The sequence below is a fragment of the Amblyraja radiata genome, chromosome 8 (genome assembly GCF_010909765.2).
Source record: "Amblyraja radiata isolate CabotCenter1 chromosome 8, sAmbRad1.1.pri, whole genome shotgun sequence".
Lineage (NCBI taxonomy): Eukaryota > Metazoa > Chordata > Chondrichthyes > Rajiformes > Rajidae > Amblyraja > Amblyraja radiata.
In genome coordinates, this window is record NC_045963.1 from 47,633,109 (window position 1) to 47,777,287 (window position 144,179).

The following is a 144,179-nucleotide window of genomic DNA, read 5'->3' on the forward strand; positions in this document are numbered from 1 at the left end:
CTGCATCCCAGAGTATTCAAGGTGGAGGCCCTAGAAATCGTGAATGCATTGGTGATCATTTTCCAATGTTCTCTCGACACTGGATCAGTTCCTGTGGATTGGGAGGTAGCCAATGTAACTCCACTTTTTTAAGAAAGGAAGGAGAGACAAAACGGGGAACTATAGACCAGTTATCCTTACATCGGTAGTGGGGAAGATGCTGGAGTCTATAATTAAAGATGTTATAGCAGCGCATTTGGAAAGCAGTGATGGGATCGGTCAAAGTCAGCATGATTTTATGAAGGGGAAATTATGCTTGACTAATCTTTTGGAACTTTTTGAGGATGTAACAAGTAGAATGGATAAAGGAGAGCCAGTGCATGTGGTGTATCTGGACTTTCCAAAAGCTTTTGAAAGGTCCCACACAAGAGATTAGTGTGCATAATTAGAGCACATGGTATTAGGGGTAGGGTATTGACATGGATAGAGAACTGGTTGGCAGACAGGAGTAGGAATTAACGGGTCCTTTTCAGAATGGCAGGCAGTGACTAGTGGGGTGTCGCAAGGCTCGGTGCTGGTACCCCAGTTGTTTACTATTAACAAATTAGATGAGGGAATCAAATGTAACATCTCTAGGTTTCTGGATGATACAAACCTGGGTGACAGTGTGAGCTGCGAGGAGGAAGCTATGAGGCTGCAGGTTGACTTGGTTAGGTTGGGCGAGTGGGCAGAAGCATGGCAGATGCAGTATAATGTGGATAAATGTGAGTTGATCCACTTTGGTGGCAAGAACAGGAAAGCAGGTTATTATCTGAATGGTGTCAGATTAAGAGAAGGGGAGGTGCAACGAGACCTAGGTGTACTTGTACATTAGTCACTGAAAGTAAGCATGCAGGTACAGCAGGCAGTGAAGATAGAGAATGGCATGTTGGCCTTTATTGCGAGATAATTTAAGTTTAGGAACAAGGAGGTCCTACTGCAGTTGTACAGGGCCCTGGTGAGACCACACCTGGAATATTGTGTGCAATTCTGGTCTCCTAATTTGAAGAAGGACATTATTGCTATTGAGGGAGTGCAGTGTAGATTCACCAGGGATAGACAAAATTGCTGGAGAAACTCAGCGGCAGCTTCTATGGAGCAAAGGAAATAGGCAACGTTTCGGGCTGAAACCCTTATTCAGACTGATGCGGGGTGGGGGGGGGCGGGAAGAAGAAAGGAAGAAGAGGAACCAGAGGGCTGAGAGAGAGCTGAGAAGGGGAGGAGACAGCAAGGGCTGCCAGAAATAGGAGAAGCCACCAGGATGCAGACTGCCCATGAATATGGGGTGCTGCTCCTCCAGTTTCCGGTGGTGCTCACTCTGTCAATGGAGGAGGCCCAGGACAGAAAGGTCAGATTTGGAATTGGAGGGGGAGTTGAAGTGCTGAGCCACAGGGAGATCAGGTTGGTTAATGCCGACCGAGCAGAGGTGTTTGGCGAAACGATCGCCAAGCCTACGCTTGGTCTCACCGATGTAGGTTAGCTGACATCTAGAGCAGTGGATGCAATTGTCTACCATTTTGTCTACCTTCGATTCTCCAGCATCTGCAGTTCATTCTTGAACATTTTAATTCTCGGGATGGCGGTACTGACATATGATGAAAGAATGGGTCGACTGGGCTTGTGTTCGCTGGAATTTAGAAGGATGAGAGGGGTTCTTATAGAAACATTAAAAAATTCTTAGAAGATTGGATAGGGTAGATGCAGGAAAAATGTTCCCGATGTTGAGGAAGTTCAGAACCAAGGGTCGCAGTTTAAAAATAAGGGGTAGGCTATTTAGGACTGAGATGAGGAACATTTTCACCCTGAGAGTTGTGATTCTGTGGAATTCTCTGCCACAGAAGGCAGTGGAGGCCAATTCACTGGATGTTTTCAAGAGAGAGTTAGATTCAGCTCTTAGGCTGAAGGGAATCAAGGGATATGGGGAAAAAGCTGGAACGGGGCACTGATTTTGGATGATCAGTCATGATCATATTGAATGGCGGTGTAGGCTCGAAGGTCCGAATGGCCTACTCCTGCACCTATTTTCTATGTTTCTATGTTTGTTTCTATGTTTCCCCAGGACTTTGTGTTTTGCTGAAGATTTCAGCATCTGTAGTTTCTTGTGTCAACATAGAGAGAACATAGACAATGATTCCCATTATCCTGCATTTGTCATCAACCTCTTTTGCAACCTGGCTTTAGATCGCAGAGTTCTTTCTAACCTGGCTTTGGCAGAGCTTTTAAAACAATGTCCAATTCTATGGTCACTTTTAGTTTATACGTACTCCTTCCAAGTAAGTTATGTGCATGCTGACATCCATCTCCATTGGTCAGAACTTACCATGTTTCATGTGTAATAAATAGTGTTGAAAATTGCCATGTTTATGTGCAACACCCTATTCTACACCATATACAATGTAGATCATAAAACAATGTGGATCCATTGGTCCACATTGACTGTGCCAAGCATAATGCTCTGCCTGCACGTGCACCATATCCCTCCATACCCTGCATATTCATATGTTTATCTAAATGCCTCTTAAGCACCACTGTCTGCTTCCAACACAACCCCTGGCCACATGTTCCAGGTACCAACCACACTCTGTGTAAAAAACTTCCACTGACCTCTTGGCTGTGACCGTGGCAGTTCCACGCTGGGAATAAGGTTTTGACAGTCTACTCTTATAATTTATTAACTTCTATTAGATCTCCCCTCAGCCTCTGATGCTCCAGAGAAAGTAAAATCACTCAGACCTATCTCACTGTGGCCTCCGGCACTACAATAAGGAAACCTAATGTAAAATTGAGGATAGTACTTCTTCTTTGTCAGGACATGTTGCAGCCTTTTGGACTCCAGGTTAAGTTTAACAATTTTAGGTAATTTTGTTTGTATCAGATCTGTCAGTTCTGCTCAGATCAACCATCTGTAATATTAACTCAGTTTTTATCTCTCCACTTACACAGCCTGATTTGCTGGACTACCTCTACTGCATTTTACATCTTCTTCTGTCTACTCTCTCTGTGCCTTCCCTAATTAACATCTCAACCAGATGGCTCATCCTATCCGAGCAATTTAGTTCCTCCTATCTATCTCTTCCCCATCCTCTCCCCAATTTAAATACTTGTTCTCTGTCCCAGTTCTAATGAACCCTGTTGATTGTAACCTGGTGTTAACTCTCTGTCTTTAGTTCAGATGCTTGAATTCTTAGCCATCTCCAGAATTTCTGTTTTTGTTTAATGTTTTGCATCTCCATTTTGAAGGTCCTGTCCACATCATGGATAACCATGGACTTACCCTTTACCTTGGAACCATTGCAACCACTTCATGATGAAAATCAGTGAATGAAGTATGTCAAGATCAAAGGTCAACCTCACAGCCAGATATGTAGTTGCCATGGTGTTCGTGAATATTTCCTTGAGATCAACTAGTGGAATATTTTGTCAAAGATTCTTAACAAAAGGCATTCTGCTGCCATTCTTAGTTGTCCTCTCCTTTGTGTCTTCAGCAATTTCTCTCTGGTTTCTAGTGCAGTTTGAAACATCTTTTAAACAGGTTCTTCTCCTTCATTGCCTCTCCCAACTGCAGAAATTCCATTTGAACTTCTTGCTCAGAGCTATTGCCCTGCTCTCATATTTCTTGCTTCTGGAAACTCCTTAGATTTTACTTTAGACCTTAGAGATGCAGTGTAGTAGCAGCCCACTGAGTCCGTGCTAAGCAGCAATCACCCCACTCTATCCTACACACTAAGTACAATTTATAATTTACAGAAGCCAATTAACCTACAAACCTGCATGTCTTTGGAGTGTGGGAGGAAACTGGAGAACCTGGAGAGATCTCACACGGTCACAGGGAGAATGTACACACTCCATAGTCAGGATCGAACCTGGGTCTCTGGCACGGTAAGGAAGCAGCTCTACCACTGTGCAACTGTGCCGCATCCTCTTATCTGAAACGTTCTGTTTCATCTTGTTAAACAGATGATTGATCTGGCATTTCCACTTGCGCTCTCACTGGGAACCAACCAACACGCACTCTACAATTTAATTTATTTTGCCTGCATTCACCACCACTGCTGTCTTTAGTAAATAATTAAACATATTTCTTGTAGTTTCAGGAAACATGCCTTGCACTCATTGAGATGCTGCACAATTTATTTTCTGTTGAATCATTTGTAGTCTCCGCTCACTGTTTCCCATAGTAAGCTCACTTGAACAGAAGTACTTATCCCTTCTTTGCTAGAATCTACCATCTAGAATGTTCCTAGTTGGCAAGTTGGGCTTATATCCTTTTGAGCTTAGAACAACAATGAACATATTGGTTAAGAAATCAACCACATAAGATCAGTTTCAGTTTAGTTTATTGCCATGTACAGTGAAAAGCTTTTGTTGTGTGCTATCCAGTCAGCAGAAAGACAATATATGATTACAATTGATCCATTGACAATGTACAGATACATGAGGGAAAATAAGAAGGAATTTCTTCACTCAGAGGGTGGTGGGCCTTAGGAAATTTTACCCTAAAGAGATGGCATTGGGCCCAGCTACGTCTGCCTTGCTATTGGGTACGTCGAACAGTCCTTCTTCCAAAGGTATCCAGGCACCATCCTCCAACTCCTTCTCTGCTGCCTTGATGACTGCATCAAGGATGTCTCCTGTACCAGTACAAAACTTGTTGATTTCATCAACTTTACTCCTAACTTCCACCATGTCCTCAAATCCACTTGGACTGTCTCTGACACACTTTCCCCTTTCTCGATCTCTTGATGTCTCCATCAAAATGGACAGACTATCGACTGGTGTCTACTGTATGTCTACTGTAAACCCACTGACAGCCACAGTTATTTTGACTACACCTCTCCCACCCTACCTCTTGCAAGAATGCCTTTCCCAAGATATTAATCTTCAATTTCTTTGTCTGCGTCGCATCTGCTCCTAAGGTGTTGGAGAATGATGTGTTGTATCCAAAGGCTGGTGGGGTGAAAGGTAAAGGCCAGGGGAGCTTTATCCTTGTTCTGCCGGGGGAGGGGGAGTGAGAGCTGAACTACAAGTCACAGAAGACATTAGTGAGGGATTCATCCACAACAGCAGGGTAGACATCCCGTTTACTAACGAAAGAGGACATCTTGGATATCCTTGAGTGAATTCCCCAACTTTAGGTACAAACCCTCCCCACGTTTTCACACGTCTCTCATTCCTGTGCCCACACACCCTGGCTCACACTCATTTCTTGATGGGAGTGAAGAAGGCTCAACCTAAAATGTCATCGATTCCTATTCTCCAAAGATGCTGTCTGACCCAATTAGTTACTCCAGCCTTTTCTGTCTATTTTTTGGATTAGAGGGTATTAGCTATAACACGTGGCTGGACAAACTTGTATTGTTTTTTTTTCTGGAGCGCCAGAAGTTTTGGGGGGACCTGGTTTAAGTTTGCAAAATTATGAGTGGCTTACATCGGGTAGGCAGGAAGACATTTTCCCCAGAATGTAATGTCAAAGACTCGAGGGAACAGCTTTAAGGTGTGAGTGAGAAAGTTTAAACATGTGCAGGGCAATTATTTTACACAGAGAGTTATATTGATCTCTCTAACTTCGCATTCCCTCTCTCTCTATCCCTCCCCCACCCAAGTCACACCAGCATCTCGTTTTCACCCAACAAACAGCTAACAATGGCCTGTTTCTTTTATCATCATTACTTTTTTTCATTCATTGTTCTTTATCCCTCCACATAATCGTCTATATCTCTTGTTTCCCTTTCCTGTGACTTTCAGTCTGAAGAAGGGTCTCAACCCGAAACGCCACCCATTTCTTTTCTCTGGAGATCCTACCTGTCCCGCTGAGTTAGTCCAGCTTTTTGTCCCTATCTTCGAGTTATAGGTGCCTGGAATGTATTGTCAGTGGTGGTAGTTTGAAGCAGATAAATTAGTGGCATTTAAGAGGCTTTTAGAAAGGCCCATGGATATGCAGTGAATGGAAGGATATGGATCGTGTGCAGGCAGAAGAGAGTAGAGTAATTATGTTCGGCACAGACATCATGTACTAAAGAGCCTGCCTCAGTGCTCTACTATTCAATATTCTATGTTCTACTGGAGCAGTAAAGTGGAGAGGAGATCTTACACAAGTATTTAAAATAATGACTTTCACTTTGGAGTGAGAAGAGCAAAAATAAATCAGTAAACAAACATAACAAGCATCTATCACTGACAAAGAAGAAATATTAGCAGGAGTTCTTTGTTTGGATCGGTGCCTTTGAGTGGGCTGGGGGCTCACCTCCCGCACTCTCGGATGTGATCTATCCAATCCAATCCAACTTTATTTGTTAAGCACTTTAAAACAACCAATGTTGACCAAAGTGCTGTACAGAAGAACAAACAGGACATCATAAACAGACAACATAACAACAAAGTGCTTTACATAAATTAAATAATAAGTTCCATTACAAACCATAGAAAAAGGTTAAAAAAAAATGAATAAAATGGACACAACACATTTTAGAGTTCAACACAAACGTCCCCCCACAGCAGAATCAAAACTTTCCACTGTGGGGAAAGGCACCAGAAAGTTAAGTCCTCTTCCTCTGTGAAACACCCGAGGTCGGGGCCCATTTGTGGCCTTGCAGCCAGTCCGATGATTTTCAGAGCCCTCTTGCCGTGAAGATGGAACTTTGGCGTTGGGTGAAACATTCCTCAGCGGCTTGGAGAAGTCTGGGGCGGCTGCCTCCTCCCTGGGGACCGGGGCACTCGTAGTCCTCAGGCCGCGCCGGTTGTAGCTCCGACCCCGGCGAACTCGAAACCTGGCTCTGCGGCGCTCCAAATCCAGCGCCGCCCGCGGCCGGACGCCCGCAGCCCCAGCTCCGCGATGTTGGGATCGACAGCCACAGCGTTCCGGAGCTTATCGCACGGCGACCCGGTAAGGCATCGCCCGCTCCCTGTTGGTATCCCAGCGCTGCACCACCGCCGCCGAAGTTGTAGTCCTGGCCGGTCCCGACAGGAAACGCCACTCCATTCTCGATGGTAGGCCGCGAGGACGGGGTGAAGAAGCAGCTTGGAGGAATGCTGCCTCTCCGACCAGGTAGGGGACTAAGAAATAAAGTTTCCCCCTTCCCCACCCCCACCCCCCCACATAGAAGACCTCCACTAACATTTTTTAACAGGACTTAAAATAAAATAAAATAAAAAAGGAGTAGAGACGGACTGCGGGCAGGCAGCCATACACAGACGGCGCCCACTCCCGCACATCCGCCCGCACCAATAGCAGATGCTGGTTTATCTAGGTGTTCGAAGGTCGGCTGCGGGAGGTGTCCTTGGGTAAGGACGTTATGTGAGGTCGGGACACCGCATTTGTGGTACGATGTACCAGGATGGATGTGTTGGTGAAATGGTCTGCTGGAGGCCCTGTAGCAGCCTGGGGCTCGATTAGATCAGGCACCGCTCCAACAGGTCGGGCGTACGGATCGGACATGGCCTTCAGCGATGCAGAGCAGCGGTAGAGGAGACCAGCAACATTACCTGGCCAGGCTGATCCCCTGCAACACCAACCCTGTGACAGCGCCAGGACAATGGGCATTTTTGGCAAAGCTAAGACCGTATATTGCCAACAACTTTGAATTTGAAAAGTACAAGATGACTCCAGATTTGTAGTGATTCTTCTATACTGTCTAAGTGTAATCTACTATTCTTGCATACTTGTATTTAAGTATGTATTGTAAGATTTTTACTGAACTGTAAGCAAAAAAGGAATTTCTCTGTACCTAGGTATGTGTGACAATAAAGCCCCATTGAACCATTGATTGTACAATGCTTCCGGAACCAGTGCAGAGTCAAATAATCTTTCTAGCTGCATCTTTAATGTGGAAGTCAATGAACATTTTGGAAGGCTAAGGGAATGCTGTTGTCTGTGATTTGATCCATTAAGAGTCTGTAATTTGATCCATTAAAAATACCCCCATGAGATCCCGAGAGGGGGGGAGGATGAGATCTCCAATAGGACGGACCAAAGGTTATTGACCCAGGCAAACGACCTGACTACGAGCATAAGATGCATTTGCAGAAAGCTGTGTAAGAACCACCGTGGCTTAAAAACCCATCAGGCAACAATGAAATGTTCGGAGAAGGAGAAAGAGGTCTTGAACCTGGTGAGACGCAGGAGGAGCCCGGCCATGACTCACCCCACAGAGCCCAGTCCCTCCACGCACTAGAGTCTCCCAACTCCTGCAGAGTAGTTCCACAGCAACGGATTGAGTGGCCCCCAGCCAGCAACCGGAATGAATGGCTGCAGTTTGACAAAGACGTGACCAACATCATTCAAGCCACAGCCATAGGAGATGTAGATCGCCGACTCCAAACAATGACTGCCATCATAGTCAGTTATGTCCCGGAAAGATTTGGCCATCGCGAGAAAGGTAACACCAAGCCCATCACCTACACCATGAACCACAGGGCCACCAAAATACATCAACTGCGGCTGGAGCTACGAACCCTCAAAAACCAGTACAAGACATCTACCGAAGATGAGAAGCAAGCCTTGTCCGACCTACAAAACATCCTAAGGAAAAGGCTCATGACCCTCCGGAGAGCAGAGTGGCACAGGAGAAGAGGAAGAGAGAGAGCTAGGAAGCGAGCTGCATTCATTTCCAATCCCTTTGGCTTTACCAGGCAATTACTTGGGGACAAGCGCAGTGGCCGCCTCATGTGCTCAACAGATGAAGTAAATCGCTTCCTCCATGACACCCTGAGCGATCCAATGAGAGAACAGGAGTTCGACCCCAACAAAGCTCTCATCAGCCCAGCCCCCCCCCCCCCCCCCCCCAACAACAGAGTTTAATCTGAGGGAGCCGAGTCTGAAGGAGGTTGAGGAGGTCATCAAGGCGGCTTGGCCTTCCCCGCAGCCTCAACAGTGCAGCACTGTATGGGACCAGTAACATCTTGTAGCTCCCATTCAGTGGCCCCACGGAAGAGTTTATGGTGGCGCGAACAAGACGAGCTCTGCAGTACAGGGACCAGAAGGTGACATCAGCTGGCATCGAGGTGAGAACAGGGAGGAAATGGAGTGCGGAGAAAGCAGTGGAGGTGACAGAGTCATGCCTAAGGCAAAAGGCATTGATGGGAGTCATGGCAACTGGCAGAGCGGGTTTGGGATACTTTCCTAAGACACCGGTTGGGAAGGCCAGGGGCAAGGAGAGACACCATCTAATCCAGGAAGAGGTCCGAGCAGGTGTGGAGGAAGAGCGTGTGAGCAGGATAGTGGGGCTCAGGCAGCAGGGAGCGTGGACAAGGTGGGATAGCATACCGCAGCGCAGGATTACCTGGTCAAACATCATGCAGGCAGACTTCCAGCGCGTCCGGTTCCTTGTCCAAGCTGTCTACGATGCCCTACCAAGCCCAGCAAACCTCCACGTCTGGGGCAAGAGCTAGACACCTTCCTGCCTTGGCACTTTGCTCTGGAAGAGGATCATTAGAACATCACTTCAGCAGCTGCCCAAAGTCTCTTGGGGAAGGTCGCTATCGGTGGCACCATGACCAGGTACTCAGGTGGTTGCTGAGAGCATAGCCACTGCCATCGGTAACAGCAAACACCACCACCACCAGTTGGGCGTTACGGGGCTGGCAAAGAAGAGGGCCATTCAATCTGCAAGCGAAGCTGCAGAGAAAGCCATTAGGTGGCTTTGGATTAAGAGAGCTGATCCGTGGGCGGTTGCTGCTGGGACGCAAGTCGGGGCTTGATCAACCCCGGCTGGGTCGCCTGGGCAAGGGTGTCTGATGTTGTGAGACCTGAAACACCCTATGACCCCAGGTCACATCACTGAGGATGCGTCCCAGCGCATGTAGAAGATGTATCTTTCACATTGGCATTAGCATGATGGGTTGAATGGCCTCCTTACTTTTTTTTACATACTGGATATATTCACACTAAGGTCATGAATGGCAGCACAATTTGATCATGGAAACTGACAATAATAAGACAGCTGAGACAGCAAAATATATAGCGGAAAGATGGGTGATAATTGGCCACCATGGAGCCACAATGCAGCAATCTGACCAAAGCTAAAACAGGAAATGATAGCAATGGTAATAAATCATATGGGATTTCCACATTGATTGTAAATTACAATTCACTTAGGTTCAGTGATAAGAAAAACTAGTTCAAATGTAATTTATACCATTAATGTTAAGAATGTTAAAATATCCAGAAAAAAATGCTGAATAACTAGGAAGAGTTTAATTGGCTAATTAATCATGACAGTTGGCTTGATCAGTGGTTTATATTTTGCAGTTTGTTGTGTTAAACTTGGCAGGACAGTTCAAGAGGGAAAGCAGAAGATGCTTAAGGTTTTGCTTGCTGCACCACCGCTAAAGGACATGCATGTGGATCTGATGTAACACACAGAGTATGACAGGTGGTCGGAGGAGTCTCACGGCCTGATTGAGCCTGACTCACTCTGATGAAGTAGCCAGTGATCCCCATCCAAAACAGCCATACATAAAGCTTTTGAATCCCATGTACTGATCAGAAGGCGAGCGTGGCGGAAGAGATTTGCTTTGCTTTACCAATTCGCTGTATAGTTTTTTTTGTTTTAGTTTAAAATTTTAGAGATACAGTGCAGAAACAGGCTCTTTGGCCCACCGAGTACGTGCCGACCAGCGATCCCTGCACATTAACACTATCCTACACACACTACATATATATTATATCCCGGTGCTGCATCAGATTGATGCAGCACAGGGATGGTTGAAAGGGTCCAGAGCTTCAAATTCCTGGGCGTGCACATTTCTGAAGATCTTTCCTGGTCCGAGAACACTAATGCAATCATCAAGAAAGCTCATCAGCGCCTCTACTTCCTGAGAAGATTACGGAAAGTCGGTTTGTCAAGGAGGACACTCTCTAACTTCTACAGGTGCACAGAAGAGAGCATGCTGACCGGTTGCATCGTGGCTTGGTACGGCAACTTGAGCGCCCTGGAGAGGAAAAGACTACAAAAAGTAGTAAACACTGCCCAGTCCATCATCGGCTCTGATCTTCCTTCCATCGAGGGGATTTATCGCAGTCGCTGCCTCAAAAAGGCTGGCAGTATCATCAAAGACCCACACCATCCTGGCCACACACTCATCTCCCTGCTACCTTCAGGTAGAAGGTACAGGAGCCTGAAGACTGCAACAACCAGGTTCAGGAATAGCTACTTCCCCACAGCCATCAGGCTATTAAACCTGGCTCGGACAAAACTTTGATTATTAATAACCAATTATCTGTTATTTGCACTTTATCATTTTATTTATTCATGTGTGTATATATTTATATTATAGTATATGGACACATTGATCTGTTTTGTAGTAAATGCCTACTATATTCTGTGTGCTGAACACACAGGGACACATGACAATAAACTCACTTGAACTTGAACTTGAACTTGAAAATATGGCTGCAGAGAAGATTTTCGAGGATGTTACCAGGACTCAGAGAGTGGTGAATCTCTGGAATTCTCTGCCACAGAAGGTAGTTGAGGCCAGCTCATTAGCTATATTTAAAAGGGAGTTAGATGTGGCCCTTGTTGGCTATGGAGAGAAGGCAGGTACGGGATACTGAGTTGGATGATCAGCCATGATCATATTGAATGGCGGTGCAGGCTCGAAGGGCTGAATGGCCTACTCCTGTACCTAATTTCTATGTTTCTTTGTTTCTATGACTCTAGGTTGCGAGCTACTGGTGGAGAGGTTGAGCAGGCCAGGACTCTATTTATTGGAGCGCAGGAGGATGGGGCATGAGCTTAAAGAGGTGAACATGAGTGGAATAGATCAGGTAGATGCACAAATTCTCTTGCCCAGGGAACCAGAGGACATAGGCTTAAGGTGAGCGGGGAAAAAATGTAATAGGAACCGAAAGGGTAGCCACCGCTGTTCACTGTGAGAATGGCTGCTGTCAACAAACGATGCAACACTGTTCGCTCTGCCTTAGCCTGTGATAATACTGAGAGATATCATCGCAGAATGTTACAGATGCCACATTGGCGTCAGGTTTGGGAAGTTGCTGCTTGTGACAGTAACAGGAGTCAGGGAACCAGGGTGGTGAGACTTGCATATCATGTTTTTCTCAGCCTGTGCATGGGGGGTGGGGGGGGGGGGGGGAGGAGAAGAGGGGGGATGGGGCAGGAAATGGAAATGGAGATGGGAGATAACCTCCAGCACTGCAAGCAGATTTACCCACTCACCCGGTGAGGACCATGTGGAGCTCCTCTTGCATGTGAACAAGATCATTAAGGCCAAGTGGAGAGACAGAGGACAGCGATAGGTACAGCTGGTAGTTGAAGAGAGAGACATAAAAATTATATGGCCCATTCGCCCGAGTTATTGCAGGAGGACCTAGTGTGGATCTCAAAGAGACATTTACGTCTGAAATTATCAGTAGTTACAGAGTCAATTCACGCATCAGTGAAACATGACCCTTGTCCGTGTAGACCGAGATGCCCTTCCTTCTACACTCATCATATTTTCTTGCTCTCCCTCAGGTTCTTAAAGCCCCTTGGTTTGCCACAGAAGGTTGTGGAGGCAATGTCAGTGGATATATTTAAGACAGAGATAGATAGATTCTGATACGGGTGTCAGAGATTATGGGGAGAAGGAAGGAGAATGGGGTTAGGAGGGAGAGATAGATCAGCCATGATTGAATGGCCAGTAGACTTGATAGGCCGAATGGCTTAAATCTACTCCTATCACATGATCTTATGACATGATCTCAGGTTCTTCATTCAGATACCTGTCATTCTTCTAAACTCAAATGAATAGAGCCCTACTGACTCATCGTCCCTCAATCTTCTAAACTCCAATGAAATTAGGTCCAACTTCATCTGTCTTCACAAGATGATTCCTTCATCCACAAATGACCAGCAATGGATCAATGGAGCTTTTACCACCTTCAGTTTGTAGAAATTGCCTGAAATGTTGCCCCTTTATCTCAATTCAAGTGGAGAAATCAATTTGCCTGCTTGTTTATCTTAATCCAAGTGAAGAAATTAATTTGCCTGCTACGGCAGTGACGACTCAAATCCTTAGGGGAACATCACTGCACAGAGGCAGAAATCACCTCAATGAAGAGTAAGATTGATCAGGGTGAACCTTCAGGGGACGCCACTCAGCAGACTACTGACAGTGAGGAATAGTTGAAGGCCCCTATGCTTTCGTGTTAGCTCCACACTCAGAATTTTCTTAGACTTTCCGTCACTCTGTGATGAAAATTCTTTCTGCACAAGGGTCTCACCTCACAGAAGATCTGTGGCCATTGCTTCAGATTTTGTTTCTGACAGAGCATGGAATTTGCTACCAGCTACATCCATCCACTGTAGCAGCCCTAATCTGCAAATCACCTTCGACCTCCAGAAAAGTATTGTTGCCTGAAAAGTGAAGATTGCTGCTGTCCATTAGCATTTCTGCATTGTTGGCATATAAATGAGGTCCTTTTGAGACATTCATGCCTCACCTTGAGATTTATTTTAAGCCTCAGAACCTGACAATGTTACTGTGACAGAAAAAAAAATCTCGTCAAACTTTTTCATGCCCTTGTTATTAGTAAAAGCATCGTTATCAGATTGGGTCAGAGGTTTGCTTGCAGTTAATAAAATGGACTCATATAATTTATCATCACATGTGCATGTTGTTTTTTTTTATAAGGGCTTTGTGTTTCAGAAGATGTAATGGCCAGCTGCTTTTCTTTATGTATGTAGACACTCAAGGGGACCTTTGAAAATGCAATATTTTAGTGAAGAATTTTATTTCGGTATTTGTCCTGAATTAATGCAGGAGACTGTGGATATGACAGCTATAAGAGTACTGGGAAGATTTGAAAACATAGGATGCTCCAAGCTCAGGAATACCCACATAGTCATAAAGCACAGAAATAGGCCCTTCAGACCACAGCATCAAGTATCTAGCTATCCTAATCTCATGTACCAGCACTTCATTCATGTATTCATGACTGATGATAAAAGTGTTTTTTTAATGCCTTCCCCCATCAGCCTCATAAACAATGTGCTCCAGATTCCAACTACATACTGGATTCTTCTTCTTATCGAGTCCACACACAAGATTAGAAGTTGTTCAGCCAGAGCTGAACACACTTCTTGGCATCTGCACAATGGTGTCTGTCTTGCGCTTCTTGTGCTTCTTGTGCATGGTGGTGGAAAGATTGGTTGAAACAGGGCCGCGACGTGAACGCTCTTTCCTTGGCCCCACATACTGGATGAAAAGGTTTCTCCTCAGGTCCACTCTAGCGCCTGGACCTGATGGTATACCCGGTCGAATTCTCAAAACCTGTGCAGACCAACTGGCTGGAGTTGTTGCGGATATTTTCGACCTCTCATTACTGAGGTCCCCACCTGCTTTAAGAGGGCATCAATAATGATGAGAAGAGTAATCAAGAAGAGTAAGGTGACGTGCCTCAATGACTATCGACCGGAGGCACTAAAGTCCGTGGTGATTAAGTGCTTTGAGAAGTTGGTTATGGCACATATCTACTCCTACCTCAGCAAGAATCTCGGCCCATTACAGTTTGCGCACCGCCACAACAGATCAACAGAGGATGCAATCTCACTGGCTCTCCACTCTGCACTGGACCATTTGGACAATAAAAACTACATACATCAGGCTGTTGAGAGTGGTGGCGCCATCGAGTGTGGCAACCTCACCTGCAGGCTGCAGCTGTTTGTCCTTCACCCTTATTTTTAGTTTGTCAAAAAGTTTTGATTTGGAGGCTGGAGGGGGCTGGGGGGGTGGGGTGGAGAGGGAAACTGCTTTTTCCAGTCCCTACCTGGATAAGGATGCGTCCTTCCCCCGAGCTGCATCTTCGCCCACTCCTCGCGGCCTACCACCTGGATTGGCACGGCCTTTCCTGTCAGAGACCGGCCAGAGCTTCAGCTTCAGCGGCAGCGCAGCACTGAGGTACCATCGCGGAGCGGGCGATGCCTTACCCGAGTCGCCGTGTTGGAGCTCCGGAGTGCCGGGACTGCCGACTTCAACATCGTGGAGCTGTGGTCTGTGGTCTGTGGACTGTGGAGCTTCCAGCCGCGGCGGAGCTGACTTTATCATCGCGGAGCCTGGGTTCTCTCGCCGAGGTCGCCAGTGTTGGAGCTCCGCCTAGAGCGGCCTGTGGACTTCGGGAGCCATGGTCTCCGGGAGGAAGCAGCCGATTCGGAACTCCAACCCACTGAAGAGTGTTCTTTCGACGCCGGAGTTCCATCGTTCTGGCAAGAGGACCTGAAACATCGGGCTGCCGTAGCCGCGACTGCGGAGGCCTCAATTAGGCCCCAACCACGGGTGAACATAGAGGAGTGGACTGAACTTTGCTGCCTTCCCTCACAGTGGGAAACGTTGATCCCACTGTGGGGGGATGTTTTTATGTTTACAGAAATTTTATAATGTTCTGTTTATTTTATTTGTGTGCTGCAATGGCAACTCAAATTTCACTACTCCAATTGGTGTGTGATAATAAATGTCCTTTGTCCTTTGTCCTTGTCCTTTGTTGTGTATAGACTACAGTTCGACATTCAACACCATCATCCCCTCCAAGCTGGTTACCAAGCTCACGGAACTGGGTCTCTGTGCATCCCTCTGCAACTTGATCCTCGACTTTCTCATCAACAGGCCACAGTCTGTTCAAATTGGCAAAAACACTTCTTCCTCAATAACAATCAGTACAGGAGCACGTCAAGGCTTTGTGCTCAGCCCCTACTCTATTCACTCTATACTCATGACTGTGTCACTGGACACAGTGCAAACTCCATCCTCAAATTTGCCGATGACACGACTGTTGTTGGACGAATTACAGATGGTGATGAGTCAGAGTATAGAAGTGAGATCAACCGACTGACCAAATGGTGCCAGCACAACAACCTGGCTCTCAATATCAGTAAGAGCAAGGAACTGATTGTGGACTTTGGAAGAGGAAGGACGAGGACCCACAATTCTGTCTATATCAATGGTGGAGAGAGTCAAAAACTTCAAATTCCTGGGCGTGCATATTTTGGAAGATCTTTCCTGGACCCAGCACATTGATGCAACTATAAAGAAAGCACATCAACACCTCTACTTCCTGAGAAGACTACAGAGATTCAGTATGTCAGAGAAGATTCTCTTGAACTTCTACAGGTGTACAATAGAGAGCATATTGTCTGGTTACATCACAGCCTGGTTCAGCAACTTGAATGTCCAGGAGCGAAAGAGACTGCAAAAAGTTGTGAACATGTCTCCATATATACAGTATTTAGAGAAGTAGCTGTTCTTGGCAACACAGCTCGACGTGCACCCTGCGGGATTTGGTGAGAATAATTCATTTTTATATTGGAATTACATATATGTCTTTATTGATACTATCACTTGTAGTAGTGTTATTAATAATACATATTGTGGTTACTAAAAATGTTTTTTTTTTTTTTTTTTTTTTTTCGTTTCTCTTTTCTTTCTTATATATAATCAAATTATTATTTAATCACTCTCTTAATGATTTATTCTTTCTCTATTCTTTCTCTATCATTATTTCTAAAAAAACAGTAGATAAGTATTACTAGTGTTTTACTTAATGCAAATTGAATTAATTTGATATAAAGTTGTTTGAAGCATTGTAATTGATTACCTTTAATAAAAAAATATATTACAAAAAGTTGTGAACACTGCCCAGTCCATTATAGGTTTGACCTCCCCACCATCGAAGTGATTTACCAGATTTGCTGCCTCAAAAAGGCAGCCAGCATAATCAGAGACCCACACCACCCTGGCCATACACTAATTTCACCCCTGCAATCAGGAAGAAGGTACAGGAGCCTGAAAACTGTAACGTCCAGGTTCAGGAACAGCTTCTTCCCTACAGCCATTCAGTTATTAAACATTACAATCTCAAATAAACTCTGGACTACATAGACTATTATTGTTATTATTGCACTATTATTATTTGTTTGTTTTGATGTGTACATATACATGTGTGTGTGTGTGTGTATATATATACACACATTGAACTTTTTTCCATTCATTATATTGTTTACAGTGTACTATGTTTACATATTCTGTTGTGCTGCTGCAAATAAGAATTTTATTGTTCTAGCTGGGACACCCGACGTCGGAGTTCCATCTTCCCGGCAAGAGGGCCTATAACATCGGACTGGCTGCGGAGGCCACAACTAGGCCCCGACCTCGGGTGATCACAGAGGAAGAGGACTGAACTTTCTAGTGCCTTTCCCCACAGCGGAAAATTTTGATTTTGCTGTGGGGGGGACGTTCATGTTGAATTCTATAATGTGTTGTGTCATTTTTCTTCTTTTTTTTCTATGGATGTACGGAAACTTAATTATTTCTTCTATGTAAAGTACTTTGGTTTCAACACAAGTTGATTTAAACGTGCTATATAAATAACATTTAATTACTTACTTACTTACTTATCACAATAAAACACTCTTGACTCTCTTAAAGTTCTTAACCATATCCTGAACCTATGTCCTATAATTTTATGTACCTCTGTGATGGGAAAAGATTCCCTAATTTCAACTCGATCTATGGTCCTCATAATTTTGTTCAAATCCCTTTAGTCTTTATTCCAAGAAAAACAAACCTTGCCTACTGAAACATTACATCCCCGGCAACATCCTGATGAATGTTATAGAGTCATGGACAGTCATGGAGGCATACAGCATGGATGCAGCCCCTTCTGCCCAACTTGCCCATGCTGACCAACATGCCCCATCTACACAAGTCCTAACTGCCTGCATTTGGCCCATATCCCTCTAAACCCATCATATCCACGTACCTGTCTAAATGTTTCTTAAATGTTTCTTGTGGTAGTCCCTGCCTCAACTCCATTCTCCAGCAGCTTCTTCCATACACCCACCACTTTTTATGGTGGGAGTATGGAACAAAAAACATCTCAGAGTGTAGTGAATCTCTGGAATTCTCCGCCTCCCAAGGGTGGTGGAGGCTACACCATTAGATACAATTATATTTATAGATGGAGATACACCAATTTGCACAGTCTTCGTGTTTTTAGATATTTTAAATGTAATTTACTGTATGTATAATTTAAGTACTTTTTTTTGCACGCTGTGTGTGTGTGTGTGTGTGTGTGTGTGTGTGTGTGTGTGTGTGTGTGTGTGTGTGTGTGTGTGTGTGTGTGTGTGTGTGTGTGTGTGTGTGTGTGTGTGTGTGTGTGTGATGCTGCGCAGGCAAGGATTTCATTTTATGGTACCTCACCAAATGTGCAGATGACAATAAACTCAACTTTACTTTAAATTAGATCACCAAAAAAGATCAATATTTATATCTTGCTCTTTCAGGCTACTTGCTGGGTCATTGAATTTCTGCCACTGATGATTACAGGTCATAAATACATAACTCGCCCTGCAGCCCCTTTGGGCATCCCAATGTAATAAAATGGACTATGGATGACCATGTTTCACCTTTTATTTTTGGACAGAACAATTCACTGCGTTAGAGAAGTAGCTTTGTCTAAAGTTGTGCTTCACATGCTCACAGTTTAAAGTTGGGGATAGTACATGGAGGAGTTGGTTAGTTATCGTTTCCAGCAGAGATCAATAAAAGGGGAAATGCTATTTCTGCATATGGCTTGGAGAGGGAGAGAGAGAGGAAGAGACAAAAGTGGAGACAAAAAAATAATTCTCCAGGAATGCTCTAAGCCAGTGCAGGTGAAGAATTGTAATGATCCAGATAAATTCACGTGTCCCTTTGCATTGATCCTGGCTGTCCTAAACTGCATTCAAGTGAGGTGCTTGTCAATCTTGGCCATCTGCCATCTGAAAGTAATTTAACTGGAAACTGTGCAAGAGCAGATATTAGAAAAAAAGACTTGCATTTCTATAGCACCTTACAAGACATCCCGGAATACCTTGGGAGCAGAGCCGCCTTAATAATGCAGGACATGTACAGTCCAGTTCAAGTTCGCGTTTAATCAACTAAGGTACAGTGAAATTTGAGTTACCATACAGCCATACTAAGTGAAAAGCAAAATACACACAGCCACATAAAATAAAAATTAACATAAACATCCACCACAGTGGAATCCACTTTCTTCACTGTGATGGAAGGCAATAAAGTTCAGTCATCTTCCTTTTTTGTTCACCCATGGCCGGGGCCTTTGAACCCTCCGTACTTGCCACTACTGACGGTCCGATGTTCAAGCCCTATCATCAGGATGAGCGAAACTCTGGCATTGGGATGGATTGGAACACTCCGTGGCATGGAGCTCCCGAGTCGGCTTCATCTTACCAGAGACCGCTGCATCATGGTGTTAAAGTCCACAGGCCCCGCGGTCGGTGCTCCGCTGTCGACCCACGGCAAAGGATCGCAGCTCCCGATGTTAAAGTCCGCGCTGCGCGCGTGGATTGAAGCTCCGGGCCGGTTTCCAGGAAAGGCCGCACCACTCCATGTTGTAGGCTGCAGGGAGGAACAGAGATGCGACACGGAGAAAAATCGCATCTCCATCGAGGTAAGTGACTGAAAAAGGTTGAGACCAAAAGTGTTGGGAAATGTGCTCTGGGAGAGACTTTCAGAATAATATTGTAGGGATGCTGCAGTCCAGCTATAATATGATCTGTAGACCTAACATAATAGACTCTACTATTCTACGTAAAAAAAAGCAGAATATGTCCAGTCCTAATCAATTTCACCCCCTGAAACATAAAAGCAGAATCATCTGTTCATTAATTTTAATTCTGCTGAAGAACATTTCAGTGTGAAATCACCATTTCCCTGGCTGCGACGTGCACTGCTTTCTAAAAGCATTCCATTGTGAATATTGCAACTTTTTTTTCCCCAGCAACTTCTCAGAAAGAGTCACAAATGCACACACAAGAGCCCTGTGTTTCTTTTGCAACCATGACTTTGCCATGGGTCCGTGGCCATTTGAACAGCCATAGGCCACGTTACTGTCATACTTGCTCTGGGGTAGTTCTGGGACACACGTGAGCAGGTGGCTGCAAATGGCTGCAAGAAGGAACTGCAGATGCTGGTTCACACCAAAGACCGACACAAAGTGCTGGAGTATCTCAGCGGGTCAGGCAGCATTCTGGAGAAAAAGAATGGGTGACGTTTCGGGTGGAGAACCTGTAAAGTGGGTGCCTTTTCCTCTACAATTTCACTAGTCAGAAACTGAAAGGATGCTATGCCTGTAACACCACAGTGGGTTTGGAGTTCTAGCATTGAGGCTTAGCAATGGTAGAAAAGTGATAATACACATGCAGTTGGGTAGTACAACACCACCCAACAATCGGGCAGCACGGTGGTGTAGCGGTGGTGTAGCCTTACAGCGCCAGAGACCCAAGTTCAATCCTGACTACAGGTGCTTAGCTCTACAGAGTTTGTACATTCCCCCCGTGACCTGCGTGAATTTTCTCAAAGATCTTCGGTTTCCTCCCACATTCCAAAGACATACAGGTTTGTAGATTAATTGGTTTAGAAAAAATGTACAAAGTACAAATGCACAATGTCCCTAGTGTGTGTAGGATGGTGTTAATGTAGAGGGGTCGCTGTTCGGTGCGGGCTGGGTGGGCCAAAGGACCTGTTCCCTCGCTGTATCTCTAAACTAAACTAAACCAAACCTGAAAGCTCATGGTGTTCCTGTGCCTGTGCCTTTGTTCTTTTATGCAGTGGAAGTCCAGGAAGTTCTGCTGAAGAATATGGAGTCTAATGGAAATCTCACAGTTTCAGACATTTACCTTCTTAGACAGCTACATGATCCAGCAATGTAACTGGAGGCACAAGGAACTGCAGTTGCTGGAATCTTGATTAAAATACAAATTTCTGGAGTAAGTCAATGGGTCAGGCAGCATCTATGGAGGGGACGGATAGGTGACATTTCAGTTCGGGATCCTTCTTCAGACTGATAGCAGCAGGGGAGAGAAAGCTGGAAAAGGGGTGGTGTGGATAAAGGCAGGCAAATGATAGGTACAAGTGAGGGGTTGTGATCGGCAGGTGGATGGACAAAGGCTAGAGTTGAAAAGGGGACAAAAGGATGAGACAGAGGTTCACATGCACCTAACCTACCCATTGCATTTGTTGTTCCTGATGTGGTCTCCTTTACACCAGCATGACCACATGTAGACTTGGCAACTCGTTCACTGAACAAGTGCTCAGAACACCAAGACTTGCTGGATCTCCCGGTTGCTAACCATTTAAACTTATTTCCATAATGATATTTCAGTTTTGGGCCGCCTTTATTGCCAAAGTGAGACTACATGCAAACTGGAGGAATAGCAGCTCACTTTCCACTCGATGTAGCCTACAACCTTGTTCAAATGTAGCTTAATTGAATTATCTAATTTTCGTATGCCCCCCATCGCTCCTCTATTTCTTGTGCCTACCCACCCGTTTTCCTAAAAATCCTGCCCCTCTTTCCCCCTCTACCCCTACCCCTCTCATCTCCTTCCAACTATGCCACCCCCCCCCCCAGGCTTTACATTTCACTCTTCTCTACTTATCTGACATCCTTTTGTCTCCCTTTCATCTCCAGCCTGTGTCGTCCCTCCACTCATTGACAATCAATGTCCCCTTACCCACCTCTCAATTTCCTTTGCCCCTCTCCCACCTCTCTTCTTGTTTTCTCCCCCCACTACAATCAGTCTGAAGAAGGTTATGACCCTAAGCATCATCTATCCGTTCCTTCCACAGATGCTGCCTGACACGCTGTGTTATACCAGCTCTTTGTGTTTTGTCCAACATAACTGGAGGGGGTGATGGTGCATTAGTTTGTATATAACTAAACCTCACTTAGATTCATAGAAACATAGAAAATAGGTGCAGGAGTAGGCCATTTGGCCCTTCGAGCCAGCAGCGCCATTCAATATGATCATGACTGATTCACAAACAGGAGATTTGAATCAGAATTAGACCCAAAAAAGATCAGTCTAGTTTTGCAGGAGATATCTTCATATACTTTAGGGACTCAGGCGTTTCCCATTTATATACTGTGGCTTTCAATCAGAAGAATTTTTAGATTCTGATTTGATTGTGGTTTTGACTAAAAATCCACATTTTCAATGTGTTCAAATGATGAGAGGGATAGACAGAGTTGACGTGGATAAGCTTTTCCCACTGAGAGTAGGGAAGATTCAAACAAGGGGACATGACTTGAGAATTAAGGGACAGAAGTTTAGGGGTAACATGAGGGGGAACTTCTTTATTCAGAGAGTGGTGGCTGTGTGGAATGAGCTTCTAGTGAAGGTGGTGGAGGCAGGTTCGTTTTTATAATTTAAAAATAAATTGGATAGTTATATGGACGGGAAAGGAATGGAGGGTTATGGTCTGAGCGCAGGTATATGGGACTAGGGGAGAATACGTGTTTGGCACGGACTAGAAGGGTCGAGATGGCCTGTTTCCGTGCTGTTATATGGTTATATGGTTGAAAATCTTTTTTTGTGGTATGTGACCTTTGATCCACTTTGAATGTTTTCACACATAATAGAGACCGGTTAGCATTTAACATCTTCCACAATGTTGGTTGGTTCTAAACAATTCCACACCCCACTTTGTGTGGAACTGATAAGAGTCAGGAATGAATGTTTAATTGTCATATTACACTAGGATTGGAACAATGAATTTCATATTCCAGTGTGTAATGAGAAAACATTGCAATATATCAGGGGCTATACCATGGAAGTGCTGCAGCCTCAGGAGACTTGTATTGAGTGAGCAGAATGGAAACATCAGTGGGGGGGAGGGTTGCACTCTAGAAGGGACAGTACTGTCTGAGTGCTACATGTTTGGGTGAAGCTATTGAGGGAACGCTGCACTATTGGAAGAAAAATACTGCAGAGGTGTTACACAATTCAGAGGCTAGTATTGGATGCGTGCTGTGTTTTTGAAGGAACAGTACTGAGGAAATGCTGCACTATCAAAGGGTCAATACCAAGGGACTGCTGCAGAGTTGGCATCTGAGTTCCTATGTTGCTTAATTTGTGTAAGTCAATGGCGGAATATGGAGACATAAGGAACTGCAGTTGCTGGAATCTTGTGCAAACACAAAGTGCTGGAGTAACTCAACGGGTCAGGTAGCATTTGTGGAAGTTATGAATAGGCAAGGTTTCAAGTCCGGTCCCGGTCCAAAAGGCCACCCATCCATTCCTTCGTCTGATGCTGCCTAACCCGGAAGGTTCTAAGGTTGGGTGAGTGTAGGGGGAGGGGTAATTGATCAGATTGCCGGGAGAATAGGTTACACGAAAAAAAACAAGTGTGAAAATGGGATTATTGTTAGCTGGAATTGATTGACAGGTTGAAGGACCCATTTCCATGTGTAGTAAAATATGACAAGAACATGAAATGTTAATTCTGTGATTCTTTCTACACAGATGCTGCCTGACCTGCTGAGAGTTTCCAGCATTTTCTGACTATATTCCAAGTTATTTTCCTGCTAAATAATAATGAATGAACATCCCAGGTATCCCACTGTTTTGATTCATTTATCCATACCACCTTGATGTCACAGGACACCTTCATCAATAAAATCCAGTTCCTCTCAGTTTTGCCTCTTGGTTTTCCTGGTAAGAATGTGTCATGCATCCATTATTCATTTAAGAGCTTGTGGAATCACAGTAGTTAAAGGTATAGCATTCTTTATCTCAGCATATTTTGTGTTTTGATTTCCTCCATTAACTTGGTTTGCATGACTCTGCCGCAACAGCCTGTTGGAGTTGGTCCGTGGGTTGAGCATCATCTGTGGAGATAAAGAATTGTTGATCTTTTAGGTCGAGTCCGGATACACGGTCAGGACCTGAGATGGTGATAATTCTCCCCACAGAGCACATGGGCGGCACAGTGGCGCAGCGGTGGAGTTGCAGCCTCACAGTGCCAGAGACCCGGGTTCGATCCTGACTATCGGTGTTGTCCGTGTGGAGATTGTACGTACTCCCTGTGACCACGTGGGTTTTCTCCAGTTGCTCCGGTTCCTTCCCACACTCCAAAGACGTGCAGGTTTGTAGGTTGATTAGCTTCTGTAAAATTGTCAGTTGTTCCCAGTGCGTGTAGGTTAATGCTAGGTACGAGGATCGCTGGTAGGCATGGACTCGGTGCGTCAAAGTGTCTGTATCTCTAAACGAAACTAAAATGCTACTTGACCAACTGAGATTCTCTAGTACATTGTTAGTTGCTCAAGATTCCAGCATCTGCTGTCTCTTGTGTCTCCTCTTCACTTTGTACTTGAACAAATGCCCATGTTTTGGTGATATTTATTGAATCATTTTTAATTTTGTCGCACAACATAATTTGGGATTGAAATAAAAATACAATTTACCAACTGCTGTGTTAGCAGTGTGTGTGAAGACTGGCCACCTGGTCTTTCATCTGTACTGGTGATGTCTGACCACACAGGACTTGCACCAGATTGTTGTTATTTTCTTATGACAGAGAAGGAGGCCACTCAGCCCACTGACTGAGGCCTGGCCTAAGAGCAATCCAAGCAATTCCAATCACCCGCTTACTTCCATGTGGAGACAGAAAACCTGAGCACCATTCGTGGGGCTTGTCTGAGCTCTCGATGAATCATAACCCACAAGACCGTGGTTAACAGATAAATTGGTCTCAGTCATTCATTTTCAACTGGCATGAACATAACAGGCTCAATGGCCTATTTCTGTGTTGTAAATTACAGTCATTGGTTGGTTTTCTGACTTGACCCCAGTATCATAGAATCGTAGAACCATAGCAGAGTTTATATCATAATTGGAAAATGTTAACTGTTTCTTCTCAGTAGATGTTTTTCCTGGATTTTCTGTTCTTATTCAAGATTTCCAGCATCTGTAGTTTTTTTAATTTTCATTTACATCCTAATTGCACTGATAGTGGTGGAATGGTTGTGCCTGGTCCCTTATTCCCAGCAAGGTGTCGCAGCAGTAGAGTTGCTGTCTTATGTGCGTTCTCACCTTGACCGCGTGGGTTTTCTCTGCAATCTCTGGTTTCCTCCCACACTCCAAAGATGTACTAGTTTGCAGGTTAATTGACCTGGTATAAGTGTAAATTGTCCCTAATGCGTGAAGGATAGTGTTAATGTGCGGGGATCGCTGGTTGGTGCAGACTCGGTGGGCCGAAAGGTCTGTTTCCGTGCTGTATATCTAAACTAAACTAAACTGTATATTTTTCATCCTTTAGTACCTATCCAACTCCCTTTTTAAACTATTTACGTAATTAGCATCCAATTCTTTCACAGCACCAGCATTCCAGGCCCCCACAAAGATTTGGAGCCATATTTACATTTCGCATTTTCCTTCCATTAACTTTGTGTGCATCCGCTCAAGATGGAGAGACAATGACACAATGGTTAAGTTACAGAACCTGCGGCTAGGATTGTGGGCTAATGATCCAAAGGCACAAGTTCAAAATAACATGGCGGTGGCCAGGAACGAGAGTAATATATCAGGAATTTTAAAAAATTTGAATGTCTGACATAAATATTAAACTGCAAGGATGTTGCAAAAGCTATCTGGTTCACTTTCCTGCAGGGAACAAAATCTACTCCTACCCTGCCTGGCCTAAGTGTGACTCCTCAGTTCAGGGACAATTAGGATGGACAAGGCTATTTAATGGATTTTATATTTTGAGAATTCTGCATATTGCCATGAATGAATAAAGAATAAAAGTTCCCTCATTGTAAAAACACCAAATATGAATATAGGACCCGAAGCAAAAGAAGGTCCTTCAGTACCTAAACCGGTTTTCTGTTCAGTAAGATCATGACTGAACTTTTAACTCAGCATCGCTTTCCAACACAAACACAAATCCATTGATCTCTTTAATACCTAAAAATCTATCTTCTGCTATCTTAAATATGCTCCAGAACTAAACCTCCACAATCCTCTTGACTATAGTATTCCAAACATTTACAACTCTCTGGGTGGAGAAACCTGTTCTCAATTCATGAATAATCAATCCCTACCTTTGAGGCCTGAAGCCCGATTTCTCGACATCTCAGCCTGGTGAAACATCATCCCTAACTTGACCCTGAAGCAAGTAAGAAATTTACATGTTGCATGAGAATACAAGGAAATATGAGCAGGTTAGCCCCTGAAGCTCATCCCATCATTTAATATAGTCATAGTCATAGAGTGATACAGTGTGGAAATGGGCCCTTCGGCCCAACTTGCCCACACTGGCCAACATGTCCCAGCTACACTAGTCCCACCTGCCCGTGTTTGGCCCATAATATCAGCCATAATTTGATGATGGCGGATCTATGCTGGCTTCAACAAGATTGTCTCATTCTTCTAAAGTCAAGAGAGTAAAAGGCCAGTGGCCAGTCTTGTTATACTCTCCTGATACAACAAACTTACCAGCCCAGGAATTAATCTTACCTTTATTGGGAGATCAGGCCTGTACAGAATATTCCAAATTTTCTCATACCAGGGCTCTGTTTGACTGTAGAACACACTCAAATCATATTGCAATAACTTTGTTTCTGTTCCAAGGACTTTTATTGTGACCCTGGTGAGGTCACAGGATATCCTGTCAAGGTCACAGGATAACCTTGCAGATGTGCTGCATCAGAATTGTACCCGAGTGCACCTTGTGAACAATAACCAACATAACAAATAACTACTAACAAGTTGAAAGGTGGGAGCAGTTTCCTTCAGGTACCTCAGCCCCTGAAATTTAAACTTCCATGTTCCTCAGAAATATGCTCCTGCCCATTAATGCCTACAGTCAAAATATTCCATGCAGACCCCTCTAGTTCATAGTTCTATTCTGCCACAATGCAGTCTCTGGGAGTAATGGGTGCAAACATTGGTGCCAGGACAGAATGATTCCCACTTCTCAGAGGCGTCCTTAATTAGAGGTGACTTTAATCAAATAAATACAATCCTAAGGGCCCTTGACGGAGTAGACGTTGAAATGTTTTTACTAGTGGGAGACTCATAAGCACGAGCATGTCGCTGTAAAATAAGGGGCCAATTGTTTAAAACTGAGCAGCAAGAAATGTCTTCTCTCAAGAGAGGATAGATCTTTGGATTTCACCGCCCCTGTAGATAGTGGATGCCGATTATTAGACCTATTTACAGGGAAGGCAGATACATATTTGGAAGATAGATAAATGGGGAGGCTATGGGGAATTGGCATAGAAGCGAAGTGGAGGCCAGCATAGATCAGCCATGATCTTATTAAATGGCGTGCAGGTTTGGGAGCCCTAATGGACAGTTATTGCTGCTATTTTCTTGCCTTGTGTGTTCTCTGCAGGGAATGGTAGGGTGGGGTGAGGGTGTGGATGGTTGTGAAACCATTATGAGGAGAATATTGCTTGAGCAGTTTGTCAGAGTTAGCAGCTGGATTTACCTATTTTAAATTCTCTTAAATCATTTAAACCACTTTGGAAAAATCCAAGGACAAAATAAGTTTAATATTTAAGGTCCTTTTATCTCATCGCTCACTCCTTCCCTGCAACACTTACTGTAGTTGTTGGTCTTCTTGGATTTAACCTTTTGTGGAGTGATTGGTATTGTGATTTCTGCCTTCAGATTTACTTGGTGGATTTTTACACTTCTAAGAAAGAATTCCATTGAACCATTAATCTATAATTCTGCCTTTGAAACCATTAATTTGCTGTAAAGTCCACGAGGCATGTCCATCCAATTGATATTTTAGTTGAATTATTTTTGATGTGTTATGGATTTACATCAGAGTATTGGAGCACTTAACATCTCTTATTGCAATAATTTGAAAAAATTGCGAATACAGAGCATACATTGATGCAAGGATCAAACACTCTGATGTGTGTTGGTGTTGTACAAGGACTAGTTTAGTTTAAAAGCTTATTGTCACGTGTACCGAGGTACAGTGAAAAGCTTTGAAACTCTGAACCTGGCAGTGGCTCTGGGTTAGGTGCCATAGATGAAGTTGACGCAGGGTATTGATATCAGAGGAACGAAGACAAGGTGAGTTGGAATGGAATAATTAAGGACAAGTATTCATTTAAAGAAGAGCTGAGAGAATAAAGAAGATGTGCTACCAAAGGGTCATACTTAGAGCAGAGCTAGGCAGCAGTTTGACAGGGAAGTAGGGTATATACACAGTGCAAACAATTGCGTGGAGAATAAATTGCAGAGGGTAGCGTGAGGAGAGGTCAAGGCACGAGCTGTTAGCAAGAGCCACATTGCCACCAGGCGATTTACATACAGCAGATGGCAGAAGCTGGAGTTATGTTAAAGTGCCTACTATATTTCATCATAACAAGACTATTGATATGGTCATCAAATATAAGGCAGTAGGTGCCACAGTCCAGTTCCTTGTAGAATTCTTCCAATGAGGTTTTGGTGTGAAGGGCTTAGAGTTTGATGAATAGACTTACCAAATGAAAGAGGAGCAAAAATCAATCTGAACATATAAACAACCTCCACACAAGTCCTTTCTTCATTAGTCAGCAGACAGACAGTCCCAATGGACAATGCTTTTCAGATTATAACGCATAAATGTCTATCATCTATTGTGCTGTAAATTGGGTTTGATTTTCTATCCCAATCTACACCATTTGGTTAATCCATCGAAAACCTGAATCATAAATATGCTATTGGAAATGCGGCGTAGTTCCCTTCAAACAAAACCAATTAATTCAGTAATAAGGTGAAGTCAAATCAAGTCAAGCTTATAGCATTTTGAATCAATGAATGATACTTTATTATCACATGTGACATGTCACAGTGAGATTATTTACGTTGCATATACAAGTATGCAAAGAGTCACCACATATAGGGCATTGACAAAGTTACAAAGTTTTCCATTTTGTCCCCAATGGCCCCCCTTTGTTCTCAGCTACCCCCCATGCAGAGTCCCCTTATGTTTTCTTCGCAGCCCTCCCGTGCCGGGGCCCTCTTTGTTCTCGGCAATCGGCTCATCAAGTCTACTCCACCATTCAATCATGACTGATCTATCTTTCCCTATTAATCCCAATCTCCTGCCTTCTCCCCATTACCCCCATACTAATCAAGAATCTATTTATCTCTGCTTTAAAAATATCCATCGACGGTCTCCACAGACTTCTGTGGCAAAGAATTCTACAGATTCACTACCTTCTGACTAAAGAAATTCCTCCTCATCTCCTTCCTAAAGGAACGTCCTTTAATTCTGAGGTTGTGACCTCTGGTCCTAGACTCTCCCACTAGTGGAAACATCCCCTCCACATCCACTCTATCCAAGCCTTTCACAATTCGGTAAGTTTCAATGAGGTCCCCCGCATCTTTCTAAACGCCAGCGAGTAGAGACCCAGTGCTGTCAAACACTCATTATATGTTAACCCAATCAATCCTGGGATCATTCTCTTAAACCTACTCTGGACTCTCTCCAAAGACAGCACACCCTTCCTAATAATGATGTATCAATGGTTGTGTTTGTTCGGTCTTCTGGTGCAGTATTTGATGGTGATGTATTGATGGGAGTTTGGCAGAATTAAAGTCTATCCTGGGCACGTTGTCTGCCGGCTTCACCTTTCAGAAGTCAACCATCAGTTCCTTGGTCTTGTTGATGTTGGACGAGAGGTTGATTTTGCAGCACCACTCAACCAGATATTCTATCTCTCTGCTGTACATTGCCTCATCACCACCCGAGATTTGGCCAGCAACTGTGGTGTCATCAGAGAATTTATTGATGCCATTGAAGCTGTGCTCAGCCACACAGTAATAGGTGCAAAGAAAGTGGAGCAGGGGGCTAAGTACACAGCCTTGAGGTGCAGCTGTGAGGATGGTCGGGAGGAGATTTGTCACTGATCAATAATGATTTAGGTCTGTCGATGAGCAAGTCAGGGATCCAAGTTCAAGTTCAAGTTCGCATTTATTGTCACTTAACCACTTAAGATACAGTGAAATTTGAGTTACCATACAGCCATACTAAGTGAAAAGAACACAATACATAAATAAAATAAAGTTTAACATAAACATCCACCACAGTGGAATCAACATTCCTCACTGTGATGGAAGGCAATAAAGTTCAGTCATCTTCCTCCTTTGTTAACTCGTGGTCGGGGCCTTTGAACCCTCCGCAGTTCGCCGCTACAGATGGTCCAATGTTCAGGCCCTCTCGTCGGCATGATCAAAACTCCAACGTCCGGACGGATCGGAACACTCCTCGGCAAGGAGTTCCCGAGTCGGCCGTTTCTTACCGGAGAAGTACAGTTGCAAAGTAAGGTATAGAGCCCCAGGCCTTGGAGCTGCATGACGAGTTTGGAGGGGAAGATAATGTTGAACATTAAGCTGTAGTCACAGAAACATAGAAAATAGGTGCAGGAGTAGGCCATTCGGCCCTTCGAGCCTGCACCACCATTCAATATGATCATGGCTGATCATCCAGTTCAGTATCCCATCCCTGCCTTCTCTCCATACACCCTGATCCCTTTAGCCACAAGGGCCACATCTAACTCCCTCTTAAATATAGCCAATGAACTGGCCTCAACTACCTTCTGTGGCAGAGAATTCCACAGATTCACCACTCTCTGTGTAAAAAATGATTTTCTCATCTCGGTCCTAAAAAACTTCCCTCTTATCCTTAAACTGTGACCTCTAGTTCTGGACTTCCCCAACATCGGGAATAATCTTCCTGCATCTAGCCTGTCCAACCCCTTAAGAATTTTGTAAGTTTCTCTAAGATCCCCCCTCAATCTTCTAAATTCTAGCGTGTACAAGCCGAGTCTATCCAGTCTTTCTTCATATGAAAGTCCTGCCATCACAGGAATCAGTCTGGTGAACCTTCTCTGTGCTCCCTCTTTGGCAAGAATGTCTTTCCTCAGATTAGGAGACCAAAACTGTACGCAATACTCCAGGTGTGGTCTCACCAAGACCCTGTACAACTGCAATGAACAGTAGCATGATGTATGTGGGTGGGGGTGCAGTTTGAGAGGAATGGGAAGCACCCAGTTGCAGGGAGATGGTGCAAACTGCACACAACCAGAGGCCAGAGTTGAACCCAAGACATTGGAGCTGTGAGTCAGCTGCACTCTCTGCTGCACAAGTACACTTGCTGAGACATCAGTGCACCGCATTCCTGCCTGTTGATGCCTGGGCCATGAAATTTGTGGAGAGGCAGGCTTTTCAGACAGTGATGGTGAATATCTGGAATATGCTGCCAGAGGAAGTAGTGGAGGCAAATACTATCACAAAACTTAAAAGATTTTTAGACAGATAATTAGATAGGAAAGGAGTAGAAAGGACATGGGCCTAACATGGGCAAATGGGTTCAGTATTGTTGGCATGGAAGAAGTGTGAAGGCCTGTTGCCATGCTATACGTTTCTACAATTCTATGATATGAGAAGAGTTTGATGTTGAGAGTTATAACCCCTGTGCTTGAGTGCTATAATCTATGCAGTCAGAAACCGCAAAGGTCAATTCTTCTGTTCATGTAGTGTAGAAATATTATTAAAGGATCAAAAACCTCCTGTCAGTTCCTCACCCCCCCCCCCCCCCCCTTAAACATGCAACTATTGACTTAAAGTCAATACATACTCCGTATCCAACTGCTTTGGGGAAATTAGATAGCAAGATCGATGTTTGTTTGAGGAGCTTATACAAAATGGGTAAAAACTATCAGTTCTCTTAAAGGGATAGACCAATTCAGTTCGGTAAATTGCACCATATTTATAGAAGAATTTCACACAGCATATCTCAACTTCTAAGCTTGCTTCTTGTCTTTTGTCATTTTGTTTGTACTTTTATGTCTGGTTTAAATCCTGAATTAAATGAAATTAAGAATTCAAGGGCATGGGTGTAAGGTGAAAGGGGAAAGATTTAACAGGAACCTGAGGAGCAACATTTCCATACAGAAGGTATTGGTTATATGGAATGAGCTGTCAGATGCAGTGGTTAAGGCAGGTGTAAATTGCTCATTTCTAGGTTCCCCCCCAGTCTAGTTTCAGTAAAAACACTGAACCAAGAACTTGTAACAACTAATCTTTATTTTACCAAAAGCGCATTACAGTTCAACTACTGCACCTATCCCACTGTGGGTTCAATTCTCGTGTCTGCCCGTTCAAGCCCTCTAGGCCTCGCTCAGACAGAGACACTCCAGAGGTTCACGTAGTCCAAAGCGCTCTCCCAAAAGATCGACGCTGAGCCTCATGGTAGCTTTTATATATCCCGGGACCTCGAGGGGCCGAACCACACTGGGGTGGTCTCTTAATAACCCAATTACAGATATCGATTAACCCCATACATAACAGGCATTCCCCTAACCCAATGATACAACAGCTCAATACATTGTATTCAAAACGGACTTCGAGAGGAAGCCAATTTAGAAACATTTACCCTGATTTACAGAAACCTCAGACAAGGCTCAACACCTCATCCAATCAACACTCGTCAAAGTCAAACTCTGCAACATTATTTACAATTATTTACAAGGTGTTTGGCTGGTTTGCAGCCATCCAATCCATTCTTTGCATGTTGCACCTAATTAACACGGTTTTCAGATAATCCCATTCTTTGCTTGCAAATTGTATCTAAGCTCCAGACACTCTGGCACCTCTTCGCAGCTTGTCCCAGCTCTGCAGTGTGCAACTCCAAATTGACCAAATCTCCCAGCAGCCCTGAAACTTTACCCCATTTTGAAGTTCTAGATGCTCTAATTTAGCCAGGATTAACACAGGCACAAAAACATTTATAAGATATTTGGACAGGTACATGGATGGGAAAGGTTTAGAGAGTTATGAGACAAATGCATACAAATGTGACTACCTTACATGGAGCATCATGGACGAGTTGGGCTGAAGGGCCTGTTTCTGTGTTGTGTGACACTATGACTATAAAACTTTAAGATAGCTTGTTCCATAGACCAGAACATAAACTCAACCCTTACTGTTTAAGTTCAACAAAACGTAGACCTGCTGCCTCACAGCATCAAGTTTAGGTTTAGATGGATAGATTAGATTAGATATAATTTATTGCCACACAGCCAGGCTGGTGGAAATTTGGGTTGTCTGCAGCGATACAATAATAAAGAACACACAACCACAATAAAACTGTAACACAAACATCCACCACAGCATTCATCACTGTGGTGGAAGGCACAACATTTGGCCAGTCCTCCTCCATTTCCCCCCCGTGGACAGGACCAGAGTCCAGAGTCAGTCCAGGATCGGCTCTTCCTCACCGGAGACCGCGGCTTTAAGTTGTTGTAGGCCGCAGGCCGGCGGTCAAGATTTAAAGTCCCCGCCGCAGCCAGAAGCACCGTAGACTGCAGGGCCGGCGGTCGAAGCTTTTCTCCAGGGGTGATGGTAAGTCCATGCCGGACCCGCGGTAGAAGTCGGCCGCGGGCCGGCAGTGATGGCTTCTTCTTCCCCCGGGTCCCCAACGTGAGATCCCGGGCTATAGACGCCGCACCAGCTGGAGCTCTGCAGACCGCGGCTTCAGGCTGCGACTTCAGGCTGCCGGCTGCCCCGGGTCAGCGAAACGGAGCGCTCCCCTCAAGTGAGCCCCAGCGAGGGCTCACCCGCTCCACGCAGAGAGTCCACGCTGCGCCCGCCGCTGAAGCCCCGGGCGCGTCTCCGGGAAAGGCCGCGTCGATCCTTGATGTTAGGCCACGGGGGAGGCGACCTGGAAAAACTCGCCTCTCCGTGGAGGAGGCGACCAAAGCGGTTTCCCCCTCACCCCCCCCCCACATAAAACACACAAAGAAACATTAAATACAGACTTTAAAACATAATAAAAAAATAAAAAAAGATTGAAAAACTGACGAGCTGCATGACATGGCTGCTGCCAGAGCAGCGCCCCCTACTCTGGCAGCAGCTATGGTAGGGGGCGCAGGTTTAGGTTTGTTATTGTCAGATATACTGAGGAAAAGCTTTGTTTTTCATGCTATCCGATCAAATCATCCAATAACATCATGCATAAGTACAATCAAGTCAAACTCAAGTACAATAGGTCAAGAAAAGGGAAAGATACAGAGTGCAGGATATAGTTATCAGCATTATAGAGCAACAGCTCCAGAGACAAAGTCCAATGCCCACAATGGGACAGAGAAGAATCCCAGTTTATGGAAAGCCCGTTTAGAAGCCTGATAACGGAAAGGAAGAAGCTCTCTCTGAGTCTTGTGATGCGTGCTTTCAAGCTTCTGTATCTTTTGCATGACATGAGCAGGGAGAAGAAGGATTTACTGGGTTGGGAAAAGTCTTTGATTACGTTGGCTACCTTCCTGGGGCTGCGTGGTGTAGATGGAGCCAATGATGGGGAATCTGATCTAATTTATAGACTGGGCGACAATAGAGGGTGGCCCAGTGGTAGAGCTGCTGCCTTACAGCGCCAGAGAACCGGGTTCGATCCTAACTGTGGGTGCTTGTCCATATCGTGACTTGCATGGGTTTTCCAGGGGTCTCTGGTTTCCTCCCACACTCCAAAGATGTACAGGTTTGTAGGTTAATTGGCTTAGTAAAATTGTAAATTTTCCTTAGTGTGTGTAGGATAGTATTAATGTGTGGGGATCACTGGTTGGCGCGAACTCAGTGGGCCGAAGGGCCTGTTTCCACACTGTATCTCTAAACTAAACTAGATTAAAATAGAAGTTTGTAAGAGTCATTGGAGACATGCTGAATTTTCTCAGTCTCTTGAGCACGCAGAAGCATTGATGTGCCTTCTTGTCTGTCTCTCAATGCGATTGGTCCATGAGAGGGCACTGGTAATATATATAGACTGTTGGTAATATTTTCCCATGGACCAGAGGCCTGGGTTTGATCTTGACCTTGGGTTCTGTCTGTGTTGAGTTTGCACATTCTCTCAGTGACCGCGTGGGTTTCTTATGAGTGCTCCAGTTTCCTCCCTTATTCCAAGATGTGCAGATTTGTTGGTTAATTGGTCTCTGTAAGATTGCCCTGATATGTATGGAATGGATGAGAATGTGGGGTAACATCGAACTAGTGTGAATGAGTGTTTAGATTAGTTTAATTTAGTTTAGAAATACAATGCAGATACAGGTCCTTCAGCCCACTGAGTCCGCACCGACCAGCAAACCCCGCACATTAACATTACCCTACACACTTGGGACAGTTTTACATTTACACCAAGTCAATTAACCTACAAACCTGTATATCCTTGATGTGTGGGAGGAAGCAAAAGATCTTGGAGAAATCCCACGCAGATCACGGGAAGAACGTACAAACTCCGTATAGACAAGAACCAGTAGTCAGGATCGAACCCGGGTCTCTAGCGCTATAAGACAGCAACTCTACCGCTGCGCCACCATGCCTCCCCGAATGATTGATGGTTGGCGTGGCCTTGGTGGGCCAAAGGGCCTATTTCTAGGCAGTATCTCTAAACGAAACTAAACTAAATTAAAGTTGGCAATGAGAAACTATTTTCTTCAATGGACCATCCTGAGCAAAGAAGAAAAGCGGAATAGCCTTAAAATTAGATATAGGCTTATCTGAGATGGCAAATAAATGGAAAATTCTCTCCCACCCTGCCAGGGACCAGCAGGGTGGGCATCAGCAATCTAGCTTTATTCATTGAGGATGAAGCCAGTTGGGTGAAAATGAGACAGAGCAGCCGGGATCAAAGGGAATGGAGGGTCAGACCTGAGGGGAATGCTCCTGTGTTTCTATTTAATGTTATTGCCTTCCATCACAGTGAGGAATATGGAATCTACTGTGGTGGATGTTTGTGTTAAATATTATGCGGTTATGTGTCTTGTTGCTTTTCACTTAGTATGGCAGTATGGTATATCACTGTACCTTAATTGGTACATGTCACTGTATGTCACTGTACCTTAATCGGTACATTTGACAACAAACTGACCTTGAAACCTTGTCTATTGCTCCAGCACTAACTAATTATCGCCACGATAACAGGCGAAACGTGGCGACTTTGAGCGGTTATCATTGCAATGAGTTCTGTCTGTGGACTATTCCTGGCACACTGTGCTCCCAGTGACCACCAAACGCAAGTCAGCCGCACTCCGCTTGCCTGCTGTGTGAACAATCTGTAATGCTTGTATCTTCCATGAGATAAATTGCTTCAACTTTAAATGAAATATGAATCTTTTATATGCTGTCCCCTCAAGGTGATAATTGACTATTCCACAGCTTCCAGTTGTCGTAGCAACAGTAAGTTAATAGGTCGACATTTTGTTATTCCTACTGACGGTCCAGAATTGTAGCCACGGGGGAAAACAATTAAGCAAATGGTACGTCATATTTGTTCATTTTTCTAAAATGTCTTAAAATGTTTTCCCTTAAGATATGACATATAAATCCAGTTCATTCCAAATGGGCACCAGACACAAATATACATGGGCTACTACTAACTAGAATTTGGAGGAAGTGTGGGCCATTCAGCACTCTATGCCTACACCTCCATTTATCAAGATAGTGGCTGTTCGTGCTCTTCATCCACAGCATCATCTTACTGCACTATTCCCACATACATTGTCCTCATGGAGTTACTTCTCCACATCTCAGTCTGCCTAGCAATTATTGCGATCTCTGGTTCGAACGTCTTGAGTCAGGGAATACATCCTTCCACATGTTTTACCCAGAGTAGAGGAATTGAGGAATCGAGAAACATGGGTTTATGGTGAGGGGGCACAAGCCTATGTTTCTCCGAGAAAGGTACTGATCTGCCAGGTGCTGCGATGCTGCAGGCAACTTCTGCTGGATGGGAGCAGGGCATTTCCATGTGCACTGGGAGGCTGTGTTCACCTGAGCACAGCTGGGAGCATTGAGTAGACTCACTCATTCACTCATTCATTGAGCTCACTCATTCACTCATTCATTGAGTCAGCGAGGCAGGCTTGCTGTGTAGGAAGGAACTGGAGATGCTGGTTTAAACTGAAGATAGACATAAAATGCTGGAGTAACTTAGCGGGACATGCAACATCTCTGGAGAGAAGGAATGGGTGACGTTTCCGGTCGAGACCCCTCTTCAGACCTAGTCGCAGCTGTTTCTGTCATCTTCTCCCACGCAGTTTTTGTTCATTTCTGACCTGCGAACGGTTAGGGTTACAAATAGTTGGCAGCAACGGAGCCATAGACCCGGGTTTGATTCTGGCTATGGGTGCTGTCTGTACGGAGTTTGTACTTTCTCCCTGTGACCTGCATGGTTTTCTCCGAGAACTTCGGTATCCTCCTACACTCCAAATGTTTGTAGGTTAATTGGCTTGGTATAAATGTAAAAAATGTCCCTAATGTAGGATAGTGTTAATGTGCAGGGATCGGTGGTTGGTGCGGACTGGATGGGCCAAAGGACCGGTTGCTTCGCTGTATCTTTAAACTAAACTAAATTAAACTAACATGTTCTTGTCAACTCATTTAACTTGCATATGTCCCCTTGAGGCAAATCTATATCCTCCTTCCTATTCACAACCCCACCTACATCGTAACGTATACAAACGCAGGAATTTGATGTGTGCAGGCACGTGCCGTGAGTAATTACTCAAGGTAGGCAGTCAGTTGGCTGTTGAAAAAAATCTTAAACCGCGCATGCGCACATTGTTCTCTTCATAAAAATAAAAATAAAAATAAGTAACAATTCAATTTACCCAAGGCTTCTAAATCTCCTTCATTTTCTAATTACTGAATGGGTGGGGGATGGAGGATGAAGGCAGGTGGAGAGATGGTGGGAAAAACTGGAGCAATACAAAACAAGTTGAATCAGTTGTCGTGTTATTGAATGATAATACTAATTCAAGGGACCAATTGGAGGGAGAGTTCCTTTCACAGCCTGTGGAGAGTCTGTGCCAGGGGTTAAAGTTGCGGGGAGGGCAGGAGTGTTGAGAAGGAGGTGGTCGGAGATCATGTGAATAACTCACTCACCGCTGCCGCAGCGCTCCGGGCACCAGGACCCGACAGCAGAACTGGCTGCCACTTCAGTGCCTTCTGCCGGCCTGCTCACCTTTGGCAGTACTCTCCATCTGAACACCTCTCACCTGCCGCTCGCCAACCTCACTCATGTCATCCACTTCCCGCAAAATCCTTAAATTCCGAGAGCCAAGCAACCTCAACTGGTCCCTTGAACGCGGTGCCGGAATTTAAGGATTAGCGGGAAGCGGCTGACATGAGTGAGGCCGGCGAGCGGCAGGAGAGAGGTTTTCAGATGGAGAGCACTGCCAGATGTGAACGGAGACTGGCAGAAGGGGCTGTCCGGTCCCGGAGGCCACTCACAGCCACCTGAGCTAATTCACTCCCCGGCCACAATGCGGTGGCTCCGTACCCGGAGCGTCGCAAGTGGGTTATTGGCATGATCCCGATCCCCTCCGTCACAACGCTCCTGCGCTCCCCGCAACTCTACCCCGAGCCAGACTCCTCAAACACTGTGAAAGGAGCTCTTCCCCCCACCCCGGGAAATACGATATTTAAAAACATAAAGCACCAAGAAATGTACTTACCACATTATCGGTGCACGAACTCCATTCTTCTCTCATTCGGTCACCAACCAGGTCAGCTCCCGATGTTACAGGGCCCTCGCCTCAAAAATCGTGGCCCACCCATGTTTTTATAGCGATTTCCGTCCCTAGGATCTATAGAAATTGATAATAATGACCAGAGTGCTCATTATCTCAATAGACACGTCCTTTAAAATTCAGGATGTAGAACGTTGGCTCTTTGGGATTTCTTAGCTGTTAGTTTCATCAGCTTCACCAGTGTTATTTTTATACTAATACTTATTTCCTTCATTTCGCCCTTCTCTCTAGATCCTTGGTTCCCTAGTGTATTCCAGTGTTTTGTGTTTTATCTGTAAAGACCGATACAAAGTAGTTGTTTAATTCCATTAAAAATTGCCATTTCTTTATTCCCCATGATAAATCTAACTCTTCTTGTAAGCAACAACTATTATACCCTGTAAGTCATTTCATTTCTGCATTCCGATCAAAGTTTTGACAGTCTGTTTTATGTTTATCGCCAGTTTATTCTCCCATTCTATCTTGCCTTTCTCTATCAATTGCCTGGTTCTCTGGTGAGTTCTCATATGCTTTCAATCCTCAGACTGACTGCAATTTCAGGTCTTTCTCAGAAACCTCCTTTGATTTAATCTGTATTCAATGAGTACTCCTTTTCTGGTGAGTATATGAATACTCAATGAGTATTTCTCCTCTGTTTTTACCGTGGAGAAAGACATGAGGACTGGGGAGTGATACAAAGTGCTGGAGTAACTCTGCAGGTCAGACAGCATCTCTGGGGAAAAGGAATGCATGATGTTTCAGGATAGGACCCTTCTTTCAACACTTTAGTCTGAAGAAGAGTCTCTACCCAAAAGGTCATGCATCCTTTTTTTCCAGTGATGTTGCCAGACTTGCTGAGTCACTCCAGCACTTTGTGCCTATCTTTGGTAAAAACCAGCATCTGCAATTCTTTCTTTCTACATCGGGGCAGTCAATGGAACTGTCTTGAGGGCAGAAGGTCCTAATGCATATGAAGGTAGACAAATCCTCCCCGCTCTGATCAGATATATCCGAGGACACTGTGGGAAGCTAGAGAGGAAATTGCACGTGCCGTGGCTGAGATTTATGAGTCATCATTAAATACAGGGGAGGTGTTGGATGATGGCAAATGTTGTGCCTCTATTTAAGAACGGCTGCAAAGAAAAGCCTGGGAACTATAGGCCGGTGAGTCTAACATCTGTGGTCAGAGAGATACTAGTGAGTATTCTGAGGGATAGGATATACATGCATTTAGATGGACAAAGGCTGGGAGATTATGTTACAAGACATTGGTGAGGCTACATTTGGCGTATTGTGTTCAGATTTGGTCACTCTGTTTTTAGGAAAGATGTTGTCAAGCTGGAAAGGGTGCGGAGAAAATGTATGCAAATCTTGCCAGGACTCAAGGGCCTGGGTTATTGGTAAAGGTTGAGCAGGCTCGGACTTTATTCAGTGGAATGCTGGAGGATGAGGAGTGATCTTATAGATCTGTATAAGATAATGAGAGGAATAGATAGGGTAAATGCACTTTTTTTTACACAGAGTAGGGGAATCAAGAACAAGATGACATAGGTTTAAAGTGAGGGCGGAAAGATTTAATAGGAAACTGAAGGACAGCCTTTTTTCACAAAGGATGGTAGTTATATAGAATCAGCTGCCAGAGGAGGTAATTGAGACAAGTACTATCACAACATTTAATAAAATATTTGGACAGGTAGATAGGCACAAAATCCTGGAGCAACTCAGCGGGACAGGCAGCATCTCTGGATAGAATGAATGGGTGACGTTTCGGGTTAACACCCTTCTTCAGGCCAGTCTGAAGAAGGGTCTTGACCCAAAACACCACCCATTCCTTCTCTCCTGAGATGCTGCCTGTATCACTGAGTTACTCCAGCATTTTGTGCCTATCTTCAATGTAAACCAGCATCTGCAGTTCCTGCATACACATTTGGACAAGTACCTGGAAATGTTCCTGCCTAAACATTTGGACAAGAACCTGTAATACAGCATGTGGGACTAGTGTGGATGGGGCATGGTGGCCGACATGGGCAAGTTGGGCCGAAGGGCCTGTCTCCATGCTGTATGGCACAATAAAATTGTGTTGCAAGCACTACAAAGAGAGGAAAAATTAAATGGAGACAAGGCAAAATATTTATGTAGCGCTTTGTAGTTATGTTTGCTAATGTAGTTAAGTGACAAGATCATGTGACAATAGACAATAGACAATAGACAATAGGTGCAGGAGAAGGCCATTCGGCCCTTCGAGCCGGCACCGCCATTCAATGTGATCGTGGCTGATCATGTGGTCAGATGATGTTAAGACTTCACAATATATGTACATATAATATGCCTGTGAGTATCATGGGACTTATTTTGTTTCCTCCCTCAGGGTAGATGGCAAAACACTTACCCATCCTTAACAAAATATAGTAGTCCATATGCATGTCAATCTCCTTGTCTAATGGCTTTCTGTCTCCCAGGGCTGTAATCTTAAAGTTTCCTTGTCTTGCATTCCAAATGCTGGCAGCAGAAATGTTATCCAGAAGAAATTCTGTGTCACCAGCAGCCACTCTGCAAGTTCCCCTTTTATAACTTGTTGTGAGAAATCTGTTCTCTCTGCATTGATGTTAAATGGGAAATGCCACTTCGTTCTATTGTCTTGTGTTTTATTCTACATGCTATCAGTCCTTTTTTTCTTACTTGTGTAACAATCGACCTCTTTAAGAGAACCGTGGCTCATGGAGTGACTGGCCACCATGGTCGCGTGAAACTATCCTCGTTTGTGAACTAATGCTATGGGATTTCTCTGTTGTTGACCACCATTACATCCGAGGCTGGCACAGTATAGACTTCCCTTGAATGCTCGGTTGTCCTCTCCATGGAAGGTGCAATCTAAGATCCAACTTGAATGTGAGGCTTTTTGTGGTTAACGCTTCAATTGGATTATTTAATCTCTAAGGCCGTGCACAGGCTTATCCCTGAGAGCATGATCCAAAAACTCTCCTTCAACTTAATAGGTCATTAATTCTAACAGTATAATAACTCACAGCTGTCAGTATTACATGCTGATTTTTATAGCTCTCTGCCGACTCAAATTACTCTATGTGAATATTTTCTTGCAGATTTTGGACTAACTCTGCAAACAAGATACCTGCAATTTGTCACTGAGCTATTTTGTTTGTGAATGTATGATACTTCTTAGAGTCATGTTCACAAGCAACATTATTTCCCCCCACTCCTTCACTGCATCCTACACTACTTGTATGATTTTAGCACTGTCTAGCAGCTCAGTAGCATTATTGGCCATGAAAGCATCTCCATCCCATACACGTAGGATGAGAATGATTCACAAGCTTTATTACATAACCCCAGGCTGCTGTGACGTTGGTCGTTGCTGAAGCCATCATTTTCTTTCTCTTTCTGCCAAAATGGTGTCACAGTGCTCAAGCTTCCTGAGTGTTCTATTTTTATTCTCAGCAGATCCCATTAATAACAGACTCACATTGTCTGCCTTATTTCGAGTTTATTTTAGCAATCGGTGTGTAAGAACGAGCGTTGTAGATTATTCCATGAAGAGGAGTTCAAGAGTCATGGTGTTGTGCAGCATGAAAACATGCTCTTTGACCCACCTTGTCCATGCTGCCTGCATTTGGCCCATATCCCTCTTAACCCAACCTATCCATACATCTGGCCAAATGTATTTTAAAAGTTGCAATTCGATCCACTTCTATCACTTCCAATTATACCAATGCCTTCTTCACCCAACTGTGCACCTGACTCGCTACCTTTAGGGAACCATGCACTTGTCCTCCCAGATCTCTCTGTTCTGTACCACTATCCAGGGTTCTACAGTTTAATGTGTAAGACTGCCCGGGTTTGACATACCTAAGTGCAATACCTCGCTTCAGTTTCTGTTTTTTATGCAGAGAGTAGAAGCACAGCCAGATGATTGGATTTACCCAAGTATGGTTTGGGTATGGAGTAATATACGTTTTTGATGGTTGTGTAACAGTGGTCGAGGGTATTTGGGCCGCTGATTTAGCAAGTGTGAGGAGTTGCACTTTGAGAGATCGGACTTAAGGGGAAAATATACAATTAATGGTATGACCCTTAATAGCATTAAAGTGCAGAGAAATGTTGGGGTCTAAGTCCATAACTCCCTGAAAGTGACAACACCAGTAAATAGAATGGTAAAGACACCATACGGTATGCTTGCTTTCATAAGTCGGGGCATTGAGTGAAGAGTCAGGAAGTTGTGGTGCAGCTTTGTAGAACTTTGGTTAGGCTGCATTTGGAGTATTGCGTGCACCACATTACAGGAAGGTTGTGGAGGCTTTGGAACGGGTGCAGAGGAAGTTTACCAGAATGATGCCTGGATTAGGGGGTATTAGCTACAGGGAGAGATTGGACAGACTTGGATTGTTTTCTCTGCAACGCAGAAGGTTGCGGGGAGATCTGATAAAAGTATATAAAATTATTTGAGACATTAATAGGGTAGACAGTCAAAACCTTTTTCCCAGGGTGGAAAAATCAAATATGAGAGGGCATAGCTTTAAGGTGAGAGTGACAAAGTTTAAAGGGGATGTGTGTGGTAAGTTTTTTACATAGACGGTGGTGAGGATCTGGTACATGCTGCCAGAGATAGTGGTTGAGGCAGATTCAACAGTGACATTTAAGAGACTTTTGCATTGGCATGTGGATGTGCAGGATGGAGGGATATGGATCATGTGCAGGCAGATAAGAGTTGGTCTTGGCATCATATTTGGCACAGACTGTGGGCTGAAGGGCCTGTTTTTGTGCTGCCCTGTTGTGTGTTCTATATTCTAAGTTCTAAAATATGTGCTAATAGTATTTTGGCAGCACACTCTTGAAGTGTGATTCAGGCATTTCTTCATTTGATTGAAGTCCTAGTTAATAATGAATAAGGTCCTGTGATCCTTTGTTTCTAGACTATTGGTAACAGTGTAGTTTCTCAAGTGCAAACTTAGCATCGGCCTGGGATGGGTTGTAGACTGCTGAAGTGAATTCCCGTATCAGGTAGCGGGGACATATAAAACCATAGAGTCATTGAGTTGGTCTTGGTTCATGTTCAGCACAGACCTTGTAGGCTGAAGGGCTTTTGTCCTGTGTGCTGTACTGTTCTGTGTTCTTTGTTCTATGAGACAAAGCATAGCCAAGTTCACATTTGGAGTACAGTTAACAGTTCTGGTCGCCCTGTTATAGGAAGAATGTCCTTAAACTGGAAAGTGTTCAACAGTAATTTGCAAGGATATTATGGGGTCTGGAGGATTTGAGTTATAAGGAGAGGCTGAATTGGTTGAGTTTTTTTTTCCTGTAGCGCAGGAAGCTGAGGTGATTCCTTATAAGTTACATACAATTGCAAGGGACATAGATAACATTAATAGCCACAGTCTTTTCCCGAGAGTAAGGGAATCAAAAACTACAGGGCACAGCTTTACAGTGAGAAGGGAAAGATATGAGGGAGCTGATGGCCAACTTTTTCACACAGAGGTGATTATGTACATGGCTGTCAGAGGAAGTAATGCAGGCTTGTATAATTATGATATTTAAGAGATACCTGGACAGATACATGGATAGGAAAGGTTAGGTGGGATAAAGGCCATACGCAGGTAAGTGGCCTTTGCCTAATTGAATAACTTGGTCAGCAGTGACAAGCTGGGCTGATGAGCTTGTTTCCATGCTGTGTAGATCAAATACCGTGGCTCAAAATGGTAGAGCAATTATTTAAACATTTTGATTCCATCTGCACTGATGGAAGAGGATACATTAACCACAAATATATTCGTATATGAAAAATCTAATAAAGATTAGGTACAAATGAAATTAAGAACATTGTGCTGAATTAATGAATAGAGCCAATTAATCCCGTGGGTCTGATCACTTTTATCGCGAGGTATGTAGGAAGGCAGCCATGGTAATAGTACATGCCTTATCATTTTCTTGAGTTCCGTAGATGATGGAATAGTTCCCACAGATTGGAGGCTGGCAAATGTATCCCCAAATGTTATGAACTGAACGAGAGTGCAACCAAAAGACTACAGACTGGTTAACCTGAAATACCAGGAAGATATCTGAATGACTTGGCACAGTCAACATGGATTTTTGGAAGACAAACTAATTGGAGAGTGTGATAGGTGGAAAGGATAGAGAATGATAGTGGATGTGCTGAATCTGGACTTTCAGAGAGCCTTCAAAGTAATATCACATGAAGGATTAGTGCATAAAGTGCATGGTATGGGGAGATAATTGGTTGACAGAGAAGAAGCAGGGAGTAGGAATAAATGAAGCTTTTCGGTGTGGCAGGTAATTACTGATTGGGTACTGCAGCCATCATAGAACATAGAATAGAACGCACAGAAACAGGCCCTTCAACCAATCATGTTTGCACCAATCATGATGCCAATTGAACTAAGCCCATTTACCTGTGCATGATATCCCTCTATTTCCTGCTTGTTCAGGCGCCTGTGTAAATGCCTCTTTACCATTGATCTGTTTCCACCACTTTCCCAACAATGTATTCCTGGCTTCTACAACTCTCTGTGTAAAAAAACTTGCCTATCAAATCTCTTTTAAACTTTTCCCTCTCACCTTAAACCTATTATTCCCTCTGGTATTTGATTGTTTCCACCCTGGGAGAAAGTGTTTGACTGTTTATCCTACTTTCATCATCTTCTATCTATCTTCCATCTATACATAACTAAAACTCTGATCTTTGTTATCTTCCGGTTTGGCGGACTTTCTATTTGCACAAAACCGGTTTGCGATAGCGCTACGATTTTCACCAGTTCACTCACCGTTCTCCTGTGCTGTGAGTGCGCCAAGTTTTCTTCCGTTCGGTTGAATGTCGTAAAAGTTAGTGGGGTTTAAAAATCTTAAAAACCGCACATGCGCAGATCGATCTCTTCTCTTGTCAGTCGGTACCGCGTGGATTAGTTTCTTCCCCTGTCACTCCCCGGGTCGGTCCGCCCCTTCCTGCACCATCGCGTCTTTACTGAAGGGACTTGAAGCAGCCCAGCCCAGCCCAGCCCCATGCAGCCGTCCCGCCCCAAGCAGCAGGCCAGCCCCAAGCAGCAGCCTAGAGTCGGAGATCAAGCCCAGCCCGGAAATTCTGATCCCGGCGGAGGAGAACGACCAGCACCCAATGCTTGCTGTGAGTCCCTATCGCACTGCCAATTCAAGCCACTACCACATTGGTCCCCCTCGCTGGCTCCTCCCCCATGATGCCCCCCTCTCCCCCATGGCTCTTCTCTCATCTTTTCTCCGAGCTCACTCCCCCCCCGCCTACACACCCCTCTCCCCCCGCCCACTCACCCCTCCACCCCAATAGCCCCCCTCCCCACACCTCCCCACCCACACACACAACCCCATGCCCACACACACCCACCCTCCACCCACACACACCCCCCACACATCCCCCTAACACACCCTGCTACCCACACCCCCCCCACACACCCTGCCCCCCACCCCCCCTACTCCCACCCCCCTGCCCCCACAACCCCCCCTGCCCCCACAACCCCCCCTGCCCCACACCTCCCCTCCCCCACAAACCCCCCTCCCCCACAACTACCCCCTACCCCACAACTCCCCCCTACCCCACAACCCCCCCCGCCCCCACAACCCCACCCTGATCCCACAATCCCCCCCCAGCACCAGAACCCCCCCCCCCCCCGCCGCCCCCCCCAATGTCTGTATGAAGTTTGTACGTTCTGCTTGTGACCGCGTGGGATTTCTCCGAGATCTTCGGTTCCTCCCACACTCAAGGCGTACAGGTTTGTAGGTTAATTGACTTGGTCTAAGTGTAAATTGTCCCCAGAGTGTGTAGGATAGTGTTAATGTGTGGGGATCGCTGGTCGGTGCGGACTCGGTGGACCTAAGGGTCTGTTTCCCTGCTGTATCTCTAAACTAAACCAAACAATGATCTCTTTCGCACCCTCTTTCTCATGGTCCTGTCCCATACTGTTAACTCTGTCACAAATCTGTGGTGGAAACAGAATCAATTGGAGTCTTTCACAAGGGATTGAATTGGAACTTGAGGGAATTATTTGTAGTGTTATGGCAAGAGACCAAGAGAATGCGATTGATGAGATTGTTCCACTAGCAGCCAACATAGAATTGGTGGTCAAATCAACCCTGTGCTTAAACAATTCTATGAATTTATTTGACAATGATTCCAGAAGAAATTGTACATTCTTGGGCTCCAATATGATTTTCAGTTGGCAGCTGGCAGTGAACTTGATAATGACTGAAGCAAAGCCAATATTGATTAACATAACAGACGTGAAGCAGAATGAAGGATAATCATTCACTTTTACTTCTGATATGCTTTTCTGTCATCTCTTCATTCACACATCATTGTGACATTTTCTAGGCTATATCTACATATCATAACAATGTCAGTAAATGCTTCAGTAAACTTCTCATCAGAACAAACATCCAACTTAATAACATACAACATGACAACCTAAGGGAGTTCAAAACAGAGGGTGTAATAAATAAATTGATTCATAGAACAGGCTTTGAGTTACCTTTTCATTTATGTGAAATAGACAAAAAATATATTATACTAGTCAGATAACTTTGACACTATTAATTCTTTTTGAGCTCTTTTTAATATACACCAAATGAAGAGCATGTGTCTGTGGAATACCGATGAAGCTTTTTAAATTAATGTTTTGAAGAAAAATTGCATTGGATTGGAAAGTAACTTAAAAGTATAAACATGAAATACTAATTTTCATTTTGTTATTAAAGCTCAGCACATCTGATGTAAATTTATACTTATTGACATTATTTTAAAATCCAGATGATAAGTTTCAAAGTCTTCATGGAATTTAAAGAGGAATACATGCAATATTTTGCTTTTTTTACATCTATTTCTCCTGGAAGGAATTTACAATTAATATGTGTTAATATGTGTTTCGATTAATGTGTTTTGCTTAAGATTCCAGCATCTGAAGTCTCTTGTGTCCCAACTTCCATGCTCAATTCCCTGACTGATGGAGACCTTCTTGACCACCCAATCCATCTGCCTGTGACACCAATTTTAGGGAATTATGTACTTATACTCCTCAACTTTCCAACACTGCCCAGGGCTCTACAGTTCACTGTGAATGTACTGTCCCAGTGTGACTCCTTAAATACAACATTTCACACATATTTGAATCGGTTATTTCTATGCCCACTTGCCAAGTTGATCAAGATCCCGCTGTAATTCTCGATAACCAAAACTACCTTCAAGTTTGCCGACAATCGCACCATTATTGGACGAATTACAGTCCAAAGACCAATCTTTCACCATCACCCTCTGCTTCCTACCATGCAGCCAATTCTGAATCTAGTTAGCTAGCTCTCCCAAGATACAATGCGATTTACACTTCCAGAGCACCCTCCCATGTAGAACCTCATCAAAATCTTTGTTGAAGACCATATCTATTACCAAGAGGACCTTGCCATTGTCAACTTTCTCTGTTACTTTAAAAAAAATTCTAATTTGTGAGACGCAACTTCCCACATACAAGACTATGCCGATTATCATTAATCAACCTCTGTCTGTCCAAATGCCGATATATATATTATCCCTTAGAATACTCTTCATTAACTTTCCTCCCACAGATGTTAGGCTCACTGGTCCACAGTTTTTAGGTTTATCTTTGCAGCTCTTATTAAGTAGAGGCTCACCATTAGCCTTTATCATCTCATCCGGCACTTCACCCATGTCTAACAATGATTCATATATTTCAGTCAGGGCTCCTGCAATTTCTTCCTTCGCTTCCTCTCATGCCCTTGGATATATATGATCAGGACTGGGAGATTTACCTACCTTCATATGTCTTTGATGTCCAGCACCTCCTTGGCTGCAATACGCACTGTCTTCAAGACATCTTCATTAATTTTCTGAAGTTCCAAGGAACCACAGATGCTGGAATCTTGAGCAAAATACAAATTGTTGGAGTAACTTAGTGGGTCAGAGCTCTATTTCGAGTGATTGAATCAGTCTCTAGCGAGGCTCCGACCCAAAACGTTGCCTGCAAATTCACTCCACAGGTGCTGCAAGAACTGCTGAGTTACTCTAGTGTCTTTCTCCACGGTAAAAACAGGAGAAATGTAATTGCAAATTGTCTGGAAAGGCTAAATAAAAGATAGTAACAAATTTTGACTGGGGATGGTCACATAAATATTTTAATCTTTTTCATTCAAGGTACTCAGCGAGGGGATTACAAAACAGTAACTATGATGGTCACAGCCACATGTCTAGGCTCGGGGAGGTCAGGTTGGGAAGCGATGGGTTTTTAAGCTTAGTTGGTATCATTGACAGACAGCCGAATAAACCAATACTCATCGTGAAGAGCTCAAGAATCAGTCACACGTTAACCTTATCCTCTTGAGAATTGCAGCCTTGCTTGCTTCTGAATTCATTGTGAAGCTATTGTAAATAAAAAAATTGCAGGTGCTGGCAATCTGAAACAAAGCTGAAAGTGCTCTCAATGAAACATCTCAATTAACTGATTCTGGAATTGGTTTTTACCTGGAATGATGTTTGATGTGCATCTGATGCAGGAGACAAGTAAATGGAGCAAGGATGATCATCACCAATGTTTTCAAATACATCCATGTCTCTTTGCCCATCCTTTTCTCTGTAATCTTCTAAACCACTAAAACCCTTCACGATATCGATACCTTCTGAAGGGCAAGACGTGGCGGGCAGGTAATGTTACTTTTCCACTTGACACCATTGTCCCATAAATTAATAATAATTTTACGAATACTGGCTTCATGACCATCTTCAAATCTAATTCTTCTGTTGATGCGAACTATGGCATCGGCTGCCAAGTCCCAAAGCTTTGGAATTCCGTCCCTAACTCTTTCCCTCTTCCGATAAAATGCGGAATCTCCGATATCTCCTTATGTGACGCAGCATTAATTACTGATGACCTCTGGCTCATTTGCGGTGATAAAGTTTCTAGATAAATAAGTGTTAAGTGTTTCCTCCAGGGCAGTTGACTAAAGGGCCTGTCCCAATTGGTGATTTTTTTTGGCGACTGCTGGCATCAGTGACTGACTTATCATGTCACCAAAAGCTTTGTGGCGTGATGCGGCATGATGCGTCGTGAAGCGGCGTGATGACATTTGACTCGCTGTGTTTTTTCAAGTGTTGCAACATTTTTTTTGTCGCCGCTGGATTTTGAAATGTTCAAAATCTTTTGGCGACAGTGATATGATGCTGGCAGTCATCGAAAAAATCGCCAAGTGGGACAGGCCCTTTAATATACCACCAGCAACTTAAAATGCGTACTTCTGATTGCATGCAATTAATCAAGTATTGCCTTTATGTAAACAAGTAAAATTTCAGCACAGTTAATCTGCAGAAACACATCAGGAGAAATTAGTTTAACTGTAGCATCACTGAAAATCCATGCCCCAGAATCACTGATCAGTTTAGTACAAAATCAGATCCATTGAATAGTCCACCAGTTGTTGTCAATTGGTTTATTGACTTGTTTTTCTACATTCAACGCGGTTCCCCTTTTAACCTCCTCATTCTTCTAGTTCTTCCTTTTCCTTTGACGTTTGACTATCCTGCATCTCTATGTACCCCAATGGCAACTCTGCCTTCACCTGTCAGCCTCCAAGCCTCTGTACCATCGTGTGTTTAAAATTCTCCAATAAATCGACTTAATTTAGCAAACGCATGCACATAAAGTATAAAGTATAAAGTATCCTTTATATTCATTCAAACTTGTTAGTTTGAACAAAATTAAATACCTTGCAGTCATAACAGAGAATAAAATAACACAATGAACACAGTTTAACATCCACCACAGTTAGTCTACCAGGCACCCCCTCACTGTGATGGAAGGCAAAAGTCTTAAAGTCCTTGTCTCTTCCTTCCTTGTTCTCCCCCTACATTGAGACGATCCAGGCTTTCGATATTGTGCCCCCCGCCGGGTGATGGTAAGTCCCGCGGCCGAATCCGAGCTCCGCGAACGGGCCGGTTCAAACTCCGCGGCCCTGGGCGGACGAAGCTGCCACCCTCTAGTCCAGCGGACGAAGCTGGCGTTGCGGGAGCTCTGGAGAATCGGTCACCAACCTGGGACCTGCGAGCTCCCGTTGTTGTCGTCCACTGGGCCTGCGGCAGAAGCCTCCGATGCTCCGAAGTGCCATAGCGCCACCACAGCCCTGAAGTCAGCCAGCCTCGCGATGGTAAGTCCTGGCTCTGCCTCCGGAGCCTCAAGGTCGGTCGCAGTTGGAGGCCACCTGCTCCGAGATTAGGCCTCAGCGCACACGGAGACGGGGATACGACAAAGAAAAGGTCGCATCCTCCCGAAGGAAGAGACTAAAACAAGTTTCCCCCGCTCCCCACACATACACAACTAAAAATAAACTAAAATATACGTCCAACAAGTAAAAAAAAAACAAAAAAGAAAAAGACAGACGGACTGCAGGCGAGCCGCAGCTGCTTGGGCTGCGCCGCCACTTCCAGACCACTTCCATTGCGTTTGCACTTAAAGGGTGAGAGTGGCATGATGACGCAGCAGTATAGTTGCTGCCTTACAGCACCAGAGACCCGGGTTCGATCCTGACTAAGGAAGGTCTCTGTCCAGAGTTTGTACTTTCTCCCTGTGACCTGCGTGGGTTTGTCAAGGAAGCTCCACTTTCCTCCCACACTCCAAAGACACACAGGTTTGTTGGTTAATTGGCTTGGTATAAATGTAAATTGTCTCTAATGTGAGTAGGATAGTGTTGCGGGGATCGCTGGTCGGCGGACCAAAGAACCTGTTTCCATGTTGTACCTCTAAACACTAAACTAAACTAAAAGTTTTGATTCATGAGGCTTTGACGAGGAGGTGGGGTGTAGGGTGATGGCAGGATAGGTAAGGTCTGTTACTCTTTCGTTTTGTTACTCTTCTTTGTGCTCGCTAGAATTTAGAAGATTGAAGGGGGATCTTATAGAAACTTACAAAATTCTTAAGGGGTTGGACAGGCTAGATGCAGGAAGATTGTTCCTAATGTTGGGGAAGTCCAGAACAAGGGGTCACAGTTTAAGGATAAGGGGGAAGTATTTTAGGACCGAGATGAGAAAAACATTTTTCACACAGAGAGTGGTGAATCTGTGGAATTCTCTGCCACAGAAGGTAGTTGAGGCCAGTTCATTAGCTATATTTAAGAGGGAGTTAGATGTGGCCCTTGTGGCTAAGGGGATCAGGGGGTATGGAGAGAAGGCAGGTACGGGATACTGAGTTGGATGATCAGCCATGATCATATTGAATGGCGGTGCAGGCTCAAAGGGCTGAATGGCCTACTCCTGCACCTATTTTCTATGTTTCTATGTTTCTATGTATTATTATGTATGTGTAACATTTATGCAGAGTGTTGTGTAGTTTGTATGTCTGCAATGTGTAAGTTATTTCTGTGATTGTATAGTATCATGAGTGAACTGTACGTATGTGTGTATTTTTGTGAACGGGAGTGTATGCATTAGGTAGCTATGGTCGTGCTGTGGTGTGTATGTGCATGTGGTTTTTATGGAGTGCTGTATGTATATGTGTTTTTATTTTGTATATGTGTGCATTTTTTGGAGTGCAACACGTGTGTCTATGGGTACAAGTGTGTTTTTGTGGACTGGACTGTATGTGTTACTTGCATGTGTGTGTTTATGGAGTGAAGGATGTGTGTACATAATAAATGTATTAAACACTCTCACAGCTATTGACATCCAAGCTTCAAGTGGAAATACCAGCATGCTGGTAGCTTGCGGTTATAATTCTTATCTACATGTGTAGCAGCATCCAATCTGTTTCTGAACTTCACCTAGTGAGTTATCTGCAGTTCCTTTCTCTTTCAGTTTTCAAAGGAATTCAATCTCCTCTTGACATCGTTCAGTCCTCTTGCATATAGTTTATCAGAGAGCGCTTTATTTTAGCAGTCTTTCACCCCAATGACTCAATGACAATGAAGTAATTACTGCCTCAATCACTTTTGATTTCGAAAATGATATTGACACAGTTTCTTGTAATCTTTAAAAAAAAAGTCCCAGCAGTCTGGCATTTCTGCCCCACTCCTAAATTGGCTTTCTTCATGTCCCAAGGCTCAAAGCCAAGCCAGCTAATCAATTATGTCCGAGCCAATTAAATGTCTGCTATGAACCATGACTGTGAAAGAATCCAATTTTATACCTGTTCGACTTTAAAGGGAAAAATGTATTAATCCTGATTGGTACGTGTTTCCCCAAGTCAATTCAATTACCCAATGATTCAAAGTAATCAATCAACTAAATAGTGAAATCATATAGGAAAATAATATTTTAAAATATTAAGCCATCAGCACTGTTCCAGCCACCCTCTCTAACTGGTCCTCCAGTTGGTAACCAGAAGGTCATCCATACTGGCAATAGGACCATGACAAGGTTGTACTTCCAGTCCTCCATTATCAGGGCCACTGTAAATCTCTGCACATCAGCACTGAACTGAATCAGTGGAGGATATTATTTCTCAATGGCTATATTTAGTTGTAGAGCCAGAGTCCAGAGAGCTGATCAGAGGATATGCATTCAAAACCCACCTCAGCGAATAAGTACATTTCTGAATTACAAATAAAAGTTATTGTCATTAGCAATAACAATGAAAGTACAAGATTGTGATTAAAAGCCTACGGCTTCCCAATTCTCTTCAGGGTAGAAACATCTGTCATTCTCACTACGTCTGTGACTTCAGATCCATCAAAGTAGTTGATTGCCTCAGTTTGGGGACAATTAGAAATAGACATTAAATGCTGGTGTTGTCAGTAATGCCAGAATCCTATCAATTAGAAAATGAATTTCATTTTATGCCCAATTTCAATTGCTGCAGTTTGTGCTTAATGTTTAGCTAATGCCAGCATCATCTTTCACCATCCCTTCTCATGCCCACCCTCAGCCCTGACTTCAAAACTGGATTAGCATAAATCTCCTCCACTTAAACATTGGGAAGAATGAAGAAAATACTTTTACACCCTTGAGAGTGCCCAAGCCTTTCCCTTCCAACTCTCTGGAAAAACGAGTCAAACTGATAATTACCAGTACCTCCTTGTTCACCCTGAGAAGAGAGTGCCATCACTAAAATGCCATCATTACGAACATCTACAGGACTTCCGTCTCTATGATATCCCCCAACCTTACTTCTGCCTTGGTTTAACGGATACTTTATTTCGAGTACCAAGACTTCCAACAATTACTGTGCCCCTGCAGAGGAAGGAATGAATGTTTGTTGCAGTAGATGGGATCCCAGTCAAGCAAATTGCATCAAGAATCAGGAGATGCTGTTTGACCCGCTGAGTGACTCCAGCATTTTGAATCTATCATTGATATATTCCAGCATCTGCATTGCATCAGGAAGGCTGGAAGTCTTGTTAGGGATGATTGCCACATTGGCCATTCACTTTTCTCTCTTCTACCTCCTGCCAGAAAATCCAGGAACTTGAAAAGCTCAGAAATCCAGATTAAAAATCGCTTCTTTCCCACTCGCTTCTGAAACGTCAGATTCATGATCTCCTTCATGGCCGCTTCTGGAGGTGTTGCTAACATATTCTTACTCTTTTCTCTGCCTCATTTGGTTATTCTGTTAATGCTCTTTGGTATTTTTGTTTGTGCCTCATCAGTTTGCACTGCAGTCTTTGCACCATTCTGTTCTTTGTGCATTTGCTGTTGTATTTATTGTGAGTTTATTGTATTTATTGCTGACTATATGAGCTGCAAGCCAACTAGTCATTTAGACACACAATGCTGGAGTAACTCAACAGGTCAGGCAGCATCTTTGGAGAAAAAAAAAAAATGATAGGTGACGTTTCAGGTCAAGACCCTTTTTCTCCAGAGATGCTGCCTGACCTGTTGAGTTACTCCAGCACTTTATGTCTGTTTTTGATATAAACCAGCATCTGCAGTTCTTTGTTTCTACAGTGATTTCATTGCATCCTGCTGTATATGATGATAAACCGATCTGAGTTGGTATTGCACTAGTCCAGACAAATGGAGAGCATTCCATTAAGATCCTGACGTTCCTTGTAGATTGTGGATAGAGCTGACTTCTGAGAGGGTGATTCACTTTTCATGGGAAAACCCAATCTCTGACCTGTTCTTGTGACTGCAAAATCCATGTGGCTGGTTCAGTTGATTTATGGTCAATGGCAGTTTCAGAATATTGATGGTGGGTGATCTGGAGGTGGTGAAACTGTGGGATTCATGATGGTTAGACTCTTTGTCATTGAAGATGCTCACTGCTTGGCACTTCTGTGGTATGTATTTTACTTATCAATTTTAAGCCAATGCATGAACGTTGCTTAGATCTTGCTGCACGGTGGCATGGATCTGCTCATTTCCAGTTAAATTCCTCATCGATAGACTTACCCCAGAAACATTAGCGTTGACATGTCCTCAGTACCAACTCAGCATATCTACTCATAAGTCCATCCTAAAGCCACTCGCAACTCTGAACTTGGAGAAAAAAGATTTAAAGTACCCTCGGACTTTGAGAACAGAACCTAATGGAATGATGATGGTGGAATCTTTAAGAATGTGCGTTCAATCAAAGATTGTAAAAATGTTTCAGTCGATTAATTCTCTTGGGACTCAGGAAGAGGAGTTGGGAAGTGTTCTCTGTGTCCTGAATTTTCCACAGCTCAGAATTTGGTCCACCAGAATCAGATTACCTGCTCTCTCACTTTGTTCTTGCTTGTAGGTATTTCTAACATGATGGTACTCTTGAGCATCCAAAATTAATTCCTCGACATCTGAGAAAAATGATAAATTGCTTTAACGTCTCTGCAAGACCTAATGACCTCTCCACGCCTCTGGCTGCCTGTAATCCGTTATTCAACTGATTTTGTGCGTATGGTAAATAATATATTGAAATGATAAATAATAAATATGTTAAATAATTAATAAAATGTGTAAAGGATAATGAACAAGGAATTGTTTAATATAGATTTTATTTGACATGTCAAATACATTGGTTCATCTTCCAGATTACCCACATATTATATAAATCAACATCATTATGCAGGGCATGTATTTCATTGCAAACAGTCAAGGTCACCTTGCCTATATGGTAAACCCATAATATTGGCTCTGAAATGCATAGTTACATGTTGACTGGCACAGATGCACCTGGATCTTCCTTTTTACAAAGTACTTGCAGAGAGGGTGTTCAGAGGTTCTTTCCTCAGTCCTGTAACTGAAAGAACTAGATGACACAGTCACAAAGTGAGAGGTCAGTCTAGCAAATCAGGGATTAAAAGGGTTTCGGCCCGAAACGTCGCCTATTTCCTTCGCTCCATAGATGCTGCTGCACCCGCTGAGTTTCTCCAGCAATTTTGTGTACCTTCGATCTTCCAGCATCTGCAGTTCCTTCTTGAAAACAAAGTCCAATCAAGGATAGTCTGAGGGTCACCAAAGAGGTAGATAGTAGTTTAGCAATGCTTTCTGTTTGTGGTAGGATGATTTAGTTGCCTGATAACTGCTGGGAAGAAACTGTCCCTGAATCTGGAGGTGTGCCTTTTCACACTTCTATACCTTTTGCCTGATGGGAGAGGAGAGAAGAGAGAGTGGCCAGGATGTGACTTGTCCTTGATTATGCTGCTGGCCTTGCTGGGGCAGCATAAATGCCAGCATTGGCAGTTCCTTGTTTCTACATTTTGACTGCTCCACCGTGAAATCTCCTTAAGGTATGCCTAATTTGAAGAAGTTCTCCTCTCTCCGATGGGAGTTCTGTGAGATCCTCTCTTGCTGCTCCCCCTCTGTAAGCTCAAGGTAGCATATGTGAAAGGAAAAAGACAGTCGACTCTTCATCTGGACTGTAAGAGCAGAAAGGATGTAACAAATATAAAGAGGTGGGGGAGAGGAATGGGGATAGAGTTAGCGACCCAAAGGTGGATAAAGGTGATAAGAATTTGGCAGACAACAGCCAGGTGGGGGAGGGAGAGGATAGAGATAGTTACAGTGATAGAGATAGTTACAGTAAGTGGAGAACAAAAGGCTTCAGATTCTGGAATCTGATAGGAGGTGGGGTGAAAGGAAGATCGCAATTGGGAATTGGGAAACTGTTTCCTCTGGTTCAATCATTTTATTTTGTGGCAAATGTTAGCTACGGCAAAGTAGGGAAACAAATGTTTTTAACATGGAAATATAGAAGAGATAATCTGAGAGGAGAAAGAAATTCATCCGCACAGTGTTACATATGCATAAACTGTAAATCCTGGCAGATAAAACAAAGCTTATCTGGGATAGGTTTGCTTTTCATTAGAATATATTCACTCTGCTATCAGGGATGTTCAGGCTCCACTTGTGTCGGAAGAATTAAGGCACCAAATGTTGTTCAAAGTTTTCTGTGCAGGAGTTATCTTACAACATTTGCATGCTCTTGGAACGCTGTGATTGTGAACACTGTGATGACCATATGAATATTAACATACAACAGGGAATCTTGTCACTGTTAGCACACTTTCAGGACAACAAGCATGTGACGATGCAAATGGTAAAATAGAGACCTGATGAATATCAAGACTCTGATGGGGATTCCACAAATATTGAACGATTTGGGCATTCTATAAATAATAAGATGATGATAGGAATCTAATGAATAATGAGAATCCGATGAGCACCTTTTGAATATTGAGATAATGGTGGGAATTGCATAAATATTGACAGTGATGGGGATCAAATGAATATTTTGTGATGAGTGGATATTTTCAATATTGTAAATGGAGATCATATGAATATCAAGAGAGTGAAAGGCATCGAATAAACACGGAGACTCCAAAATACATCTTATGGATATCGAGATATAGATAGGGATTCCATACATTTGAGATTAATGGTGATGTAAGGAACACTTTGATTAACGGGTATTCTATGAATATTGAGACTGAGTGTATTCTATGAATATTGAGATACAATATTCTGAATAGCATTTTAAGAACATTGAGACCAATGGTTATTCTTAGATATTTAGTTATCGACGGAATTTCTTCAAATATAGAAAATAATCTAAAGTGGGATCATAGGAATGTTACAATATTGTTGAGAGTCCAATGATCCCTAAGATTCCGATGGACATACTGTAAATATTAAAACTCTGATTGGTTTTCAATGAACATTGAGATTCTGGCGACATCCTTCAACTACTGACGTACTGCTGGTAACCCTTTGAATATTCAGATGTTGCTGGGGATCATACAAATTCTGAGGTATTGAGGAGCACCTTATAAATCTTGAATGCATGCTGGTTATGCTTTGAATATTGAACTACTGCTGAGAACTAATGAATATTGAAACTCTGCTACAGATCTCATGGACCTCCAATGGATATTGAAACCTTTGGAGATACTTACAACATTGAGATTCTGATGGGCATGCTGTGAACATTTGGACCATGATTGGTATGCTGTGAATGTTGTGGCACTGATGTGGATTTAATGAATTTTGTGATACCATTGGGCATATCCTGTCAATGCTGCTATACAAATGAGCCAAAAAATGAGTTAAGACATACTGTATATGAGGGGTCCAGTGATCCTGATGAGTATCTATCTGACAAAGGGTCTCGACCCTATTCAATTTCTCTAGAGATGCTGTCTGACCCGCTGAGTTACTCCAGCTTTTTGTGTCTATCTTCGGTACCTATGTTATGTATATTGGTAAACCAACAGGGATCCAGTGAATATTGAAACTTGATAGAGAATCTATGGATGATGAGGATGGCATTTTAATTGTGATAGTGATAATTATTCTTTGAATATTGAGATATTGATACTTTTTAATACAACATGGTACAGTATAGCACAGAAATTGGCCCTTTGGCACTCAATGTCTGTGCCAATCTTGATGCCAAGGTAAACGACAGGCAGTCCCCAACATGTAATAGCTGCTTAGATAAACTGCTTACGCCCACTGCTTTATTAATGAGTTGTGAGTCTCGGTAGCAGTGTGTCTCTGCCAATCGCATGCAGCCGATTCTGCAAGCCAGTCAGCTGTTTTCATGGTTGCTCCCACGTGGTCTCCATGTTGGAGCCCCCACATAGCCTCTGGGTCTAATAATACATTTGCATGTGCACAGTTGCACTTCCGTTTCCGACTTACGTAACAACTGACTTGCGCAAGGGTCCATGGCACATTTAAAAAAAAAACACAGTGTTGGTCCTGAAACATCACCTATCCATGTTCTTCAGAGATGATTCCTGACCCACTGAGTTCCTCCAGTACATTGTGCCATTGTTTGTAAACCAGCATCTGCAGTTCCTTGTATCTAAACTAATTTCATCTGCCTGAACATAGAACATAGAACTTAGAAACCCCAATGACGGTGCCGAACATGATGCCAAGACCAACTCTTATCTGCTTGCACATAATCCCTACCCCACTATTCCCTGTATATCCATGTGCTCATCCAGAAGTTTCTTAAATGCCATTATTGTATCTGCCTCCACCACCATCCCTGACAGCAAGTTCCAGGCACTAACCACCTTCAGTGTAAAAAACATGCCCCTCACAGTTCCTTTAAACTTTGTCTCTCTCCCCTAAAGCTATACCCTCTCGTATTCCATATTTCAATCTTGGAAATAGGTTCTGACTATCTACCTTATTCATGCCTCCTGTAATTTTATATACTTCTATCAGGTCTCCCAGCAACCTCTGATGTTACAGAGAAAATAGTTCAAGTCTGTTCAACCTTTCCCTGTGGCTGATATGCCTTAATCAAGGCACCATTCTGGTAAAACTCCTCTGCATCCTTTCCTAAGCCATCCAGTAATGGGGTGACCAGAACTGCATGCAGCCTAAAGGGGCTGTCCCACTTGGGCGACCTAATCTGCGAGTTTAGAAGAGTATTTTCGACCTTCAAACTCACAGCATGGTCGACACGTCGTCCTAGGAGTTCCTATGAGATCACTGGAACTCTCCTTCATTCTCTCCCCCCCCCCCTTCTCCCCCCTCCTTTCACAGTGAGGAATGTGGAGGAGTCACTGTGCTGGATGTTTATGTTAAAATGTGTTTTGTGTGTTCTGTTGCTTTTTATTTGTATGACTGACTTGGCAAATTAAATTCCTCGTATGTTGTAAAACATACTTGGCTAATAAAGTATTATTGTGATTATGATTGTGATTGAATGTGTGATTCCTCGGTGAATGCAGATGTGAAGTGATCTAGATGAGATCTAGCATCTCACCTGCATCCTCTGATTCTAAGCACAATTTCCCTTCTTCAACCTTGAGTGATCCTACTTTCTCCTTGGTTTCCCCACATTAGGATGATAATGAGAATGCTGAGAAGAAATGTCTAATGGAATTCTGATGAATATTAGGGTTTTGGTAGTTATCGTATGACTATGGAGACATGGATTAGAATCCTCTGAGTATTAGGATATAGTATGGTTGAGGATTCTATTAATATTGAAACTAATGGGCATATTATGAATATCAAGACTCTTGATAGGCACTTTACAAATATTGAGACTGATTGCAAATTGTGAATACTGCGAAAATGAAAGGAATTCAATCAATTGTGAGATATGGGGATTCCATTAATATTTGAACACTCATTAATATTAAAGCATTGATGGGTACTACATAAATGTTTAATTAATGATGGGGACCCAATGAATTTTAAGTTACAAATCAGAAACACATGAATGGTGATACTTTGATGAATATTTAGAATTTGATTGCCACCCCATAAATATTGAGACACCAATATGGATGCAATACATTTTGAAACACTATTTCGTTTCGTATGAATACTGAGGAATTGCTGGGTAGCTTTAGTATATTGAGATATTGATTGATATTCTATAAATATTGAGATTCAGAATGACAACAGGCAATAGAAAATGGACAATAGGTGCAAAAATAGGCCATTCGGCCCTTCGAGCCAGCACCGACATTCAATGTGATCATGGCTGATCATCCACAAGCAGTACCCCTTCTACTGCCTTCTCCGCATATCCCCTGACTACGCTATCTTTAAGAGCCCTATCTAGCTCTCTTGAAAGTATCCAGAGAACCGGCCTCCACCGCCCTCTGAGGCAGAGAATTCCACACTCACAACTCTGTGAAATAGTGTTTCCTCCTCGTTTACTTTCATTGACTGATGAACAAGGAACCCCAGATCCCGTTGTACTTCCTCTTTTCCCAACATGACACCATTCCCGCTCATCTTTGCTACGTTGTACTTCTTCTCTTTTATTTTTATGCTGTCCCTGACGTCCCTTGTCAGCCACGATCTCCCCTTACTCCCCTTGGAATCTGTCTTCCTCTTTGGAATGAACTGATCCTGCACCTTCTGTATTATTCCCAGAAATACCTGTCATTGTTGTTCCACTGTTGTCATTGCTGCTAGGGCATCTTTCCAATCAACTTTGGCTCCATAGTCCCCTTTATTCAACTGTAACACTGACACCTCCGATTTACCCTTCTCTCTCTCCAATTGTGGATTAAACTTGACTATATTATGGCCACTACCTCCTAAAAGCTCCTTAACCTCAAATCTGGTTCATTACATAACACTCAATCCAGAATTGCCTTCGCCCTGGTAGGCTCCAATACAAGCTGCTCTAAGAATCCATCACGGAGGCACTCCACAAACTCCCTTTCTTGGGGTCCAGTACCAACCTGATTTTCCCAGTCTACCTCCATGTTGAAATCTCCCATAACAACCACAGCATTAACTTTACTACATGCCAAATTTAACTCCTGATTCAACTTGCACCCTATGTCCAGGCTACTGTTTGGGGGCCTGTAGTTAAGTCCCATTAGGGACTTTTTACCCCTACAACTCCTTAGTTCTATCCATACTGACTCCACATCTCCTGTTTCAATGTCAACCCTTGCAAGGGACTGAATTTCATTCCTCACCAACAGAGCTACCCCACCCCCTCTGCCCACCTGTCTGTCTTTTCGATAGGAGGTATACATCAAGTCTACTCTGCCATTCAATCATGGCTGATCTATCTCTCCCTCCTAACCCCATTCTCCTGCCTTCTCCCCATAACCCCTGGCACCCGTACTAATCAGGAATCTATCTACCTTTGCCTTAAAAAATATCCTTTGACTTGGCTGCCACAGCCTTCTGTGGCAAAGAATTCCACAGATTCACCATCATCTGACTAAAAAAATCTCCTCATCTCCTCCTTAAAGAAACGTCCTTTAATTCTGAGGCTATGACATCTAGTCCTACACTCTCCCTCTCGTGGAAACATCCTCTCCACATCCACTTTATCCAAGCCTTTCACTATTCCATACAGTTCAATGAGGTCTCCCTTCATCCTTCTAAACTCCAGGGAGTACAAGCCCAGTGCCATCATGTTATCCCCATTGTTATGAATGTTGATATATTGATCAGGGTCCTTTGAATATTTAATGGTTCCGACACTGCTGGGCCACCTGTCTGCAGCCCACCCACTCCTCCGCTTATATCATCCAGATCCGGAGAGCCTCTCCAGTTGGCCTTTCACATCCCACACTCCAGCAGAAAGGGGGAGGCAGCACCTGCGGATGAATGAAGGAGGATTATGACTCGTAACTTAATCTATCTACTTCCCTCCACAAATGGTGCCTGACATGCTGAGTTCTTCCATCACTGTTTTTTGCTCCAGAAGTAGTGGTCTCCAGCATAGAAGGCCCTCCCTCGAAATATTTATGACAGCCTTTCAGAGCCAGTTAAGCCCTATCTCTGATTTGCTAGTTTTTACACCAATGTAATTTATGTTGTAAATCAAAAAAACTGCAGATGCTGCAAATCAGAAATAAAATCAGAAATTGCGGGAACTGCTGAGCAGTTCAGGCGGCATTTGTGGGGAAGGAAACAGTTGGCATTTCCAATCAAAGACCGTTTGTCGGTGCTGGGAAGGAGTGAAGTGAAGCTAGTTAAACTGCAATTTACTTTAATGAGTTTTTAGATGTCTCTGACATTCATTTAAAAAGTATTAAAATTCAAATAATTAATGAAAAATAATTTAAAAAAGATTAAAAATATGAAATGCTAAAAATAAAAATCTCTTAGAAATAATTAAATAGATTAAAGTGAAGCAAAATAATAAAAACAAAAATAATTTATCATTGTAATTCTCTCCTAAATTATTTTCAAATTAATCCTGTTTAAAATCATTGGGTTTCCAACGTTATTAAGCTCCACTGTTGAACCCACTGATGGAGAAATCCAACAAATTCGGCACTCCGAACTAACCAGCATCTGCAGTTCATTGTCTCTACTCCAAATCTCCCAGCAGATTTGACAGCACATTAGTAGAAATTTCTGACTTGATACTGTCCCAATGACTGAATACTGTGGACTCCAGTGAGAACAATGGGTAATAGCCAGCAAAGATCTGATCTGATATTAATAATCTCTGTTCTGGCAGTACAATACCATAGATTATCATGAATTATGGTTCATCATGTTATAGAGGGGTGGGAGATTGCAACCTTCACGTGGCCCACCCTGTTTTCGACTAATGCAATCAACCCGACGTGCACAATCAAATAAGATCAAATAGAAAAAGTTGTCCTGCAACTTTAGGATGTGCACGCCATACCCATGAAGAAGAAGGTCATGTTAGACATTTCCGATAGGCAATGAATGCTGCTACCAAGGTTGGTTTATCAGTTCTATACTCCTTAGGATGCCATGATATGAATATAAACAGAGAGCCAAAATTCTAGTAAACTAATAAAGGTCCATCTCTGATAATATATTCCTCACTCTCTCCTTCTGTCCAGCCTGTCAATTCAACCTTCCCTTATCTTCACTTGCACTTGGGAGCTGCAATTTTAGCTTCAGGTTTGCACACAGTTCTAACTGAAGAAGATGAAGGGCAGCATGAGCAGACGAGACAGCAAACAATCTGCAGGGAAAACACAACAGGTCAGATAGCATCTGTGGAGAGATATAGACATTCCACGTTTCGGATCAGGGCTCTTCATTTGCACTGAGAGAGTAGAGGGGAGGTAGCCAGTATAGGGAGATGAGGGGGAGGGGTGGAGCAAGAGCTGACAAATAGTGTCACATGGTAGAGCTGCTGCCTTACAGAGCTAGAGACCAGGTCAGGGATCGATCTTTACTACGGGCACTCTCTGTATGGAGTTTGTACATTCTTCCTGTGACCATGTGTGTTTTCTCCGGATTTCTTCCCACACTCCTCATCCATGCCGACCGACCAAGTTACTGACCTAAGTTAGTCCAATTTGCCAGTGCTTGGCCCATATCCTTCTAACCATTCCTATCCATATACCTGTCAAATTTTAAATATATTGTACCCGGCTCAACCACTTCCTCTCACAGCCCGTTCCACGTACCCAGCACCCAGTGTGAAAAATTTGCATGTCAGGTCTCTTTTATGTTGTTCCTCTCACCTTCAACCTATACTCACTAATTTTAGACTCCTGTACATTGGGAAAAACACTGTGACCATTCACCTTATCTATGCCCCTCGTGATTTTGTAAACATGTAAGGGCATTCCTCAGTCTCCTTTGCTCAAGGGATATAAGCCCCACCCTATCCAGTCTCAATTACGCTCTGAAGGGTTTTGACCCAAAATGTCACCTATTCCTTTTCTCCAGAGATGCTGCCTGACCCGCTGAGTTACTCCAGCTTTTTATGTCTAACTGCAGATGCTGGTTTACACCAAAGATAGACACAAAATCCTGGAGTAACTCAGAGGGACAGGCAGCATCTCTGGATAGAAGGAATGGGTGACATTTCGGTTTGAGACACTTCTTCAGGCTGAGAGTCAGAGGAGAGGGGGACAGAGATAAGGAAGTGTAAGGTGTGTAAACGAGACATCAAAGGGGAGGAGGGTCAAGGAAAATGGAGAATAGATCATTGTCAGCTAGGAGAAGGTGACAACAAAGCAAATAGAGGAGATCAGGCTGGTTTAGGCACACTGAGCAGAGGTGTTCAGCGAAACGATCGGCGAGCCTGCACTTGGTCTCCACGATATATATGGATCCATAACTGGAACAGTGGATTTTACATGTACATTAGAGGGAAAAACGGTAACTAGAAAGAGAATGGGACCCCACAGGAATCAAAACGGTCAACTCTGTGTGGAGCCACAGGAGATGGGCAGTCCTCAATGAGAACTTCTTCTCTGTTTTTACAGACAGGAGGACTGCGGAAATTGGGTCAGTCAACGGAAGTATCTTGAGGGCAGTCCATGTTACAGTCGAAGACTTACAGTGCTGAAGGTCCTGATGTGTATGAAGGTAGACAAATATCCTGGGCCTGATCAGATATATCCAAGGACATTGTGGTACAGTGAAAAGGTTTTGTGTGCATGTTATCTAGTCAATACTTTGTAAAGTATTTTGATTCCTTCTGACATAGACAAATGAAGTAAGTAGTTTCAGCAGTTTGGGGTTTATTCTTTATAATATGAGGGCAAGAACATGTCCATATTTAACTGAATCAAAAATACATGGGGAAAATATTCTAAAATGTAGAAACAAGGAACTGTAGATGCCAGTTTACAAAAAGACACAAAGTGCTGGAGTAACTCAGCGGGTCAGGCAGCATTTCTGGATGCAGTGGTGGAGTTGCTGCCTTAAGCCCCTGTCCCACTTAGGAAACCTGAACAGAAACATCTGGTGACCTTGCGCCCCACCCAAGGTTTCCATGAGGTTCCCGGAGGTTTTGGTCACTCTCCCTAATGGTCGAAAGTGGTTTCCGTGTAGTCGAGGCTTCTTCTATGTTCCTGCGATTATTTCAACAAATTCAAAACTGGCCTCGACTAAAAAGAGGTTGCCGTGTGGTCGAAGCCAGTGGAGTGGGGTCGCTATTTACTTACAGGCAGTCGAAGGCAATCTCCTTCACTGACCGGCCATTTTCATTGGCTCATTGGAGTTTTCAGCAAAGATCCTATAGGATCTTTGGTTTTCAGGACCTTGAAGATCCGCCGGTGGGAGATCTCTCCCCCTCCCTCCCTTCCACCCCCGTGCCTTTCCCCCACTCCTCCTTTCTCGCTCTTCCCCCTTCTCTCTCTCCCCCTTCTCTCTCTCCCCTTCTCTCTCTCCCCCTTCCTCTCTCCCTCCCCTTTCTCTCTCTCTCTCCCCCCTCTCTCTCTCTCCCCTCCTCTCTCTTCCCCTCCTCTCTCCCCCTCCACTCTCTCTCCTCTCTCCCCCCTTCACTCTCTCTCCATCTCTCCCCTCCCCCTCTTCCTCCCCCTCTCCTCTCCCCTCCCCCTCCCCCCTCTCCCCCTCCTCCCCTCTTCTCCCCCACCCCTCTCTCTCACCTCCCCCTCTTCCCCCCTCCTCTTCCCCCACCCCTCTCTACCCCCCCTCCTCCCCCCTCTACCACCCCCTTCCCCCTACCCCTGTCCCCCCCTTTACCCTCCCCGCTCTCCTCCCTCCCCCCATCCTCATCCCCCTCTCTCTCCCTCCCCCCATCCCCTCCTCCCCCCTCCCCACTCTCTCCACATCTCCCCCTCCCCACTCTCTCCCCATCTCCCTCTCCCCTCCTCCCCCACCCTTTCCCCTCACCCACCCATCCTCTCCTCTTCCCCTCCACCCCCCTCTCCCTTTGTCTCTTCCCTTCTGTCTCTGCCCCTCTATCTCTGTCTCTTCCCATTCTCTCTCTGCCCTCACTCTCTATACCCCCTCCCCCCAATCCCTCTAGACGCGCCTGCGAGTTGGGGGCTATGCGCCAGTGGATAGGGCGGCTATGGGTTAAAAGGAGCAAATTAATAATATTAATTTAATATCAAGGGGGGGTAGTTAGCGTGTGTGCGGGGTGGTAGTCAGTGTGTGTCGCGCCACATACTGAACACCCCCCTGTCCCGCAACTGCACGTTGGGGGAACAGACCCAATGGGTCTGCACTTGGTCTAGTCTCCTTTAAAAAGGACACCAGAACTGCAGTCAATATTCCAGGCGGGATCACAGTAACATCGTAACAACAATTCCCCACTTTTATACTGCCTCCTCACTGCAATAAGGGCCTGCTTCAAATTTACAGAAGAGAGATATGACTAGACGTTCAGAGCCTATGGGTCAGCACCTCGAAACACTCCGAGGACTGCAAAACTTTGCCTTTTTCGGATGCCTGAATTATATTATATAATAATAATAATAATAATAATAATAATAAATTTTATTTATGGGCGCCTTTCAAGAGTCTCAAGGACACCTAAATCAATATATATCCTATTTCCTCCCCATCAACCATTATTAATGAAACAAGTTTGTACATTTTCCCTGTGACTACATGAATCTTTTCTGTGTGGGCCACTTTCCTCACACGTCCCAAAGACAGCCAGACTGGTAAAATAACTGCCGATGTAGATGAGTGTTAGAATTTTTTAAGAGGGAAGAATAATTAAGGGCGGCACGGCAGCGCAGCAGTAGATTTGGTGCCTTACAGCGCCAGAGACCTGTGTTCAATACTAACCACGGGTGATGTCCGTATGGAGTTTGTACGTTCTCCCTGCGACCTGCTTGGGTTTTCTCCAAGATCTTCGGTTTCCACCCACACTCCAAAGACCTACAGGTTTGTAGGTGAATTGGCTTGGTGTAAATGTAAAATTGTCCCTAGTGTGTGTAGGATAGTGTTAATATGCGGAGATCACTGGTCGGTATGGACTCATTGGGCCGAAAGACATGTACGGCATCTCTGAACTAAACTAAAAACATATATAAGATGGGATTAATGTAGAATCAAAATAAACATATGGATCAAGCTAAATGAGTACTTAATGTTTGCCCCAAACTTGGTGGGTTAAAGGGTTTGTATCATTCTTTGAAACACCCCAGAGCTCACTTCAATAATCTTCATGGGATGGTCCTTGAATATGACTTTACAAAGGACACATTATTTCCATAGTTTTTCTTTTGGTTTGAAAAATGCCTGAGGGAATGGGAGATCTGTTTTTTTTCTGCAATCATTGACCATGATCTTTTTTTGTGGTAGACGCCCAGGGTGGAATAAAGTAAAGGATTATCTCCTAATTAATATATTCATGGGGCAGAGGGTCAAAAATCACTAACGTTAATGGGTTGATGCAATGCAAATGCTGTGGAATTCTGCACGAAGTGGCACGTATTGTATTTGTTTTTGCAGTTGGAGCGTTTGGGAAATATGCATCCAGCTTTAGAGATTTCACTACAAGCCTCGAAGCAGCTTCAGGTCAGAGACAAGATGAAAGAATTGTTTCAGCCTGAGCCAGGTAGAGCCTGTCATTTGTTGCTAGGGGAGATGCCATGTGTCCAGAAATTAGATTCATGCAATGTACATTATTCATTCAGACATTGCTGCTTTGAACCTGGAGAGCACTCGGTTATTTCACAAGGCTCACACAGCTACGCTACATTTGCATCTCTTCCATTTCAAAGAATCACCTCGGAAGATGTTCAAATGTGAATAACAAGTGGTGATCTGGAAAAGGCGGCCAAATCCATATTAAATGCTGTAAGCTGTGATGAAGAGACTTTAGTGCCAACCTTGTGCTGGATCTTTCCTTTACTAACTACCTGTCAAAATCTACATCATAGAACAATTCTGTAATTTCTTGCAGGCCACAAACGTCACCTATTCCTTTTCTCCAAAGATGCTGTCTGACCTGCTGAGTTACTCCAGCATTTTCTGTTTATCTGTGCAGGTAAAAGGATGGTTATGGGTTTAAACACTATTATAACAATTGAGAATGGTGGAGGGGAGATAGCCGGTATACGGAAGTGAGAGGGAGGGGTGAGGAAGAAGTGGCTAAGCGATAGATGGGTCGAATGGGGAGGGGACAATGAAAGAGGGACCCACAGAACACCTGTCAAAGAGAAGAGGAAAATCTTTTTCTGGAGGGCATACCTTGAAGAGATTTCACAATGGTAACAAAATGGAGACACAAGAGACTGCAAATCCTGTAAGCAGGAGCAAGAAAAAAACAAACTGCTGGAACATCTCAGAGTTGTAATCAGGAACAAAAAAAACAAATAGTTTTTGTTTTAGGTTCCTAATGAGTCATACAACCTTGGAATGATCCCCAAATTAAAACTATCCATGACAACCAGGAGCCTAATGAGTTACGAGGCTGAAAACACTCCTTGCAATGATTATATAAGACAGTCAATGTTCATAAAATCCAAGCAGTAAATAGCTTGCATATAGTAACTGCCACCTGGTCAAAAATCACTGGGAAACTGTGAGATATTATTAAGAGCAGAGATAGATTAATATAAGCATTAAAGTGGAAAGATTAATAAAACATTAAGAAGAATAGAATAGAAAATAAATGGTCAGACAAAATTAGGATAGATTGAAGCATCAACATCGGAAGGGTTGACTGCAGCTGTGAAATTATTTCGTTCTTATTTAGAGAAAAGAAGCAGAGTAAAAAGCTGGCCCTGTTTCACACAGTTTAGTAGAGCCCTCAGGATATTGACGTATTGCTGAATTAGGACTAAAAATCACATCCAAGCCAATTAGATAAAAATTGGTATCATCTTTAGTCACCACTCGTGGAGGGTGAGCAAACAGCTCAGATTCAGTCCCTATGAAAAATGGACATGGAAAAATGTGTTTCAGCAGCTTGACGGGTAAGATGAATGGGATAGTTACCAATTCCTCACACTGGCATCTTCTTCATTGTGGCACATGACAAGAGTTAGCAATAAGCTCCGTGGAATATAGCAGCCCTCTACTATGGTGCCACGGTGCCAGCCTTTTTATACTTTCCATCAAGGCCGACGTCAAATAATTAATGGCAATCTTTTGAGATGGGCAGACAGAAAGACCGCAACCTTTTAAGAACACTGTTTTGCAAACGCCTGCAAATTTGTAATGACTAGTTTGTACTGCTTATAATGGCAATTCTGCAAAACTGAAATCTGATATATTGTGCCATGAAAGGCAGAAAAGACGAATGTCAATTGCCAAAAGAAATAGGAGAGGGAATGTCCTGATTTTTCCCACTAATTGGCCAAGGTTTTTATCTGTTTTTTCCCCTTCTTTGATGGACCAGACAATTTTGACGTGAAATTAAGCAGAGTTAAGTGCGAAGTAGCATACTTTGGCAGGGAGAACTACAAGAGAATATATAAGCTAAATGGCAGGGTTCTGGAACAGAGTGACTTGGGTGAATGTTTGCATAAGTGATTAAAAGTGACTGGGAATACTGAGAGAACATTCAGCAAAGCAGGTAGAATCCTGGGATATTGAAAGAAAGACGCTGAGAACAAAATCAGGAAATGTTATTGAACTTGTAAAAATGCTGTTCAGGCAACAACTGCACAATGCGTAAAAACCAAAGACATCGACAGCATCGCCAGGGCAGTCCGACCCCTACAACTCCGACACAGTGTCGCTGCCAGGAAAATTGTACTGAATTGTACGCAAAAGAAAGAATTTCATTGTGCCGAGGTACATGTGACAAAAAAGTACCATATAACCATTACCATTCCAATTAAACCATTGAAACTCATGTAGCATCTGTGGAGTGAATGGGCAGATGACATATCAGGACCCTTCTTCAGACAATGCTGGTCACCACAGCAAAGAGGCACAGGAAATATCAAGTCAAGAGTGTTTTATTGTCAAATGTCCTAAAATGGAACCATGAAATTCTTACTTGTGGCAGCAAGTGTTTGTTAAGGTGGTGGGAAATTGGTGAATCAAGGTTTTCATAATTGGATGGTTTCTGGGGATTTGAGCATAGACCAAGATAATGGGAATGATGTGATTGGTGTGTGAAGACAGCATTGATTTAAGGGACCAAATTGCCTCCTCCTATGCTGTCACAATTCCATAATTCAATAATTGCAGGTAGGATGAACTTCAGCATATGTGGCACGATCATTCTGCCACACAAGTGCATGGGAAGTCAATGATGCTCACTACTCAAAGAGAATGAATTAAATTTCACAAGATGTGTTAATGTAGCAATGGAATATTCGGTCCCGCCAGTCCCTGTAGGGATTCACTCCTCTATTTATCCTGATCCAAAACATCAGTGCATACCCTATTCCCCCTCTCAGGGTGGAATAAAGTTTTCAAGGAGAATTTGTCAAGGAGTGCTTTCATCAGACATGTGGGTTCCTTGGCTCAGCACTTGTCTCACTTAGAGGGGATTCCACTGGCTCAGCATCCAATTAGTCTGATGGAGAAATAATAATGTCCTGATAAAAGAAATCTATCTGTGGCTGACTAAGGAGGAATATGACAGGGTAAAAAGCCTGAGAATGCAAGAAGCAGCATAGCTTTTTCCCTTTTCTCTTTCCCCACTTCCTGCACCTGAAAAGCCTGATTATTTTGAACTTTCAGCTCAGGTGAAAGATCATAGAAATATTGTCTCAATGGTGCTTTATTGTCACACTAGACTAAGTGGGACCAATTGGGTACCAGCTTAACACGGGAGGTCTGGTCCCCCAATGCAATATTCCACCTATCCACCAATTCCAATATTGCTGGCCAGTGGGGGGGGGGGGGGGGGGGGGGGGGCTTTCTGGAGCACTAGCATGGGTGTTGTGGGCTGAAGGGACTGGTTTCCAGAGGGCTAGTATGGGCATTGCAGGCTGAATGGTTTCTTGGGCTGGCAGCTCAGTCACTCAGGCCAGGCACCTCAGTCACTCAGGCCTGGCAGCTCAGTCACTCAGGCCTGGCAGCTCAGTCACTCAGGCCTGGCATGCTGGCAGCTGAGAAACTGCCAGAAATTCTGCCCAGAACAGATGACAGACTCTGTGAGAGAGAAGGGGGAGAGGGTGGACTGAATGGATTCTTGTGCTGGCAGTTCAGTGAGTCATGGCTGGTGGGCTGGCGGTTCACTAACTCATGGCTGGTGGGCTGGCACTTCAGTCGCTTACAGCTGGTGGGCTGGCAGTTCACTTAGTCATGGCTGGTGGTTGGCTGGCAGTTCAGTGACTTATGGCTGGTGGGCTGGCAGTTCACTTACTTATGGCTGGTGGGCTGGCAGTCCTGTTACACACACACACACACACACACACACACACACACACACACACACACACACACACACACACACACACACACACACACACACACACACACACACACACAGACACACACACACACACACACACACACACAGCCACACACACACACACACACACACACACACACACACACACACACACACACACACACACACACATAGATACACACACGCAGACACACACACGCAGCCACACACACACACAGACACAGACACACACACACACACACACACACACACACACACACACACACACACACACACACACACACACACACACACACGCACTCTCACTCACTCGCACTCGCACACTGACTCACACACCATATATATGGCAGTAAACTTTCTTGAATACTCACATGGCTGAGTGCGGCTCTCCACTTTGGGGCTTCCGCAGCCAGTGTGACCTCTGTATTTACCGGAAATTATGCAATTAACGCGACTTCTGAACTCACTGGAAATCACGCAATCAGCGCGACCACTAAGCAGAGTCACGAAATGAGCGGGACTTTTGAACCAAAAACAGTCGGACCGAATAAAGCATTTATTCCTTCCAAACACAGTCGGACCTAATAAAGCATTGCAGTTTCAAGCACAGGCAGGGCAGCAGCCCATACAACTCAAGGGATTGTCATTAAGGGCTAACAAATCATTTATTGCAAGTACATTGCAGACTCACAGTTCAGTTGATTCAAAGCTTAGAATGAGAGTCGCTTATATAGATGTGCGAAGTGCAAATGCTCAGTGAAATTATTTTCTTACAAACAGTCAAGTAGAGTATCACCATACCACCCCCAATTAGCAGTTGTACAGAAATAGTCTACTGGACCCACATGCAAGAGGCATTATGTTTGGTACCATTTTCAATGACCAATCCACGCTCCAGATTCGGGCATGCTCCAGACTGCAGTTGTCGCCTTCATTGGTCGACCAGCAACCGACGCTCTCTCCTCGATGACACCTTTGTTTCCTGGGGGAACCCCCCACACCCAACCTCGAGGGTGTGTTAGGCCAGACCCCGGTTCACTCTCCTCGCCGATTGGCCTCTCTCCTCTCCCACCGTGCCTGTCCTCGTCGCTGGTTCCATCATCCCGGTCTCTGGTCTTTCTGCGGCAGCTCGGCGGGTTTCCCCTCCCAGGCCGTGGTCCATAGGGGTCCTCTGAGCATCGGCCGGCTCAGTGGCTACCCGCTGCAGGCTGTACCGCTCTGTTTCTGGCTCCGGCTGTTTCTCTTCCTGCGAATGCAGGTTGACCCTCTGAGATTTTCAAATAATTGCAGAATAGTCGAATAGGTGCAGAGTGGATGGAGGCTGTTCAACCCATCAATTCTACGTCATCTTCATGCAAAACCAATTCAACGGTAAATTATCTCCTTTCAAGTATCCAGCTCTGATTGTATCAGTCTTCAACATTACACCGGTTATTTACTCCAGAGCCTAATGATATCCTTGAGCGCAGGATTTGGGACATTATGTTGTAACTGTGTACAAGACATTGATGAGACATTAGATAGATAATTGTGTGGAACACAAAGTGCTGGAGTTACTCAATGGGTCGAATATGTGACATTTCAAGTCAGGATCTTTCTTCAGAATATCAGTCTGAAGAAGGGGTCTGACCCAAAATATTACCTGTCCATGTCCACCAGAGATGCTGTCTGACCCATTGAGTTACTCCAGCACTTTGTGTTTTGGACAAGATTCCAGCATCTACAGTTCCTTGTATTTCCTTAGGTAATTATGTGTAGTTTTGATCATCCAGCTATGGGAAGAATATCATTAAGATGGAAAGGATGCTGAAAAGATTCACAAGGGGCTGGAGGGTTTGAATAATAAGGCAAGATTGATAGGTGGGACTTTTTTTAGTTTAGAGATGTAGCATGGCAACAGGCCCTTCGACATACTGTCATTTGGACAGGTACATGGGTAGGAATGTTTTAGAGGAAGATGAGCAAATGCGGACAAATGGGACTAGCTGAGATAGGCAACTTTGTTCTGTGACTCAATGACTCTATGTCATCCAGTCCTTAGGCACAAGGTCTTTATCTCCAGATGTTTGGAAGATTATGGCCACAGCCTCTGCAATTTTCTCCCTTGCTTCCTTCCGCAATCTAGGACGCATTCCATCTGGACCAGTTTATTTATCCCTTTTACAGCTATCCTTTCTGGCAACCTCTATTAGTCAGTCCATAATCTCAGCTATATTTTTCTTTGCTGAGACTCTGACAACAGAATCTTTTATTAACTGAAGTCTGATATAAAATATTAATTTACTAATTTACTTATGCCTTCTGTCTCCACAAGTAAATTTCCATTCTAGCTTTCTGATTGGCCGTACCTCTCCTCTTACGACCCTTTTCGTGTTCAAAGGTCATTAGAATTTTTGGATTTTCTTTTAAGTCTGAGGGAAAAGTTATGCATTTAGATAGACAAGAGTTGGTTAGGGATGGTCAGCATGGTTTTGTATGTGTGAGATCGTGTCTCATGAATCTGATTGAGTTTTTTGAAGATATGACCAAATAAGCTGATAAAGGCAGAGCTGTAGACGTATATATGGATTTCAGCAAGGCATTCGACATGATTCCACATGGTAGGCTGCTCTGGAATGTTAGATCGTTTGGAATCAAAAGAGAGATAGCCGACTGGATAGAAAATTGGCTTCATGGAAGGAAGCAGAGGGTGATGGTGGGAAGTTGTTTTTCAGACTGGGGTGGCCTGCAACTAGTAGTGTGCCTCAGGGTTCAGAGGTGGACCCATTGCTATTTGTGGCAGAGAAATGATTGATGGAGTTTAATGCAGATAAATGTGAGGTGTTGAATTTTGGGAAGTCTAACCACGGCAGGAGCTTTACAGTAAATAGCAGGGCTCTGGGGAGTAGAGGGAGCTTTACAGTAAATAGCAGGGCTTTGGGGAATGTTTTAGAGCAGGGGGATCTAGGAGCGCAGGTACATAGTTCATTGAAAGTGACTTTGCAGGAAGATAATGTGGTCAAGAAGGCTTTCGGCATATTGACCTTCATTAGTCAGGGTTGTGAGTATATGAATAGGGATATTATATTATAGTTGTGCAAAGCGCTGGTGAGGCCATAGTTGGAGTATTGTGTTCAATTTTGGTTATCCCGCCACAGGTACCAAGTAATCCCGTGCTACGTGCTCCATGGTCGGATAGTTGGCGACTAAACTGTCTCCACCACCTGGTTTGCTAGGTGAGGAGGGGGCTGTGGACCCCCAGCAGGACCAAAAACAAGACCTGTCAAAGGGCGATGAGCTCCTAGCAAGCCAACGGTCAACTACACTTCAGTAGAAGTTGCGATCACTGTCGTATATAGCATTGTAAGGCATTGATGTTCTCAACGAAGATGATGATGATGATGTTATCAAAAAGATATTGTTAAGCTGGAAAGAGTGCAGAGAAGATTTATGAGGATGTTGCCAGAACTTGACGGTTGAACAGACTTGGATTTTTTTTTCTGGAATGGCAGAGACTGCAGGAGACCTAACAGAAGTACATACACTTATGAGAGGTATGGATAGGATAGACAGTAAGAACCTTTCTCCTAAGATGGAAATATCAAATACTAGAGAGCACAGATAGGATTTGGTCATGGCATCATGTTCGGTACAAACATTGTGGGCTGAAGGGCCTATGTTCTATACTCTATGTTCTATGTTCTAAATGCCAGTGATACTGCTGCAAGCAAGATTCTCATTGTACCTGTGCCTCACTGCACTTGTGCACTCAACATGATTTGAAGCTGATTGTGCTCTTGGGCAGCAGTTTTACCAGCTGCATCACCGAGTATCTATACTGAATAGAATTCTCAGATTTCTGTACAATATCCCCAAAATTTGATATGTTATCTGACTTTACAACATGCTATTCTCCTTGTGCCTCTTTGTGCAAATCATTTATGTACCCGGAGAGAAACGCTCTTGTCACTTTTACCCATTGGTGCCTCACTGTAGATGCATAGCACTTCCTCTTTTCTTTACAGTAGTTGATCTCTTTTGTACTATTTCAACTATTTTATGAACATCCAAAATCCATTGAATTCCCCTTTCTTATATACTTGACAATTTCTGTGAAAATATTAATTCATCAAACCTGATCTGCATCTTACAAATCATATTAATATCACTTCCTCCCGTGATATCAAGGTCTTACGCTGATCATTTGATGAATCTCTGATACAAAACATTTTGAAACTGGTGTTGTTTCAGCATAAATTTTCCCCAGCTGTGGTTCAGTGGTGATGTTCTTCCACTGATTCAGAAGGTCCTTCATGGTAGACTGGCCTACAAATTTACATAATATGGGATCCATGGGGAGTTGGTAAATTAGCTCCAAAATTGGCTTGGTCATAGAAGATTGTGGGTAGGGGTGGAGCGATGTTGTTGTGACTGGAGATCTGTGACCAGCGGTGTTCTGCACAATATACTGGAGTAACTCAGCGGGACATCTCTGGAGAGAAGGAATGTGTGATGTGACAGGATCAGTCTGAAGAAGGGTCTCGACCCGAAACGTCACCCATTCCTTCTCTCCAGAGATGTGTCTGTCCCGCTGTGTTACTCCAGCATTTTGTGTCTACCTTCGATTTCAACCAGCATCTGCAATTCTTTCCTACACACACACGCAGAGACCAAGAAGGTACAGAGACGGAAGACTCGGTCATCACTCAAAATAAATAGTTTATCTGGAACCATGCCAATGAAAGAGGAACAGTCCAGATGCTAGTATAGAAAAGTGCGAAATATTGGATGGGATAAGCAAAGTGAAAGAGAGAGATCAAAGTGTTTTATTATCTTTGAAAGAGAATAAATCCCCAGGTCCACATGAACTGTCTCGCATGCTGTTAGGAGCAGTGGGAGGATGACTTTGACCATCACTTCATACTTCTTTGTGGCTGCAGGTGAGATCAAGGTGAATGAAAGGATCGCTTTTGCCACGCCATTGTTTAAAAAGAATGAAGAGAACAGACTGAACAATAGGGAGTGATCAGCTCATGCTCTGAGACAGGAGGTTATTGGACCTGTGCAGATTGTTATTGAAAAGGCCTTGATTGGTCAAGGAAGTCAGCATGGATCAGTAATTCAAGGTGATGGCTGACCCATGACTGACTATCCCAAGCATATAGCTAGAGAGATCGATGAAGGTAGTCTGCTAGCTGCATGGATTTCAGCAAGACTTTTAACAAGCTCCCAGGTGGCATATTGGTTAGAAAGGAAAAGCCTGTGGGGTTAAAGGACGAGTGGTAAATTGGATCCAAAATTGGCCTAGTGACAAGAACGAAGGCCTAATAGCAGATACATGTTCTAGTGACTGGTGGGCTTTTTCCAGTGGGGTCCCACAAGGGCCCATTGAAAATATTTGTTTCATGCTACCTATCAATGATTTAGACTTATGAAAGTTAGCAGTTTGGCTTGAACCAAATGAAACGTCCAAACAAGACAAAAATGGACTTTAGATATATCCCGCACCCCACTCTCAGCTTGTGAGCCTAGAGGTTCCTCCCCGAGGGTGTTGGGAGCTGGGCTACACTGCCTGCAAGTGTGATTCAGCACAACCCTTTTTAAATATAGGCTGCAAGGCTCCTATCTGTGCCAGATATTCCCACAATTCTGATTTTACAAGCAATGCATTTATTTGCAAAAAGCAGATAAGATCTATCAAGACAAATGGTTCTTAAACAATGCAAAGAGCTTTCTTTAATAGGACATTTTTTTCAGGACAATTAGTGGAATAAGGCGACAAAGTACCTTGAAGACAGAACTGATGAGCAAGGGAAAATTCATTGCTCGGACCAGCTCATCATTCATCCATGATATTACACAAGTTATGATGCTCACGATCAGAGCAAAACTAATGTTAATGCTTTTTAATTTAAATTCTAAACTGGATCTTGTAACTTTATGAAAATAATCAAAATATTAACTTCTTTAAAAACAAAGGCAAGCAATATAAAGTCACAGTCATTAAAAAAGATTTACTTCCGCAACATGGAGCTTATTGTTTAATGCAGTGGATAAGCATTTCAATAAATTGCAAGCCTGCATTGCAAACGTAAGAAAATGGCTCTCATTTGTCATTCATGCATTGTGGGTTTTCACAGGCTTGTCTGCAGTTTAATTTTATTTCATTAGCAAGGTAAATAAATTTTAAGTAGAGCCAATGATTGTCAGTGCATGGCATCATTGGACATAAGTTGGGAACATTTCCATAATTCAGGAGATTAGTTGTCCTGGATGGTGACCTCCTTTTTTCGTAATAACATAACTCAAAGTTTATCTTTATTTTAAGTTTGTGATCATTCCCCTACAGTAGCAATGTTACAAAATTTTGAGATTTAAAAAATCAAGTCTGTAATTTATCCCATCAGATAAAGCATAAAAAGAAGTTTAATTTGACACCTAATTCACTTTCATATCTCAAGTATTTAAAAAGTTATGGCCATTTTCATACTGGGAAATTAGCATCTTGTTCCCTATTGATTTTCTATGGACATAACAAAAAAGCTGTGATCGTGGACAGTCAAAAGCCCATAACCTTCTTAAAAATTAAGAGAACTGAATGAAATTTTCAGTTATCGTAGATTGAACCATTCTGAAACAAATATAAAATAATCTTACTTGGATGACCTGAAATTAAAGCATATAATTAGTTAGTTACCTAAGTGTAGCTAATTTCAAACTTCAATTACTAGATCTAAACATCTATCCATTTCTTAATAAATGATTAACATTTTTAAATAGCCTAAGTGTCCAAATAATATTCATAAATAATTCACAATAAAACATGATTTTTAAATCTCATTTACATTAATTTATAGGCCAAATGGAAGGAATTTAGTGTTTAATTGCTGTAAATTAAAGTCCATTTTAAATAAACTTTCTAGTGGGATCCTGTGAACGCGCTGGTTTAGAACGTTCACATTGCAGTAGATTTATGCCCTCAAATGCCCAGAAAAATACTGCGGGATATAATGCGCCCAAAATGAGCTACTCGCAATATTAAACTTTGTATAAAGGGATCTTAAGAAGCCCTTTTTAATGTAAAAATAAGCAGCCTACCTTCTTTTATTTGCTCTATGCGACCCTGACAGCTGCCGGTGGTCGCGGGTTTAGAGATTGATTTTTAAACTACTATAACTATTATACGAGGCCTTTAAAACTAATAATAGCTTTTGCGACGGGGTCTTCCAGCGATTTTTCGTTAATAATTAACTAGGCTGAACATCTTCGATTTGAACAGCCTAGAGAAAATCGCGTTTTAAACCCGCCCCCCTCTAAACGGCGCCAACATCGCGCACACCCGCAGCGACAGATTTTCAGCGACGCTTCAGGTAGGCTTTGCAACATACCTACCTACAGGCATTGATAGTCTTATTTTTGGCAATAAATTAGCACCTGATTTATCGGCCAAATGCATGCTCTGCACCTTCCATATTTGTTGGTTGCACGTTAAACCGTCCCATAAAACACATGCTACATATATTCAAAACAGCCCTCTAAATGCCTGAAATGATCCTACAGAGGCCTTAACTGTTTTTTCATAAGCCTTGGTGAGCTTTCTCCTCGAGGCTGTTTAATAGTATTGCAAGCTTGTCAGTAGGTAGACAAAAATGCTGGAGAAACTCAGCGGGTGAGGCAGCACCTATGGAGCGAAGGAATAAGTGACGTTTCAGGTCGAGACCCTTCTTCAGACTGATGTGGGGGTGAGGAGGGGGGGGGGGCGAAGAAGAAAGGAAGAGGGGGAGACAGTAGGCTGTGGGAGAGCTGGGAAGGGGAGGGGAAGGAGGGAGAAAGCCAGGTCTACCTGAAATTGGAGAAGTCAATGTTCATATTGTTGGGGTGTAAACTACCTCCTCCAATTTGCGGTGGGACTCACTCTGGCCATGGAGGAGGCCAAGGACAGAAAGGTCAGATTCGGAATGGGAGGGGGAGTTGGAGTGCTGAGCCACCGGGAGAGGTATTGGGCAAAGCGATCGGCAAGCCTGCGCTTGGTCTCACTGATGTAAAGCAGTTGACACCTAGAACAGCGGATGCAATAGATGAGGTTGGAGGAGGTGCAAGTGAACCTCTGCCTCACCTGGAAATACTGCTTGGGTCCTTGGATGGAGTCGAGGGGGGAGTTAAGCCGACAAGTGTAGCATCTCCTGCGGTTGCAAGGGAAAGTACCAGGGGAGGGGATGGTTTGGGTGGGAAGGGACAAATTGATTAAGGAGTTACGGAGGGAGTTACTGTGGCAAGCTTGTCAGTGCAATGTCTTAATGTTGTCTGCACTTGAGACACTGGGAAGTTAAGTTTCTCTCTTCAACGAAGCTGCCTCATCCGCCGAGTATTTTCAGCATTTCTTTGTTTGTAGGTCCAGGAGTTTGGAGATGTTTGGATGGAATTATGGTGTTGAAAGCTGAGTTATAGTCAATAAATAGGAGTCTGACATATAGTAGGTGTCCTTGTTGGCTAGGTGTTCTAGAGATGAGTTTAAGGTCAGGGAGATGGTGTCTGCTCTGGACCTGTTGCGATGGTAGGCAAACAGCAGTGGATCCAGGATCTCTGGGAGGTTGGAGTTAATGCAGTGCCTCTTAAACTGGTGAATGGTTCACCCAAGGGCGAATTAAATTATTTTGAGGTGAATGAAACTAGAGGGGTGAATGAAGGGTGAATTACTTAATTTATTCAGATATTTATATCTTCTTTTCTATACGTAAAAAAGGCATTTCCATTAAAGTGGTTAGTAGTGCTCAGAGCTCCCGTGGTTTTGAAGAAACAGGAACAAAGAGAAGCAGAAAGTACTGATTGGCTCTAGCCCGAGTGGGAGGAGAGTTAGAAGTGAGTCAGAGGGGGTAAACAGTTAAAATCTGAGTAATTTAGTTTGTAAATTGGTAAATTGGTAAATTAGGCAATTTTTCGGTAAATATAAGCAAGACGGCTCTTGGGGAGCGGCAGTGAGGGAACAGCCTTGTGAGTAAAGTGTGAGCCTTTGGAAGTGTATTGTGAGTAAAGTATGAGTCTTTGGCTCGAGAGTCTTTGGCGAGGAGGCTGAGGAGAGGAGGCTACGCAAAATGCTGGAGAGGAAGAGACGAAAGAAGGAGATGTCAAGCAAGCTGATTCAGTGTGATGCTTGCAGTATGTGGGAGGTCAAGGACACTGCTGGTGCCTGGCTGCTACAAATGTGAGAAGTGCATCCAGGTACAGCTCCTGAAGGGCCGTGTTGGGGAGCTGGAGAAGCAAGTGGATGACCTCAGGTTCGTCCGAGAAACTGAGTCGTTCCTCGACAAGTCCTACAGTAAGATTGTTACACCTAACATACTGGAAGAGAGAAGGTGGGTGACGGTGAGAAAGGGAGGGAAACATGGAATGCAAATATCCTCGAGTGTTGTACCTCTTGTGAACAGGCTCACCCACTTAGAAGCTGTCGGGACAGAAGACGTTATCACACTGAGCGGCTGTTGAGCCAAAACCAAAGAGGCCAACGTCAGGCAACGCCATTGTAGTTGGAGACTCCATTGTGAGATGTACGGACAGGGGTTTCTGCGGCAACAGACGGGATTCGAGGATGGTGTGCTGCCTTCCTGGTGCCAGGATCCAGGATGTCACGGACAGAATGCAGAAAATCCTCAAGGGTGAATGTGAACAGCTGGAAGTGGTAGTGCATGTCGGCACAAACGATGTCGGAAAGAAGGAGATGAATATTCTGCAGCGTGACTTTAGAGAGCTCGGAAAAATGCTGAAAAGCAGAACCTCCAGGGTGGTTATCTCCGGTTTGCTTCCAGTTCCTCGTGTTGGCGAGAGCAGGAACAGGGAGATACGGGACCTGAATGTGTGGCTGAGGAACTGGTGCAGGGGGCAGGGATTTAGATTCTTAGATCACTGGAATCTGTTTTGAAGGGGGAACTGTACAAAAGGGACGGATTGCATCTTGTGGGTGAGGGACCAGCATTCTGGCAGGCAGGATTGCCACTGCTACGCGGGTGGTTTTATACTGAATAAGAGGGGGTAGGGTGTCAAATGGGGTAGTCGAAGATGGAGTTAAAGGGAAAGAGAGTAAAGCGATAGTTAATGATAGTTAATGATAGGGAAAGAAAGCTCACAAAGGGATAGGAGAGTATGGCCAAGTGTAATAGGGATCGATGTGAAAGGTGAGATGCGTAAGGAATTAAAAGTATTGTATATGAATGCACAAAGTATAAGAAGTAAAGTAGATGAGCTTGAGGCTCAGTTAGAGGTTGGTAGATATGACATTGTGGGGATTATTGAGATGTGGCTGCAGGAGGATCGGGCCTGGGAACTTAATATTCAGGGTTATACATCCTATAGAAAGGACAGGCAGGTGGGCAGAGGGGGGGGGGTAGCTCTGCTGGTGAGGGATGGAATTCAGTCCCTTGTGAAGGAAGACATAGGGACTGATGAGGTAGAGTCACTGTGGATTGAGTTGAGGAATTGTGAAGGCAAGAAGACACTAATTGGTGTTATTTACAGACCCCCAAATAGTAGCCCGGATGTAGGGTGTAAGTTGCAGCAGGAGTTAAAACTGGCATGTAACAGAGGTAATGCCACTGTGGTGATGGGGGATTTCAATATGCAGGTAGACTGGGAAAATCAGGTTGGTTCAGGACCCCAAGAAAGAGAGTTTGTCGAATGCCTCCGAGATGGATTCTTAGAGCAGCTTGTAATGGAGCCGACCAGGGAAAAGGTGTTGTCCAATGAACCAGATATGATAAGAGAACTCAAGGTAAAGGAACCGCTTGGAGGTAGTGATCATAATATGATTAGTTTTAATCTGTAATTTGAGAAGGAGGAGTTAAATCGGAAGTGTCAGTGATGCAGTTGAACAAATGGGACTATGAAGGCATGAGAGGGGAGCTGGCCAAGGTAGACTGGAAAGGGATCCTAGCAGGAATGACGGTGGAACAGCAATGGCAGGAATTTCTGGGCATAATCCGGAAGATGCAGGATCATTTCATTCCAAAAAGGAAGAAAGATTCTAAGGGGAGTAGGAGGCGACCGTGGCTGACAAGAGGTTAGGGATAGAATAAAACTAAAAGAAAAGATGTATAACACAGCAAAGAGTAGCCGGAAGCCAGAGGATTGAGAAACTTTCATAGGACAACAGAAGGAAACAAAACGGGCAATACGGGCTGAAAAGATGAAGTACGAAGGGAAGCTCACCAGGAATATAAAGAAGGACAGTAAAAGCTTCTTTAGATATGTTAAGGGAAAAAGAGTAGCAAAGTCAAATGTGGGTCCCTTGAAGGCAGACACGGGTGAAATTATTATGGGCAACAAAGAAATGGCAGAAGAATTGAATAGGTACTTTGGATCTGTCTTCACTAAGGAAGACACAAACAATCTCCCAGATGTACTGGAGGACAGAGCATCTAAGGGGGTAGAGGAACTGAAAGAAATTTTAATAAAGCGAGAAATAGTATTGGGTAGGCTAATGGGACTGAAGGATGATAAATCCCCTGGGCCTGATGGTCTGCATCCCAGGGTCCTCAGGGAGGTGGCTCTAGAAATAGTGGATGCATTGGTGATCATTTTCCAATGTTCTATAGATTCAGGATCAGTTCCTGGGGAATGGAGGATAGCCGATGTTATCCCACTTTTCAAGAAAGGAGTGAGAGAGAAAACAGGGAATTACAGACCAGTTAGCCTGACTTCGGTGGTGGGAAAGATGCTGGAGTCAATTATTAAAGAGGTAATAATGGGGCATTTGGAGAGCAGTAAATGGATTAGTCCAAGTCAACATGGATTTATGAAAGGGAAATCATGCTTGACTAAACTTCTGGAATTTCTTGAAGATGTGACAAGTAAAATGGATGAAGGGGTGCCAGTGGATGTAGTGTATATAGACTTTCAGAAAGCCTTTGATAAGGTCCCGCACGTGAGACTGGTGACTAAAATTAGAGCACATGGTATTGGGGGTAGAGTGTTGACATGCATAGAAAATTGGTTGGCAGACCGGAAGCAAAGAGTAGGAGTGAATGATTCTTTTTCAGAATGGCAGGCAGTGGCGAGTGGAGTGCTGCAAGACTCGGTGTTGGGGCCGCAACTTTTTACCATATATATTAATGATTTGGAAGATGGAATTAGGAGCAACACTAGCAAGTTTGCGGATGACACAAAGCTGGGTGGCAGTGTGAACTGTGAAGAGGATGTTAGGAGGTTGCAGGGTGACCTGGACAGGTTGAGTGAGTGGGCAGATGCATGGCAGATGCAGTATAATATAGATAAATGTGAGGGTATCCACTTTGGCAGCAAAAACCAGGTGGAAGATTATTATCTCAATGGAGTTAGGTTAGGTAAGGGGGAGGTGGAGCGAGACCTGGGCGTCCTTGTACACCGGTCACTAAAAGTTGGCTTACAGGTACAGCAGGCAGTGAAGAAAGCTAATGGGATGTTGGCCTTCATAACAAGAGGATTTCGGTATAGGAGTAAAGAGGTTCTTCTGCAGTTCTATGGGGCTCTGGTGAGACCACATCTGGAGTATTGTGTACAGTTTAGGTCTCCTAATTTAAGGAAGGACATCCTTGTGATTGAGGCAGTGCAGCGTAGGTTCACGAGATTGATCTCTGGGATGACGGGACTGTCATATGAGGAAAGATTAAAAAGACTAGGCTTGTATTCACTGGAGTTTAGAAGGATGAGGGGGTTTGTTATAGAAACACATACATTTATAAAAGGACTGGACAAGCTAGATGCAGGAAAAATGTTCCCAATGTTGGGCGAGTCCAGAACCAGGGGCCACAGTCTTAGAACAAAGGGGAGATCATTTAAAACTGAGGTGAGAAAAAACTTTTCTGGCCCTAGTGTGACCACACCTGGAGTATTGTGTGTAGTTTTGGTGCCCTAATTTGAGGAAGGACATTCTTGCTATTGAGGAAGTGCAGCCTAGGTTCACAAGGTTAATTCCCGGGAAGGCGGGACTGTCATATGCTGAGAGAATGGAGCAGCTGGGCTTGTATACTCTGGAATTTAGATGGATGAGAGAGGGTATTATTGAAACATATAAGATTATTAAGGGTTTGGACACGCTAGAGGCAGGAAACATGTTCCCGATGTTGGGGGAGTCCAGAACCAGGGGCCACAGTTTAAGAATAATGGGTAAGGCATTTAGAACAGAGATGAGGAAACACTTTTACACACAGAGAATTGTGAGTCTGTGGAATTCTCTTCCTCAGAGGGTGGTGGAGACCGGTTCTCTGGATACTTTCAAGAGAGAGCTTGATAGGCTCTTAAAGATAGCGGAGTCAGGGGATATGGGGAGAAGGCCGAGACGGGGTACTGATTGTGGATGATCAGCCATGATCACATTGAATGGCGTTGTTGATTCGAATGGCCTTCTCCTGCACCTATTGTATATTGTCTATTATCTATTGTCTATAAGCTCTTATTGGTTTTAATGGCAGTGGAGCTGGAAATTTGATATGTATTTTTTCTCTCTACCTATGGTTTTCTAATTTCAAAGCAGCAGGATATTTCCCAAATTGACAGTAATATAACCTTTTAGGGAAGACCAGATGAGCTAGTGGGATCATACATTTATAACTGGCAACACTGGAGGATTGCCGTAGGCAACTGTTGAACTATAGTTGTGTCGCAATTTAGCTACCAAAGTTGGTATTTGGTGGTATTGTGATCTTTCGTCGGGGAGAGTTATAGAAAGTTATATTAGTTGGATACTAATATATTAAATCACATACTCCATGTTTTTTTTAGCTCGTTTAAGAAAAAAATTGCAGTAATCAAAGCCCGAAAGGAGAGGATGGGGCTGAAGCACAGTGTTTAGATATTGGAATGTTTTTATTATCATTCTTCTAGAATGATTTTTCAACTCCAGTGGTAATTAAACTTTTTCACTCCTAGTTTTCTTTACATATTTTTAGGATGTTCATAAAATTGAATAAAATAAACACTTAAGAAATTAGTTAATTTATGTTTTTTGCTCATGTGACAAAATAAATGATATATGAAATTATACACAAGGGAAAATAAGACGAAAATTACCAAAAAACATAAGAAAATTTAGTGGATTCCTATAACTTGTTATATTACATTTCTTATTTTGCGCACTGGGATGATAATGATTTTCTTAAAAAAAGATGGGGATATTCTTCATCGGTTGGGGTGTTGAGTGTAAAAGTCAGGAAGTCATGTTGCAGTTGCATAAAGGTTTGGTTCGGCCACATTTGGAGTACTATGTGCAGGTCAGGTCACCGCCTAATGGGTAGATATGGAGACTTTGGAAAGGATGTAGAAGAGGTTCACCAGTTGTAGAGTGGATTAAGGAGCATTAGTTATAAGGAGAGATTGGATTGTTTTCTCTGGAGTGTTGTAGGCTGACGCGTAACCTGATTGAAGTTTCTTAAAGTATGAGTGGCAAAAATAGGATGGACAGTCAGGGCCTTTCACCCTGAATGGAATTGTCTAATACTGGAGGCCATGCCATGATGAATTCCCATAAAATGCTTTCTACGCCGCATCTGTAGAAGTTGATAAGAGTAACTGGCAACATGCTGAACTTCCTAAGCCTTCTAAGGAAGTAGAAGCGCTGGGGTGTGCTTTCTTGGCCATTGTTTCGATATGGCTGGTCCAGGACAAGTTGCTGGTGATATTTACTCCTAAGAACCTGACGTTTTCACTCATCTCTACTTCGGCAACATCAATGTCGACTTTTCAGGTTGAGACCCTGCATTAGGACTAAGGGGGGAGGGGGGGGGGGGGGGGGGGGGGGGGGGGGGGAGATGGGGGGGGGGGTAGAGGAAAGATAATCAGTAAATAGCAGTACAAGTGATGGGTGAAGCAGAGGCTAGTAGGTGAATCAGACTGGGGGGGGAGGGGGTTATGGGCAAAAATAACTGTGTGGCATGGTGGTGCAGCATTAGAGTTGCTGCCTTACAGAGCTTACAGCACCAGGGACCCATGTTCGATCCTGTCTACAGGTGCTTGTCTGCGTTCTCCCCGTGACTGCATGGGTTTTCTCTGAGAACTTCGGTTTCCTCCCACACTCCAAAGATGTACAGGTTTGTAGGTTAATTGGCTTGGTATAAATGTAAAAATTGTCCCTAGTGTAGGAGATAGTGTTAATGAGCGGAGATTGCTGGTCGGTGCGGACTCGGTGGGCCGCAGGGCTTGTTTCCGCGCTGTAATTCTGAAATAAACCGGGTAGGGAAGTGGTGAGATAGAGGCTGGTAGGTTGTAGGTGAAACCAGAAGGGGAAACAGGAGTTGTGATGGCAGATGGAACCAGATGGGGGAGAGGGTGGAGGATGAGAAAGGTAAACAAAGGGAGAAGAACAGGTGAGTGTGCGGGAAATCAGGGATGTGGATTGACCAAAACTGGAAAATTCAATATTCATTCCATTGCATTGTAAGCCACCCATATGGAATACAACAATCTTTGCATTTGACCTCAATGTAGCAATGGAGAAGGTCAATGACAAACAGGTCAGTGTGGGAGTTGGGAGGAGAGTTAAAATGATATTCAATCTGAAGCTGCTGCTATGGTTCCTGTTATAATCCTTAGCTACCAGCCTGTGAAACAAATACAGGGACTAAAAACGCATCTCACAAGTCCACTGAAATTTAAAGCAATAGAATAATTTGAGTTGGAGATGATTTGAAGCAAGAATATTTCTGGAATAATGTAATTAAAACTGCTTCTATGAGGATATGGTGTTGGTTAATTAAAAATCCCCAAGACCTTTCACATCAGGTTGTGGAAAGTGGAATCCCAGAACCCTGGTCTGAGATGGTGGTTACCCTGGTCTGACTATGTTCATCTTTCCCTCCTACCCCTTAATAACTTCAATTGATATGAATTAGATTTAAAATAAAATGACTAATCTAGCATACATTGTACACAAAAGATATTAGCTCCTATATCCCTTTGCATGTAGAAGTGTTTCATACGTCCCTCCTGAAAAAAAAATTTGAATGATGGTTTAATAATGAAAGCGGTGTTCAGCACTCAATGTCTGAAGCTCAATATTATTTGGAGCAACCTGGAATATGAATACAAGTTAACTTAATTTTCATATTAAGCGTAAGACCTTAAAGGTAATACTTTATAGCACGGCTCCTGAATCGAAACCCCCCATTTCAAATAGTCAAACATTAATTTTATAATTCTACAAGGAATGTTACCTATTGAATTGAAACAAGTGGCAAACACTTTTTTGACCAAGTTTGGTTCTCACCCTCTCATGAATCAATGTCTATGGGAACGTGTTTATTGGCCTCATGAGATGTCTCTTGTTGCACAGTGAAAAATATTTACTTTATTGGCAAAGTGCCAAGAAAACAATGGATTTTCTGATACAATGAGAAGGATACTCAAGGGGCAAACATTTCAGTGTAACTATTGAACCATGTTACGTTTAGTTTAGTTTGGAGATACAGCGCAGAAACAGGCCCTTCAGCCCACAAAGTCGGTGCTGACCAGTGATCCCCGCGTACTAACACTACCCAACACAAACTAGGGACAATTTACAATTATGCCAAGCCAATTAGCCTACAAACCTGTCCGTCTTTGGAGTGTGGGAGGGAACTGAAGCACCCGGAGAAAATCCACACAGGTCACGGTGAGAATGTATAATCTCCGTACAGACAAGCACCTGTAGTCAGGATTGAACCCAAGTCTCTGGCGCAGTAAGGCAACAACTCTACAGCTCCACCGTGTCGCCATGTGAATGTGCCATATTACAGAAACTAAATGGTCAGAGGGCACATCATGGGAAGCCTGTGTCTGCCACGGATCTCACCAATATGTTGGAGGTACATGTTGTTGGGACTGCTCCTGTAGATATCTGAGGTCCTATTATAGCAATGGGCTCCTGCAAAATGAATGGATTATTACATTAGGAAAGGGGCATTGACAGTGGAATGGGGTGCTGTCATATGAGTGAACTCTTTTGTTGATTGAAGCACAGCTTATTTACACTCATAGAGTCATACAGCACGGAAACAGATCCTTCTTGCATGCCAATCAAGATGCTCACCTAACCTACTGCATTTACCCATATTTAACCCATATCCCTCTCAATGTTTCCTGTCCATACTGCTGTCCAAATGCCTTTTACATGTCATTATTGTAGCTGCCCCAATCACTTCTTCGGGCAGCATGATCTATATATGTGCCACCTTGTGTGAAATAGTTGCCCCTCAGATTCCTATCAAATCTTTCCCATCTTATCTGATGGGAAAGGCCCTCTGTTTCTTGATACCCTAGCCCGGGGAAAAATACTGTGTGTATTCATCTTGCCCATGCCCTTTACGATTTTATACATCACTATAAGATCACTCCTCAGTCATCTATGGTCCAAGGAATAAAGTTCTACCTGTCCAACCTCTCCCGATAACTTATTCACTCAAGTCCTCACAACATCTTCGTAAATCTTTGTGTTTCTGCTTCACTTGGTTGTGCCTCATGAGTGGGATTCTGTTGTATGAAAGTGCCTGTTATTTTTTGGACTCCTGATATATTAATAGGCTGTAGGACCCTGTCAGAGAAATGGACTGCTATTTTATAAATGTGCTTCTGTTAAATGAAAGGGCCTCAGCTTAGATTCGAGTGCCATGGGAAAATGAATGGACATCTGATAAATGAACAAGCTCTATTTTATGAATTGGCTCCTGCCTTGATAAGTAATTGGGCCTCTGACCATGATAGTCTGCTGTTGGGCCTACGAGCTTCTGCTGGATGAATAGGCTGCTGACACATAACATAAATGCTTGAAACTTAAGCCATTCAGAGCCGTGTCCCAAAGTTCATTCTCGCTGTTGACGCACGACTTAAAAGTAACATTCAAGATTCAATAAACCTGGTCAAATGAATAGGCTTCGCAGTGAGAGGCAAAATATTTCCGATGGTTTGCACACCTTAACCTGCACACCTCTTTCATTGATTTACCATATTAGCAATGTTGAAAGCGTCTCTCCTTCCTGTGCGAAGAAAGTTAACAAAGGATTCATACCGCAAGATGATCGCAGGGCACCTTGTTAAGTATTAATGGGTCGAGGCTGCTGTTTGTGTACCAGAGACTTCCCAGTCATGATTTATTCTTGGATTTGTAATTTTTCCTCGTGCCCATTCCCACCAGTACCCAACTTCTTGCTGCAATACTAAAATGTGAAAAGTACATAGCAGCTTAATCAGCATCTGGAAGGGAAACTAATTAACGAAAACGCTGGAAACACTTAACAGGTCAGACAGCAGCCTTAGAAAGAGAAACAGATTTAACATTTTGGGACCAAGACCTTGGTTCTAGTGAGAGGTCTTTGACCTGAAATGTTAACTGTTTATTTTTTTCAGATTTTCAGCATTTCTTTTCCACATGGATGGAAAAGGTCCATGTCTTATTGGGAAGGAACCGTTCTTTATTTGAATGCTGGCTAACTTGCTTCAATAATTGATATTCCTCCTGAAGTTAAAATGTTTCTCTTCATTGCCAATGACTGAAAAGATATCAGTGTTATATTTTTGACAGAATGAACAAATTGCCTCAATTCCAAAACCTACACACAATCTCCATTCTCAATATGCAGTGAGATTCTAATTTCTTACAAACATGTTCAATCGTATGAAACATTTCCAGCCAAAAAACTTTCCTCCTCGATCCATCTGCTCCCAATAACAAATCTTTCTATTCGCTTCTCTCTCATGTCTTTATCCAATTTCCCTTTAATTTTATCTTTTGACTGCTAACCGCCCTTTATTAAGCAGTGTGGCTGTTGCTGGCGCCGCCGATGGCGGTCATGGTGTACTGCTCCTTGCTGTTTTGTATGTGTTTGTTCATTTGTATCATCTGTGACAACCCTACAAAAATTAATTTCACGAGAGAGGTACTCATAAACATCGGACATACGGTACCTCCAAACGTCGTTCCGGATTTCTCTCACTCGCTGGATTATTTGGACATACTCTTCGGCGGGGCTGTGGCTGCGTTCAAGGTCGTGAGACAGAGGAGGATCCATGGGAAGCGCTCTGGAGCACTCACCCGACTCCGGCGACGAGGATCATACACACCACTCCTGAGCATATTCCTGGCAAACGTACGTTCTCTCAAGAACAAAGTGAACGAACTGCAACTACTGCATTGGACAAACAATGACTTCTCTCAAGCTGCTGCCCTGTGTTTCACCGAGACCTGGCTTTGTGAGTCGATCCCGGACAGCGCGCTGCAACTGGCTGGCTTCCAACATCACAGAGTGGATTGCGAATTGGAGGCAGCGGGGAAATCAAGAAGCGGTGGAATATGCTTCTATACCAACCAGGACTGGCGCAGCGACATCACGGTACTGTCAAATTTCTGCTCTCCCAACCTAGAATCCCTCTTTATAAACTTCAAACCCTTCTACTCTCCGAGGGAATTTAACTCCTTTATTCTCGCTGGAGTTTACAATCCCCCAAGCTGCGTACGTGAGGCGCAAATGCAACTCGCTGACCAGGTAATGAGGGTAGAGAGTGACTTCCTGGACTCCATGGTCATTGTTTTGGGGGACTTTAACAAAGCTAACCTCAGCCGTGACCTTCCAAAGTACAGACTTCATGTTACCTGCCCCACCAGAGGGGAGAGAACACTCGATCACTGTTATACGGTAATCAAGAACGCAGATCCTCAGGCGGGTCTGGGTCTCCTGTTCCTGTTCCTCAGGTGGGTCTGGGTCTCTCTGATCATTGTCTAGTTCACCTTATTCCAACCTACAGGCAGAAACTAAAAAGCTGCTAAGCCTGTGGTCAGAACAACAAAAAGGTGGACAAGTGAGGGCATTGAGAACCTACAATCCTGCTTTGACTGCACGGATTGGAATGTGTTCAGGGAAGCAACCACAGGTATACGGACACCGTATCATCATATGTCAGCTTTTGCGAGGACAGTTGCATTCCAACTGAGACCCGGACATGGTTCAACAACAACAAGCCCTGGTTCACTGCAGAGCTCCGACAGCTCCGACAGTCTAAAGAGGAGGCCTACAGGAACGGGGATGCAGACCTCTACAGGCAGGCCAAGTACAAGCTGAGAAGAGGAGTCAGAGCTGCATAGGAAAGGTACTCTGAGAAGTTGAGGAGCAAGTTCTCAGCTACTGACTCTTCTTCAGTTTGGAAGGGCTTGCAAGAAATTACCAGCTACAAGAGGAAAGCCCCCCGCTCTTTGGACAATCGTCAGCTGACCAATGACCTGAATGAGTTTTACTGCAGGTTTGAAAATCAGAAACGTAACCCTGGTACCCCCTCCCCAACCAACGCAGCCAGACCACAGTCTACAAAGAATGGACCCTGCAACCTCTCCTTCCCATTCACCACTTCACACCTACTTAAGGCAAGACTCCAGTTTGAAAAGACTGGACCATTTCCCACACCAACCAACACTTCACACCCACCCACAGTCTGACCTCAGTCTGCAAAGACTGGGCCTTTCTACACCCACCCCTCTCCCATCACCACTTCACACCCAATCACCCACACCCTCTGTGCTGCACAACATAACTTATCCAATATCAACAATAAAAATAGAGGAGGTGGAGAGGCTTTTCAGAGGAAAAAAGAGCTGGAAATCTCCAGGACCTGACAATGTTTCCCCCTCTACTCTTAAGCTCTGCGTCAAACAGTTGGCACCGGTCTATACAGACATTTTTAACCAGTCCCTGCAAACATGTACTGTCCCTGCCTGCTTCAAAGTCTCCACTATTGTCTCTGTACCCAAAAAGGCAAGGATTACTTGTCTTATTGACTACAGGCCTGTCGCACTGACCTCTGTAGTCATGAAGACACTCGAAAGGCTTGTGCTGGCCAAGCTGAAAACTATCATTAACTCCCTGCTGGACCAGTTTGCATATTGGGCCAATAGATCTGTGGATGATGCAGTCAACCTGAGCCTGCAGTTCATCCTGCAGCACCTAGACCGCCAGGGGACCTATGCGAGGATCCTGTTTGGTGATTTTAGCTCTGCATTCAACACTATTGTGCCAGAGCTACTACACTCCAAACCTTCCGAGTTGACTGTGCCTGAACCCATCTGTCGGTGGATCACCAACTTCCTGACAGGCAGGAAGCAGCATGTGAGGCTGGGAAAGCCCATCTCGGACCCACAAACACTCAGCATAGGAGCACGGCTGCATACCCTCTCCTCTCCTCTCCTCTCCTCTACTCTCTATACACCAACGACTGCACCTCCACAGCCACCTCTGTCAAGCTTCTCAAGTTTGCGGACGACACAACCCTGATTGGACTGATCCTGCCTACAGACAGGAAGTGTCACAGCTGACGTCCTGGTGCCGCAGCAACAACTTAGTGCTCAATGCTCTTAAGACAGTGGAATTGATTGTAGACTTTAGGAGAGCTTCCCCTGCCCTCACCCCATTCGCCATCAACAACACCACAGTCACATCTGTGGAGTCTTTTAAGTTCCTGGGAACCATCATCTCCAAGGACCTTAAGTGGGGGGCCATCATCGATTCCACAGTCAAAAAAGCACAACAGAGGATGTACTTCCTGCGGCAGCTGAGGAAGCACAATCTGCCACAGGCAATGATGGTCCAATTCTACATGGCCATCGTAGAGTCTGTTCTCACCTTCTCCATCATGGTCTGGTTTGGCTCAGCCATAAAGCACGACACCTGGAGGCTGCAGCGAATCGTCCGATCAGCAGTGAAGGTTATTGGCTGCAACCTTCCCTCCATTGATGAACTGTACACTGCAAGGGCCAGGAAGCGAGCGGGCAAGATCATCTCTGACCCCTCCCACCCTGGCCACAAACTCTTTGAATCACTTCCCTCTGGAAGGCAACTCCGGACTGTCAAAGCTGCCACAGCCAGACATAAAAACAGTTTTTATCCATGAGTAGTTGCTCTACTCAACAGCCAAAAATCTGTAGCCTCCCTTAGATCTGGTATTTTGTTGGTTCACATGCTTGATCAATGGTGTTTTATCATTAATGTTTTATAATTATTAATGTTTAGTGTTTTCTGAGTCATTGTATGTCATGTTGTTACTTGTGGGCAGAGCACCAAAGCAAATTCCTTGTATGTGAATACTTGGCCAATAAACTTACTTAATTACTTATTTACTTACTTAAGGCATTCTCCTAATTTCTCAACTGATCTAGTTATCTTTTATCGATATCTGGCTGTAAGTGGAAGTGACTTCCCCACATCGATTTAAAAAAAATATATATTTTTATTAGAAGCAATTGTACAGAGATAAAACATTCGGCATCTAAAATTATACAATTATTGTACAGCTTCATTTTTAACCTTATAACCTAAATTATGAAAATGAAAAAAGAAAAGAAAAAGAAAAAAAGTAGAAAGTGAAAAGATAGATTAAAGAAGAACAAAAGAGAATCCCCTAAACTACCAAAGTAGTGTGGTGGAAAGATATAGAAATAAGAAAAAAGAAAAAGAAAAGTGGAGATATACCTTGCCCCTTGCCAACTATCCTTTGAAATTGTTAAACCCAATTCGTCTTTCCATGTTCGCCTAATTATTTCCAACGATGGGATATGTACATTTAAAAGGGTATTATAGAAGTAGGATATTAACTTATTTGTATCCGCCTTTCTGTTCATGCATTCTTCTAGTATATCTGGACCCATGGAGTGACAATCTTGCGTGTGTATTTTCACATCGCCTCGTATTTGAACATATCTGAAGTAATGACTACCTTTCAGATGATATTTCAGCTGTAATTCTTGAAACGAGAGGAAGGTCCCCTTCTCATAAAGGTCTCCCAGCTTTTTAATTCCTAGGCTTTCCCATTATACAAAAGCCTTGTCTAAAGTAGATGGTTTAAATGAGCGATTATTGGCAATTGGTAAGAAGAGAGAGAAATTTCTCAATATAAGGGTTGATTTCAACGGTTTCCAGATTCGTAAAGTGCTATGGATTATCGTATTTTTCTCATGCATTGATTTCTTCAGATGTATTGGAGAGAGAAGAATCGCGCCTATATTGAAAGGCAAACAATCTTCCCTCTCCATTTTTAACCAGTTTACTTGTTGGCATGTATCGTCCATCCAGTAGATTAAATTTTTAATATTAGTTGCCCAGTAATAGAGAAGAAAATTAGAGAGAGCCAGTCCACTGATTTCTTTAGGTTTGCATCAATGTCGTTTGTGAATTCTGTGAGTTTTATAATCCCAGATAAAATTTGTAATCACAGAGTCAAGTTTTTAAAAAAAAATTTTAGGGAGGTAAATCAGTATTGATTGAAATAGGTACTGGAGTTGTGGGAGGAAAATCATCTTTATGGCATTTACTCTACCTATAAGGGAAATGCTTTATTAGGTCTGACTGTGTTTGGAATGAATAAATGCTTTATTAGGTCCGACTGTGTTTGAAATGAATAAATGCTTTATTAGGTCCGACTGTGTTTGGAATGAATAAATGCTTTATTAGGTCCAACTGTGTTTAGAAGGAATAAATGATTTATTTGGTCTGACTGTGTTTGGAAGGAATAAAAGCTTTATTAGGTCCGACTGTTTAGTCCAAAAGTCCCGCTCATTTTGTGACTTCCGCTTAGTGGACAGGTCGCACTGATTGCGTAATTTCCGGTGAGTGCAGAGGTCGCGCTGATTGCGTAATTTCAGATAAGTGCAGAGGTCGCGCTGATTGCGTAATTTCAGATAAGTGCAGAGGTCAGCTGTTTACGGAAGTGCCACTGACTGCGGAAGCCCCACAGTGGGGAGGCTGCGCTCAGTTGTGTGAGTAGATTCAAGAAAGTTTGTTGTCTTATATATGGTGTGTGAGTGAGTGTGAATGTGTGTGTGAGTCAGTGTGTTTGTGCGAGTTTGTGTGTGTGTGGCAATGTGTGTGTGTGTGTGTGACTATGTGCGTGTGCGTGTGTGAGTGTGAGTGTGTGCGTGTGCGTGTGCGTGTGTGCATGCGTGTGCGCGTGTGCGTGTGTGTGTGTGTGACTGTGTGTGTGTGACTGTGTGTGTGACTGTGTGTGACTGTGTGTGACACTGTGTGTGTGACACTGTGTGTATGACTGTGTGTGTGTGCTGTGTGTGTGTGACTGTGTGTGTGACTGTGTGTGTGACTTTGTGTGTGACTGTGTGTGTGTGACTGTGTGTGTGTGACTGCGTGTGTGTGACTGTGTGTGGCTGTGTGTGTGTGTGACTCTGTGTGTGTGTGACTGTGTGTGCGTGTGTGACTGTGTGTGTGTGTGTGTGTGTGTGTGACTGTGTGTGTGACTGTGTGTGTGACTGTGTATGTGTGTGACTGTGTGTGTGTGTGTGACTGTGTGTGTGTGTGTGACTGTGTGTGTGTGACTGTGTGTGTGTGTGTGTCTGTGTGACTGTGTGTGTGTGTGTGACTGTGTGTGTGTGTGTCTGTGTGACTGTGTGTGTGTGTGTGACTGTGTGTGTGTGTGACTGTGTGTGTGTGTGTGTGTGTGACTGTGTGTGTGTGTGTGACTGTGTGTGACTGTGTGTGTGTGTGTGACTGTGTGTGACTGTGTGTGTGACTGTGTGCGTGACTGTGTGTGTGTGACTGTGTGACTGTGTGTGTGTGACTGTGTGTGTGACTGTGTGTGTGACTGTGTGACTGTGTGTGTGATTGTGTGACTGTGTGTGTGACTGTGTGTGTGTGACTGTGTGTGTGACTGTGTGTGTGTGACTGTGTGTGTGACTGTGTGTGTGTAACTGTGTGTGTGACTGTGTGACTGTGTGTGTGACTATGTGTGTGTGACTGTGTGACTGTGTGTGTGACTGTGTGACTGTGTGTGACTGTGTGTGTGTGTATGTGTGTGAGACTGTGTGTGTGTGTGACTGTGTGTGTGTGACTGTGTGTGTGACTGTGTGTGTGACTGTGACTGTGTGTGTGACTGTGTGTGACTGTGTGTGTGTGACTGTGTGTGTGACTGACTGTGTGACTGTGTGTGTAACTGTGTGACTGTGTGTGTGACTGTGTGTGTGACTGTGTGTGTGACTGTGTGTGTGTGACTGTGTGTGTGTGACTGCGTGTGTGTGACTGTGTGTGACTGTGTGTGTGTGTGACTCTGTGTGTGTGTGTGACTGTGTGCGTGTGTGACTGTGTGTGCGTGTCTGACTGTGTGTGTGTGTGACTGTGTGTGTGTGTGACAGTGTGTGTGTGTGTGACAGTGAGTGTGTGTGTGACTGTGTGTGTGTGTGTGACTGTGTGCGTGACTGTGTGTGTGTGTGACTGTGTGTGCGTGACTGTGTGTGTGTGTGTGTGTGTGACTGTGTGTGTGTGTGACTGTGTGTGTGACTGTGTGTGTGTGTGGCTGTGTGTGTGTGACTGTGTGTGTGTGTGACTGTGTGTGTGTGTGTGACTGTGTGTGTGTGTGACTGTGTGTGTGACTGTGTGTGTGACTGTGTGTGTGTGTGTGTGTGACTGTGTGTGTGTGACTGTGTGTGTGTGACTGTGTGTGTGTGACTGTGTGTGTGTGTGACTGTGTGTGTGTGTGACTGTGTGTGTGTGTGTGACTGTGTGTGTGTGTGTGACTGTGTGTGTGTGTGACTGTGTGTGTGTGTGTCTGTGTGACTGTGTGTGTGTGTGTGTGACTGTGTGCGACTGTGTGTGTGTGTGACTGTGTGTGTGTGTGTGACTGTGTGTGTGTGTGTGACTGTGTATGACTGTGTGTGTGTGTGTGACTGTGTGTGACTGTGTGTGTGACTGTGTGCGTGACTGTGTGTGTGTGACTGTGTGTGTGACTGTGTGTGTGACTGTGTGACTGTGTGTGTGATTGTGTGACTGTGTGTGTGACTGTGTGTGTGTGACTGTGTGTGTGACTGTGTGTGTGTGACTGTGTGTGTGACTGTGTGTGTGTGACTGTGTGTGTGTGACTGTGTGTGTGACTGTGTGACTGTGTGTGTGACTATGTGTGTGTGACTGTGTGACTGTGTGTGTGACTGTGTGACTGTGTGTGACTGTGTGTGTGTGTGTGTGTGTGAGACTGTGTGTGTGTGTGACTGTGTGTGTGTGTGACTGTGTGTGTGTGTGACTGTGTGTGTGTGTGACTGTGTGTGACTGTGTGTGTGTGTATGTGTGTGAGACTGTGTGTGTGTGTGACTGTGTGTGTGTGTGACTGTGTGTGTGTGACTGTGTGTGTGACTGTGTGTGTGACTGTGACTGTGTGTGTGACTGTGTGTGACTGTGTGTGTGTGACTGTGTGTGTGACTGACTGTGACTGTGTGTGTAACTGTGTGACTGTGTGTGTGACTGACTGTGTGACTGTGTGTGTGACTGACTGACTGTGTGACTGTGTGTGTGTGACTGTGTTTGTGTGAGGTGGAGGATGTGTGTATGTGTGAGCCTGAGTGTGTGTGTGTGTGTGTATATTGGAATTGGTGGAGAGGTAGAATATTGCGTTGGGGGACCAGCCCTCCCGTGTGAAGCTGGGACCCAACGGGTCCCACTTAGTCTAGTATTAAACTAAATTTATAATGAAATTATTTTGTCTCTCTTGTATTATATCGTTAGTGTCTTCCTGTATTTCACCACACATGTCTTCATTAATCACATATCTTAATTTGGTGCAAAATGCAGATTTTTAAAATATGTGTGTGTGACACTGTGTGTATGACTGTGTGTGTGTGCTGTGTGTGTGTGACTGTGTGTGTGACTGTGTGTGTGACTGTGTGTGTGACTGTGTGTGTGTGACTGTGTGTGTGTGACTGCGTGTGTGTGACTGTGTGTGACTGTGTGTGTGTGTGACTCTGTGTGTGTGTGTGACTGTGTGTGCGTGTGTGACTGTGTGTGCGTGTGTGACTGTGTGTGTGTGTGTGACTGTGTGTGTGTGTGACAGTGTGTGTGTGTGTGACAGTGAGTGTGTGTGTGACTGTGTGTGTGTGTGTGACTGTGTGCGTGACTGTGTGTGTGTGTGACTGTGTGTGCGTGACTGTGTGTGTGTGTGACTGTGTGTGTGTGTGACTGTGTGTGTGGCTGTGTGTGTGTGTGGCTGTGTGTGTGTGACTGTGTGTGTGTGTGTGACTGTGTGTGTGTGTGTGACTGTGTGTGTGTGTGACTGTGTGTGTGTGACTGTGTGTGTGACTGTGTGTGTGTGTGACTGTGTGTGTGTGTGACTGTGTGTGTGTGACTGTGTGTGTGTGATTGTGTGTGTGTGTGACTGTGTGTGTATGTGTGACTGTGTGTGTGTGTGTGACTGTGTGTGTGTGTGTGTGACTGTCTGTGTGTGTGTGTGTGTGTGACTGTGTGTGTGTGTGTGTGACTGTGTGTGACTGTGTGTGTGTGTGACTGTGTGTGTGACTGTGTGTGTGTGTGACTGTGTGACTGTGTGTGTGTGTGTGACTGTGTGACTGTGTGTGTGACTGTGTGCGTGACTGTGTGTGTGTGACTGTGTGTGTGACTGTGTGTGTGACTGTGTGTGTGACTGTGTGACTGTGTGTGTGATTGTGTGACTGTGTGTGTGACTGTGTGTGTGTGACTGTGTATGTGACTGTGTGTGTGTGACTGTGTGTGTGACTGTGTGTGTGACTGTGTGTGTGTGACTGTGTGTGTGTGACTGTGTGTGTGTGACTGTGTGTGTGACTGTGTGACTGTGTGTGTGACTATGTGTGTGTGACTGTGTGACTGTGTGTGTGACTGTGTGACTGTGTGTGACTGTGTGTGTGTGTGTGTGTGTGTGTGACTGTGTGTGTGTGTGACTGTGTGTGTGTGTGACTGTGTGTGTGTGACTGTGTGTGTGACTGTGTGTGTGACTGTGACTGTGTGTGTGACTGTGTGTGACTGTGTGTGTGTGACTGTGTGTGTGACTGACTGTGTGACTGTGTGTGTAACTGTGTGACTGTGTGTGTGACTGACTGTGTGACTGTGTGTGTGACTGACTGACTGTGTGACTGTGTGTGTGTGACTGTGTTTGTGTGAGGTGGAGGATGTGTGTATGTGTGAGCCTGAGTGTGTGTGTGTGTGTGTGTATTGGAATTGGTGGAGAGGTAGAATATTGCGTTGGGGGACCAGCCCTCCCGTGTGAAGCTGGGACCCAACGGGTCCCACTTAGTCTAGTATTAAACTAAATTTATAATGAAATTATTTTGTCTCTCTTGTATTATATCGTTAGTGTCTTCCTGTATTTCACCACACATGTCTTCATTAATCACATATCTTAATTTGGTGCAAAATGCAGATTTTTAAAATATGTGTGTGTGACACTGTGTGTATGACTGTGTGTGTGTGCTGTGTGTGTGTGACTGTGTGTGTGACTGTGTGTGTGACTGTGTGTGTGACTGTGTGTGTGTGACTGTGTGTGTGTGACTGCGTGTGTGTGACTGTGTGTGCCTGTGTGTGTGTGTGACTCTGTGTGTGTGTGTGACTGTGTGTGCATGTGTGACTGTGTGTGCGTGTGTGACTGTGTGTGTGTGTGTGACTGTGTGTGTGTGTGACAGTGTGTGTGTGTGTGACAGTGAGTGTGTGTGTGACTGTGTGTGTGTGTGTGACTGTGTGCGTGACTGTGTGTGTGTGTGACTGTGTGTGACTGTGTGTGTGTGTGCGTGTGACTGTGTGTGTGTGTATATGTGTGTGTGACTGTGCGTGTGTGTGTATATGTGTGTGTGTAACTGTGTGTGTGTGTGTGACTGTGTGTGTGTGTGACTGTGTGTGTGTGTGACTGTGTGTGTGTGACTGTGTGTGTGACTGTGTGTGTGTGTGACTGTGTGTGTGTGACTGTGTGTGTGTGACTGTGTGTGTGTGACTGTGTGTGTGTGTGACTGTGTGTGTGTGTGTGACTGTGTATGTGTGTATGTGTGTGACTGTGTGTGTGTGTGTGTGACTGTGTGTGTGTGTATGTATGTGTGACTGTGTGTGTGTGCGTGTGTGTGACTGTGTGTGTGTGTGACTGTGTGTGTGTGTGTGACTGTGTGTGTGTGTGTGACTGTGTGACTGTGTGTGTGTGTGTGACTGTGTGTGACTGTGTGTGTGACTGTGTGCGTGACTGTGTGTGTGTGACTGTGTGTGTGACTGTGTGTGTGTGACTGTGTATGTGACTGTGTGTGTGTGACTGTGTGTGTGACTGTGTGTGTGTGACTGTGTGTGTGTGACTGTGTGTGTGACCGTGTGACTGTGTGTGTGACTATGTGTGTGTGACTGTGTGACTGTGTGTGTGACTGTGTGACTGTGTGTGACTGTGTGTGTGTGTGTGTGAGACTGTGTGTGTGTGTGACTGTGTGTGTGTGTGACTGTGTGTGTGTGACTGTGTGTGTGACTGTGTGTGTGACTGTGTGTGTGACTGTGTGTGTGTGACTGTGTGTGTGTGACTGTGTGTGTGACTGACTGTGTGACTGTGTGTGTAACTGTGTGACTGTGTGTGTGACTGACTGTGTGACTGTGTGTGTGACTGACTGACTGTGTGACTGTGTGTGTGTGACTGTGTTTGTGTGAGGTGGAGGATGTGTGTATGTGTGAGCCTGAGTGTGTGTGTGTGTGTATATTGGAATTGATGGAGAGGTGGAATATTGCGTTGGGGGACCAGCCCTCCCGTGTGAAGCTGGGACCCAAAGGGTCCCACTTAGTCTAGTATTAAACTAAATTTATAATGAAATTCTTTTGTCTCTCTTGTATTATATCGTTAGTGTCTTCATGTATTTCACCACACATGTCTTCATTAATCACATATCTTAATTTGGTGCAAAATGCAGATTTTTAAAATATGCATCCAATTACCAAGGCTAATTATTCAAGTGAATATTGGACAATAATAGACCTAATGCCTTTTATGAACAGCTTCCTATCATTTACCAACATTTAAATATTACTCGCTCTTATCTGCAAACTCAATATACCTTGACCTTAGTTCTGAGTCCATCTTCAAATGCACTTTAAATGTCAGTAGAGACATCGTGGTCTGAAGGACTTCTTTCTGTGCTGTACAATTATGATTCAATGGTTCTATTGTTTCATGGCTCCAGTCATTATTGATCGGTTACATCCTAGATATTATTTCTGGTCTTTATTTATTGCTAGTATCCCAGTTATCTCTCCAACTGAACATTAGCAAAATTTAAACGTGTCCACATTTTCTATTTGTGCATTTGTATGTCTGACTAGCTCTCTGAATATCCGCTAACCATTAATCTGTCAATGCACTTATCTGTCATCCCTCACTACCTATCAATCCATTACCTCTATGTCAATCCATCTCTCTATCTATAAATGTGTACATCCACATGCATTTCCTGCTGTCATGGTTGATCAATCATACCTTGTCATTAAACTAGATGTTGATAAATTGGAAAGATATTTCATAAAGTTGATCAAAATAAGTTTCTTTTTTTTAGAAAAAATCAGCAAATTCAAACTCAAAAGTGATGGAATTATCTTGATTAAAATATGGACATTGTAGCAAGCAAACTGCTCAAGATATATTTTGTAAATCCTTCAGGTATTTCTCTTTCTCAGAGAGTCTGAGTTTTCCATTGGGTATTTTGGCTGCTTGAAGCAGTTTGCAAATTGATCCAATTGAGATGAAACAGCTTGGCGAACAAGTTGGAAATCAGTTCTATCCAACTGCTTTTTCTAAGAGGTATTGTTGCTGGATGTTGGATGTCAGGACGTGTAAAAACAATCTATATGAAATAGTTTGATTAGGTACGTTGGTCGGTGGGGGCGCTGCGAGACGGCTGCCTTGCCAAGAGCGTGTTAGTCATTTCTACTTTTTTTGTTTTGTTTAGTTCGTCCAAATGTGTGTTTTAATGTCTCTCGGTGTGTCTTGTGTGGGGGGTGGTGAGGGGAAGTAAGGAGGGGAACCGCTTTCGGTTGCCTCCTCCATGGAAAGGCGACTTTTTCCATGGATTGGTGCGGCCTTTCCCGGAGTCGGGTCCAGAGCTTCAGCTGCGGGTACAGCATAAACTTTTCATCGTGGAGCGGGCGAGACCTTGCCGGGGGTCGCCAGAAGGGAATGCTCCGATCGCTGCCCCGCGGCAGCCTGAAGCGGTCTGCGGAGCCTGGGATCCCTCGTTGGGGACTGCGGAGGAGAAGAGCTCCGACCGCCGGCCCGTGGCCTACAACATCTTTAAGCCGTGGTCTGCGGTGCTTCTAACCGCGAGCGCGGCGTGGACTTGCCTTCCGGTGCGGGATTCCTCGCTGGGGATCCCGGGAGAAGAGCTCCGACTGCCGGCCCGTGGCCTACAACATCTTGAAGCCGCGGTCTGCAGTGCTTCTAACTGCGGTGCGGCGGGGACATAGATCTTCGACCTCCGGCTTGCGGCCTACATCATCTTGAAGCCCCGGTCTCCGGTAGGGAAGCATCGATTCAGGAATTACCTTCAAGACGAGAGGGCCTGTACATCTGGCCGCCCGCAGCAGCGATTGCGGAGGTCATGGTCCCGACCACGGGTAAAAATGGAGGAGGGCTAACAGTAGCAATGTTACAACATTTTGAGATGTTAAAAATCAAGTATTTAATTTATCCCATCAGATAAAGCATAAAAAGAAGTTTAATTTGACACCTAATTCACTTTCATATCTTCAGTATTAAAAAAGTTATGACCATTTTCATACTCGGAAATTGGCATCTTGTTCCCTATTGCTTTTTCATTGACTTAACTCAAAAGCTGTGATCGAGAACATTTAAAAGCCCATAACTTTCTTAAGATTAAAGGGAACTGAATGAAATTTTCAGTCATTATAGATTGAAGCATTCGGAAACAAATATGAAACAATCTTATTTAGATGACTTGAAATTAAAGCATATAATATGGTACAATAAGAATTTGGAAACAAATAAAATTATCTTTAAAATTAAGAAATCTATCACTGTTAATGCCAATAGCGAATAACCCTTTATTTAAACCATCTCTTATTGATAAGACATATAACCAATGGGAAAGTCTCGGAATTAGAAGGATCGGGGATATGTACGAAATGGGAAACCTACTATCATTCCAACAACTACAATTAAAATTTAAATTGAAAAACAACCAATATTTTAAATATCTTCAGATTTGCGATTTCGTGAAAAAATATATACAAGGATATCAAAAAGTAACTCCTGACTTATTGGAAGAAGCAATGAATATTGAAGCTGACTCACAAAAATTAATATCATATTTATATAATAGTATTCTAAATATAGACCTACCATCGACAGAGGTACTTAGAGAAGAGTGGGAACGGGAACTAATGATAAAAATTACGAAAGTTAAATGGGAAAAATACCTGATATATATTCACAAATGTTCAATTAATGTAAGACATAATCTAATTTAATTTAAAATTGTACATAGATTATATTATTCAAAAACAAGATTGAACAAATTTTATCCAAATATATCCGCCACTTGTGATAAATGTCTAGCCCAAAAGGCAACTATAACACACTCCTTAGTTTCCTGCATAAAACTTTATAGATTTTGGAATGATATTTTTGAAATATTTACAAAATTGTTCAAGACAAGAATGGAACCTAATACTGAAATGATTATATTTGGCATAATGGAAGATGGGAATAAATTGAACACATCTCAAAATCTATTCCTTAACTATGGTTTAATAATAGCAAAAAAATTAATTCTTAAATTTTGGAAGGGTACATCAATACCAACGCTTAAAATGTGGATTGCAAGTATGTTGGACACTGCTCATCTTGAGGAAATGCGATTCCTCCTAATGGATAAATCAGACCAATTCATAACGAGTTGGTCTCCATTCGTCGTTTTTTTGGAATCATATGGTGCAACACAATTGTAAAAAAATAACAGTTTCAGGATTGGACGAGGGTTGGTCAAGATTATAAATAATGATCTCCTTTTCTTTTTTCTTTTATTTTCTTTTCTCTATTTTCTCTCTCAACTTTCTTCATTTACTCGTTTTCTTTTTTCACACACTACATATTTCACATCTTTCTACCCTTTACTATCTAACTTCTTTTTCTTATTCTAATCTTTTTTCAATGTAACAAAAAAAAAAAGAAGTTGTACATAAAATGTATTATGAAAATATATATTAGGCACTTTGGTGCCATATGACTGTACTTACTTCTAATAAAATAAAATATTAAAAAAAAGAAAGAAATTAAAGCATATAGTTAGTTAGTTACCTAATTGTAGCTAATTACAAAATTCAATTACTAGATCTAAACCAAAGATTATAGAGGAGCTATGATCTTTGATCTAAACATCTATCCATTTCTTAGGAATAGATTAACATTTTTAAATAGCCTAAGTGTCCAAATAACATTCACACAAGAATTCACATTATAACATAATTTTTAAATCTCATTGTCATGGGTTTATAGGCCAAATGGAAGGAATTTAATGTTTAATAATTGTAAATTAATGGCCATTTAAATCAGTTTGCAAGTGGGATTTTCTAGGACGGGACCATTTGGAACGTTGAGGGTGAGGTGATTTAGTCCCCATATCGGCAGCAAATACACTGCCGGTTCGTTCGGGAATTAAATCACAGTTTCGCAACTTAAAATGTGAATTAAATACATCTTAAGAAACACTTTTATACATAAAAATAAACTACTTTCTTTTACCTGTCCCCTACATAAAATCCGGCCCCGTTGTCGGAATTGACGGCTTCAGAAGCTGATTTTAAAATCACTCCAGCGATTAATTTGTCGGGCGAATTAAAAAAAACCCCACACAAAACGGCCGTCGGAACGATTTTAGCAACATCTTGCACTCCAACAAAATATAATTCAGGACCAGGTCGGAAAAAAACGCGTTTTAACCCCGCCCCCCCCTCAAACGCGCCAAAATCGCGCACACGGCCAGTGGCAGAATTACAGCGCCCTGAAGGTAAGTATTGTAACATACCTACTGACAGTACCTCCACCACAGTGATGAATGCTGTGGTGGATGTTTTGTGTTACATTTTTATTGTGTATTGTGTTCTTTTTATTGTACCGCTGCTGGCAAGTTCATTTCACTGCACTTCATTGTGTATATGACGAATAAATCTGACTATTGACTATTGGTACTGGAACTAATTAAAATATTTGTCACGGTTACATGAAAATTAGGGGTGAAGAGCACAATTCCTAAATTTAGAGAGTTTACAATTTTCTTGCAGGCTTTTGGAAAGCTCATTTTGAATGTGACTGTGAGTGTCAACAGAACAAGGGAGTCGACAGGTTTCACAATAGGTCTTGACCCGAAACGTCACCTATTCCTTTTGTCCTGAGATGCTGTCTGACCCGCTGAGTTACTCCAACTTTATGTGTCTCTCTTTGGTTTAAACCAGCACCTGCAGTTCCATCCTACATAATCATTTTGAACTGATGGATTTAGTTGTGGGTGAGCAATGTCCACACAACCATTTCCTCTGCATCCACCACTAAATCCTGATTGGGGAAGGATCCAGCACAAACCAAAATGCCATGGTAATGACAGTTTGTTGTGTGATAGAATAAAGAAGATATTTTGTGATAAGCATCAAATGAAGATATTGAATTCTTCACCCTTTTATTAGACATACTGTATATGGATAAAGCTGTCAGTGGGATGACCAGCATTTATTGCCCATTCCTAATTAACCTTGAGTAGGTGTTGAGTCATCTTCCTGAACCACTGTAGTTCTATTGCAGTTCACAGAGCTACTGGACAGGAAATGTTCATGTTTGGATGAGGGAGTTGAAGGAATAGCAATGTTATTCTATGTCAGAATTGGCAGAAAGATTAGGAGTGTAACTTGCTCAGCAATTGGGTCCCCTATGTCTGTGTTCCTTATCCTTCTTAGTGGAAGTTGGTCACAGAGTTATATGGCACAAAAACAGAACCTTCAGCCCAACTCAGCCAATGCTGACCAAAATGTCTCATCTCGTCCCATTTGGACAGGTTTGGCCCTTTTCCCTCTAAATCTTTTCTACTAACGTACCTCTCAAATGTCTGTTAAATTATGGTCTTGCAGTTGCCTAAGTTACTTCCTCCAGCTCAGTCTCTGCCTATGCATGCAAGGGAAACCCTCATTGTCTGTGGTCAGGAGAAGGCACTGGCAGTCTCAGGCTAGCCCCAGCCACTCACTATTCGCCTCTGTAAAGGCACTGGCAACCTAGGGCTTCTTCCCAACAGCTCAGTCTTGATACACACTGTGGCCACTCTGTGCTGTACTGGTGGAAAGTAAGGATGCTGGGCTAGAGAGGCAGTTCAGTCATGTGTTCTGTATAGGAAAGAGATGGAGAGGATGTTCATTTCCTTAAACTGACAGGTACATATTTCCATGGATATTCTGACAGCTTCAGGTTCAACATTGTGGAATCCCAGTTGAAATGATGCTCTCCTGCTGCGAACCAGATTGGTGAACCTGACATCTGTAGCAGGTATATTACTGGAGGGGATTCTGAGAGACAGAATCTATCCGCACATGGATAGATAAGACAAGAGGTGACCAAGAAGATTGTTGATGGTGGTTGATGTTGGTTATATGGACTTCTGCAGAGCCTTTGACAAAGACCCACAGGGCAGAATAGTCTGGCACATAAGATCGCACCGGATTCAGGAAGAGCTAGCTAATTCGATATTTAATTGACTTGATGGTAAGAAGCAGAAGGTGATGGTAGAAGGTTGTTTTTCAGACAAGAAGCCCATGATTAGTGATGAGCCACAGGGATAGGTGCAGGGCAGTGGAATTACAGCAGGATCTTGATCTGCACAGTAGGTGCACTGAGGAATGGCATGGAGTTCAAATCAGATAAGTGCAAGATTATGCATTTTGGAAGTCAAACCAGGGTAGGACTTTCACAGTGAATAATAGGGCCCAGGGGAATGTTGTAGTGCAGAGGAATCTTGGAGTACAAGTAGATAACTCTCTGAAAGTGGTGCCATAGGTAGATAGGATGTGAAGAAGGAGTTTGTCACGCTGCCCTTCATAAGTAAGGCAATTGAATGTAAAGGTTGGGCTGTTATGTTGAGTGTTACAAGATGTTGGTGGGGTTGCACTTGGAATATTATGTTCAGATTTTGGTCACATTTATATAGGAAAAATGTAATTAAACTGGAAAGATTGAAGAAAATATGCATGAGAATGTTGTCAGGTCTCAAGGGACTGAGTTATGGGAAGAGATTGGGCAAGCTGGAACTTTATTCCTAAGAGCATAGGAGACTGTAGAGGTTTATTAAATCATTTGGAGGCATAGCCAAGTTGAATGCAGACAGTCTTTTCCCCAAGGAAATAGATTACAAAAGTAGAAGGCATAAGTTTAGGGTGAAATGGAAAAAAAGAAAAAGGGACTCAAGGGGCAACTTCCTCACACAGAGGGTCATACATATATAGAACAAGCTCTCAGGGAAGTGGCTGAGCTTGACACAATAACAACCTTTAAAAGACATCTGGACAGGTACATGGATTGGAAAGGTCCAGCTATGTTTAGTTAAACACCATTACGAAGCACTGGATTTTGGGAAAAGCCGGATGTGTTTGGAGTTTAATGCAACAAGCCGCACGGGCTGGTGATTACAACTCCGGAAGCTGTTCCCTGATCACGGAGCATTCAGATTATTTTTTTTACAATGTACTGCCTCTTGCACCTGCTAGCTCCCTGTTTATTAAATGTTGCCAGGCCTGGTCACTAATTGAAATTTCACAAAGCTCTGGAGGTAATTTATGTGCGAGGGTCAGATGCTTCAAACTATTGGAACTGTTCCAAGTGAAGCATTTCCCAAATACTGGATTGGGAGCCAAGGATCTGAGCTGCCAACTAGGTTACCGAGAGAAGCAGCAACGGATCTCTGCTGAGTCGCTTGGCACTTATTGCCGAGTACTGAGCTGTGACAATAGCAGCTCATCCCCCATCACCAGCACTAAACACACAATGCAGTCATAACCCCGCCTCAGGCTCTGCTTCCAAACTTTAGCTCAGGTTTAAGGCCGTAACATTTTAGGCGGAATTGATGGGCATTGTGTGACAGCTTAAGTTACTGGGCTGTAGGGAACTAAGAAGAGAGGGAATAGGACCAGTGGTATTGTTATCCTGGGAGCTAGCAAGCACTTGCTGGGTTAAAGGGGCTCCTTCTGTGTCATCATAATATAATATAAGATTGCAAGTGTGAGGCTTGTCTGATCAGGAACTGGGCTACTGAATTTAGTGCTTGACTTCAATACGTCTTTGATTCCTCGGTGGGGGCGCTGCAATGGCGGCAGCCCTGTCAGCAGCGCGTTAGTTTTTTCAACTTTTTTAATTTTTTTAGTATGTTTTGAAGTATGTTTTTAATGTTTCTTTGTGTGTTTTGTGTGGGGGGGGGGTGAGGGGGAAACCGTTTTGGCCGCCTCCTCCACGGAGAGGCGACTTTTTCCAGGTCGCCTCCACCGTGGCCTAACAGCAAGGATCAGCGCGGCCTTTCCCGGAGACGCGCCCGGGGCTTCAGCGGCGGGCGCAGTGCGGACTCGGCATGGAGCGGGTGAGCCCTCGCTGGGGCTCGCTGGAGGGGAGCGCTCCGCTTCGCTGGCCCGCGGCAGCCGGCAGCCTGAAGCCGCTGTTTGCAGAGTTCCAGCTGGTGCGGCGTCTGCAGCCCGGGATCCCTCGTGGGGGACCCAGGGGGAAGAAGAAGCTCCTTCGGCCGGCACGTGTCCAACTTCTACCGCGGGCGCGGTGGCGACTTACCATCACTCCTGGAGGGGAGCTTCGACTGCCGGCCCTGCGGTCTGCGGTGTTTCTGGCTGCGGCGCGGCGGGGACTTTAAATCTTCGACCGCCGGCCTGCGGCCTACTCCAACTTAAAGCCGCGGTCTCCAGTGGGGTAGAGCCGACTCTGGACTTACCTGGACTTGTACCTTGTCCCTTACCATCTGGACGCCCGCAGCAACGGCTGCGGAGGGTGGAGGTCCCGACCACGGGGGAAAATGAAAATGGAGGAGGACTGGCCAAGTTCTGTGCCTTCCACCACAGTGATGAATGCTGTGGTGGATGTTTGTGTTACATTTTTATTGTGGTTGTGTGTTCTTTATTATTGTACCGCTGCTGACAACCCAAATTCCACCGACCCTGGTTGTGTGGTAAATAAATTCTATTCAAATTCTATTCAACAGGATCCAAACCTAGACCCTTCTGACTCTGAGAATGGAATTGTACCTGCTGAGCTACAACTGACATGGGAACCCATGGATGGCTTCAGAAAAGTTAGCTTTTCGGGTCAGTCGCTTTGGGTTGACCCACGCACGCTCAGACAGCAACCTAATGAATTTTTAATGACCTCCATTATCTTCAACTACTTCTGCACCATACATCACCCAGGCTGTGAAACCACCTCCAGCTCTATCCCTCAGCACCATGTCTACAGCTGCCCTTGAATAACTCTCACTTCTGCTGCTGATCTGCCTCAGGATCCAAGGATTCTGCTGTCGACTCTTGGCAATATTGTCAGATGAGAGTCAATGTTTCTATAACACTGTCTACCAATGTAATATGAATATTTGCCTTGTTAATATAAATGAGTTAGCCACCTCTGGTAAAAATAAGAATGGGATTTTCCAGGATGTAACTTTTTTCATGAGCAAAACTCCAAGAAGATGTGTCACCTTCCTGGTGCCAGGGTCAAGGATGTCACTAGAGGTACAGGTATTCTAAAAGGGGACGGTGAACAGCCAGAGATCACAGCCCATATTGGAACCAATGAAATAGGCAGGAAGAGAAAAGAGACTCTGCAACCTTTAGTGAGTAGGTAAAACTTTACAAAGAAGGACCGCTATGATTGTAATCTTGGGATTAGTCCTTGCCACATGTGAGTGAGGGGAAAAATAGGAAGATATTACTATTGACTGTGTGGTTAAAAAGCTGGTAGGAAGGCTTCAGATATTTGGATCATGGGATCTCTTCCATTACAATGTGGGGCTTGTACAAGAGGGACAGAGCTGTTTGATCTGTATTTTATGAGGAGTTACGGTGAGGGATTACGTGAACAACCCGCTCAGCACGCATGCGTGGCATACTTCAAAGCAGCGGTGTGGAATCACAGATAGACACAGTTATTGAAGTAAACATAGTAAAGACAAGGAGACATCAGTTTATCAGTTTGACCCATATTATTGAGGGTGGGAGCGGAGGGCACGTAATCCCTCATCGTAACTCCTCATAAAATACAGATCAAACTGCAAACTGGTAAACTCGTTTAATCTTACTATTTTACTTCGGAGGCACGTGAATGATTCCGTGAAGACTTCAAAGCTCTGTGATTTCAAACCGTGTAACAGTTATTACTTCACGCACTGCCGAAGTCTTTGAGGGAGGAAGTGTGTTATCGTAATCAACCAATGAATCTGTTTGTAGAAAAACGCAATGGTATTTTTTAACAATAACAACAAAGAAATTAAATTGCTCCCCTGGGCTTAAATTAAATATTTACAGTCCGTAAAATCTTTCCTGCAAATAAAACAGGTTTTGCCAACGGCTTATTATAAAATTTCTGAATGGTCTTTCCCCCGACCATCCTGCTGTAGCCAGGATGTGGTCAATAGGCACGTCCATTCTTTTAGCCGCCGACGTGGATGCTGCCCTGGTGGAATAAAATTTGTACATGTTAGTGTTTATCCCAGCAGTTTTTAGCACCTGCTTGAGCCATCTCGCAATGGTTTGGCTCGTCACCCGACCATAAAGTTTTTTATGACTGACCCACAAGGCTTTTCATCTCCCTCGAATATTTTGGTTGTGTCTATGTAGGATAGTAGGTGGGTCATGGCACATAACCGTGGTTCTGGCGGGTAAGCCCGGAATTCCACGACTGGATTAGGTGTTCCTGGTCTGTTCTGTTTGATCAGTCCCTGGATAACGACAGATATCTGGTCTGGAGCTGTGAGCATGCTGTCCAGTCGCAATAGGTGTAGTGACTGGACCCTCTGTGCAGATACAAGTGCCATCAACATGAGTGTTTTGAGCATAGATGGTTCCAGGTTGAGGGATCTGGCTGGTGGCCATCCCCTGAGGTATGTCAGGACCACACTGACATCCCATGTATGGGTGTACCTTGGTCTAGGGGGTTAGAGTTGTAAATACCCTTCATTAGTTTGACCACCAGCGGGTGGGACCCCATGGCCTGTTGTCCTGGAGCTGGTTTTAAATAGACAGGCAGGGCACTTCTAGCTGTGTTGATGGCTCTGTAGCTGAGTCCTTCATCGTGGTGAAGGTTCACCAGGAATTCCAGTACGTTGGTAACTGTAGCGGTTGAGTAGGTGGTCCCTGTATCCAAGCAGTACTTCTCCCATTTCTTGATGCTGGACAAGTGCTGTTTTTTAGTGGATGTTCGGAGGGATGCTGACATGGTGTCGACGGTTTGTTCTGATAATCCCAGTCCCAGAAGTGGTTTGTGCAGAATCTGCAACCCAGGAGTTTGATTTTTTTCCATGGCACGGGTGGCTTGTGCCCGACACTGGGTGTTAATAACTCTGGGTCACTGGGGAATACCATCGGAGTTTCAACAACCATGTCATGGAGTTTTGGGAACCATGGCTGCGTAGGCCAGTCGGGTACTATCAAAATACCTGAAGCAGAGTCCATTTGTATTGTGCGTAGTCCCCAACTGATGAGGAAGAAGGGAGGAAATGCATAGAAGAAGAATTTCCCCAATCCAGCGCGAGCGCATCTACCGCTGCTGCCTCAGGGTCTGGTTCCCAAGCGACATACATAGGTACCTGGTGATTTAGCTTCGATGCAAATAAATCGATATCTGGCGTGCCATATTGCTTGATAACTTTTGCAAATTTTTTGGGGTTTAACATCCATTCGATGTTGTCATTAAATTTACGTGACCTGGTGTCTGCCACTGTATTTAGCTTACCTGGCAGGTAAGTTACTGATAGCCAAATATGTCTTTCGACACACCATTGTCAAATTGTGTTGACCAACTTGTCGCATGATACCGATTTTAAACCGCCCATATGGTTAATGTAAGCCACCACCGTAGTATTATCTATTTGTAACCGTACATGCAAGTGATGCATATTTGTGCATATGCTTTTAAACCATAAAAGTCACCCAACATCTGTAGATAATTAATGCCCAGTGTAAGTGGTAACGATGACTCTGGGTTAGTCCATCTACTACTTGTTAGTGATGATAATAGGTTGAAATTATGCCAAACGTTTTTTGCCCACCACTGTAGTTATGATATTGCTTCAGTGGGTAACTTCATGACACGATCATAATGACCTGTATGTCGTTTTGGTGCCTGTACCTTTGCTCTTTGTAAGTTTTGACAGTGCAAAGGCCAGAATTGTGTAGCCGGAAATACTGCTACCATTTTCCCAATTGTCGAATAGTTGGGAGTACGTGGACCATTAAATTGTTGCATGATTGTGCCAATTCAACTGTTTTGTCTCTTGGCAATGTTACAGTCACGTAGACTGAATTAATTGTGAAGCCCAAGCAGTCCATGATTGTGGATGGCTTCAACTTAGATTTATCTGGATGTAAGACAATCCCAGGGTTTCGAATAACTGTTTGGTAGCTGATACAGCTAACATACTCAATTCCATGGTCTTGCCTATTTTTTTAAGATATCATCAAGATATGCCATAACAATATGTTTTTGTCTTGTGAATATTGCCAGAGCTGGTTTTAGTATCTTGGTGAATAATCTTGGGCTGATGTGAATCCATTGTGTAATGCTTTAAATTGCCATAGCTGCCCCATCCAGGTAAATTTCAGGTATCTGCGATGATCCTTGTGAATGGTACTAAATAGTAAACATCTTTAAGATCAATGCTTGCCATGAAGTGTCCTTTGGAAATTAGTTGTTTGGCAGTAACAACCGTTTCCATTTTGAAATGTATATACTTAACAAACATATTTAGTGAAGTTAAGTCAATGATGATGCGACATCCAAGATCTTTTTCGGTTTAGTGACGAATATTTGATACGAATTCCAAGGGTTCATGTTTCCCATGATACCCTTTGTAATTAGTCTCACCAGTTCAGCTTGTCCCTCTCGTTTCTTTAACGGAGAGAGAAAATACCCTCTGGGGTAAATGTTGAACTGGTGGCAATTTTTCTAGTATGAATTGTATTTTGTATCCACTAAAGCCATTGAGTATATACTGATCACTCGTGATAGACTCCCGTGCTTCTTAAAACAGGTGTAATCTCCCCCCTGGTTGTATTAAGCCCCTATTTTCTATACGTTGGTAGGAACCAGACCCACCTACCTCCATGGTTATGAGTATTCTTCTGTTTCCTGCCGGTCCAACGAGTCTTGCACGTTGTCTGACGTGGCGGTGATGTTGGGGGGTGGCGCATTTTCCATGGGGCCTGCTCTGGGCCCTGGCCTGAAAGGCTTACGGGATTGGCATGCAGGCCCCGAGCTTTCACCAGTACCATGAGGTAGACCCTCCTGGTGGACGCGTTAGAGGTACTGCTGACTGGTTTACGTGTGGTGCTCATTCCAGACCCTGCCCTCTTGCGCCGATATTTTGGACACTTCGCCCAGTTTTTTAGGCTTGGTTTGGTAACTTAGCCAGACAGCAGGATCTGTGGTTGTGAGGTCGGCGTTCTCACAGTCCTGTAAACTTTTTTGAGTTGAGGGCAGGTTTTATAACTTCCTGAGAAGTTGCGGAGCACTGCGAACAGTAGGGTCAGGTGTTTTGCCATACTACCCTGACCCTCTGGAAAGAGCATGCGAAAATGATAACCGACGTCAGGGATATCAAATTCATTTTAAGATATTTGGGTTTTTAAAAGCGATGCTCAATGTACCCCCCAATAACGGTGGGCACTTTGAGTAAATGCAATTTAGGGGAGGCGTGATGAAATCCAACACCTCATGACTACCTGTCTTGGAGAGGTTTTTTGAAAAGAACAGGTAGTAAGCTGGCCGTCAGTTGAGACTGAAAAGCCATCTCGCTAGTGGTGGAGCCACATAGCGGCCACACCCAGCAGCTCTTCCTGATCCTGTACCTCAAGCATACTCCCGATGTTGTTCAGCCAGTGACCCCTCTTCTTGACCAGCCCAGCTCTGGTTCCCATCAATCCCTCGACAAGGGAGATGGCCAGTGCTGTTAGGCACTGGAGTGGGAGTGTTAGCTCCCTTGGCGGACTTGCCCCTGCTCCTGAGGCAGTCTCGCTGGAGTTTTTAGCTCCATGACCTTCCTCTGGCTTGGAGAAACAGACACTCTTGTTTCTTGTTTGAAGTGCTGATCCCATCTTCCGTGTCTGTCTCCAGCCTGAGGTTGGTCCTGACCTTGCTGTTAGAGGCTGTCTGCCGTTTTCGGGCGGCATTTCAGCAGTTCTCGGGCGGCGAGTCTCCTTGTCGGGAGTCTGCAGGGGTGCCGGCCGGTTTTTAAATTTCCCTCCAGTCCGCTGCTGTTGGTCAGACAGCTGTTTAGCGGACTGGGCATCAGCGCAGCATCCGTGTCTGTGGACCGCAGCGTGTGCGGTCCCGTTGCCGCCTCCCCCCCCTCCACTGTCGGCTCCTCCCTGGAGTCGAACAGGGGCCGCTTCCCTCTGCTGCTTTGCTCCCCCTGGAGCAAAAACAAACGCAAAGACCGACTTTACTCTGAAGGTAAGTACTTACCTAACGTTCCTTTCCTTCAGGCTCGTAGCGGGAGCGCCTGATTCCCGCCTGCCGCTGTTGCACTGCTGGCGTTAATGCCGCGCATGCGTGCTGAGCGGGTTCTTCACGGAATCACTCACGTGACTCCGAAGTAAAACAATGATTCTAGGAAGAGACTCTGAAATAGTCTTGGCAAGTAGGATTAAGGAGAATCCCAAGTCATTGTATATGTATAATAGGAGAAAGTTGCAAATAAATTATTGTAAAAGAAAATTAGCATGGCAACTTTAATCATTATATGGTTACCTCATGGACAGCGAAAACTCTGCTCTGGGGTAATTAGGAAGAGCGGGATCTTTTCATCCCAAAGATGAAGAATAGTTCTAAAGGGAGAATGAGACGACCGTGGCTGACAAAGGAAGTCTAAGGCAGCATTAAAATGAAAGGGAACGTATCTAATATTGCAAGGAAAATTAGCAGCAGGCTGACCCAAACAGTGAATCTCTTGGTTACAGGCTGAAAGAAAGCACATTCACACGGGTCGCTTGGCTCAGATCAATGGGAGACAAGAAGAACTGGAAACTGTTTCTCAATTGCTCTCATTCTTAAAACAGAACCGAGTAACTTTTAAAGAAAAATTATAACAAAACAGAGAGTGTATGTCAGCAATTCATGAAACAAGGTAAGGTGGGAGTGGCTGCGCTGCCTTGCAGCTGCGGCTCGCCTGCAGTCCGTTTGTCTTTTCTGTTTTTTGTTTTCTTTTGTCCTGTTTTTGCGGTTTGTTTCGGTTTGTTTGGCTGTGTATGTGTGGGGGGGTGGGTGTGGTGTGTTTTTTGGCTCTTCCTTCGGTGGGATGCGACTTTTCCTGCCGTATCCCCCGTCTCCGTGTCCATCTGCGCTGAGGCCTATCGCGGAGCTGGCGGCCTCCAACTGCGACCGACCTCGAGGCTGTGGAGCCAGGACTTAAAGGGCCTTTTCACGGGGCGAGTTGACGCAAGATGTCACCAGAGTGAAGAGGTCGTGGTCCAGCACGAGTCTCGCACGATATAACGGCAGTAGATAAAGAGTTCCCACGGTACTCGGCATTTATGTTATTCGTGCGAGTGACTTGGCCGTTTCCCGAGCTGTCGCGTTAAATCTTGAATGAACATCGTGAACTACACGTGACACAAATGAATAATTTGGGACCTCTGCTGAAGAAGACTGACACTGTAATGAGAAAAGCACTGGAACCAGGGTTGCGCATAGCAATCACCCTCCGCTACTTGGCCTCAGGCGATTCTTATACTGCGACTTTTTTACTTTGCAGCTGCAGGGCAGACAGACAGACTTATAAGAGAAATTTAAGTTAACTGCAAACACAGCACTTTTACATCAATAGCAATGTATGTTTTTAAATCTTGGATAACATTAAATGGTTCTCCTCTTGATGAACTTATATATCGTTATATAAACTCACATGAGCACTCGGGAAACTCGGCAGCCTTCGTCTCCAGCAGGTTCCTTTTTCTCTCCCTGTTTCTATAATCCTCTCTGGATTTATCGTACAGAATCTCGTTAAATTGGAACCATTCTACAAGTTCCCCCTCTTGTTCCCTGGTGAAGTTATATGACTTTACCTTCTGCCATCTTCCCTTTACGTCTGTAGAGGCTATTCCTACAACGGCTACTGGGGAGGCAATCTGAATTGCACCTTGCTCACCCTCTCCCTGCTCCAAGGAGCCCACAGGCAGTGTTATCTGTGGCATCTCCTGTTGCCTCTCCACCTGTCTCTCTTGCTGCGTCTCCTCCTCATTCTCCTGCATGGCAAAAACATCTCTGACCCGCTTTACCCCCTTCCTTTGAGATTTTCTGGGAGCCATCTCTGCAAGTGTTCCTGTTAAAAAGATTATCCAACAATGACAATTAGGTGGGACGTCCTCGAAGGACACATGTTCCCATGTGTCCTTTTGAGACCACCTTTTTTAGTCACCCTCTGTCCCCTCTGTCCAGCTTCCGGGTTTACCGTTCGCAGGAGTTCCCACGCGCTATATCTCTAAAATCTGAAGTTATGTAATGTCTAAAGGAACTGCAGACACTGGTTAATGCTGGTTAATATGCACAGAAGGACACAAAATGTTGGTGTAACTCAGCAGGTAAGTCAGATCTGGGAAGAAAAGCATAAAAAGCTGGAGTAAGTCAGCGGGTCAGGCATCATCTCTGGAGAAAAAGAATAGGTGACGATTCGAATCGGAGCCCTTCTTCAGACATCCTAATCGGAATTGAGTCTGAAGATGTGTCTCGTCCCGAAACATCAGCTTTTTTTCTCCAGAGATGCTGCTTGACTCGCTGAGTTACTCCAGCTTTTTGTGTCTGTCTTCGGTTTAAACCAGCATGTGCAGTTCACTCCTTACACGGGTCTCTGCACAACATTGATTGGTAGCGTTCCGGACCCCTGGACCCGAGGACTCCGACCTGTATCTCTCAAAGAAGTACATATGAAAATTATCTCACGGACCATAAAAATGCGTAACCTTTCAGTAAAGTCCCTTTTAAAGTCCCTTTTAAAGATTATAGTTATTTTCTTGAATCTCATTAACATAACTCATGAATAAGTTGATGTCCATATGCGGATGTAAATCTTTATTTTTATTTATTTTTTAAATTCAATCCCACTGAAGATAATTTGTAATCACCTTCTGTCCCCTCTGTCCAGCTTCCGGGTTCACCGTTCGCAGGAATTCCCACGGTACCCGCAAGAGTTATTACGGATATCGCACGGATATCGCACTGGCCACTACGTTCATATAATGTTGCAATACTCAACCACAAGTGTACAAGTCACTCTTGGAGAAATTCAAATTTTCTTTAATTTTCTCCCGAGTGACCAAGTTACACGATGACCTGCCGTTAGCGCTACGGTGGTCCACGGTGGTCCACGAATGCCGCACTGTTATCGCACGAGGTTCCCACGATGTTGAACTCTGGTTAACTCTTGCGTCAAGTCGCCCCGTGTAAAGGTGCCATTACCAACGTGAGCCTGGCCGACTTCGGGGCTGTGGTTGCGGTGCGGCACAACTTCCGACCCGACTTTGGAGCCTCGGAGGCTCGGCCGCGGGCCAGTGGGCCAGTGGACGACATCATCGGGAGCTCGAGTTCTGTTTTCCGGAGCTCCCGCAACTACAGCTGCGTCCGCTGGACTGGAGGACGGCAGCTTCGGCAGCTTCGACCGCCCCGGGCCGCGGAGTTTGAACTGGCCCGTTTGCGGAGCACGGATTCAGCCGCGGGACTTACCTACCATCACCCGGCGGGGTCACAACATCGGAGGCTTGAATTGCCTCAGCGCAGAGGGAGAGCAAGGAGGGAAGAGACAATGACTTTGGGACTTTAAACTGCGTTGAGTGCTTGTTATTTATTCTATGTTATGACTGCAGGCTAAACCATATTGTTTGTTTTGTTTTTGTTTCTGTCTTTTGTTTTTACCTTGTTTGGGATGTGTTTATCTTGTGTGCTAATTATCAGTAGCAAATTAGCTACTGGCTACAATCTTGCATATTACATGCAAATGTTTTATTAATATGCACTGTCCCTAATAAAATCAATTCAATTCAATAAAAGGGCAGAAGACAAAACAGCGATTTTGTAAAATATATGACAAAAAAGGAAATGGTAGCTCATGTACAATCCAGCTTCATGACCAGTCTAACAGGATGTGTGAATCGTTTGCATTATGCATGGAGAGGATGGAGATTTATTTTCCATGGTTAATACTCCAGCCTTGGAAGAAAATGCTAAAAATGGCAGACAATAGTGCAGTGAAGATTCCCAAGCAACGAAAATACTTAAAGAATTCTTGGGTGGTACAATAGACCTACTGGCAGTGGTACTATCTCACAGTTCAGTGACCCAGGTTCAATCCTGACCTCCGTTGCTGTCTACATGGAGTATGCATGTTCTCTCTCGGTGACCTTGTGGATTTCTCCTGTGCGTTCCTGCTTCCTCCAATGTATTAATGATGTGCTGGCTATTAGATTAATTGACAAATATAAATTGCCCCAGGTGTAGTTAAGTGGTAGGAGAATAGGGAAGGGAGGTGTATGGAATTGTGAAGGAAAAGAGGAAATTGGGCAAAGTGAGAAATAGATTGCTCTGAAAGTTTGCGGATGATAAGAAGATAGATGGAGTGGCAGCTAATGTAGAAAAATCAGTGAGTCTGCAGAAGAACTTGGACAGGTTTGGAGAGAGGGCAGAGAAGTTGCAGATGGAATAGCGTAGCAAAGTATGCAGTGATGCATTTTACTAGTGGGAATAAAAGCATAGACTATTTTCCAAATGAGAAAAGGATACCGAAATCGGAGGTGCAAAGTGACTTGGGAGTGCTGGTGCAGGATTCCCAAAAGGTGTAGTTGACGATTCCCTGCAAACGGCCACTGAGATCGTTCAAGTGATTGAGCAAGGGGCAATGCTGAAGCAGGTCTACGAGCACAAATTAGAGAATGGAAACAGGCCCTTTGGCCCAAACTAATCCATGCCAACCAAAGTGCCCATCTAAGCTAGCCCTATTTGCACGTGTTTGATCCACATCCCTCTAAACAATGTTCTATTCATGTACCTGTCTAAATGATTTTTAAATGTTGTACCTACCTCAACCGTTTCCTCTGGAAACTAATTCCATATGCATACCATCCTATGTGTCAAATATTTATCCTCACTTACTTACTACTTACTACTTACTTACTTACTCACTCACTCACTTACTCAGTCATTCACTCACTCACTCACTCACTCACTCACTCACTCACTCACTCACTCACTCACTACTCACTCACTCACTCACGTCACTTACTTACTTACTTACTTACTTACTTACTTACTTACTTACTTACTTACTTACTTACTTACTTACTGACTTACTGACTTACTTACTTACGAAGGTCCTCCACTCCTGTCTGTTCTGGGCTAGCTTCTGGACACTACCCCAGGTCAGGTCTCCATCACGCCCAGTAGTGTTGATTCCTTCAGTTGCTGTTTCCGTAACATATTTGTTTTACGAGACAGGGTTGTTAGCCCTGTGCTCAACCTGCAACCTGGAGGACCAGTGGATCGCTCTTCGTCTCGCCTCTACCCTTCGACCTGTCCAGCATGGGAGAACCTAACAGGAGACGAATCTCCCACTGGCATAGCTCTAGGGGTCACTGAGACACACAAGTTCCCCGACCACAACAAGGTTGCAATCCAACGGGGAGATTTATCCTCAGGTTCCTATTAAATCTCCCCCCCCCCCCTCACCTTAAATCTCTGCCCTCTAGTTCTTGATTCACCAACACTACGAAAAAGACTATGTGCATTCACCCTGTCTATGCCCCTCATGACTTTATGCACCTCAACAAGATCATTCCTCAGTCTCCTATACTACAAGGAATAAAGTCCTAGCCTCTCCAACCTCTATAACACTCCCCAAGGCTTTTACTGTTCACTGTGAAAGTCCTACCCTGGTTTGACTTTCCAAAATGCAACACCTAATGGGCCTGTCCCGCTTAGGCGACTTTTTAGGCGACTACAGGAGACTATGCAGTCGCCACATGGACGCCACATGTGCGCGGGTGGTTGCCGGGGAGTCGCCTTCACGGTCGTGAGGAGTTCCCGCATTTGGGAACTAGCCTCATTATGGTCGCCGTGAATTTTCCAACATGTTGAAAAATTAGCGGCGACTAGAATTAAGCCTCCATGGAGAATAGCGAGAATTCTCGTGCCGTAGGTGGGTCAGCAGGAGGCCCTAGTGGGTTGCCAGGAGGTCAAAGGTTCTCATAGGTTGGAGCCGGTGCTGACCAGTGAATTTCATTAGCTCATTGGGAAAAAAAAGGTAAGCAGTAGTTTTCAGAACAAAGGATAACCGACCGGTAATGTTAAATGTCCGCCGAGCTTCACAGCTGTGTATCTCTGGCTTCTTAAAAGTTGTCTCCAGTCCTTCTCCCCCCCCCCCCCCCCCCCCCTCTCCTCCCCCCCTCCCCCCTCTTTTAAAAGACTTACCGTGTACTGTATACTTTATACAGCACCAACCTTCCTGCTCATCGCGGTGTGTGTCTGTATCACCTTGGCTTTGCACCATGTGAATTTTTTAGACAGGGCAAGCGGGGGGAACACTGTCTAAAGAATTCACATGGGCTGGTGAAGGATGTGTGTGTGTGTGTGTGTGTGTGTTCCACTCTGACAGTCGCTGTTCCAGTTTCCGTTTTTTCAGGAGACAGCCGGCAAGTTGACAGTCGACGGCAGTCCACTAAAAAATCGCCTAAGTGGGACAGACCCATGACACTTACCTGAATTCCATTTGCCATTCCTTGATGCACTAAACTTTTAAAATCTTTCCCCTGCACGGAGAACCCGACCTTTTCCCTGTCGGGTCTCCGTTGTCGTTGGGGCTGCAACGTGGAGCGGCCTCCAGCAGGAACGTCCTGGGGCTCCAGTCACGGAGCTGCGGAGCTACTCACCATCATGGAGCTGGCCGAGTCCGGAGCGGGTGGAGCTGTAGTGGCGCGCTGCTGTGACCCGACCCCCGGAGATTCGGAGGCTTACCGCAGGTCTGGCAGACAGTAATATCGGGAGCCCGCGGGTCCCTGCTGGGAGACCGCTTTTCGAGACTTCTGCAACGGCGACTTCACCCGCCTGAGTCGCGGGGTCGAGGAGTGCCTGGAGCGGGGCCTTAAATCACCGCCCGAGGCGGCTTCAACGGCTGCGGGACTTTGCTAGAGCCCGCCGGGGGCTCCAACAACAAGACCCGGAGCGTGGCCTTGCATCGCCCGGCGTGGCTTTAATGGCCGCGGGACAATTGCCATCGCCTGCCGGGGGCTTTGACTCTGACATCGGGAGGGGAATGGGGAGTGCAGGGGAGAGATAACTTTGTTTGCCTTCCATCACAGCGAGGAGGAGATGCGCTGTGATGGATGTCTGTGTAAATTGTGTTGTGTCTTGGGTCTTTTTTTTTCATGTGTGTATGACTGCAGAAACAACATTTCATTTGAGCCTCTATGAGGTTCAAGTGACAAATAAATTGTATTGTGTGTATTGTGTGTATTGTGTGATGTACTTTTGGTATCTTGACTTCCACTTCTTGGCTTCAGCTTCTCGTCCTTTGACGTCCTGTCCGGGTATCATGATGTAGAGAGATGCAGAACAAATGAATGAAAGTTATGAAAAAACGTAACAAGATAAAGGGAACAGGCCATTGTTAGCTGATGGTACATGATGCATCATGATACGCCATGATGTATTATATGTAAATGAGCCAGACAATGTGATGCATCAACACATGTATACATTGAAGCACATATAGGGTGTTACCTGTTGGACCAATGTTTGGAGTTCCTGTATCCATAATAGTATGTTGGACCAACAAACACTCTCCCTATACCCAAAGTCCACCTTAGCATTGAGTAGATTTAAATGCAAGGTCACGCATAACTAGAGAATTGCATTTTAACAAGGTAGAAGGCACAGCGAGACAGGAATGATTTCTGACCTGAATTTAGTCGCAGAATATTTTGGTGATTAAACTCCAATACCATATATCCATTGGAAAATTAAAGTGACAAGATGCTTTAGAATCAACTAAACAGTCATGAAGAAGAACAACCTTAATGATAATGCACAACTTGTGGATAAACTGTGAAGGTTACATTTATTTTTTGCATTTTAATTTGAAAGTGTCTTTTTTAGAAAGACAGAGGATCATTAAGTGGTCACACTATGATGAGGCAGGACTTTTCAGTGTGCGTCTGTTAAATACATTTTGCTGACGAAAAGTAATGCAAATTTATAGCATAAAGTGATGGATTTCTGATGAAAATAATGGCTTTGAACCACAGCATAATCAATGGAATTTAATTAGTCAGATGGAGCCTGGCATTCAGTTTACAGGCCAGAAAAGGAATTGCAAGTGTCTATGCTCCCTTTAGATTTTACTGCTAATACATAGAGTGAAAAATAGTAAGATTAAACGAGAACTTACCAGTTTGAAGTTTGATCTGTATTTTATGAGGAGTTACGATGAGGGATTACATGAAGAACCCGCTCAGCACGCATGCGCGGCATACTTCAAAGCAGCGGTGTAGAATCACAGATAGACACAGTTATTGAAGTAAACATAGTAAAGAAAAGGAGACATCAGTTTAACATTTTGACCCATATTAATGAGGGTGGGAGCGGAGGGCACGTAATCCCTCATCGTAACTCCTCATAAAATACAGATCAAATTCAAACTGGTAAGTTCTCGTTTAATCTTACTATTTTACTTCGGAGTCACGTGAGTGACTACGTGAAGAATTCAAAGCTCTGTGATTTCAAATCGTGTAACAGGCATTATTTCACGCACTGCCGAAGTCCTTGAGGGAGGAAGTGTGTTATCGTAATCAACCAATGAATCTGTTTGTAGAAAAACACAATGGTATTTTTTAACAATAACAACAAAGAAATTAAATTGCTCCCCTGGGCTTAAATTAAATATTTGCAGTCCGTAAAATCTTTCCTGCAAATAAAACAGGTTTTGCCAACGGCTTATTATAAAATTTCTGTACGGTCTTTCCCCCGACCATCCTGCTGTAGCCAGGATGTGGTCTATAGGCACGTCCATTCTTTTAGCCGTCGACGTGGATGCTGCCCTGGTGGAATAAAATTTGTACATGTTAGTGTTTATCCCAGCAGCTTTTAGCACCTGCTTGAACCATTTCGAAATGGTTTGGCTCATCACCCGACCATAAGGTTTTTTATGACTGACCCACAAGACTTTTCATCTCCCTCGAATATTTTGGTTGTGTCTATGTAGGATAGTAGGTGGGTCATGGCACATAACCGTGGTTCTGGCGGGTAAGCCTGGAATTCCACGACTGGATTAGGTGTTCCTGGTCTGCTCTGTTTGATCAGTCCCGGGATAACGACAGAGATCTGGTCTGGAGCTGTGAGCATGCTGTCCAGTCGCAATAGGTGTAGTGACTGGACCCTCTGTGCAGATACAAGTGCCATCAACATGAGTGTTTTGAGCATAGATTGTTCTATGTTGAGGGATCTGGCTGGTGGCCATCCCCTGAGGTATGTCAGGACCACACTGACATCCCATATATGGGTGTACCTTGGTCTAGGGGGTTAGAGTTGTAAATACCATTCATTAGTTTGACCACCATGGGTCCCCATGGCCTGTTGTCCTGGAGCTGGTTTTAAATAGACCGGCAGGGCACTTCTAGCTGTGTTGATGGCTCTGTAGTTGAGTCCTTCATCGTGGTGAAGGTTCGCTAGGAATTCCAGTACGTTGGTAACTAGCGGTTGAGTAGGTGGACCCTGTATCCAAGCAGTACTTCTCCCATTTTTTGATGCTGGACAAGTGCTGTTTTTAGTGGATATTCGGAGGGATGCTGACATGGTGTCGACGGTTTGTTCTGATAATCCCAGCCCCAGAAGTGGTTTGTGCAGAATCTGCAACCCAGGAGTTTGATTTGTTCATGGCACGGGTGGCTTGTGCCCGACACTGGGTGTTAATAACTCTGGGTCACTGGGGAATACCATCGGAGTTTCAACAACCATGTCATGGAGTATTGGGAACCATGGCTGCGTAGGCCAGTCAGGTACTATCAAAATACCTGAAGCAGAGTCCATTTTTATTGTACATAGTCCCCAACTGATGAGGCAGAAGGGAGGAAATGCATGGAAGAAGAATTTCCCCAATCCAGCGCGAACGCATCTACCGCTGCTGCCTCAGGGTCTGGTTCCCAAGCGACATACATAGGTACCTGGTGATTTAGCCTTGATGCAAATAAATCGATATCTGGCGTGCCATATTGCTTGATAACTTTTGCAAATGTTTAGGGGTTTAACATCCATTCGATGTTGTCATTAAATTTACGTGACCTGGTGTCTGCCACTATATTTAGCTTACCTGGCAGGTAAGTTGCTGATAGCCAAATATTTCTTTCGACACACCATTGCCAACTTGTGTTGACCTTGTCGCATGATACCGATTTTATGCCGCCTACATGGTTAATGTAGGCCACCACCGTAGTATTATCTATTTATAACCGTACATGCAGGTGATGCATATTTGTGCATATGCTTTTAAACCATAAAAGTCACCCAACATCTCTAGATAATTAATGCCCAGTGTAAGTGGTAACGATGGCTCTGGGTTAGTCCATCTACTACTTGTGCTGGATATAGAGTTAGTTGCTCCCCAGCCTTGAGCACTGACATCTGTTTGGATAACTAACGTAGGGTTAGTGATGATAATAGGGCTGAAACTATGCCAAACGTTTTTTGCCCACCACTGTAGTTCTGATATTGCTTCAGTGGGTAATTTTATGACATGATCATAATGTCCTGTGTATCGTTTTGGTGCCTGTACCTTTGCTCTTTGTAAGTTTTGACAGTGCAAAGGTCCGAATCATTAAATTGTTGCATGATTGTGCCAATTCAACTGTTTTGTCTCTTGGCAATGTTACAGTCACGTAGACTGAATTAATTGTGAAGCCCAAGTAGTCCATGATTGTGGATGGCTTCAACTTAGATTTATCTGGATGTAAGACAATCCCAGGGTTTTGAATAACTGTTTGGTAGCTGATACAGCTAACATAGTCAATTCCATGGTCTTGCCTATTATTTAAGATATCATCAAGATATGCCATGACAATATGTTTTTGTCTTCTGAATATTGTCAGAGCTGGTTTTGGTATCTTGGTGAATAATCTATGACTGATGTGAACACATTGGGTAACGCATTAAACTGCCATAGCTGCCCCATCCAGGTAAATTACAGGTATTTGCGATGATCCTTGTGAATGGTACTAAATAGTAAACATCTTTAAGATCAATGAAGTATCCTTTGGAAATTAGTTGTTTGGCAGTAACAACCGTTTCCATTTTGAAATGTATATACTTAACAAACATATTTAGTGAAGTTAAGTCAATGATGATGCGACATACACCATCTTTTTTGGGTTTAGTGAATATATTTGATACGAATTCCAAGGGTTCATGTTTTCCCATGATACCCTTTGTAATTAGTCTCACCAGTTCAGCTTGTCCCTCTTGTTTCTCTAACGGAGAGGGAAAATACCCTCTGGGGTGAATGTTGAACTGGTGGCAATTTTTCTAGTATGAATTGTATTTTATATCCACTAATGCCATTGAGTATATACTGATCACTCGTGATAGACTCCCGTGCTTCTTAAAACAGGTGTAATTTCCCCCCTGTTAGTATTAAGCCCCTTTTTCTATATGCTGGTAGGAACCAGACCCACCTACCTCCATGGTTATGGGTATTGTTCTGTTTCCTGCCGGTCCAACGAGTCTTGCACGTCGTTTGACGTGGCAGTGATGTTGGGGGGTGGTGCATTTTCCATGGGCCCTGGTCTAAAGAAGACTTCCGGGGATAGAATGCGGACCCCGAGCTTTACACCAGTCCCATATGGTAAACGTCGACTGATGGACGCAATGGGGTGCTGCTGCTTAGGAATTATCGTTTTTGGTTGGCTCGTCCCGGGCCTGCCCTCATGAGACCGAAAGTTTTTTAAAGCCTCTTTCATATCCTTCATATGCTTTGTGAGGTTTTTGCCAAAGGGCAGTGGGTCTGGCTCAGTGGCTGGGGTTTTGCACAACCCCGCAAATTTAGGATTTTATGGCAGGTTTTATGATTTGTTTACGAAGGTTGTGGTCATCTCCGTATTTGTCCACGGAACGAGCAAACGATGTGATGGCTGACGCCAGGAGCCTGAGGATCCGCTGCAGTTTTCTAATGCCTTATTGACCGCCTCTCCTGTAGGGGCCTGTTGGAGAGGTGGTTAATGCTGGCCGCTGGTTTGGCCTTTAACGGCCTCCTGCACGTGGGGTTGCCACGTAGCGGTCCACCACACCTAGCAGCTCTTCCTGTTCCTGCACCCCTTGCATACTCCCGAGATCTTCAGCCATCGTCCCCTCTTCTTGACCAGCCCAGTCCTGGTCACCAAAGCTACCCTCGGGTAAGGAGGAAGCAATGGACAGTGCAGAAGGCACTGTGGAGGGAGTGCCTGAACTCCCCCCTGCGAGAGCGCCCCTCATGAAGCGCGTCTCGCTGGAGCTCCTACTCCAGGAGCCGCTCCAGCGGCTCATGCGGCTGTCTCTCCCCCGGGCGGGTGGAGAGACGTCCCCGTCCGACAAGTCGGAAGCCACCGGCCGGACGCCTCTTCTGTGGCTTTACTTCCAGCCTGCTGCTCAGGCGCTAGCGGGCTGGGCTCGGACGCGGTGTCGGGGAATAGCGGAGCGCCCGGTAAGCGGTCCTACCGCCTTGTTGCTGCCCCCTCCAGATGGAACGCTCCTCCGTGGAGTTGAGCGGGGAACAGGTCTTTTCAGGCGGCTGTCTTTCCCCCCGTGCGGGTGGAGAGACGTCCCCGTCCAACAAGTCGAAGCCACCGGTCGGACGCCTCTTCCGTGGCTTTACTTCCAGCGCGGTGTCGGGGAACAGCGGAGCGCTGGGCAAGCGGGTCCTACCGCCTTGTTGCTGCCCCCCCCCAGATGGAACGCTCCTCCGTGCAGTTGAGCGGGGGACAGGTTTGTTCTAGAGCTTTTCTTCTCTGCCTGAAAGCAGAAGGCTCCCTGTGAAAGAATAACCCGACCTCAGAGCTTACCTGACGGTCCGTTCTTTCACCCCGTAGCGGGAGCGGCTGACACCCGATGCGCCGCTGTTGCATTGCTGAACGTAATGCTTGCTGAGCGGGTTCTTCACGTAGTCACTCACGTGACTCCGAAGTAAAATCAGGGGATAGATTGCAGAACCAAGTTAATTTCACATCATGAATAACGGAATGAAATTTTTGTTATTACTGCTAATACATAGTGAAAAATTAGGGAAAAGGTTCCGGAACCCAGATAACCATGCATCATGAATAATAAAATTAAAATTAACCAGCAGGGTTAAATTACAAATCATAAATTACAAATTCAGCATTATTATTTTTTCTCTGGTAATCTTTGCAAAGCCAGCAGCTGCAGAATATAAGCCTGCCCTCTCAAACGTTCCTCCACAATGGCCAAGCATTTGTGTGACTTTGGTATCTGTCTCGTTGATTGGGACTGCCTCATGGAATGTTTGACCACAGCAGTACCATTGAATGTTATCTAGTGGCTGCAGCATTCTCACATGATCAGTACCGTGAGGGAGAGGTGCAAACTCTTTACGATTTTGCATTATTTTTAACAGTGAATTTGAGTCATCGCGAGACACATGCAAATTCCACAAAGTAAACAGGATGACGGAGTATCTGTACACTGCACGTGGCTCGATTGTAATGATGTATTGTCTTTCCACTGGGCGGTTAGCACGCAACAAAACTTTTTACTGTACCTCGGTACACGAGACAATTAACTAAACTGAACTAAACTGAGAATATCTTCACTGTTTTGCAACGGGAAAGATCAAGAAGCGCATAAAACGGGAAAATCATATTATATTACTACCAATGTTTCAATTGAAAGAAACCAATCCTAATAGTCTTTGGGGGAAATAAATTAAACATTCTTTTACAAGGCAACACAAAAAAAAACAATGCTTATTATTGCTACATCCCTGCAGACAAAAGGTAATGGAAATTATATCAATGAGTTATGTGCATATTTCTACAATCATTGATTTCTATTCTTCCTTATAAAAAGGGAAACTGGACTACTTAAAAGCCTGTTGCAGTCAAAGAGGTCAAAATTGAATGGCTAACTAGTGTCATTGAGGTCCTTCTAATTTCCTACTGACCTAGTTCAGCTCCTGGTTGTTATTGGGATTCTTTAAGAGGTTGTTTGTTGTAAAAACAGCTGCAATCTTACAATACCTTGGCACTTCCTAATTAATTCATTTCCTCCCCCTCATTTAAGCCTAACTACAGTAGAAGGAACATTGGGGTGATTGTTATGTTTAAATACATGTTGCTGGCTGTAGCAGATGACGGAGTTAATGAAAAAAAAACGTAAGGGGCTTCTGGATTAGAAGTTACACCATTTCTAAAGAGAAAAGAAGCAGCCGTACAGACTCCTGAACACAAAAGAGCAGCAGAAAACCAGGCATCTAAAGAACAGCGAGCACAGGAGACTCAGCAACTTGCTCACAGCCATGACATGCAAAGGTGCTTTAGTGACTTTAAAACCATTGTGGTCCAAACACACATGCCCTCATCCCTGCTGAGAGCCAAGATCAGTGGTGAACTCATCAGGGACACAGTTAATGCCTGCTGGAAGAAATATTTACACACACACAACTCTGTTCTCGTCTCCATTTCACGGTAATTGTGTTGGCCCATATTTCCCACCACTCCAGATTGGCAACAAGTTGAAAGGTTGCATCCCAACTGAAAGATAACAAAATGTTGGTCACGGATGTGATCCTTGCTAAAGCACTAAAACTTTGAAGATTAACTAAAGAAGCCACAAACCCTCACTCATAGTCCCCATGTGAAAAGAGTAGATAAACATAACCCTCTTGGAGATGCTGTAATCATAACCATCTTCAAAATGGGAGAGAACTTCTACTGCTGTATCTGTTGATGGATCTCCTTGCTGTCTGCTATCTCCTTAGCAGTCACTGCCGATGGCATCCTCAACTTCTTATATCCTATGGCCAAAGATCTGTTTCCCAAATCACAGGGAGGATTCCGTCTGTTAAGAAACACAATGGATGTAATCTTCACTGACTGACCAACCAACTCCAAGAAAAAACAACTGTTTTTTTTTAAAAATTTCATTTTGATTCATTGAGCTGGAAGAAAAGTTAACATTGCCCTCATAAATTAATCTTCTTCTTAAATTTGTTTCATATTTGTATCCAGTGCTTTTTTCCCCTGCAAAAGCGTGCTGGTTCATACAATTATTAAACATACGTGTCATATGGCCATTAAATAAAATAGTTAAGTTTAACTTTTTAGAGATGCTTTGTAGGTGTACTGTCACAAATAAGCATCGTGAATCTGATTGAGTTTTTTGAAGATGTAACCTAAAGGTTTCATGAGTCCAGAACTGTAGACGTATATATGGATTTCAGCAAGGCATTTGACAAGGTTCCACATGATAGGCTGCTCTGTAATCCAAGAAGATCTAGCCGAAAGGATGGAGAATTGGCTTCATAGAAGGAAGCAGAGGTTAATGGCGGAAGGTTGTTTTTCAGACTGGGGGTACGTGACTAATGTTGTACCTTAGGATTCAGTGCTGGGGCCACTCTTATTTTCATCTATATTAATGATTTGGATGAGAACGTACAAAGCATGCATATTAAATTTGCAGATGACACAAAAATTTGCAATGCAAATAGCGAAGAAGGTTGTCAAATATTGCAGTAGGATCTTGAATGATTGGGCAGGTGGGCTGCCAAATAGTTCATGTTGCATAATACATTTAAGTGTGAGGCATTGAGCCTACAAGAAAAAAGTGGAGGACTATCTCACACACAATAACCCACGGCAGGTGTGACAAGGATTACAGCAAATCACCAATTACAAAGGCAACACACCCGTGACTGACGGCGCTAACGCCTCGCTGGCAGAGGAACTAAACCATTTCTTTGTTCGCTTTCAGGCAAAGAGGCCCCATGCAGTCACGCTGTCCCACCCGACCTCCAGCTCCCATTCGCTCACTCTCCAGGAACACCAAGTGAGGCGTGCGCTCAAGTCGGTGAACCCAAGGAAAGCCGCTGGACCTGATGGTGTACTCGGCAAAGTACTTAAAGCTTGTGCAGACAAGCTATCAGGGGTCTTCACCAAGATCTTCAATCTTTCCCTGACACAAGCCACCATTCCACCTTGTCTGGTCGGCTACCATCATCCCTGTCCCTAAGAAGCCAGTCATAAACAGTCTCAATGACTACAGACCAATTGCATTAACATCAGTCGTCATGAAATGCTTCGAAAGACTAATTTCACAGCACATCAAAGCCAGCCTCCCTCCAAACCTTGACCCTCATCAGTTTGCTTATAGAGCAAACAGATCGATGGAGGACTCCATCGCCACTGCCCTCTACACTGCATTGAGGCATCTAGAACACCCGGGGAACCATGTAAGTATTCTTTTTATTGACTATAGCTCAGCTTTTAATACGATCACCCCTGACATACTAGTCAACAAGCTGTCGGACTTAGACTTCCCCCCTCTCACCTGCGCCTGGATCAAGGACTTTCTTACTAACCTCCCACAAACAGTTAAAATGGGCCCCCACTGCTCGTCCACCCTCACACTCAGCACTGGTTCTCCACAGGGCTGTGTGCTGAGTCCACTCCTCTACGCTCTGTACACTTATGACTGCACTACCATCCACTCCACAAACTCCATTATCAAATTCGCGGATGACACCATGGTGGTCGGACTTATATCAGGAGGAGACGAGGCAGCGTACAGAGACGAGGTCCTGAAGCTGTCAGAGTGGTGTTCTGCGAGTAACCTGGCACTTAATATCAGCAAAACAAAGGAAATGGTCATCGACTACAGAAGGCACAGAGCGGACCCTGCCCCGCTCTACATCAACGGGGACTGTGTCGAGAGGGTTTCCACCTTCAAATTCCTGGGAACGCACATTGCGGAGGACCTCTCCTGGTCTGCCAACACTTCAGCGGTGGTAAAAAAGACCTAGCAGCGATTGCATTTCCTGAGAGTGCTAAGGAAGAACAGTTTAGAGGAGAAGCTGCTGGTGACCTTCTACCACTCCACCATCGAGAGTGTGCTGGCATATTGTATCACGGTGAGGTATGCCGGCTGCTCAGCACCAGACAGGAGAGCCCTGCAGAGAGTGATCAAAACTGCAAAACTGCCCAGAAAATCATCGGCTGCCCTCTGCCTTCCCTGGAAGACATCTCCAGCTCTCGGTGCCTCTGCAGAGCCAGGAAAATAATCAAAGACCCCTCCCATCCTGGACAGTTCCTGTTCAACCTCCTGCCCTCTGGTAGGCAGCAGGTGCGTCAAAATCTGGACAAACAGACTCAAGAATAATTTATTTCCCAGGGCTATCAGAATTCTAAATTCCTCAAATATCCACACGACATAAAGAGATGCTGTCATCTATTCCACTATAAAACCGACCACTCATCTAATATTTCTTCTTTTTTAATCCTTTTAAAGTATTTATTAAGTTTTTAAGTGCAATATTCTCCCAGTGCAATGTTCTACCTAGGTGTGATAACTATAATTTATCCACTATTTCAAGCAGTTAAATAACGTATTGGATGTAATTGGATGTGTTTTTATCTTGTTTTAACTTGTTTTGGTTGCACTGATCAGGAATAGCTCTCATAATTTCATTGTATTTCTAAGTACAATGACAATAAAGGCTTATTATAATAATTATTATTTTTATTATTTTGAGAACCCAACTGCTTCAATGGCAAGAGGCCAGGTTCCATCTCAACCTCCTACTGTGGTCTCTTGAATATACTAGTTCTTAACCGTTTAATAATTTCAACGTTGCTTACAGATGCAACAGCTTAAGTTCTTGAATGCCTTCCTAACATCTCTCCCCATTCCACCTCATTTTTCATTTTTAAGATGCTTGTTAAACTTCTTCTCAGACCGCAGATATTTACTGACCTGCTAAATATTTCCAACATGTTCTGGTGTTTACTGTGGATTTCCAGCATTGACAGTTTTTTGCTTTTCCTCCATGATCAAGATGTTGTCTTTGATTCGAAAATCTGTTTAGTTATTTTTTGTTCCTGTAGGCTCAATGTTTGATACTGCTCCTGAGAAATACTTTGGTATATTTTATTACACTGAAGGTGCTATGTAAATACAAGTTGTTGCTTGCACTAAAGTTGAATGATTGATAAAAATACAAGACTATAATTCACTACACCAAGAATATTGGCTCAAATTGGATTAACATGGGTCTGGGAAGAACATTTTGATATCTTGGAAATAAAAATAATTGCAGGTGTTAGGAATCTAAAATAAAATTAGAAAAATGATGGAAGTACTCAGCAGGTCAGGCAGTATCTGTGAAAAGGGAAATCGATTCAATGTAGATAGACACAAAATGCTGGGGTAACTCAGCGGGACAGGCAGCTTCTCTGGATAAAAGGAATGGGTGACGTTTTCGGTCGAGACCCTTCTTCAGACTCGACCCAAAAGGTCACACATTCCTTCTATCCAGAGATGAGTTACCAGCATTTTGTGTCTATCTTCGGTATAAACAAGCATCTGCAGTTCCTTCCGACACAATAGAATCAATGTTTTAGGCCAAAAACAATTCAGCATAACTTTTTAATGTCTTGTTAGTTGGCTTGGACAAAGAAAGCAGATGTTCACAGCACATTTCTACAAACAACAATGACATGGAAGACCAATCTAGACTACATTTTGATGGAAAGGATTCTGTTTCAATTATATTCAGGAATCTATTATTGAAAACTGCTACTGAAGTCCAGCTGCATTTACTCAGATTGGGATTTCATACAGGACTTGACAGGGGAGATATAAAGTTGATATTTTCTCTGGCTGGGATGTCTAAAAGTAGCTTTCTCGAATGTAAGGTCCCAGTGGGACCATGTGGTGTTGAGTTTAGAGACACAGCATGGAAACAGGCCCTTTAGCTCACCAAGTCCATGCTGACCAACGGTCACCTGCACACTAGTTCTATCCTATACACCAAGAACAATTTCAAGAAGCCACTTAATCTAGAAACCCGCATGTTTTTTGAGTGTGGTAGGAAACTGGAGCAACCGGAGAAAATTCACATGGTCACAAAGAGAACGTGCAAGTTCTGTACAGACAGCACCCATTGTCAGGATAGATCCCGGGTCTCTGGTGTTGTAAGGCAGCAACTCTACCACTATGCCAGTGTGCCACCCTGTTGCTGAGGTATATTTTGTGCAAACGTCTTGGTCGTCTTGGTTGACCAGGAGATGGTGCCTATTCTTCATAAGTAATCATTCTCTGTTTCCAGGAGATCTGCACATCTCTGCGATGACCTGATCAGGTGCCAGAGTAGGTTGGATACCAGATTGACATTGCCAAAACTTGATGCTCCTCAAAACATTGACAGGAATCACAAAGAGTGGTGCTCCATCTCTGGAATACACACTAAGATTTGCAGATGTAATGTGCATCAACTGAGACTTCCAGCACAGGCAGACAGCCATTTCATTAAAGCCAGTCGGCATTACTTATGATGTTGATGTATGCACATGAATGCAAACCAACTGACGAGCTATTGCCTTGTCAGACTGCTCTTGACAATGCGTTTCATATCTCCAGCTGTTACAGAACCGAACATATAGCCTTAATATCGTGGGAGCATTACAGAGGCAGCTTGAATTATATGGGCAGAGTTTGGACACAGGCAAGCACTTTGTCATCTATATTACAGAAATTGAGTTTGTATGTCTTCTGACTTCAAAATCAAATTGTACCTTTGAAGCCAGTAAAATTGATTCGACATATGTAGTTGACCACATGAAATTTGAAACATGTCACATATTTAATCAAACTCACTGAGGACATTATTTTCCTTTTCAAGACTATTGTGTCACTCAAAAACATCTCAAGGCATTTTGATCTGGACAAATTATTCTGAAGTACGTGGCCTGTTGGAAACAATTCTGTACAAAATGCTACAGTGGTGCTAGAAATGTTTCAACATTTGGAAAATGTTTTCTTTCCTTGAGTTTGTTTGTTAACCTTCAGTAGCAGCAAAACCAATGTGAAGAAAATGAACCTACGAGACTCAATATTGAGTTCAACAATTTCAGATCATTATTCACTGCTCTCCTGCTGCTGTTACATGGTTACTGCTGTCATTACACCTTCTAGTGTTTCGGTTCTTTACTTGTTCCATTACCACCACTCACTTAAGCCTTCTGCCTTTCATCGATTATTGGCCTTCCGTATTGTTCCTTCCTACTTCCCTAAAATCCAAACTCACATGATACCTGATAAGATTTGTGTAGGAAGGAACTGCAGATAGACACAAAATGCTGGAGTAACTCAGCGGGACAGATAGCATCTCAGGAGAGAAGGAATGGGTGACGGTTTGGCTCGAGACCCTTCTTCAGACTGAAAGTCATGGGAAAGCCAGACTCTGAAGAAGAGTCTCGACCCAAAACATCACCTATTTCTTTTCTCCAGAAATGCTGCCTGACCCGCTGAGTTACTCCAGCTTTTTGTGTATACCTGAAGGTAAATAGGAGAAAGCTGTCCCCATTTGAAGATAGTTCAAAGATCAGGAAACATCATATCATATCTATCTATCTATCTATCTATCTATCTATCTATCTATCTATCTATCTATCTATCTATCTATCTATCTATCTATCTATCTATCTATCTATCTATCGATCTATCGATCTATCGATCTATCGATCGATCGATCTATCTATCTATCTATCTATCTATCTATCTATCTATCTATCTATCTATCTATCTATCTATCTATCTATCTATCTATCTATCTATCTATCTATCTATCTATCTATCTATCTACTATTGTAAAGCGACTTTGAGTCTTAGAAAAGCGCTATAAAAATAAAATTTATTATTATTATTATTATCTATCTATCTATCTATCTATCTATCTATCTATCTATCTAATATATAAAACTGTGTGCCTGCAGTCCGGCTGCCTTTCTGCTTTTTGATTTGTTCCCATCGTGTGATGTCACAATGCCCAATGCTCGCAGATGTCCAATCAGGATGGATCCATTTACATATGCCTTTGCACAAGCCCCAGCCCCTGGTGACCGTGTCATCGTGTGATGTCTCAATGCCCGATGCCCAAAGACATTTTTGCCATAGAGGGAGTACAGAGAAGGTTCACCAGACTGGTTCCTGGGATGTCAGGACTTTCATATGAAGAAAGACTGGATAGACTCGGCTTGTACTCGCTAGAATTTAGAAGATTGAGGGGTGATCTTATAGAATCTTATGTTTCTACGTTTCCCTCTCCTCACCCCTCTCCCTCTGCCACCCATCCCTCTCTCCCCCACCCCGTACACTCTCTACCCCACCCCCTTCCATCTACCCCCGCCCCCATCCCCTATCCCTCTGTCCCTCATCCACCACTTCCCCTACCCCTCCCACCCCACGCTTCCACTTCTCTCCCCCTTCCCCCTCCACTCTCCCTCCCCACTCTTTCTACCCTCTCACCCCACACCCCACACCTCTCCCCTCCCTCCCTCCTCCCCTCCCTCCCCATCCCTCCCCTTCCACACATCTCTCTCCCCATCCCCCTCTCTCACCCCCTACCCCGCTCTCCTTTCCCTCCCAAATCTGCCCCTTTTCCTCCTCCTCCTCTCCCCTCCTTCCCCTCTTCTCACCCCCCTACCCCCACCTGTGTGTTTGGGGTGTGGTTAATGTGAGTGTGTTTCCGCAGCCCCCCCCCAACCCCCCCCACCCCACCCGCAAACGCCGTTGGGGAAACAGACCCAACGGGTCTGCACTTGGTCTAGTTAATATATAAAACTGTGTGCCTGCAGTCCGGCTGCCTTTCTGCCTTTTGATTCGTTTCCATCGTGTGATGTCACAATGCCCAATGCTCAAAGACATCGTTCCCATAGTGGCAGCACAGAGAAGGTTCACCAGACTGATTCTTGGGATGTCAGGATTTTCATACGAAGAAAGACTGGATAGACTCGCCTTGTACTCGCTAGATTTTAGAAGATTGAGGGGGTATCTTATAGAAACGTCTAAAATTCTTAAGGGGTTGGACAGACTAGATGCAGGAAGATTGTTCCGGATGTTGGGGAAGACCAGAACAAGGGGTCACAGTTTAAGGATAAGGGGGAAATCCTTTAGGACAGAGATGAGAAAAACATTTTTCACACAGAGAGTGGTGAATCTCTGGAATTCTCTGCCACAGAAGGTATTTGAGGTCAGTTCATTGGCTATATTTAAGAGGGAGTTAGACGTGGCCCTTGTGGCTAAAGGGATCAGGGGGTGTGGAGAGAAGGCAGGTACAGGATACTGAGCTGGATGATCAGCCATGATCATATTGACTGGAGGTGCAGGCTCGAAGGTCCGAAGGGCCGAATGGCCTACTCCTGCACCTGATTTCTATGTTTCGAAGTTTCCCTCTTCTCACCCCTCTCCCTCTCCCTCTCCCACCCAACCCTCTCTCCCCCACACCCCTTCACTCTCTACCCTATCCCTCTCTCCCCCCGCCCCCTTCCCCCTACCCCTCTGTCCCTCTTCCACCACTCCCCCTACCCCTCCCTCCCCACACTTCCACTTCTCTCACTCACCCCACCCCTTCCCCCCCCACCCCTCTCTCTCCCCCTCCCTTCCCCCTCCCTCCCCTCTCCCCCCCCCACCCCTTCCCCGTACCCCTCTGACTCTCCCCACTCTTCCACCTCTCCCCCTCCCACTATACCTCCCCACTCTTTCCCCCCTCTCCCCCCACCTCTCTCCCCCTGCCTCCACACTCTTCCCCCTCCCTCCACACTGTTACCCCTCCCTCCTCCTCTCCGTCCCCATCCCTCCCCCTCACATCTCTCTCCCCTCCCCATCCCTCTCTCCTCCCTCTCTTCCACTTCACTTCAATCCCCCCTTTCCCCTCCACTCTCCCTCCCCACTCTTTCCCCTCTCTCCACCCACCCCTTCCCTCCCTCCTCCCCTCCCTCCCCACCTCCCCCCCCCACCCACATCTCTCTCCCCATCCCCCTCTCTCACCCCCTACCCCGCTCTCCTTTCCCTCCCAAATCTGTCCCGTTTCCTCCTCCTCCTCTCCCCTCCCTCCCCTCTTCTCACCGCCCCTCCCCCCACCTGTGTGTATGGGGAGTGGTTAATGTGAGTGTGATGCCTCAGCCCCCCCCCCCCACCCCGCAAATGCCGTTGGGGAAACAGACCAAACGGGTCTGCACTTGGTCTAGTTATATATTAAAACTGTGTGCCTGCCGCCTGCCGTCCGGTTGCCTTTCTGCCTTTCGATTCGTTCCATCGTGTGATGTCACAATGCCCAATACTCGCAGATGTCCAATCGGAATGGCTGATGCTCGCAGATGTCCAATCGGAATGGACCCATTTACATGGCCGGCTGCCGGCTGCATTTCTTCCTTTGATTCCTTGCCACGCCAAATCCAGACGCACAATCGCCGAGATCTTTTCCATTTCGGAAGAGATTTCACTTTTCTTTCTAAGTATCCACTCCTCATTACATTTCGTTGTGTTTAAGCACACCTTTTTAATCAAATCCTTCTCCCCCCCCCCCCCAATATTTCTAAAATAAACTGGCTTCTCACCCATAGAAGCAGCCATTTCGATAGACATTTCACTTTTCATTCAAACTACCCACTCCTCATTAGATTTCGTTATGTTTATGTCCACATTATTCATTAAATCCTTCCCCCCCCCACTCACTCATTTTGTCGCCTCCTGCAGGCCGGCGACCATAACAGCTGCTGGCTCCCGCATCTCGCCTCAAAGACGCCATTTAAAACCAGCCGCACTGCTCATTCCTGAGCCGCTTGAGTTGGAGGACCACGTCTCCCGTGGGGGCTACGGGTAGGGAACGGCTGCGTTGGGGGAGCAGACCCAACGGGTCTGCCCTTGGTCTAGTTGTTATATAAAAGTCTGTGGCTGCCGCCTGCCGTCCGTCCGTCCGGCTGCCGGCTGCCTTTCTTCCTTTTGATTCGTTCCATCGTGTGATGTCACAATGCCCAATGTTCGCATATGTCCAATCGGAATGGATCCATTTACATATGCCTTTGCAGGATCCCCAGCCCATGGTGAACGTTCCATTGTGTGATGTCACAATGCCCAATGCTCAAAGACATTCTTGCCATAGAGGGAGTACAGAGAAGGTTCACCAGACTGATTCCTGAGATGTCAGGAATTTCATATGAAGAAAGACTGGATAGACTCGTCTTGTACTCGCTAGATTTTAGAAGATTGAGGGGGGATCTTATAGAAACCGATGTTGGGGAAGTCCAGAACAAGGGGTCACAGTTTAAGGATAAGGGGGAAATCTTTTAGGACCGAGATGAGAAAAACATTTTTCACACAGAGAGTGGTGAATCTCTGGAATTCACTGCCACAGAAGGTAGTTGAGGCCTGTTCATTGGCTATATTTAAGAGGGAGTTAGATGTGGCCCTTGTGGCTAAAGGGATCAGGGGGTGTGGAGAGAAGGCAGGTACAGGATACTGAGTTGGATGATCAGCCATGATCATATTGACTGGAGGTGCAGGCTCGAAGGTCCGAATGGCCTACTCCTGCACCTGATTTCTATGTTTCTACGTTTCCCTCTTCTCACCCCTCTCCCTCTCCCACCCATCCCTCTCTTCCCCACCCCCCTTCACTCTCTACCCTAACCCCTTCCCTCTCTCCCCCCGCCCCTTCCCCCTACCCCTCTGTCCCTCTTCCACCACTCCCCCCTAACCCCTCCCCCCTCACTCTGCCACTTCTCTCCCTCACCCCACCCCTTTCCCTCCCCCACCCCTCTCTCTCCCCCTCCATTCCCCCTCCCTCCCCTCTCCCCCCCACCCCTTCCTCCTAACCCTCTGACCCTCCCCACTCTTCCACCTCTCCCCCCTCCCAATATACCTCCCCACTCTTTCCCCCCTCTCCCCCCACCTCTCTCACCCTCCCTCCACACTCTTACCCCTCACTCCTCCTCTCCGTCCCCATCCCTCCCCCCCCACATCTCTCTCCCCTCCCCATCCCTCTCTCCTCCCTCTCTTCCACTTCACTTCTCTCCCCCCTTCCCCATCCACTCTCCCTCCCCACTCTTTCCCCTCTCTCCACCAACCCCTCTCCCCTTCCCTCCCTTCTCCCCTCCCTCCCCACCCCCCACCCCCTCACCCACGTCTCTCTCCCCATCCCCCTCTCTCCCCCCTACCCCGCTCTCCTTTCCCTCCCAAATCTGTCCCGTTTCCTCCTCCTCCTCCTCTCCCCTCCCTCCCCTCTTCTCATCCCCCCTCCCCCCACCTGTGTGTTTGGGGGGTGGTTAATGTGAGTGTGATGCCTCAGCCCACCCCCCCCCCACGCAAACGCCGTTGGGGAAACAGACCCAACGGGTCTGCACTTGGTCTAGTTATTATATAAAACTGTGTGCCTGCCGCCTGCCGTCCGTCCGGCTGCCTGTCTGCCTTTTGATTCGTTTCCATCGTGTGATGTCACAATGCCCAATGCTCGCAGATGTCCAATCACAATGCCCAATGCTCGCAGATGTCCAATCGGAATGGAGCCATTTACATGTACGGCTGCCGGCTGCATTTCTTCCTTTGATTCACTGCAACTCCGAAACCAGATGCAGAATCGCCGACATCTTTTCAATTTCGGTAGAGATTTCACTTTTCTTTCAAAGTATCCGCTCTTCATTACATTTCGTCGTGTTTAAGTACACGTTTTTAATCATATGCCTTTGCAGGAGCCCCAGCCCCTGGTGAACGTTCCATTGTGTGATGTCACAATGCCCAATGTTCACACATGTCCAATCGGAACTTAAGAGGGAGTTAGATGTGGCCCTTGTGGCTAATGGGATCAGGGGATATGGAGAGAAGGCAGGTACAGGATACTGAGTTCGATGATCAGCCATGATCATATTGAATGGTGATGCAGGCTCAAAGGGCCGAATAGCCAACTCCTGCACTTAATTTCTATGTTTCTAAGTTTCCCTCTCCTCACCCCTCTCCCTCTCCCACCCATCCCTCTATCCCCCACCCCCCTTCCCTCTCTACCCCACCCCCTTCCCTCTCTCCCCCCGCCCCCTTCCCCTACCCCTCTGTCCCTCTTCCACCACTCCCCCTACCCCTCCCTCCCCACTCTTCCACTTCTCTCCCCTTACTGCACCCCTCTCCCTCCCCCACCCCTCTCTCCCTCACCCCTTCCTCTTACCCCTCTGTTCCTCTTCCACCACTCCCCCGTCCCTCTTCCACCACTCCCGCTACCCCTCTACCCCTCCCTCCCTCCCTCCCCACTCTACCACTTCTCTCCTCCTTCTCTCCTCCCCCCTCCCTCTCCTCACCCCTCTCTCTCTCCCATCCCTCTCTCCCCCACCCCCTTCCCTCTCTCCCCCTGCCCCCTTCCCCCATCCCTCTGTCCGTCTTCCATCACTCCCCCTACCCTTCTCCTCCTCCCTCCCCACTCTTCCACTTCTCTCCCCCCACCCCCGCCACTCTCCCTCCTCACTCTTTCCCCTCTCTCCCCCCCACCCCTCTCCCCCTCCCTCCCTCTTCCCCTCCCTCCCCACCCCCCCTCCCCCACATCTCTCTCCCCATCCCCCTCTCTCACCCCCTACCCCGCTCTCCTTTCTCTACCAAATCTGTCCCGTTTCCTCCACCTCCTCTCCCCTCCCTCCCCCCTTCTCCCCCCCCCCCTCCCCCCACCTGTGTGTTTGGGGGGTGGTTAATGTGAGTGTGATGACGCAGCCCCCCCCCCAATATTTCAAAAAATACTGGCTTCTCACCCATAGAATCAGCCCCAGCCCCAGCCCCAGCCCCAGCCCCAGCCCCAGCCCCAGCCCCAGCCCCAGCCCCAGCCCCAGCCCCAGCCCCAGCCCCAGCCCCAGCCCCAGCCCCTGGTGAACGATCCATTGTGTGATGTCACAATGCCCAATGCTCAAAAACATTGTTGCCATAGAGGGAAATTCTTAAGGGGTTGGACAGGCTAGATGCAGGAAGATTGTTCCAGATGTTGGGGAAGTCCAGAACAAGGGGACACAGTTTAAGGATAAGGGGTAAATCTTTTAGGACCGAGATGAGAAAAACATTTTTCACACAGAGAGTGGTGAATCTCTGGAATTCACTGGCACAGAAGGTAGTTGAGGCCAGTTCATTGGCTATATTTAAGAGGGAGTTAGATCTGACCCTTGTGGCTAAAGGGATCAGGGGGTATGGAGAGAAGGCAGGTACAGGATACTGAGTTGGATGATCAGCCATGATCATATTGAATGGTGGTGCAGGCTCGTAGGGCCGAATGGCTTACTCCTGCACTTAATTTCTATGTTTCCCTCTCCTCACCCCTCTCCCTCTCCCACCGATCCCTCTCTACCACTTCTCTCCCCTTACCCCACCCCTCTTCCTCCTCCACCCCTCTCTCTTCCCTTCCCTTCCCCTCTCTCCCCCACCCCTTCCCCTACCCCTCTGTTCCTCTTCCACCACTCCCCCGTCCCTCTTCCACCACTCCCGCTACCCCGCTACCCCTCCCTCCCTCCCCACTCCTCTCCCCCTCTCCCTCTCCTCATCCCTCCCCCACCCCCCTTCCCTCTCCCCCCCACCCCCCTTCCCTCTCTACCCCACCCCCTTCCCTCTCTCCCCCCGCTCCCTTCCCCCTACCCCTCTGTCCCTCCCCACTCTTCCTCTTCTCTCCCCCCTTCCCCCTCCTCTCTCCCTACTCCTTCCCCTCTCTCCCCCCACCGCTCTCCCCCTCCCCCCATCCTCCCCTCCCTCCCCATCCCCCCCCCATGTCTCTCTCCCCATCCCCCTCTCTCACCTCCTACCCCGCTCTCCTTTCCCTCCCAAATCTGTCCCGTTTCCTCCACCTCCTCTCCCCTCCCTCCCCTCTTCTCACCTCCCCTCCCCCCACCTGTGTGTTTGGGGGGTGGTTAATGTGAGTGTGATGCTGCAGCCCCCCCCACAAACGGCGTTAGGGAAACAGACCCAACGGGTCTGCACTTGGTCTAGTAACTATTAAAATTCTGATCTTTTATATTTATTTGTGTGCGTGTTTGTGTGTAATCACATCTTCATGAAAAAATGACGCGGTTGTAAATACGCTCTTCTCAAGCTTACCCCCCAGTCTAGTTCAGTCAAAAACCACTGAGTCAAGCACTGGAACAACTAAACTTTATTTTTAGATTGAACAGTAAATTCCCCTATACAATACCTAAGCCACCCTGGGTACGATCCTTGTCTCTGCCTGGCCAAGCCCTTCAGCCTCGTGCAAGCAGAAACACTCCAAAAGGTCATGCAGTCCCAAGCGCACTTCCAGAAGATCGACCTTCATCTAAGATGGAGCCACCTTTTATAGGTCCACGAACATTGAGGAGCCAAACTACATAGGGGTGGTCTCTTTACAGTCCAATCAAACATATTAAACACATCAATACATTATTGACAGTTCCCCAAACCAATTACAGAGTCTCCCATACATTGTTTCTAGGAGAAGCTTCTGGAAGGAAGCTAACTGAATTGAATAATGCAACATTTACCCTGGAACTCAACAAACCTGCCAGGGCTGAGCACTTTGGCCAATCAACAAACAGCAGGGTAACTGTCTCGCAACATTATTTACATTATTTACAATTCGTTTGCGGAAACCCAATCAACTTTATGCATTTACATTTCTTTCGAGGTCCTCTGCAAAAATCTCATTCATTCTGCCAATTTAAGAGATACTCATACATTTCTTATCTGCAACATTGATCTGGGACCTAGACTTACTGGCACCATTCAGCAACTTGTCTTTTTTATACAAAAATACAGACTTGACCAAAATGGCCAAGCAATGCATGAATCCTCTGCTAAATTTTGGTTCTATTCCTGCTCCGTTTTTGGCCATGATTTACACGGTAACGGTAATATTTTCACATATTCCGGTAGAGATTTTTCCAGTGGAGTCCAAAATCTACATATCTGAAAATTTCAGGCTTTATTTCTCGACTTATCACTGAAAATGTTTAAAAATACTTTGAATTTAAAATGGTTTTTACTTTAAAATCATTCCCCAGAGCTTCCAACACACTTTGATACAAAGTTGCAAGACAGGAACACTGGCAGCAACACTGAACTTTTCAGCTCAATGGCATCTCGCAGCAAGTGCACCCGACATTTGCAACAATGTTGCCATCATAGCTCCTGGCAGGACAGGAAGGGAATGGTCAATTGGTATTACAATTGGGGATTGATATTTTTTTCCAACTCCAGTGCTGGGGGAGGCTCACAAGCTATGATCTTTGCTGAGGAATGCTCGAATCTTACCTTCGGCAACAGGTTGAGTTGAGGACCACGCCTCCCGTGGGAGCTACGCGTAGGAGACGGGTGCATTAGGGAAGCAGACCCAATGGATCTGCACTTGGTCTAGTAAATTCTTTAAATTAATGTAAAAGATACAAGTGAGTATGAGGAATATGATACGCTACGATAAAACTTTCTTCATCCCCAGAAGGAAATCAATCTGCCAACAGTCACGAAACACAAGGTACACAAAAACTTGAAATTAAAAGTGTAAGAAAAAAGAAAAAGACAAGTGACTGTTGACTGGTTGCCGTGTGCATAGCGCCTTCACCGGAACAAATGAACAAACAAACAAACACAGACTTATCCCCTGGACAGAGGATTCTACACTAGAATCCCCCCACACTGGGTCCCTATTATCTGCCCCTCCCCCCTCAGGCTCATCAACCGTGAGGCACTACCACCACCGAGGCTCCCATTGCCGCTGAGGGTCCTGCAGCGACTGAGGCTGTCGCCGAGGCACCCGCAGCCACCGAGGCTCCCACTGCCGCCGAGTGTCCCGCTGCCGCCGAGGCTCACGCTGTCGCTGAGGCTCCCATTGCCACCGAGGCTCCCGTTACCGCCGAGGCTCACTCTGC